Source organism: Oncorhynchus nerka, linkage group LG1 (assembly GCF_034236695.1).
Source record: "Oncorhynchus nerka isolate Pitt River linkage group LG1, Oner_Uvic_2.0, whole genome shotgun sequence".
In the NCBI taxonomy this organism is placed as follows: Eukaryota; Metazoa; Chordata; class Actinopteri; order Salmoniformes; family Salmonidae; genus Oncorhynchus; species Oncorhynchus nerka.
The window spans coordinates 32,946,377-33,090,555 of NC_088396.1; the positions used below are offsets into that span (position 1 = coordinate 32,946,377).

Consider the following 144,179-nt stretch of genomic DNA (forward strand, 5'->3'; position numbering starts at 1 on the left):
GTTGAAGCTACTTTGGCAGCGTTTACAACCTTGTCTTCTTGGGTATGACGCTACAAGCTTGACACACCTATATTTGAGGAGTTTCTTCCATTCTACTCTGCAGATCCTCAAGCTCTGTCGGGTTGGATGGGGAGCATCACTGCACAGCTATTTTTCAGGTCTCCAGAGATGTTCGATCGGGTTAAAGTCGGGGCTCTGGCTGGACCACTCAATGACATTGAGACTTGTCCCTAAGCCACTCCTGCGTTGTCTTGGCCATGTGCTTAGGGTCGTTGTCCTGTTGGAAGGTGAACCTTCACCACAATGTGAGGTCCTGAGCGCTCTGGAGCAGGTTTTCATCAAGGAGCTCTCTGTACTTTGCTTCATTCATCTTTCCCTCAATCCTGACTAGTCTCTCAGTCCCTGCCGCTAAAAACATCTCCACAGCATGATTCTGCCACCACCATGCTTCACTGTAGGGATGGTGCCACGTTTCCTCCAGACACTTGGCATTCAGGCCAAAGAGATTGATCTTGGTTTCATCAGACCAGAGACTCTTGTTTTCCTATGGTCTGAGAGTCTTTTAGGTGCCTTTTGGCAAACTCCAAGTAGGCTGTCGTACCTATTACTGAGAAGTGCCTTCTGTCTGGCCACTCTACCATAAATAACTGATTGGTGGAATGCTGCAGAGATGGTTGTCCTTCTGGAAAGTTCTCCCATCTTCACAGAGGGACTCTGGAGCTCTGTCAGAGTGACCATCAGACTCTTGATCACTTCCCTGATCAAGGCCCTTCCCCTCCGATTGCTCAGTTTGGCCGGGCTGGCAGCTCTAGGAAGAGTCTTGGTGGTTCCAAACTTCTTCCATTTTAAGAATGATAAGGCCACAGTGTTCTTGGGGACCTTCAATGCTGCCGAAATGTTTTGGTACCCTTCCCCAGATCTGTGCCTCTGCACAAGCTTGTCTCGGGGCTCTACGGACAATTCCTTCGGCCTCATGTCTTGGTTTTTGCTCTGACATGCAAATCAAATTAAATCAAATTTATTTATATAGCCCTTCGTACATCAGCTGATATCTCAAAGTACTGTACAGAAACCCAGCCTAAAACCCCAAACAGCAAGCAATGCAGGTGTAGAAGCACGGTGGCTAGGAAAAACTCCCTAGAAAGGCCAAAACCTAGGAAGAAACCTAGAGAGGAACCAGGCTATGTGGGGTGGCCAGTCCTCTTCTGGCTGTGCCGGGTGGAGATTATAACAGAACATGGCCAAGATGTTCAAATGTTCATAAATGACCAGCATGGTCGAATAATAATAAGGCAGAACAGTTGAAACTGGAGCAGCAGCACGGCCAGGTGGACTGGGGACAGCAAGGAGTCATCATGTCAGGTAGTCCTGGGGCATGGTCCTAGGGCTCAGGTCCTCCGAGAGAGAGAAAGAAAGAGAAAAGGAGAGAATTAGAGAACGCACACTTAGATTCACACAGGACACCGAATAGGACAGGAGAAGTACTCCAGATATAACAAACTGACCCTAGCCCCCCGACACACAAACTACTGCAGCATAAATACTGGAGGCTGAGACAGGAGGGGTCAGGAGACACTGTGGCCCCATCCGAGGACACCCCCGGACAGGGCCAAACAGGAAGGATATAACCCCACCCACTTTGCCAAAGCACAGCCCCCACACCACTAGAGGGATATCTTCAACCACCAACTTACCATCCTGAGACAAGGCTGAGTATAGACCACAAAGATCTCTGCCACGGCACAACCCAAGGGGGGGGGGGGCAACCCAGACAGGATGACCACAACAGTGAATCAACCCACTCAGGTGACGCACCCCTTCCAGGGACGGCATGAGAGAGCCCCAGTAAAGCCAGTGACTCAGCCCCTGTAATAGGGTTAGAGGCAGAGAATCCCAGTGGAAAGAGGGGAACCGGCCAGGCAGAGACAGCAAGGGCGGTTCGTTGCTCCAGAGCCTTTCCGTTCACCTTCCCACTCCTGGGCCAGACTACACTCAATCATATGACCCACTGAAGAGATGAGTCTTCAGTAAAGACTTAAAGGTTGAGACCGAGTTTGCGTCTCTGACATGGGTAGGCAGACCGTTCCATAAAAATGGAGCTCTATAGGAGAAAGCCCTGCCTCCAGCTGTTTGCTTAGAAATTCTAGGGACAATTAGGAGGCCTGCGTCTTGTGACCGTGGTGTACGTGTAGGTATGTACGGCAGGACTAAATCAGAGAGATAGGTAGGAGCAAGCCCATGTAATGCTTTGTAGGTTAGCAGTAAGACCTTGAAATCAGCCCTTGCTTTGACAGGAAGCCAGTGTAGAGAGGCTAGCACTGGAGTAATATGATCAAATTTTTGGGTTCTAGTCAGGATTCTAGCAGCCGTATTTAGCACTAACTGAAGTTTATTTAGTGCTTTATCCGGGTAGCCAGAAAGTAGAGCATTGCAGTAGTCTAACCTAGAAGTGACAAAAGCATGGATTAATTTTTCTGCATCATTTTTGGACAGAAAGTTTCTGATTTTTGCAATGTTACGTAGATGGAAAAAAGCTGTCCTCGAAATGGTCTTGATATGTTCTTCAAAAGAGAGATCAGGGTCCAGAGTAACGCCGAGGTCCTTCACAGTTTTATTTGAGACGACAGTACAACCATTAAGATTAATTGTCAGATTCAACAGAAGATCTCTTTGTTTCTTGGGACCTAGAACAAGCATCTCTGTTTTGTCCGAGTTTAATAGTAGAAAGTTTGCAGCCATCCACTTCCTTATGTCTGAAACACATGCTTCTAGCGAGGGCAATTTTGGGGCTTCACCATGTTTCATTGAAATGTACAGCTGTGTGTCATCCGCATAGCAGTGAAAGTTAACATTATGTTTTCGAATAACATCCCCAAGAGGTAAAATATATAGTGAAAACAATAGTGGTCCTAAAACGGAACCTTGAGGAACACCGAAATTTACAGTTGATTTGTCAGAGGACAAACCATTCACAGAGACAAACTGATATCTTTCCGACAGATAAGATCTAAACCAGGCCAGAACATGTCCGTGTAGACCAATTTGGGTTTCCAATCTCTCCAAAAGAATGTGGTGATCGATGGTATCAAAAGCAGCACTAAGGTCTAGGAGCACGAGGACAGATGCTGAGCCTTGGTCCGATGCCATTAAAATGTAATTTACCACCTTCACAAGTGCCGTCTCAGTGCTATGATGGTGTCTAAAACCAGACTGAAGCATTTCGTATACATTGTTTGTCTTCAGGAAGGCAGTGAGTTGCTGCGCAACAGCCTTCTCTAAAAATTTTGAGAGGAATGGAAGATTCGATATAGGCCGATAGTTTTTTTATATTTTCTGGGTCAAGGTTTGGCTTTTTCAAGAGAGGCTTTATTACTGCCACTTTTAGTGAGTTTGGTACACATCCGGTGGATAGAGAGCCGTGCACTGTCAACTGTGGGACCTTTTTATATAGACAGATGTGTGCCTTTCCAAATCATGTCCAATCAATTCAATTGACCACAGGTGGACTCCAGTCAAGTTGTAGAAACATCTCACGGGTGATCAATGTAAACAGGATGCACCTGAGCTCAATTTCGAGTCTCATAACAAATGGTCTGAATACTTATTTACATAAGGTATTTCTGTTTTATTTTGTATTTTTAATACATTTGCAAAAAAATGTCAACCTGTTTTTGTTTTCTCATTCTGGGGTAATTGTGTGTAGATTTTTGAGGGAAATAATGTATTTAATACGTTTTTAGAATAAGGCTGTAACGTAACAATGTGGAAAAAGGGAAGGGGTCTGAATACTTTCCAAATGCACTGCATATTTAAATGCCATTTAACTTTATCAGTTCCAAAAGTATCCACTAGATGGCAACAGAACAATGTATTGGTCTTCTCATGTTTAGCTCAGATTCAATTTTATTTTATTTGTCACTTGCACCGAATACAACCGTTGTAGACTTTACCGTGAAATGCTTACTTATGAGCCCTTTCCAAACAATGCAGAGTTAACATTTAAGAAAAACTTGCTAAATAAAAAAGATGTCTAATAAAATGTTTCTACAGTTGCCGACTGTCTTTTGCTAGTTCATCTCTGATTCAGAGGGGTTGGGTTAAATGCCGAAGCCACATTTCAGTTGAATGCATTGTTGTACAACTGATTAGGTATCCCCTTTCAATGCAATTACTGGGATAATTAGGAATATGTTTTTATTTATGCCAGCAATCTTTTGCTTATTGTAAGAGGATTCTGCAAGCTGTGGTTGGTACAAAGTTTGAGAATACATGTTCTGTATGTTGTCTATTTCAAAAATAGGATCCCAACTATTTTAAGCTGACTGTACTTCTGTGTAAGTCAAAGTACTAGCTAAAAAATGTGGAATTCATCCATTTATGTCTTTGAACAGTTTATTATAGCCATCTTTTGACTGAGTTGATTTTGAAACAAGAAGTTGGTATTTCCAGGTTCAGAGGGCACATGGGCTGAGTTTAGACAGGCAGCCCAATTATGATCTTTTTTCACTAATTTGGTCTTTTGACCCATCAGATTGGCTCTGAAAATTATCTGCCGTGGAGTTAAAAAAAATATCTAAATACACCCAGTTTCCCTTCCAGGGCAGATTACTTTGTGCTTAAATTATAGATTGTTATTGTATCACTTTTTATAGTAGAGAAGCTAGAATTACAGTACAATGTTACCAGTGTCATGTCATGGCTGTTCACTCTAGCGTGACACACTCCATGGTCCTGTTGCTTCCAAGAGATCTTCTTCTCCCGCCCTCTTCTATCCTTCTCTCTATTGCTCTTGGATGACCAATGAAGGTGACCTGTCGTCTGTGCAGTGTTATCAAATATCTGCTAACAAAAGGTTGCCTGCTCCCAGAACCATGACTCTGACTGTCTGTGCTCCATCTACAGTCCTCTCTCTGCCAGACAGTGGTGAGAAAGTGCCTGAAAGAATAACTGACCTCAGTATTTCACACGCTAAGGAACTGCTGACAAGAAAAACTGTCTCCTGGGTCTCCTTTCCCCTCTTCATTTCCTGTGACACCGTAGGGTAGGCTTTCATGAACATCATGGGCCCTTATCAGAAACATATGTCCAAAAACCTTCAACACTCAAATATAATATGATTGAAATTGTAGTTTTACTGTAGGGGGATGCACAAATCAATGGCTAATGTACATGGTGGTATTGTTTCAGGTGTGCCTTTGTTAGTACACAATACATTAAGAAAAATCACCCAAAAGTTCATGCTAATCAGTGTAACAGTAATCCCATGCAGCCTTATTTACATGTTGGAACACTGGAACATGAGATGTAATCTACACCTCCGTTAGGATGATAGAAACCCTCATTATTTCCTTTAATGATTTTCTATTATGTCATTATTTCTATACAGCCTACACTTTCTCCTTCTGAACATTTAATGCAAGTGGGGCGGGTGTGGCTTTCTGACAATGATTGCAAGAACAACTGCTGACCGATTTGATGGCTCCAATGCATCACCCCAAAACATCTGCTGTCGCTTGTTAACGCTTGATCTGATTTAATTTAGGCCTAACAGTGCATTTCCACATAACACCATCTGGGCGACGAAACAACTGAGTCCCATTCATTTTCAATGGAGTGAAGTGGGCGGGGATCGTTGGGCGATGTGAGCATGACGTGTGAACAAGGCAGGACAAAAGTTGGTGAAAGTTGAACCTTATGCAAATACTCTGCGATATTGCGATGCTATTGACCAATTGAAGCTCACTGCAGCCCAGCCCTTACTGATACCTAGCACTACCTACCTTGCTTGCTAGCACCAACATGAGGGCGAAGCTACCATGGCTATCCAAATTATCATGTTATGTGGAAATCCCCTCTAAGGGCACTATTCAATCCATAGGTCTGAAGATCCGCTTTATAGTGTGATTGACAATTAAAAGCTATGTTCCCGTGGTTGCGGACACTGCATTAACACTAAACGCTGCATAGGTCGGTTCAATCGGAAAATTACATTTACATTTAACGCGTATCTTCCGCTATATTTCGCAGATATAGATTGAATCCAGAACTAATTGTTATAAGGCTGTTGTTTGTAAATTTAGGATGTCAATTTGAATTTCCCTGTAACACTTTACTCAACACAGTTCTAATTTCATAAAGTCATTATTTTAACTTTTCTGGCAGACACACAGACGTTTTTGTCCTTGATACATGGGTAATCTGTTTCTCAATTTGTCTTAATCGGTGTAAACATATTCCAAGAAACGTTATTTAAAGTTAGCACGCAAAAGGCTATTTAAAGTAAAGTAAAGCCAAGAGTCCCATATGAGTAAGGAGAGTAAACTTTTGCTGCAGCGAGTTGAAACACTCCTGGTTTCCAACATGGCAACAGTTACACAGGAGTGAGCATAAACTGTTACACAGGAGTGAGCATAAACTGTTACACAGGAGTTAGCATAAACTGTTACACAGGAGTGAGCATAAACTGTTACACAGGAGTTAGCATAAACTGTTACACAGGAGTTAGCATAAACTGTTACACAGGAGTTAGCATAAACTGTTACACAGGAGTTAGCATAAACTGTTACACATGAGTTAGCATAAACTGTTACACAGGAGTTAGCATAAACTGTTACACAGGAGTGAGCATAAACTGTTACACAGGAGTGAGCATAAACTGTTACACAGGAGTGAGCATAAACTGATACACAGGAGTGAGCATAAACTGTTACACAGGAGTGAGCATAAACTGATACACAGGAGTTAGCATAAACTGTTACACAGGAGTGAGCATAAACTGATACACAGGAGTTAGCATAAACTGTTACACAGGAGTGAGCATAAACTGATACACAGGAGTGAGCATAAACTGTTACACAGGAGTTAGCATAAACTGTTACACAGGAGTGAGCATAAACTGTTACACAGGAGTTAGCATAAACTGTTACACAGGAGTTAGTATAAACTGTTACACAGGAGTTAGCATAAACTGATACACAGGAGTTAGCATAAACTGTTACACAGGAGTTAGCATAAACTGTTACACAGGAGTTAGCATAAACTGTTACACAGGAGTTAGTATAAACTGTTACACAGGAGTTAGCATAAACTGTTACACAGGAGTGAGCATAAACTGTTACACAGGAGTGAGCATAAACTGTTACACAGGAGTTAGCATAAACTGTTACACAGAAGTTAGCATAAACTGTTACACAGGAGTGAGCATAAACTGTTACACAGGAGTTAGCATAAACTGTTACACAGGAGTGAGCATAAACTGTTACACAGGAGTGAGCATAAACTGTTACACAGGAGTGAGCATAAACTGTTAACTAATAGATAACTAATAGATAACAGCCCTGAGACTCAAAAGAAACCAAGCATCAAAAGAGATCCCTTTGAATGTAGTGTACCAATAATCTCCACACACTTTTGAAAATGCTTACAATATACATGTAACTGATAAAATAAAGGAAACACTTGAGTAAATGAGGGATACACATTATGTTGGTGTTTTCTTTATTTTTGCAGTTACCTGTAGGCTGTAGAGAAAAAATGTGTTTGAATCAACCAGGGTTTCTGTCAATTCCATTTCAATTCAACCGTGATGAGCCCACTGCAGTCGTGATCTGGGTTCTGGGAGAGAAGAACTGCCTCCTTGTCTGGCCCTGCAGGTGCACTCTGGAGAAGAGGAGGAGGTGTGTGTGTGTGTGTCTGTGTGTGTGTGTGTTGAGCTGCAAATCTACCTGAAAAATCTCACAGATGTGTACTGTATTCACACTGACAGGCTGCCAGGCCAGACTGTTAAAACAGCTGTACCTGCTGTAATGGCCCAGTCCCCCAGTCTGCCACAGAATAACAACATACCCTTTTAATGAGGTGAAAACCAAGTGGACTTTTCCTGAGTAGCCTACCCTACTATGTGTAAGGGCATTCATATCCATAATTGCGCTAAGAGAGGCTGGAGCACGTATGCCCTGACTAACTGTCTTGGGCATTAGTACGGTGGGGTTGGGGGGAGTGGTTGCTGTGGTCTGTCAGGTGTCAGGTGGTGTAGCTACATGTCAGTACCTCTGTAATGTGTCATGTTCAAGAGCTGTAGAAGTATGATTGAAGACTTAGGAGAGTCATGGGAGACTAGGCCAACAAGCTCTCAGTTTAACCGCAGAATCTGACTTTTGTCCATAAACGTCAAATTTCGAAAGTTAAGTTTAAGCATTAATTCTGAATGGTTGACGTAAGGATTCAGGTTTGGGATAGGGTTAAAACAAATTGAACACGTGACACTCAGAGCCAGAGCTCACAACTTATGCCCATTCACCATCCCTGTCCACAATGTCCTTGCAAACCCCAAGCCTATTTAATGGTAATAGCGCTCACCATTGCCCCTAGTGGCCAGTTTTGAAGTCATATCCCGATGTCCTGCTTACCAGGACGGATGTCAAATTTCGCAGTGGACCTTGAACAACTTGGCTGGACAAGGCTACCATTCAGGTCACCTCCTGTTCAAGTGTCTATTCGGCCAGCCATAACCCTAACTTGTAGGCTCTAGCTTATACAATGCATTACTTTTATGGACAATACTATACTTCGACAGCCTAGTTTTCACCTGACACAGTGGTCTGAGGTAGCCTAGTGGATAGAGCATTGGGCCAGTAACCGGAAGGTTGATGGATCGAATCCCTGAGCTGACATTCCCAAGTTAAAAAATTTGAAGGCAGTGTTACCAAATACTAATTGAGTGTATGTAAACTTCTGACCCACTGGGAATGTGAAAAAATAAAAGCTGAATAAATCATTATCTCTACTATTATTCTGACATTTCACGTTCTTAAAATAAAGTGGTGATCCTAACTGACCTAAGACAGGGAATGTTAACCCCGGCCTTAAATGTCAGGAATTGTGAAAAACTGAGTTTAAATGTATTTGGCTAAGGTGTATGCAAACTTCCGACTTCAACTGTAAATGCGGAAGACACATTTCAGTTGAATTCATTCAGTTGGACAACTGACAAGGTTTCCACTGTGAAATTCATGGTTTGCAGCCCATATCGGCAGATGCTGGCTTGCAAAGCGTTATATCATTCCTATTGGAATCCAGACAGAATTAGGATATCTAATGACTGAAACTTTTGATCATCCTCAATCTGCAGTTAGAATGACTGCCAAGGTAGGAAGACTGATATATGAGACTACCTAAACCATCTAAACTGGAACAACCATCTCAATAACGGGTGAAATAAGTCCAAACATTTGCAGATTGGATTGGTTTAGAAAAATGTAATCAGAGGGTGGTTTTAACCTTCCAGACTTGGGATTGTATCAACTCACCACCCAAGGCTTTTACTTGCGACATGTTGTTAAATGCACTAAAGAGGAACAATGGGTACAATTGAAGATGTGCATGCTCATCCCCAGAATCGTTTCACTTCATAGTTAAGAACACTATAACAATATGGAAGAAAATGAAATGGATTCTACAAGAACCAATATCACTGCCTAAAAACACACCCATGTGAAATAATCCTTGGATTGCTTTTCAGAATTCACCAATAAATTGGCCCACATGGAAAACTAAAGGCATAGAAACCATAAATGACATGGTAATAGGAAATACAATTATTTCCATGACAGAATTCAAATGCAATTTTGGACTGATTAATGTAGACATTTTCAAATATATGCAGGTTAAAAGTTTTGTATCACGAAATTTCGACCTGAATGCTTTTGGACATCAGAGCAATGTTGAGGGAATCCAATCTGTTAGATAAAGATATTGAAGTGATAGGTAATATATAAAAAGTTTGCAGAGAGCCTATCCAACTGACAATTTAATAGAGAAAATAGAAACTATTGGAAACAACTATTGTAAAAAATAATAATAATATTTTTTTTGTTTTTTTTGTTATTTATCTTTGTGTATTATTAGCTAAATTAATCAGTCAATGTGCATGCAAAAACATACTGTAAATATTAAAGCATTCTAAAAAGCAACCTGCTGCAAAGCATTCTGGGAAATGTGATAATGAGGCCCCTCCAATGTATTTTTCACTCTGAGGGCTCAATTCAACAAAAAAAACTGAAGCGGTTACAGATTTCGCAACATACATTTTAAGGTACTTTCCAGTCGACATAAGCAACAATTACCGTGAATACAGTTTCTGCTCAACTAAAGTGGGAACATTGCCTTTAAATTTCAATCACGCTGTAAAGCTGAATTTCCACAATGCGGATTGAATGGAGCCCCGAGAGAGTTAACGGAAATTAACTCAACACAGTCGAGTAACAACAACACCAATGAACTCCTTAGAGTCGATATCCTCGCCCTGGCGGAAATACATTAGATCCGCCTGTTTAAACTAGATATATCTGTTTTGTTTGCATGGCAGAGCTAAAACGGTGTTTGAATCAGTCTTCTCACGGAAACACAAGTGTCACGGCAGTCATCTGAAGTCAGTACTGCCAACTTCTGTCTGTAGAGTCCGAACAATTTGGGCTACCCACTGATATATGACTCCACCATCGAAAGGTGAGACTCTCACGAACAAGTACATGTCCACAAGCCTCACAAGACTAGTCTGAAGGTAACCCAGTACCAGTTTTAAAGAATTATCTAAGTATATATGGAAGTACTTCAGTGACAAAAAAAGGGATTAAATATGGGTCTCTCAGATTTAGGACAGACACTTCTAAACATTTTATACTTATAGGAGTCATAAAACTGAAAATGAAATAGTTAAATGATCCTTAGTATGACTATCTTAAAACAATTATATATGTTAGCTTAGTAGGAACCCAGCCCCAGGCCCTTAGACCTTTAGCACACAGCAGGAACACAGCTGTTTACACAGGGCTGACTCAGGCACGGCGTGTGTGTGGTGTGGGGTGGTTTGGGGTGGGGTGTGTGGGGGTGGGGTGGTGTGGTGTGGTGTGTGGTATCCTGGGGGCTAGAGAAAAGGCTAATCGATAATAATGACATGTATCTCTCTCAACAAGGTCCTCACACAGCTGGATTACTTTATATCACTTAGGTTTCATCTGTACTTTCACCTGTATATTTTCATATCCATTTTCTTCGCATACATTTAAAAAATATATTTTTTAAACTCAACTTCAACATATTCTCCTGCAACCCCTCTCACCCAATGTGGTATGGATCTGCTATTTACTTTACCTTAGAACCGGAACCCCCAACAGAGGCTAGCCAGCTAACTAGCTATTAGCTAGTAGTCAGATAGCCACTGCTAGCGGTCATCAGCTAACCTTTAGCCCGGACAACTCCTGCCAGTCTGCACAGCGTGATTCAACACAGAGCATATCGGACTTCTTCTTCTCCATATCTCTGGATTCCTATCGCAAGCTCTGAACCTTTTCACCTGGATCATTGCAGCTAGCAAGCTGCTATCCAAGTGGCTACTCCTGGCTAACGTTTCTGTCCCGAAGCAAGCACCAATTACCTTGGAGCTAGCCAATGCTAGGCCTATCTCCCGGCTAGCTGAAGAGGTCCATCAGCCACTCCTTGGGCTAAAATACCTATTTTGCCAATTGGCCTGGACCCCTTTTACTGCCGATATGGAGCCCCGCCGATTCATCACCACTGGACTACCGACGTAATCCGCCCGAGGGTGTTTTTCAACAGGCTCCTCCGTCGCAACGTCCCCTGAATGCCCATTTGCTAGCCGCAGCCCGCTAGCTGTCTAGAGCATATCGGACTGTTAGCTAAAGAGGTTCATCAGCCAATTTCTTGGGCTACTATACCTATTTTGCCAATTGGCCTGGACCCGTTTACTACACGGACCCCTGCTGATCCATCACGACTGGTCTGCCAACCGCCTGAGGGGGCTACAACAGACTTCTTCCTTCGTGACGTCCCTCTAAGGCCCTTCTGCTAGCCTGCTAGCCCCGGCCTGCTAGCTGTCTGAATTGCCGTGTCTCCAGCCCGCCTAGCTACTCACTGGACCCTATGATCACTCGGCTATGCATGCCTCTCGCTAAGGTCAATATGCCTTGTCCATTGTCTTCTTGGTTAGTGATTATTGTCTTATTTCAAGCCTCCTGCCCTGCTCAATATGCCTTAGTTAACCCATTTCTTCCACCTCCCACACATGCGGTGGCCTCACCTGGTTTAAATTGCGTCTCTAGAGACAATACCTCTCTCATCGTCACTCAACGCCTAGGTTTACCTCCCCTGTATTCATATCCTGCCATACCTTTATCTGTACATTATGCCTTGAATCTATTCTACCGCGCCCAGAAACCTGCTCCTCTTGCTCTCTGTTTTGAACGTACTAGGCGACCAGTTATTTTAGCCTTTAGCCGTACCCTTATCCTACTCCTCTGTTCCTCTGGTGATGTAGAGGTTAATCCAGGCCCTGCAGTGCCTAGCTCCACTCCCATTCCCCAGGCTCTCTCATTTGTTGACTTCTGTAACTGTAAAAGCCTTGGTTTCATACATGTTAACATTAGAAACCTCCTCCCTAAGTTTGTTTTATTCACTGCTTTAGCACACTCCGCCAACCCGGATGTCCTAGCCGTGTCTGAATCCTGGTTTAGGAAGGCCACCAAAAACCCTGACATTTCCATCCCTAATTATAACATTTTCTGACAAGATAGAGCTGCCAAAGGGGTCGGAGTTGCAATCTACTGCAGAGATAGCCTGCAGAGTTCTGTCTTACTATCCAGGTCTGTGCCCAAACAATTTGAGCTTCTACTTTTAAAACTCCACCTTTCCAGAAACAAGTCTCTCACTGTTGCCGCTTGCTATAGACCACCTTCTGCCCCCAGCTGTGCCCTGGACACCATATGTGAATTGATTGCCCCCCATCTATCTTCAGAGCTCATGCTGTTAGATGACCTAAACTGGGACATGCTTAACACTCCGGCCACCCTACAATCTAAGCTTGATGCCCTCAATCTCACACAAATTATCAATGAACCCACCAGGTACAACCCCAAATCCGTAAACACGGGCACCCTCATGGATATCATCCTAACCAACCTACCCTCCAAATACACCTCTGCTCTCTTCAACCAGGATCTCAGCAATGACTGCCTCATTGCCTGTGTCCGTAATGGGTCTGCGGTCAAACGACCACCCCTCATCACTGTCAAATGCTCCCCAAAACACTTCAGCGAGCAGGCCTTTCTTTTCCTTTTTTCCCTTTTTTCCCCCCTTTTTTCTCCCCAATTTCATGGTATCCAATTGTTAGTAGTTACGTCTCATCGCGACAACTCCCTTACGGGCTTGGGGAATATGAAGGTCGAAAGCCATGCGTCCTCCGAAACACAACGCAACCAAGCTGCACTGCTTCTTAACACAGCGTGCATCCAACCTGGAAGCTAGCCGCACCAATGTGTCAGAGGAAACACCGTGCACCTGGCGACCTGGTTAGCGTGCACTGCGCCCGGCCCGCCACAGGAGTCGCTAGTGTGCGATAAGACAAGGATATCCCTACCGGCCAAACCCTCCCTAACCCAGATGACGCTAGGCCAATTGTGCGTCGCCTCAAGGACCTCCCGGTCTCGGCCGGCTGCGACAGAGCCTGGGCGCGAACCCAGGGTCTCTGGTGGCACAGGAGCAGGCCTTTCTAATCGACCTGGCCCGGGTTTCCTGGAAGGATATTGACCTCATTCCGTCAGTAGAGGATGCCTGGTTATTCTTTAAAAGTGCTTTCCTCACCATCTTAAATAAGCATGCCCCATTCAAAAAATTTAGAACCAGGAACAGATATAGCTCTTGGTTGACTCCAGACCTGACTGCCCTTGACCTGCACAAAAACACCCTGTGGCGTACTGCGTTAGCATCGAAAAGCCCACGCGATATGCAACTTTTCAGGGGAGGTAGGAACCAATATACACAGGTAGTTAGGAAAGCAAAGGCTAGCTTTTTCAAACAGAAATGTTCATCCTGTAGCCAAAACTCCAAAAGATTCTGGGACACTGTAAAGTCCATGGAGAATAAGAGCACTTCCTCCCAGCTGTCCACTGCACTGAGGCTAGGAAACACTGTCACCACCGATAAAACTGCGATAATTGAGAATTTCCATAAGCATTTTTCTACAGCTGGCCATGCTTTCCACCTGGCTACCCCAAACCCTGTCAACAGCCCTGCACTCCCCACAGCAACAGCAACTTGCCCAAGCCTCCCCATTTCTTCTTCACCCAAATCCAGATCGCTGACGTTCTGAAAGAGCTGCAAAATCTGGACCCCTACAAATCAGCCGGGCTAGACAATCTGGACCTTCTCTTTCTATAATTATCCACACCATTTTTTGCAAGCCCTATTACTAGCCTGTTCAACCTCTCTTTCGTATCGTCTGAGATCCCCAAAGATTGGGAAGCTGCCGCAGTCATCCCCCTCTTCAAAGGGGAGACACTCTAGACCCAAACTGCTACAGACCTATATTTATCCTACCCTGCCTTTCTAAGGTCTTCGAAAGCCAAGTTAACAAACAGATCACCGACCATTTCGAATCCCAGCCTATCTTCTCCGCTATGCAATCTGGTTTCCGAGCTGGTCATGGGTGCACCTCAGCTACGCTCAAGATCCTAAATTATATCATAACCGCCATCGATAAGAGACAATTCTGTGCAGCTGTATTCATCGACCTGGCCAAAGCTTTCGACTCTGTCAATCACCATATTCTTATCGGCAGACTCAACAGGCTTGGTTTCTCAAATGAATGCCTCGCCTCGTTCACCAACTACTTCTCCGACATAGTTCAGGGTGTCAAATCAGGGGGCCTGTTGTCCGGACCTTGGCAGTCTCTATGGGGGTGCCACAGGGTTCAATTATCCGGCCGACTCTTTTCTCTGTATACATCAATGATGTATACATCTTGCTGCTGGTGATTCTCTGATCCACCTCTACGCAGACAACACCATTCTGTATACTTCTGGCCCTTCTTTGGACACTGTGTTAACTAACCTCAATACAACTCTCCTTCCGTGGCCTCCAACTGCTCTTAAAAGTAAAACTAAATGCATGCTCTTCAACCGATTGCTGCCGCCCGTCCAGCATCACTATTCTGGACAGTTCTGACTTAGAATATGTGGACAACTAGAAATACCTAGGTGTCTGGTTAGACTGTAAACTATCCTTCCAGACTCACATTAAGCATCTCCAATCCAAAATTAAATCTAGAATCGGCTTCCTATTTCGCAACAAAGCATCCTTCACTCATGCTGCAAAACATACCCTCGTAAAACTGACGATCCAGCCAATCCTTAACTTTGGTGATGCAAAATATCCTCCAACACTCTACTCAGCAAATTGGATGCAGTCTATCACAGTGCCACCCGTTTTGTCACCAAAGCCCCATTACTACCCACCACTGCGACCTGTATGCTCTCGTTGGCTGGCCCTCGCTTCATATTCGTCGCCAAACCCACTGGCTCCAGGTCATCTATAAGTCTTGGCTAGGTAAAGCCCCACCTTTTCTCAGCTCACTGGTCACCATAGCAGCACCCACCCGCAGCACACGCTCCAGTAGGTATATCTCACTGGTCACCCCATAGCCAATTCTTGCTTTGGCTGCCTTTCCTTCCAGTTCTCTGCTGCCAATGACTGGAATGAATTGCAAAAATCACTGAAGCTGGAAACTCATATCTCCCTCACTAACTTTAAGCACCAGCTGTCAGAGCAGCTCACAGATCACTGCACCTGTACATAGCCCATCTGTAAATAGCCCATCCAACTACCTCATCCCCATACTGTTATTTTTTATTTTTTTGCTCCTTTGCACCCCAGTATCTCTACTTGCACATTCATCTTCTGCACATCTATCACTCCAGTGTTTAATTGCTAAATTGTAATTATTTCGCCACTATGGCTTATTTATTGTCTTACCTCCCTTATCTTACCTCAGTTGCACACACTGTATATAGACTTTTTCTATTGTGTTATCGATTTGTATGTTTGTTTATTCCATGTGTTACTCTGTGTTGTTGTTTGTGTCGCACTGCTTTGCTTTATCTTGGCCAGGTCGCAGTTGTAAATGAGAACTTCTTCTCAACTAGCCTACCTGGTTAAATAAAGGTTTAAAAAATGGCCCTGGAGAGGTAGGTATTGTTTTGTTCTCAATGTAGCCGGTGTGAAATGCCTAACTAGTTAACGATACTTAGCGTTCAATCACTGGTGCCACTCGCTCTGAGACCTTAATGTGGTTGTTTCCCTTGCTCTGCAAGGGCCATGGCTTTTGTGAACAGATAGGTAACGATGCTTCGTGGGTGACTGTTGTTGATGTGTTCAGAGAGTCCCTGGTTTGAGACAAGAAGAGGGATGGAAGCAATACATGAAGATTGAAAATGCTATTCTATTCTTCCTCAGTGTAATCCAGTGTGAAGTTACAGCCTGTGGGTAACTTTATAGGCACTCTAATTGAGAATGTAAGTCAGGCACTTGATGGAGAAAAGCCATTAACTTGAATAGAGGGCTCCTGGGTATAACTAACCACTATGTGAAACACATAAACAGATAGGATAGGGGCCACACGGGACTCCCTGTGTACGTTACTTAGCTTGACACTTTTTCATTGTGTGAACCAACCTTCTTCATTCTAGTCTGTGGCTGCTGCACACAGTTTGAGCAAATTAATTTAGGAACGTAGCTACAAATAAAAAACAAACTCTCTCTCAGTTGAACTATTATCCAATGAAATTATAAAGCTTATAACACAAAACAAAATTCCAATATTTTTTCTAATGGTTATTTCAAATGACGTACACTTTCAAAGTTATATTGTGTGTTTTCCGTGAACTTCAATGTTCCCCTAATAAAAACCACACTGTGGTTATAAGGTGTTACAACTCACTGACGCCAGAAATGGTGGAAGGGCTGCCAGCTCTACACCGCTCCACAGCTCTCCGCTCCAACCCATTCCAGTGGCCCCGGGTTGGTCGGGTGGGTGGGGTTTTTCCACCTCTCAGAGGAAAATAAACATGGAGCAATCATTCAGTCACCCCGAGGCCCAGCAAACAGGCTCAGCGAAGCCTCGTTGAAGCCAGCCATCAGCAGGGGAAGTAGAGGTCATCTCTCCAGGGGGAACATTAAACATGCTGGGCCTGGGCAATAAGCAGAACAGCAGCAGCACAGAACCTGTCTCTATACATCTACCCAAACTTCATGTTTCACACTTCTAACGCCCATGGTCTGGCCCGTTCACGCTTCCACCAATGATAAACCACAAGATAATCAATTAGGGTCTGTTGCAGCCTGGTAAATCTTATCTGACGCAAGTTAGTTTGCATTGGACATGGGACAAAAGCAACCATGGAACCAGCTGGGACACTGGTTAAACACATTTTGTCCGGACTTGATATGCTTCCTAGCTAATTCTTCTAACATGTGGCTCTTCTACTCATAAAGCCAGAGGATGAGGAAGGAACAGATCAGCCATCTCCTCCAAAGGGTCCAAAGGGGTCGCTTGTGGTGATGAGAGATTTTGTTCCAGTGTGTTCTCTATGTGACGGTGGTCGGTGCGTACCACAAACCGGTGAGGACAGAGAAAACAGAGGTTTCTGACAGAGAGAGAGAGCAAGAGAGAGAGAGATGGATGTAGAATAGATGGAGAGAGAGTGAGAGAGATGGAGGAAATATGGAAATAGAGAGAGATGGAGGAAATATGGAAATAGAGATGGAAAGAGAGAGAGAGAGAGAGAGAGATGGAGGAACTATGGAAATAGAGAGATGGAGAAGAGATGGAAAGAGAGAGAGAGAGAGAGATGAGTTCGATGTGTTGCCACTGTGTTCTCATCCCTGGACCGTTTCATCTCTCTCTCTCTCCAGCCACAACCTCTGAGCATTGAGCCAGCGAGGGCTTTGACCCAGGGTTCTCCCCATCCCCTCCCCTCCCCCCTGCCTTCCCCTGAGCTCCAGCACAGGAAACAGAGCTGCTGAGCTTTCATGGGAAACGGGTAGATACTGCCTCAGTCTCCCCAGCGAGGTAGAGGAGAGGAACAGATAGAAGGAGAGCAGATAGAGGTGAATATTCTGGAATCACAGAATAGTTTCTTATCATGCATCATTGCATTGTTTTATTCTACAGGAGAATGACAAATGGCAACTCTAATTACATTGTTTTAGAGTTGATGCATAATTTAATTATTGCAAAGTCATAATGTGAAATAAAATCACTCCTTTTGCAGAGTGAAGAGGGATTAAAAGTGCACTTTATCTGACCTATCGTTCCAGCTTTCAGCCGAGAGGTAGCAGGTACAGTAGGGCTTGATGGTGTGTCACTCACTGTGCTCTTATGGAAGTCATTAAATATGTGTCTTATAAACCCAGTCAGTAATGTGTTTAGGGAGGCAGGAAGGCGCTGGCCTGGAACAGAGTCGTGCCTCTTCCATGATCTCACACCACTTGAACTGTGATCCAAATGACACCTTATTCCCTAGATAGTGCACTACTTTGGACCCTGGCCCATAGGGTAGTGCACTATAGGGAATTGGGTGCTATTTGGGACACAACCCAGCCCCGAGCAGAGCGGCTACGCCGGAAAACAAGATTTACATCTCTCACTGCACTGTACTGGGATTTGATGGTTTCCATATGGTGCATCATTTACGTGAGTAAAATGCAGGAGGTGGGACAGATTAATTATGAGAGTGATTTATCCCAAGCGTCCGGTTGCACTAAAACAAGACAGAGGTAGTAGTGTGTGTGTGCACCTGTGCATGCCTGCGTGTGTATGGCTGAAGATGGCCTCCCAATTCATGGACCGAACATCGCGGTGGGCTTGTTATAACAAGTTCATTTTGTGTTCATTATCTCATAAACTCACCACAGACAGTCCATGATTAAGTCTCCTCACTCGTATATTCCTCCCCTACACTTCATATCTGATCACCTGTACATAAGGTTCCGGCAGCACCCGACAGGGTGACGTTGTCATAGAAATAGAACGATCATCATTCTTAGTCTATGGACTTCACATAGGGAGATGTAGAATCTTTGATGACGTACAGTAGTGTGGGCCAGGAAGCATTCAAGACCTCAGTATTATCGCTGACCTGGGTGACAAATAATAAAATATCCACTTTCCTATTTAGTTTCACATGACAAGTAAGCAACAGTAAAATAGTTAAATTATGAATTGTATTCTTGTTCTATTGTGCATTTTTTACTATGCACTCTATTCTTCACTAGAGTGGTGAATTAGGTTGCTTGACAAACTAATACACTTTGTATGGTTCATGTGATACTGGTAGACCTCTTTTAGTGTGAGGAGAATCTGTTTTGCTGCTTCTGTCTGTCACCGCGCAAGACCAAGCTTTGTCTGTTCATAGCGAGCAAGCATTATTTCACATTAGAGGCCAACACTCTTTCCCTGTCGATTGGTTTGGTTTTGAGACTGTACTGTTGGATGATAAACAGACTCCCTCTGACTAAGAGCATGAATGCTTTCATAGGCCGGGAGGGAGCAGGCGAGCAGTACGCTGATTTGGCCTCAGTCCAGATTCTCTCTCTGACTTTCCTCAACCTCGTAGCCACTCATACATATAGCTTCCCTCTTCATTCCTTTAACTCCTGTTCATTTACAGTACAGACTCAACAAGCTTCTCTCAATATGTTGAAGTGTGTAGGCTAGTCAGTCATGGCTACCCATGTTGTAGCTTAGTCGGGTCAATTTAGTCAGGTTGAGTTCTTCAAGTAGGTTAGGCTATACAGGTACGGGTAATACTGTATACTACATGTTTGCTGAGGAAAATATTGTTTTGGAATAAAAACATGTTCTGATCACATTATGTGCAAGACAGCTCATACAGCCATGGACTATGCGTTGGATATGACACCAGCCAGACAATGTTTAATAAAGCACTCAAATCAGATTTAAAATCACAATTGAGCGGTGGTTAGCATTTCATAGATTTATATATGTATGTATGTTGTGTACGAAGACAAACCAGAGTGATGTATATGAGAAGTATAAAACTACAGTTCAGTTTAGAAAAACCCGAAGCACCAAAAACGACCGGAAGAAAGACACTTAGCAAATCATCAGAGCTCCAAAGCATGAGACATATAAGAAAGCAATTCAAACATATGTCCCGCCTCCCTCCCACCTTCCTCATCCTTTGTTAATTTTTCTCCTTTGAAACGTGTTAAATCTTCTTGTAGTGTAAAATAGCCAGATTACAACTTGTTTGTGTTTCCTTTAAAAGAAATAAAGCATAACAGAGCACCCCATCATAAAAGCACTTTGGTATCTTAAAGACATCCACTTCATCCCATGTGCAGTCTCTAGCTGCTAGATAAATATTCATCATTTTTCTTTAGAGTGCTTCTAACATAATGCTGTGCTAAGACCATTGTGCATCCTAAATGACACCCTATTTCCTATATAGTTCACTACTTTTGACCAGAGCCTGGGCCAAGTCCAAAGTTCCCTATATAGTTAATAGGATGCCATGTAGGATGCAGTCCCTGTCACTCTTCCAGTAAAGTCCCTCGCAAGTCTCGTCCAACTGTACACACACCCAGCACTGTTAAATGAACATTTTGTTTGTGCAAAAAAATTATGAAAACACACACAAAAAAAGAATTATAAACAAATATAATACAAAACAAAGCAACAACTAAAAAATAATCTACATTCAGCTACAACAGTTTTGAAAAATAAAACGTGCAATAGTGCAATTTCAGTTTTCTGTCTGCAAACACTTTTCTTTCTATCTCCATATGTTGTCCCATATGTCATCATTTAGGGTTGCAACATTCTGGTAACTTTCCCCAAATTCCCAGAATTCCCAGTTGGAGGATTACATATTTCTTGCTTATTCCCTCCTGATTCCAGAAAACTTGGAATTTTGGGAAAGTTGGTGGAATTTTGCAACCCGATCATCACTGCACAGGGACGCGTCTTGGTTGATCAGTGGCGGCTCCTCCGCATATTGCTTCTCCCCGAGTTCCCCCGGCTCTGGTCCCAACGCCTCACCTTCCTCCCCATACGGTCCTTCCACTTCTGAGCAATGGAGCCTTCGATGAGCAGAAGTCTACAGACAGGTGGGGGGCATATGAGTTACAATGTGTTATGAATTACATAAAGCTGGAAGTAGGGCTACAGTAGGTCCTACTGCCTTCCTTAAAAATGTACAACAGGGTTGGAGTCAATTCCATTTCAAGCCTGAATTGAAATGGAATTGTCTCCAACCTTGTTGTACATTTTTAACTGAAAGTTAACTGAAAGTTCCATTCCAATTCCTATTCTCCTCCATTGCTATCAATTATGATATTTGGAATTGACAGCTCTGCTGATGTACACAATCATATATAAATGATTCCATGAATGATTGTTGCTAACAGAGATACAGTAATACGACTGGCTAAAGACGTACCTGGATCTCTCCTCGTTCTCGTAACCCATGATGATGTACTCGTCGTTGGCAGTGAGAGGAGGACAGGGACAGCCAGAGTTGTAGTACAGTGTGACTGTATCACGAGGGATGTTCACTAAGGAAGACTTCAGGATGTCTTTGACCTCCACGATGGCACTCAGATCATGATTTCTGCTTCTAATCTCCTTCACCCTCGCACGAATCACTGGGAGGAAAAGATTAAACACAATTTTATTTCATTTGATTATTTTAGGAACCTTTACATTTGAAAGCCAATTTGTTTGACTGAACATTCAGGGACGGTTTCCTGGACATGAATTAAGCCTAGTCCAGGACTAAAAAGCGCTTTTGATGGAGATTCCATTGAGAGTGCTTTTTACTGCAGGACTAGGTTTAATCTGTGTCTGGAATAACATCCAGAGTTTTAGGACAATGATAATATCATGCATTGTAATAATTAGCTAACTATATCTCTCTCATTCTGGAATCTTCTCTCACTCACTTCAGAACTGCAAAAATAATTGCCTAAAAAGTCATACAGAAAATGACCCACCATAGTTGTAATTACTCTTTAGGTAGGTCTTGAGACCCAGTCTTACCGACTTGCACTTGCATCGATCTGAGACAATAAAAGGATGTGATTCATTGTAGAACATCTGGTATTTGAACAGCAATATTACATTCTTGAAATAAATGTAATGACAAACACATGACATCAACATCTATATCATATTCTAACATAATACTGTACAGAAAAGATTCTTCAGTACTAAATTCAATAGCCAACAATATTGTAGACATACATTTCTAAGCACATTAGGATACATTTTTAGTATGTTAGGACAAAAACAGCTCCATGCAAAAGTATTCAAATGTTTAGATAAAGCAAAGAAAATGTGAATATTATTTTACCATTGTTGGCCCCTTTACAGTTCACATTGTGAGAGTCACTTGGAAAGTCAGGAGTTGATTCTGAATAAAGATAACAATGATGAGAACATTTTCACTGAAGAACAGTACAATCTATCACTTCACAAGTAGCCTCTAATAAAATAGACAACTGTGGTTTAATTTTTTTTTGTCACTTTATATTGGGAACATATTCAAGGGTCACATGGATCTTACCAGGTGAGCATTTTGAGGGGTCTTGATAATAGGGGTTGTCTGAGGAAGAGAGGAATAATATTTACTTACAAGTGGCTGATGTAGAGAATTGTACATCATCATCATCATATTTTCCCTTTGATCTCTTTATATTATGTGAGGTATATTTATTCACAATATCTATTTAGGAAATACACCCTTATCCTACCTGGTCCTTCTGCTTTGACAATGGCCTCTGGCGAGATACAGACTCCCCGGTCATAGACTGGCAGATCTTCGCAGGCCAAGCTCTCTGGCCAGGTGTGATTATATCGCTTCATCACCGGTTCACAGCCGCACTTCGCCCGTTCACACACCGACTTGCATGGCTTGATAGGGTCGTGTTGGAAGTCAATAGTGCATATTGGAGCGTACATTGCGCACAGAAAGAACAGTAAATCTGGACTGCACTGAGTGCCAAGAAGCCCTTCAAACTGCTCAATCGCTAAGACTGCGTTCGCCTGGGTGCTGTGGTGGAGGTGGTTGGGCATTTTCGTCATGTTCCAGGGCATGGACTTGCACAGTGGGATCCGGATGGGCTCGCAAGCCGCTGCGGACGCTCTGGGTATCCCAAACAGACAGGTAACCGCGAGGAAGGAGACGAAAAACTCGTGTGAAAACATGATCATCCTCAGTTATATTCAGACAGGTGGTTTCGGATAACAAAATTTAAAAAATTGAAAGCTAAATGCAATGCCTGGTTATGAAGTAGGTATGGATAAACTTCAATGCAATCCTAAAATCTATAGCCCTAAAGTTGCTGTCGAAAGTTGTCTGTCTACCTGGACGTGTCCAAACTTAGCGTCACGTAGAAGGAACGAGGAGCGAAAGTCATCTTTCGTGCGTAAAACCAAAACAACAAAGCCTATTCGAATCGAATTCCTAGCGGGAGATAACGTGGAGATTCCTTTAGTTGTCCCACTGTTCTTTTGTTGCTTATTCCATCGGCGCGTGTGTGATCATATTGCGGGTGGAAGTGGGCTGGGGTGGTGGCTCCGCTCTCTCTATCCCTTCCTCCCCAGACCAGTTTGCGCTGCAGTGATTGCTCGCTGGAATCGCAGTGACCGCACAGTGCGGGACCAGCTTTTTTACCCCTCCGCATCATCATCATGCCTCAGTCTGACCCAGGACACTCCTCCTCTCCTGCTTCAAGCCAATACCAAGCAGGGCTAGATAGCTTGTCCCACAGCCTTCTTTGAAACGCTTGGTCGTTATGAAATAGGCTACATGGCCTAACTCATTTCAGTAGCTAGGCCTATTCATTTCTATTTGCATTAAAAGTAAAGTCATGAAACCCTTATAAAGACACCAGTATAAAGTCACAAATCTAAAGACATATGAGGACAGTGCTAAGTACACAATGAACTTTAATCAAGCCTAACTAGTGTAAACACAACACAATTGTCTTTGATGAGTGTTAATAGGCTCATTGGCTGTTGACAAGATTAAGAATGTGTTAAATAGCATCCTTTATGCAAACAGTGTTTAAATAATATACAATGAACAGCATGGAGGATTTTAAAGGGATCGTTTACATTACATGTGACCAAGAGGTCATATAGGGTCAAATAGTTCATTATAATTAAGATACAGTATTCACCATTTCAGTGTTCACTATTTAATTCAATACCATTTTAGTGTTCACTATTTAATTCAATACCATTTCAGTGTTCACTATTTAATTCAATACCATTTCAGTGTTCACTATTTAATTAAATACCATTTCAGTGTTCACTATTTAATTAAATACCATTTCAGAGTTTTCTGGATCCATGCAAAATTAGGCCAAATAAAGTGGAGCAAATTACTGTTATGAAAGCTTCTTAAAGAGCCTTTTCATTTAGTTTCTCACAAATAGTGTACCAGTGGAAAAGAGAGCAGATTTAGGATTTAAGATTTGTAGATCAAAGGGTCGCCTGATTACCTGTCAGCCATTATTATAATGTTCACATTTGTTCCTCCAGTCAAACATGAACACGGAAACTACTGATCGTGTGTGTGTGTGTTCACACGTATCTATGCTTGTGTGTGTGTGTGATCACGTGACTGAGGGGGTGTTTTATATTATGACCAGGGGAACGTCAATGTGATGGCTGCTGGCCGGCACCCTCAGGGTGGAGGAACACTTCCCCACTAATATTTTGACAGCAAAAAAACCATACAAAAAAGCACGAAACAAGTGACTAAGACCAATGTTGGCCTACGAAAATACATCTGTTCTAGGAAAGACCTTCAAGTTCTAGACAACCTTTGTTTCAGAATACACTGAGAAGCCAACTCAATAACACAATAAGACAATCAGGTCAGATGTGAGTTTGACAATTACCTGCCAAGTGTGACAGCTTGAACTTTTGTGGACATTTCTCTAAACGAATGTCTCAAATGCAAACTCAAGTTAAAATGATTAGGCTAATCGTAGTACTGTATGTCTGTCTGAGTATGTATAGAATTTTGTGTGCAGTTTGTGTCCTGAAGTTTAGATTCATACATGTCAACAACAACAACAAACATCACACATTAGGCCAGTAAGTGGATATAGCCGAAGATTTATTTGTCACGTTATGGAGGACACACAGTTCATCGAAACATCGAAAACATATAAAAGTGGTAAAAGGAGAGCTATTTATTAACATTCAATACATATGAAAGAATGTTTATTATATACCATACAGACAGGTACAATGGAGTGGTTATGCCAATGAGGCATTTAGTTAAAAAATTATTCTATGCTTTATACAAATATCAACGATCTGTTACCACTTTTCATAATATTTAAGTTTAATACCAACATTTTAGCTTAGCTCCAAATAATATAAAATGCTATGGTTTCTCAACAGTTTGGCAAATATCTCAAAAGAACACAAGAATGTAATTAACACAAATTCACAGATACACATACTGTAATAATCAACAGATGATGGTGAATGGAATAACTGTGGATCATCATTTCCCCAAAAATCTGCAATTAGTTTTGCACATTGCAATGTTCCCCTTAATAGCAATTTTAGTGTTACATTTTTTAACCCATTCAATATTTAGAAACGAAAGATTATGACAGTATTCAAAAATGTAATTAAGTAGTAGTGTACCACTGATCATTGTCAACAAAGCTTTACATCAGATTAATTTAAGTAAACAAATGATTCATTCATAAACTGGGTGAAAAGAAAAAACCCTGATCCCACAAAACCAATAATATTATTTTTTGTTTTCTTTAAGACTGAAGATGAAACACAGCACACCCACAATGGTCACATCATCATATCAGACTCTCAAGTTGTACAGAGCCATATATTTCTATTCTCAGTATAGGGCTCTGGGGCTGCCTGCATGTATCAAGTGTCTCAGAGTAGGAGTTCTGATCTAGGATCAGGTCCCCTGTCTATGTAACTGCTGGGTGTAACCCTAGCTAGCAAACTGTCATGGTCAAAACATATAGACTAAATGGTTGCTAAAATGGGAAGAGTTCTGTTCATGATAAGAAGTTGCTCTGCTTTCTTGACATCGAAATCAACCAGACAGGTCCTACAGGCCCTAGTTTTGTCAGACTTGGACTACTGCCCAGTTGTGTAAACTTGTGCGGCAAATAAGGACAAAGGAAAATTGCAGTTGATCCAGAACAGAGCAGCACATATTGCACAGAAAATGTATAGAGGGTGGATGTCAGTGGTATGCATGTCAATCTCTCTTGGCTCAAAGTCTTTTTTTTGCCAGGTGTTGATTGGTTAAAGGTATCGAACTGTTTGTTCAAGCAGTTGGCACATAGTTCGGACACTCATTGGTACAACACAAGACATGCAGCCAGAGGCATCTTCACAGTCCCCCAGGTCCAGAACAGAGGCTGGGAAACGCACAGTATTACATAGAGCCATGACTAAATGGAACTCTCTACCACCCCGGGTAACTCAAACTAGCAATACAACCAGATTTTAAAAAATGGATAAAAGAACACCTTACGGCACAACGGGGACTGTGAAGAGAGACATTTTTATACATTTTGTATTATATTCCTCATTGTATTAAGTATTGCATTATGTAGTGTATTCTGCACTGTATTAAGTATTGTATTATGTAGTGTATTCTGCATTTGTATTAAGTATTGTATTAAGCATTGTATTATGTAGTGTATTATGTAGTGTTATGTATTTTATGTATTCTATTTGTCGTTTTGTTTCCTGTTTGGACTCCAGGAAGAGATTAGCAGTGGGATCCAAATAAAATATTACATCTCATTAATTGTGATCTAAAAGGCTAAACTGATTTCAAATGATCACTCCTACTCTGAGAAGTTTGATACATAAGGCCCGATGTTGTCTCCTTCACTCTCTGCATGCTAAGGCTCCAGACAAAACCTCTTTCTCTCGCTAGGCAGGGAGCCTCCCCGCCTGCCTCTCTCTCTCTCTCTCTCTCTCTCGCTAGCCTCCCTGCCTCTCTCTCTCGCTAGCCTCCCTCTCTCTCGCTAGCCTCCCTGCCTCTCTCTCTCTCTCTCGCTAGCCTCCCTGCCTCTCTCTCTCTCTCGCTAGCCTCCCTGCCTCTCTCTCTCTCTCGCTAGCCTCCCTGCCTCTCGCTCTCTCGCTAGCCTCCCTGCCTCTCTCTCTCTCTCTCGCTAGCCTCTCCTCTCTCGCTAGCCTCTCCTCTCTCGCTAGCCTCTCCTCCTCTTCCTCCTCCTCTCTAGCCTCTCCTCCTCCTCCTCCTCTCTAGCCTCTCCTCCTCCTCCTCTCTAGCCTCTCCTCCTCCTCCTCCTCCTCTATAGCCTCTCCTCTTCCTCCTCCTCCTCTCTAGCCTCTCCACCTCCTCCTCTCTAGCCTCTCTATCCTCTTTTCACCTCCTCTCAGGGCTCTCAGGTGGAGGAAGGCACACTCTGCTTGTAGACGGCGTGGTATGCGTTACGGAGCAGCACATAGGGGAAGCAAGACTCCAGAAGGTCCATGGTCAGGAATGGGGACTCCTGCACAATCTGGTAGAGAAAACACATGGATGGATAAGGACACAACCCAAAATAAACACTGTGTGAACAAAGTTACACATAGGGTGCATCCCAAATGGCACCCTATTCCCTATATAAGTGCACAACTTTTGACCAGGGCCCACATACGGCTCTGGTCAAAACTAGTGTGCTATACAAGGGAATAGGGTGCCATTTGGGATGCAGATTAAGTTTAATCACACTTTTGTGATCTTGCCTTGTTCTCTATGTTATCGGGGCAGAGTAGCCCCATGGATTAGGCAGAAGGGTGTGTGTGTGTGTGAGTGTGTGTTCTATCCTATGCCAGGTCCACTGCAGGATAAAGACTGTGGCTGATTCTTCCTTCTTTCCATTACAGTTGTCTTTCTATTCAACAACCTCCCTCCTGTAGATTATTCTTCAAAGGAAAGCAACTGTCCAGACCAATGAGTAAGCATCTCTGATCAAAAGACCATACATGTGTATGCATGACTGCATATGTAATTTTCAATACAGTCAGAAAGAAAATAGTGCTCTGTTCATTTTCCAAAGAAAATAATGCTCGGCTCATTTTCCAGTAGAAAGGTTATGCGATTCTCTTCCTTTTCCTTCTACTTTGTGCTGGCCAATGCTAGTGAAAATGTTGACCTTGGAACCAACTGGTATATTACATGTGTTAGTTAGATGATGGTTAGATGATAATTAGATGATGTGACAATGTGTTAGATGATGGCTAGCTTAGTCATAATGCATGTCAAGTTCAAAGTTCAAGTGCTACAGTATACAGTACAACTCCAATCTACTTGGACTATTGTAATCCTTATTTATAGTAAGCCTAACTTTCTAAAACTGCAACTCTTTGTCATTCTGTTTGATATAGTGTCATCAATTTTTAGTATAGGACTCTCCTAAATTAATTTTCCAGGTCTCCTTTGGGAAACATTTCTTCTGACCTAAACGGGACTTCCTGGTTAAATAAAGGGTTAAAATAGAACATTAATCTGCATCCCAAATGGCACCCTATTCCCTATATACTGCACTACTTTTGACCATGGCCTATAGGGCCCTATATAGTAGTGCACTATATAGGGAATAGGATGCCATTTGGGACTCATCCATACAGTATGTGACTCACCATATCCAGGAGCAAGTAGACAGATTCTCTGTTCCTTGTTGTGGTTTTGTCAGTCTCCTGGCCGATCTTCAGCAAACTGGAGGAGGCAAGCTGCACGGGAGAGAGAACCGTTTCAATCAGTTTCAACTGACTGTGTAGAAGAATAGTAAAGAACTAGAAGCTTTAAGAACAACTTCAAAATGGGGCGGCAGATAGCCTAGCGGTTAAGAGTGTTGCGCCAGTAACCAAAATGTTGATGTTCCCTTGAGCAATGCACTTAACCCTAAATGCTCCTATAAATTACCCTGGATAAGATTGTCTTCTAAATGACTCAAATGTCAAATGTAAACTTTAACACTGAAAGAAGCATGGTGTCTTTTCACAACGTTTCTACAAGTCACCAAGCTGCACCGGAGAAAACAACTCTCACACCGAGGGCCGGTTTCCCACACACAGATACATCCTATTTCTGAACTAAACAGCAATTCAAACCTTTTGTCCTGCAATATTTATCTGTGTCTGGGGAAACCGGTCCTAAATGTATAGAAGCACTCGTGTCTCTTCTATCACTTTCACAATGTTACTAGACATTTAAAGCACAATGTTACCAGACATTTAAAGCACAATGTTACTAGACATTTAAAGCACAATGTTACTAGACATTTAAAGCACAATGTTACTAGACATTTAAAGCACAATGTTACTAGACATTTAAAGCACAATGTTACTAGACATTTAAAGCACAATGTTACTAGACATTTAAAGCACAATGTTACTAGACATTTAAAGCACAATGTTACTAGACATTTAAAGCACAATGTTACTAGACATTTAAAGCACAATGTTACTAGACATTTAAAGCACAATGTTACTAGACATTTAAAGCACAATGTTACTAGACATTTAAAGCACAATGTTACTAGACATTTAAAGCACAATGTTACTAGACATTTAAAGCACAATGTTACGAGACATTTAAAGCACAATGTTACGAGACATTTAAAGCACAATGTTACGACATATTTAAAGCACAATGTTACGACATATTTAAAGCACAATGTTACGACATATTTAAAGCACAATGTTACGACATATTTAAAGCACAATGTTACCAGACATTTAAAGCACAATGTTACGACATTTAAAGTCTACCACTCTAACCTTGCCTCTCGGATTTTAACTAAACACTGCAGGGTTTCAAAGAGGATGGGGCTTGGGCTGCATCTCACATGGTATCAGACTGGAGACAGCATTACATATTTTAACAGTAGTAATACAATATTGGAGCGCAATACAAAGTAAGAGACAACATTTTATGAGGAATAATTCCAATGGAAACACAGAGGGGAAAACAAGGTTGGTGGTGTGCTGTACCCTCCTCCTCAGCGATGCAGGAAAAGCCCCGGTATCCAGGAAAATTCATTTCAGATATTAAAATAAAAAATGATTTAGAATCACAGAAGGTTTATGGAACATTAATGTTTATCAATCCCGGTCATGAAAATAAAAAATGAAATAAAATAAATATCCTGCCTCCTCCCACGCCGTGTGTAATAAATTCTTACACGACCTTGGCTCTGTCACAAATAGCACTCTATTCCAGGGCCCAAAAGAAGTGCACTATATAGGGAAGTGTGCCATTTAGCATACACTCGCTACATTTTGAAAAACCCACCAGAGAGATTAAATAGGAAACAGATGAAGGAAGAGAGCTGCTTATAATAAATAATAAGAAAGGGTGGAGAGAAATGTGTGGTATAAACCAAATGGACTGCCACTATAAAACGTACTGCGAGGAACTCTTTGAGGCGGTCCTCGATGCTGCCCTTGTGGATGGTGAATAAAGCTGCAGCGATCTGGTTTATGGCTTTAGCCAGACAGTGGATGTTGTTGCAGTGACCTGTGAAAAGATGACAGACAAGTAGATATTAGTGTCTCGACTATGTCGTTAAACACTGCGGGTAAAACTATCTACTATATCTCTCTACAATGTTAACTTGAGACTAAACCACATCAATCCATATACATGGAACAACAAATTAACATAAAATGTCCTTAAGACATCTTATTACTTACTGTATGTCACAGCACTATTAACAAAGGACTATTATGAAGGAACCATATCCAGTATAACAACAAATAGACTTAAAATGTACATAGGAACATTTACTTCATGTATCTAAAAACAGGTACCTTCAATAGCAGGGCTATACTGGGACATGACGTTGCTTGCCAAGGTGGGCATAGAGACCGCCACAAAGACCATCAGCAGGCACGCTATCTTGTACTCCTCCTCAGGACTGATGTTCTCTGTTACCAAAGAAAGGAAATGTCTGTTAACAAACCATCACCATGACAGCTTAACAGCACAACTTTATCTTGGCATCATGACATAGAGAAAAAAATATATAAAAAAAATAGCAGTTTGGGGGAAATCGGGGGGATCCAGTTTGGATATTATCTGAACACGAAGACCCTCTAGCCAAGACAAACTGCAATAAGGCTCTGTAATTAGCTGTAATTTATATTAACAGGACAACACTGGGAGATGATTCAACTATGTGGACCCAGCACGGGGTAGGAGTGCCTCCCAAATGGCATCCTATTCTCTATATTGCACTACTTTTGACCAGACCCTTATGAGTCTCCCTAAGGCCCTTGTCAAAAGTAGTGCACTACATAGTGAAAAGAGTGCCATTTGCATCCTAGTGGATGAAGTTGAGGGTTGATAACTATTTTGATATTAAACAGAGGTTTGTATAAGAACAGCAGGGGCATAATAGAAATGTCTTCGCTGGCCAAACGGCCTGCAGGGCTCTTAATGGCTCTGACAGAGTTAAAGCAATGTTATTGAGTATTTTCCTTAGAGCAACAGAGAGAGGCTGGGAACTTGAGGAGAGCCAGTGGTTTCGTCCCAAATGGCACCCTATTCCCTATATAGTGCACTACTTTTGACCAGACACCTATACAGGGGATAGGGTGCCATTTGGGATGCAAACAGAGGAATCTCTGGGAATAGGGTAACATTTGGGACATAGAGTGCATTCGGAAAGTATTAAGACCCCTTGACTTTTTCCACATTTTGTTAAATTACAGCCCATTTCTAAAATCGATTAAATAGTTATTTTCCCCTCAATCTACAAACAATACCCCATAATGATAAAGCAAAAACAGGTTTAGATATTTTTGTCATAAAAAAATCACATTTACATAAGTATTCTGACCGTTTACTTTGTACTTTGTTGAAGAACCTTTGGCAGCTATTAAAGTCTCACATCTTCTTGGGTATGACGCTACAGACTTGGCACACCTGTATTTGGAGAGTTTCTCCCATTCTTCTCTGCAAATCTTCTCAAGCTCTGTCAGGTTGGATCGGGAGCGTCGCTGCACAGCTATTTTTAGGTCACTCCAGAGATGTTTGATCGGGTTCAATTCGGGGCTCTGGCTGGGCCACTCAAGGACATTCATAGACTTGTCCCGAAGCCACTCCTGCATTGTCTTGGCTGTGTGCTTAAGGTCATTGTCCTGTTGGAAGGTGAAGAGTTCTCTGGAGCAGGTTTTCATCAACGATCTCTCTGTACTTTGGTCCGTTCATCTTTCCCTCGATCATGAGTCGTTTCCCAGTCCCTGCCACTGAAAAACATCCCCACAGCATGATGCTGCCACCACCATGCTTATCTAGATGTGACACTTGGCATTCAGGCCAAAGAGCTCAATCTTGGATTCATCAAACCAGAGAATCTTGTTTCTCATGGCCTGAGAGTCCTTTAGGTGCTTTTTTGGCTAACTCAAAGCGGGCTGTCAAGTGCCTTTTACTGAGGTGTGGCTTCCGTCTGGCCATTCTACCATAAAGGCCTGATTGGTGGAATGCTGCAGCAATGGTTGTCCTTCTAGAAGGTTTTCCCATCTCCACAGAGGAACTCTGGAGCTCTGTCAGAGTCACCATTGGGTTCTTGGTCACGTCCCTGACAAAGGCCCTTCTCCCCCGATTGGTCAGTTTGGCCCGGGCGGCCAGCTCTAGGAAGAGTCGTGGTTGTTCCAAACTTCTTCCATTTAAGATTGATGGAGACCACTGTGTTTGTGGGGACCTTCAATGCTTATGATATTTTTTGGTACCCTTCCCCAGATCTGTGCCTCGACTCAATCCTGTCTCGGAGCTCTACGGAAAATTCCTTCTACCCCATGGCTTGGTTTTTGCTCTGACATGCACTGTCAACTGTGGGACCTTATATATAGACAGGTGTGTGCCTTTCCAAATCATGTCCAATCAATTGAATTTACCACAGGTGGACTCCAATCAAGTTGTTGATATATCATTTTGCAAACATTTCAAAAAACCTGTCATTATGGGGTATTGTGTATAGATTGATGAGGATTTTTAAAAATGTAATACATTTTAGAATAAGGCTGTAACGTAACAAAATGTGGAAAAAGTGAAGGGATGCACATATGGAATGGACAGCACTTTGTGGATATGGCTGCAGGCTACATGACTTGACAAACGAATACCAGTGTGTATAAGCATCAACATGTCCTGTTAAGTAACACGTCCCTCAGGGGTGCTGGGGTGTTAAAACATTACCTAAACAAAGCATGGCATATCTGTTGCGATTATGAAAAATTGACAGGACATGTCTTTCTTTTTAATTTATGAAAACATTAGTTTGATACATGACCTCAGCAGGGAATGTAGTTCTAATGCTTGTCCAACTCTCTCTCTCTTTGCCATTATTAACAGATTTACTTTCAAACTCTGAGATTTCAACAGCGAAAACTATCCCTATACACAGTGTTTGCACATGTAACTCAGGTTATGATGCATATGATAGCCATATGATAGTCATTTCAGCTCAACAGCTAAACATATCCATTCATTCAAAATGTAAATTGCCGATTGACTAAATCCAAGATGTGCAGCAAACTAGTTCACGTGTTCTTGTTACAGTTGGTCATTATTTAACAATAATTTCATCGAATACACAATCATAGAGACATCCTCAATGGTGCGTACAGAGAAATGGACTTCCATGTATCAGCTGTGTGATGAAGCAGTGTATGGAGTGTCCTATCTTACCTGACTTCTGGGAGGAGAGGGCCACCACTAAGGCAGGGTCTATCTCACAGGGCAGGCCTGCTGCAGAGGACAGCTCATACACATTCATGGCCACCTGATGATCAACATACAGGACATCAGAGAGTCAGTCTGCTTCAAACACAACAGCCATTTATATATCATATTAATAATTTGAATAATATATGCCACTTAGCAGATGCTTTAATCGAAAGCAATTTACAGTACAGTGTATGTGATCCTTGTGCGAACTGAACCCACAACCTTGACCACATGAAGCATCAATTAAAGGTCCTACTGTGTCTCTCACCTTCATGTCGGTCTCTCTGGGAATGTGATCCTTGAAGTCCTCCACTGAGCTCACCAGGAATGGGATGTGGCACGACAACACCTGTTGACAAGAAGAAGATAATGTGTTACCTCAATACTAAGCCAGAAATATTTGATTTAACCAACTTCAGCACAGGGTGTAATATGAAAAATCAAGATAATTGTGTACTCTATTGTGTCAATATATGATGCCAATCAATTTAGAAACGAAGCATGTGTGTTTAGTGAGTCTGCCAGATCAGAGGCAGTAGGGATGAAAATTAGACAATTTTCCTATCCTGTTAAGCATAAAAAAATGTAAGGAGTACTATTGGGTGTCAGGTAAAATGTAAGGAGCAAAAAGTACAAGATTTTCTTTATGAATGTAGTGGAGTAAAAGTAAAAGTTGTCAAAAATATTAAAAGTAAAGTACAGATACCTCAAAAAACTACTTAAGTAGTACTTAAAAGTATTTAAGTACTTTACACCACTGCCCACGGGACACGTCTGAAGTCGGTACCGCCAATGTGCCAACTACTGTCTGTAGCTTCTGAACTGTTTGGACTACAAACTAATATGGAAAGGGGAGATTCTCACAAACAAGATGGTGTTCCCCGTTTTGCCCTACGACCCCCACAAGTGTCACAGGACTCATCTGAAGGTAACCTTGTACCGGTAAAAAGAAATGAATGGAAGTAGTTTGGTACCCCTACCAAAAATGGGGTTAAATATGGGTTAACATCTCAAAAAAATCATTTCTGAGCTTTTGAATATCTCCTAGATATAAGACAGACACTTTAAAACCTTATTCGTTGTGATATATCTTTTTTTACTCTCTGTTTTGCCATTCATGAAGGTGTTTCTATGAGCTATAGCAGTATTATTATCATTAGGATATATATTTTTTATATTGCTACAGGGGTCCTACAATTCAAAAGAGCCGACTTACATCTCGGAGTGCCTCCTGAGCCAGTGATCGGAATGAGAGGATAACGCCGATGATGGTCATCCGTTTCAGAACACTGTCGACTGCTGTAACACCAAGACAAAAAACACGTGAGCCTCACAGACAACTGACATGTCTCTAGTCATTTTACTGGTATGCAAATAAGATTTAGATGTTATGTTACGTCACTTTTGCCCTTCAGCAGCCATAACCAAAGGTCCGTACGCATAACAGTTATATTTATGGGAGAATGTATCATGTATCTGTTGCTTATTTGGCCCTTGGCAGCACTGGGCCTAGTGTCTGTCTGGCACAGTAAGACTGACCAGGCCAGTAGAAATACAGACAGAGTACCCACATGAGAGCTTCTTGAACAGAGCAGCCATTTCTACCGGCTTGTCAAAGCTGGTCCTCATCTGGGTCAAAACCTCAACGTTGTCCACCACCAGTTTCTGAAGAGGAGAAGAATGAGTTGAGGGAGACAGGGAGAGGAGTAGTAATGTGAGGGAAAGAGGAAGGAAGAGAAATAGGGAGATATATAGTATATATACAGTGCATTTGGAAAGTATTCAAACGTTCACTTTTTCCACAATTTGTTACAGCCTTATTCTAAAATTGATTAAAACTTCTTATGGCTTAGATCCCGTTAACAGGATCGATATGACAACAGCCAGTGAAAGTGCAGGGCACCACATTCAAAACAACAGAAATCTCATAATTCAAATTCATCAAACATACAAGTATTTTACACCATTTTAAAGATAAACTTGTTGTTAATCCCACCACAGTGTCCATTTTCAAAAAGGCTTTACTACGAAAGCACACCAAACTATTATGTTAGGTCAGTACCTAGTCACAGAAAAACACAGCCATTTTTCCAGCCAAAGTGAGGAGTCACAAAAAGCAGAAATAGAGATACAATTAATCACTAACCTTTGATGATCTTCATCAGATGACACTCATAGGACTTCATGTTACACAATACATGCATGTTTTGTTCGATAAAGTTCATATTGATATCCAAAAATCTCAGTTTACATTGGCGTGTTACGTTCAGTAATGTTTTGCTTCCAAAACATCCGGTGATTTTACAGAGAGCCACATCAATTTACAGAAATACTCATCATAAATGTTGATGAAAATACAAGTGTTATGCATGGAACTTTAGATAAACTTCTCCTTAATGCAACCGCTGTGTCAGATTTTTTAAAAAGCTTTATCCGAAAAAGCACACCATGCAATAATCTGAGTACAGTGCTCAGACAACAAAACAAGCCATACAGATATCCACCATGTTGTGGATTCAACAGAAGTCAGAAATAGCATTATAAATATTCACTTACCTTTGATGATCTTCATCAGAATGCACTCCCAGGAATCCCAGTTCTACAATAAATGTTTGATTTGTTCGATTAAGTCCATAATTTATGTCCAAATACCTCCTTTTTGTTCACGCGTTTAGTAAACAATCCAAACTCACGAGGCGCGGGCAAGTCCAGGCGGAAGTTCAGACGAAAAGTCATATTACAGTTCGTAGAACTGTCAAACGAAGTATAGAATCAATCTTTAGGATGTTTTTATCATCAATCTTCAATAATGTTTCAACAGGAGAACCCCCCCCAAGACAGGGATTTTTACTAGGCTTAAATGTATGTCAGGAATTGTGAAAAACTGAGTTTAAATGTATTTGGCTAAGGTTTATGTAAACTTCTAACGTCAAGATCTACTTTGTGCATGACACAAGTCATTTTTACAACAATTACCTTACAGACAAATGATTTCACTTATAATTCACTGTATTACAATTCCAGTGGGTCAGACGTTTACATACACTAAGTTGACTGTGACTTTAAACAGATTGGAAAATTCCAGAAAATTATGTCATGGCTTTAGAAGCTTCTGACAGGCTAATTGACATAATTTGAGTCAATTGGAGGTGTACCTGTGGATGTATTTCAAGGCCTACCTTCAAACTCAGTGCCTCTATGCTTGACATCATTGGAAAATCAAAAGAAATCAGCCAAGACCTCAGATTATTTATTTTTGTAGACCTCCACAAGTCTGGGTCATCCTTGGGAGCAATCTCCAAATGCCGGAAGGTACCATGTTCATCTGTACAAACAATAGTACGCAAGTATAAACACCATGGGACCACGCAGCCGTCATACCGCTCAGGAAGGAGACGCGCTCTGTCTCCTAGAGAAGACCGTACATTGGTGCAAAAAGTGAAAATCAATCCCAGGACAGCACAGTAAAACAACCTTATGAAGGTGCTGGAGGAAGCAGGTACCAAAGTATCTATATCCACATTAAAACAAGTCCTATATCGACATAACCTGAAAGGCCGCTCAGCAAGAAAGAAGCCACTGCTCCAAAACCACCATATAAAAGCCAGACTACGGTTTGCAACTGCACATGGGGACAAAGATCTGAAGAAATGTCCTCTGGTCTGATGAAACAAAATAGAACTGTTTGGCCATAATGACCACCGCTATGTTTGGAGGAAAAAGGGGGAGGCTTGCAAGCTGAAGAACACCATGCAGGGAATTGAGTGCCATTTGGGACACAATCAAAAACAATTAGAGGCGTAGAATTGTCTGTGATGGGTGTCTTGGCGCAACGAGCCAAAGGATTGTTTTTGAAATGTTGAGACAGTCATGTGTGCCGCTTGCAATGCCTCACATGTCATCCACTCCTTCAGTTTACTTTGAGACGATTCGCCAAAAAAGTAACTTGATGACCACGACTCGGTGTGCACAGACTGAATAAAACCAATGCTTAATTCCTACATCTGATTGTGAATCAGATACCAAAACAATTTTATTTTCACAAATTGCTTTCATATGTGGAGGGAAACGTTTGCATGTTAGAGAATCATAAATATGTACCAGAGCTACGTTAACACACCAATGTGTGCTTTAGGGACTAAACAAACCACCAATTATATTACAATCCAAAGATTGGTTTGAAAAAACATGCATAATATTTTGTCAGTCTAAAATAGCTAAAATAATTTAACATTGATTATCATTCTTTAGATAAATGACATTCCAACAAGAACTCTTCTAAAACAGTTTTGCAACACTAACAAAGACATTAGTGTCATGTAATGCACACTACCGTTCAAAGGTTTGTGGTCACTTAGAAATGTCCGTGTTTTTGAAAGAAAAAATGTGCTTTTGTCCATTAAAATAACGAACTTGATTAGAAATACAGTGTCGACATTGTTAATGTTGTAAATGACCATTGTAGCTGGAAACTGATTATTTTTAATGCAATATCTACAGAGGCCCATTATCAGCAACCATCACTCCTCTGTTCCAATGGCACGTTGTGTTAACTAATCCAAGTTTATAATTTTCTGTGAAGGGAGTAGTACACAGCGCTGTACGAGATCTTCAGTTTCTTGCATGGAATAGCCTTCATTTCTCAGAACAAGAATAGACTGATGAGTTTCAGAAGAAAGTTATTTGTTTCTGGCCATTTTGAGCCTGTAATCGAACCCACAAATACATATGCTCCAGTTCCTCAACTAGTCTAAAGAAGGCCAGTTTTATTGATTCTTTAAAATCAGCACAACAGTTTTCAGCTGTGCTAACATAATTGCAAATGATCAATTAGCCTTTTAAAACAATTGGATTAGCTAACACAACATGCCATTGGAACACAGGAGTGATGGTTGCTGATAATGGGCCTCTGTACGCCTATGTAAATATTCCATTAAAAAAAGTTTCCAGCTACAATAGTCATGTAAAACATTAACAATGTCTACACTGTATTTCTGATGAATTTCATGTTATTTTAATGGACAAAAAAATGTGCTTTTCTTTCAAAAACAAGGACATTTCTAAGTGACCCCAAACTTTTGAACGGCAGTATATATCTATAAGGAATGATTTTGTGCCTAACCATAGTACCTTTTCATCCCAGTTACACTAAATCGAATCAAAGAGATTTTGCAGCTCTAAAGTGCAACACTAATCAAATAACAAGCCACGGAACGCAGAGGTCTACGTATGTACAGTACGTCTATTAGAAGTGATTTTGGTTCTGATGTAGGTTTATCAATAGGCTGGCTAGCTGCTTTCCTAACACTTACCAGGAACCCATTTTGTCCCAGTCTAATATACAGAACAAAATTATAAACACAACATGTAAAGTGTTGGTCCCATGTTTAATGAGCTGAAATAAAAGATCTCAGAAATGTTCCATACGCATAAAAAAAGAAATTCTCAAAAAATGTGGTGCACAAATTTGTTTACATCCCTGTTAGTGAGCATTTCTCCTTTGCAACAATAATCCATTCCCCTGACAGGTGTTGCTAATTAAGCAGCATGATCATTACACAGGTGCACCTTGTGCTGGGGACAAAAGGCCACTAAAATGTGCAGTTTTGTCACGAAACACAATGCCACAGATGTGTCTAGTTTTGAGGGAGTGTGTAATTGGCATGCTGACTTCAGGAATGTCTACCAGAGCTGTTTCCAGAGAATTTAAAGTTCATATCTCTACCATAAGCCGCCTCCAAAATTTTAAAGAATTTGGCAGTACATTTAACCGGTCTCACAAGCACAGACCACGTGTAACCATGCCAGCCCAGGACCTCCACATCCGGCTTCTTTACCTGCGGGATCGTCTGAGACCAGCCACCCAGACAGCTGATGAAACTGTGGGTTTGCACAATTGAAGAATCTCTGCACAAACTGTCAGAAACCATCTCATGGAAGCTCATCTGCGTGCTCGTTGTCCTCACCAGGGTCTTGACCTGACTGCAGACTTCAGTGGGAAAATGCTCACCTTCGATGGCCACTGGCACGCTGGAGAAGTGTGATCTTCACGGAAGAAACCCGGTTTCAACTTTACCGGGCAGATGGCAGACAGCGTGTATGATGTCATGGCGGCAAGTGGTTTGCTGGATGCGGGGAGGTTATTTTATGGGCAGACATAAGCTACGGACAACAAACACAACTGTATTTTAACAATGGCAATTTGAATGCACAAGGGATACCGTGACGTGATCCTGAGGCCCATTGTAGTGCCATTCATCCGCCACCATCACCTCATGTTTCCGCATTATAATGCACGGCCCCATGTCGCAAGGAAATGGCCCCGTTCTTCCATGGCCTGCATACTCACCAGACATGGCACCAATTGAGCATGTTTGGGATGCTCTGGATTGCTGTGTACGATAGCTTGTTACAGTTCCCGCCAATATCCAGCAAATGGTAGCCACTCCAGATACTGACTGGTTTTCTGATCCATGCCTCTACCTTTTTTTTTTTAACACATCTGTGACCAACCACCACCCAGTCATGTGAAATTCATAGATTCATGGATTTATTTCAATTGACTGATATACTTATATGAACTGTAACTCAGTAAAATCTTTGAAATTGTTGCATATTGAGTTTATATTTTTGTTCAGTGTAAGAACTAATCAAAAAGATTTTGCTGACCCTACAGAATTCCGTGGTCCTCTTTTTTTAAACAGAATTCTTATTAGTTACCCAAAATTCAGTGAGGGTAGGTAGGGAACCTGATCCATCGTCAGTCAGTCAGCAGTAAGAGGTTAACAGAAACCCCCACTGCCTCTGCTCTTCTCTGGGAAACACCTCATTAACGAATAATGAAGAAACAAACAAATGTGCTCCGCTGTGGGTCTGGTTCTGTTTCCAGGGGAAAAAAAACTCTGCTTCTGGAAAGAGCCTCTAACCTCTATTGGCTCATACAAGGCAGTATCTCAAATGGCACCCTACTCCCTATATAAGTGCACTACTTTTGACAAGATCCCATAGGAGACCGCCATAGGGCCTAGGTCAAAAGTAGTACAATATATAGAGCAGGGGTGTCAAACATACAGGTCCAAACCAGCACCGGTTTGAGTTAAAAAATAAAAATAATAAAACAAATCGATATACTTTAAAATTAGTATAACCAAATCAAAACTGTGTAGAAATGATAATGGACCTACATTCATACAATTTACTGACTGTCCAGTATACTGGCAATTAAATATTTAAAACATTCAGTGCAGCCCTCTGGACTTCATTGAAGACTGATTGCAGCCTGAGGCAAAATGAGCTTGACACCCCTGATATAGGGCACAGGGTCTCCTTTTGGAGCACACTAGGAATTAGAGAAGCGAGAAACCAGGGACGTGTTCATTAGGCACCAAACAGAACAATGTGGTCCTAAACTGGCATGGGACTATTTGGACCCCCAAAAAAATATATGTATATTTTTTTTGTTGCTATGGCCAAGTGCCCTAATGAACATGCCCCAGCCTGCCCTGAGTTAACCCTGGATTACCTATGGTCCTCAACCTGTAACCCCTGACCTCCATGACCCCTCACCTTGAGCTCGGCCACCTGGGAGGAGATATGCCACATGAGACTCTCACTGAGGAACTTCATCCCATAGGGCCCCAGCAGCTCTGACAGGGACCGCATTTCTGAGAAGAGGAGAAGAAGATGACTTTATTGTCCAATAAATGTCCAACGGAAATTTGGCGTTCTGCTTTAAACCAACACAAGATGTCTTCTTCTGTATACATCATCTGTATACTTAAGGGGCTTTATCGTCCACAAATGTCGAACATACATGCTTTTTTGTTTCATCCCAATCCTTCCGACATAAGATGGTAATATTTTGTCAGTGATTCCTTGTGTCATCCAACACTGCTATTGCTATAAAAAAGCCATGTTTAAATATGCTAGATAGTAAATCATCTGACTCACTCTCAGTAACATGAATGTCTATTGGTGTCTAAAAGGACAATATAAGTAATGAAGCTTACCTGAGATATCAGAATATTCCTCTGCATTGAAGGTGAGTTCGTTCTCCGTAGGCAGGTTGACAAAAGCCTTCATGGCTGGGAAGTAAGCAATGTGTCCGTTACTTACTTGGCGCAGTAAGGTCTCCAGATACCTGAAGTACAGAGAGAATGTATGGTGTCTGCGTCATTGAATGGAAGGCATGATCAAGGCTGGGATTCAAATCAATACATTTCTCAGATTTTCACAGAGATCACGTTCACTGCCTTCCTAAAGACAAACAATGTATACGAAACGCTTCAGTCTGGTTTTAGACCCCATCATAGCACTGAAACTGCACTTATGAAGGTGGTAAATTACCTTTTAATGGCGTCAGACCAAGGCTCTGCATCTGTCCTCGTGCTCCTAGACCTTAGTGCTGCTTTTGATACCATCAATCACAACATTATTTTGGAGAGATTGGAAACCCAAATCTACACGGACAAGTTCTGGCCTGGTTTAGATCTTATCTGTCGGGAAGATATCAGTTTGTCTCTGTGGATGGTTTGTCCTCTGACAAATCAACTGTAAATTTCGGTGTTCCTCAAGGCTCCGTTTTAGGACCACTATTGTTTTCACTATATATTTTACCTATAGGGGATGTCATTCGGAAACATAATGTTAACTTTCACTGCTATGCGGAAGACACACATCTGTACATTTCGATGAAACATGGTGAAAATTGCCTTCCCTGGAAGCCTGTGTTTCAGACATAAGGAAGTGGATGGCGGCAACTGTTCTACTTTTAAACTCGGACAAAACAGAGATGCTAGTTCTAGGTCCCAAGAAACAAAGAGATCTTCTGTTGAATCTGACAATTGTGGTACAGTCCTCTCTAATAAAACTGTGAAGGACCTCTGCGTTACTCTGGACCCTGATCTCGCTTTGGACGAACATATCAAGACTGTTTCAAGGACAGCTTTTTTTCCATCTACGTAACAATGCAAAAATGATAAACTTGCTTTTGTCACTTCTAGGTTAGACTACTGCAATGCTCTATTTTCAGGCTACCCAGATAAAGCTATAAATGAACTTCAGTTAGTGCTAAATATGGCTGCTAGAATCTTGACTAGAACCAAAATATTTGATCATTACTCTAGTGCTAGCCTCTCTACACTGTTGTCCTGTTAAGGCAAGAGCTGATTTCAATCAATCCTTATCCCAGTCTGCTGTTCCCACAAGCTTTAAGAGGGCCACCATTGTTCCTGTTCCCAAGAAAGCTAAGGTAACTGAGCTAAACGACTACCGCCCCGTAGCACTCACTTCCGTCATCATGAAGTGCTTTGAGAGACTAGTCAAGGACCATATCACCTCCACCCTACCTGACATCCTAGACCCACTCCAATTTGCTTACCGACCCAATAGGTCCACAGACAACGCAATCGCAACCACACTGCCCTAACCCATCTGGACAAGAGGAATACCTATGTGAGAATGCTGTTCATCGACTACAGCTCAGCATTTAACAACATAGTACACTCCAAACCCATCATTAAGCTCGAGACCCTGGGTCTCGACCCCGCCCTGTGCAACTGGGTACTGGACTTCCTGACGGGCCGCCCCCAGGGGGTGAGGGTAGGTAATAACATCTCCACCCCGCTGATCCTCAGCACTGGGGCCCCACAAGGGTGTATTCTGAACCCTCTCCTGTACTCCCTGCTCACCCACGACTGCGTGGCCATGCACGCCTCCAACTCAATCATCAAGTTTGCAGACGACACTACAGTGATAGGCTTGATTACCAACAACGACGAGACGGCCTACAGGGAGGAGGTGAGGGCCCTCGTAGGGTGTCATCAGGAAAATAACCTCACACTCAACGTCAACAAAACAAAGGAGATGATCGTGGACTTCAGGAAACAGCAGAGGGAGCACCCCCCTATCCACATCGACGGGACAGTAGTGGAGAGGGTAGAAAGTTGTAAGTTCCTCGGCATACACATCACAGACAAACTGAATTGGTCTGTTCACCGGACGTACTACCTGTCCCAGACCAGCTGTTTTAAACTCTCTAGAGACAGCAGGAGCGGTAGAGATACTCTGAATGATCGGCTATGAAAAGCCAACTGACATTTAGTCCTGAGGTGATGAGGTGCTGACCTGTTGAACCCTCTACAACCACTGTGATTATTATTATTTGACCCTGCTGGTCATCTATGAACATTTGAACATCTTGGCCATGTTCTGTTATAATCTCCACCCTGCACAGCCAGAAGAGGACTGTCCACCCCTCATAGTCTGGTTTCTTCCTAGGTTTTTCCTAGCCACTGTACTTCTACGCCTGCATTACTTGATGTTTCGGGTTTTAGGTTGGGTTTCTGTACAGCACTTTGTGACATCAGCTGATGTAAAAAGGGCATCATAAATTAATTTGATTGATTGATGGTTCACCGAGGATGTTGGCTCAAGCAGAAATCCCCTTTCAAACTCAATCGCAGTGCACAGGACATTTATTTGCGTTTGTTTGAATCAAGGCCTAAATCTGTTATTCATAGACAGGCAGAAAGAGGACATTTGTATTGTTTTGTGAATGTATTGCTTGTGCCAGTTGGTGTAGAGGCTGGTGATGGTGGGTTTGGGTTAAGGGGGTTAAAGAGTTCGGGGTTTTGGGGTTAAAGAATTAAGGGAGGTCAAAGAGTTCAGGGGGTCAAAGAGTTTAGGGGGTCAAAGAGTTTTGGGGGGTGTGAGGAGTTATGGGGGGTAAGGAGTTATGGGGGTAAGGAGTTATGGGGGTTAAGGAGTTATGGGGGTTAAGGAGTTATGGGGGTAAGGAGTTATGGGGGGTAAGGAGTTATGGGGGGGTATGGAGTTAGGAGGGTAAGGAGTTAGGAGGGTTAAGGGGTTAGGGTTAAGGACTCACCAGTTGGTGTAGAGGCTAGTGATGGTTGGTTCTCCGTGACTGTCCAGATGTTGTGTCTGCTGCAGCAGCACGTTGTTGAACACCCTGGTGATATCTATCTGAACATAGTTCTCTATGCTCTGGAGCACAGTCATGTAAGCCCTGACACTGGTCAGCAGCTCAGATGGTTTGGCTATCTCCTGGGTCGCCTGGTTATACATGGTCATCCCCACGATAGACCTAGAGAAGGAACAAAACAGGATCAATCAGTCAATCAATCAATCAATCAATCAAAGGCATGATGAAGAATTCTTTATATTTCACTGACAGGGATGCAGAGAGGGAATTCATCATGTCCAGGAATTTGATATTTGACTGGCAGATCCAACAGTTAACATTGGAATAATAGGGATCAATCAATCAAATGTACTTACTTATAAAATCCTATTTACAACAGCAGATTATCCCTGTTACTGTTAGTTACATGGACTCCAGGGAGTTTGGGCGACTCTTCAACAACGTTCAACAATGGCTGTATTGTTTTCCCTAATGCCTAACCTTTCCGTATTTCTACGTAGATAACTTGGTGTGGAGTGGGCAGATCTGATCCAACATGGCAGGGTTAAAAAACTATGGCGCAACAAGTGGTAAAACGCTTTTTCACACCCTGACCGAGCATGAGGAACATTTTGTAAATAACTAGCCACTTTTCCCTTCTGTCTGAAGTGTGCTGGGAACTGGGAACCTAAGAGCAGTAAAACTTTTATCCTGCACTGATCTGGAGGAGCAGGGCGGAGTGGTAAGTGGCGGTAATTGGGTATGTGTGTGAGCTCTCTCCTCTGTGGGAAGCCTGGACAGTGGAGGGGTTCACGGCACTGTGGAGGGGCCAGCCAACGCACCCACCCCTCTCTCACACACACACACACACACACACACACACACACACACACACCAGCCAAAGCACCAACGTCACAACCCCAACTCCCACAGTGGAAAATACCTGTTACTCTCCAGCACAATGTTTATTTCATTGGACCGGTCAGGCCCCATTCTGGATGCATGTCAAAAATCACTCTGACCCCAAAAAACATTTGTCTGTTGGACTAATAAATCACATCATAAACCCCAGAGAGGTTTTTTGTTCAACTCTGTCTAGGGATTTTAATTCAAATTAACAAATGGATGACAATGTTCCTTGATTTATAACAACAAACTAAGCCTCCTTCCTTTTGCATGAGATAGTCAATGGATTGGTGTTTGGGGAGGAGAGACAGATTTCATAACTGACCAGCTAACGTTACAACACAGTGGTGTCATGATGTTGGCCTGGGGGTAGGTTTATGACAGTTATAAATACCTCTTCCCCCCTTTTTCCTCTCTCTACCCTACTGATGTTGCATTTGAAAACCCCTTGGTTAACATAGAGATTCTGGGAACACCAGAAGGTGGGGGAAATGAACTATATTCTGGTAACCCGACCAATTGAACATATGCAGTGGTACTTAATGAATATGATGTCAGTTCGGTTGTCATCTGAGACATTCTCATCAATGATAAGATGACAAACTCTAGTGTAAAGTCTACACATCAGAGTTATCGGATTCACAGGAATTGTTGTTCAATTTAAATGTTTGAATATGAAATTATTCGTGATGGGATGAAATGTGATTTTTGCTTCTAAAATGTGAGAATTGGGTTTTCATGAGTGAATTAAGCCCGACTCAGTGGCCCGCCCACGTGAAGATACATAGGTTGTAAACTATGAAACACACCCCTTGTCTCCCTCCACTATATAAGCCCTTGACGAAAATGTAACCTCCTGTTCCGAGGACGACGGTCTGATGTCAGAATGGTTCAGATAATAACTACAGAACGAAGACAACATCAGCGTGAGCTTTGGTTGCGAATGGTATGAACTTTGAACTCTTATTCACTACAGAAGTGATACCTCCTAGCCGTTGAGTTAGCAACAGCAGCTGCAAACGAGGGTTAGGAAGGAACAGACAGAGTATCCCGTCTATCACACAAAGGGTGGTAATTTAGAATGCATAAGATACTGTATTTACGATAGCACAGCTTCTTCCTTTGTCCCTCAGTCTTCCCGCTCTTTCACTCAAACCCAGCCCTTTTCTTGTGTGTAACCAGCTGTCATATCTGTTCCGCCCGCCAGGGACGTTTTCCTTTATGACGTAATTTGTAATCAAGGTATAATTCATTCTTTGTATATGTAATTCTGTGTGATTAGTTAGGTATTTAGTAAATAAATAATGAAACCCAATTTTGTATTGCTGATTCAACTTGTTAGCCAGGGTTCGTGAAGATAACCAAGAATTTACAACTTTCAGATGAGACTGAATTCAGGTGACGATTAATATTGACTGCTATTGATGTAAAATATTACTAGGTCTTTAAGAGTTTATTCGGAAGATAACAGCTCTATAAATATTATTTTGTGGTGCCCCGACTCTCTAGTTAACTACATTTACATGATTAGCTCAATCAGGTAATATTAATTACGGAGAAATTATTTTATAGAATAGCATGTCATATCACTTAATCCGGCATAGCCAAAGACACGACAGTGGGAAGCCATCAGACTATCTGCAGGAATTCACTCATAGCCTCCTGTGAGGATTGGTGTTTGGATTCCCTAAGTTTGTGTGTGTGTGTGTGTTCATGCACATGTGCGATCATACATATGCGTGTGTGTACTCACTTGGTGAAGCGGATCTCCAGGTGTGAGGTGAGGTACTCCCTGGGAGTGAAGGTGTGTTCCCATATCACCATGTTGGGTACATAATTGATGGAGAAACACAGCTCGGATAGCGCTGTGTGAAGCTTATCCAGGCTAGGAACACAGACAGTTAGGCAGACATTAAAACCTCATTTTGTTCAGATTAAAGGGGAAATATGTGACAGAGCAGATGGATTAAGTTCCTCCAGCACCACAGTTAATGTTGTTTTTACACATCACTTTTTTAGCCCAGACCTGAATCTATATTATCCTAGCCCTGGTCATGGTCTGTTTGTATGCAGCTTACTGGACGCTGAGAATTAGGAGTATAGTAGTAGACTTTGGACCAAATTCAAGTGGAATACCCAGAGCAGGGAGGGCAAGTGATGTCAGTAAATCTTAGCATGATATTTTTAACACACAGTGGAAGATGAGGTTGCAAAACCATGTCTGCATCCCAAATGGCATCCTATTCCCTATGTAGTGCATTACTTTTGACCGTTGTCCACAGGGCTCTGGTCAAAAGTAGTGAATTTTGTAGAGAATAGGGTGCCTTTTGGGACACACACAGACCATGACTTACAAAACCATCCAATAACAGTGCCCTGTTGAAAATATCTGAAAGTGGATAGGTGGTCATGGAGAGGGGGGAGGGGAACAGGTAGCATAGTGGTTAAGAGCGTTGGGCCAGTAACAAAAGGTCGCTGGTTCGAATACCCGAGCAGACTTGGTGAAAAATCTGTCGATGTGCCCTTGAGCAAGTCACTTAACCGTAATTGCTCCTGTAAGTCACGCTGGAAAAAAGTGACACAAATGTAAATGTCTCCATTTCATCTTTTCTTGATTCCTCCAAATCGAGCATAGACACATTGGGAAAGAGTCCCTAACCTTACTTAGAGACCCTACAGAGTGTACACTACTTACTTGGTGACCAGCAGCCTGTTCTTCCTCATGCTCTCTACTCCAGGCTTCTCTCTCTCAGGTTCTCCTTTCTTCCCCGTCTGCTTCTTTGACTTCTTGTTCACCGCCTGACTGATGGTTTTGGCACAATGTTTTGGCAGCAGCTGCAACAGGAGCACAGCAGGGACAGGAAACCCCCTTTAACACTCACAGACCAATAAGGAATGAAGTGACAAATTATGTTTCCAAGGCACTTAGTTGGGACGTGCACAATGTAGGCTATATGGTATTCTATTTACTAGGCTTGGGCGGTATACAAATGATTTTTCAATCGTTTTTCAATAAATGTGAACATTTGTAGCTACTTAAGTTATTACCTGCAGTCAACTTGTGCAATACGTTAGGAGATAAAGCAGATTGCATTCTTCATTTTACCTGTCACATTATTTTAAATGATGAAGCTTACCATAGTTCCCTAGAACAGTTGATCCAGTCAGGTGTTTGTAAGTAAATAGCACAACAGGAGACAGCAGGAGCTGGTGAACCCATAGTGTTCTATATCTATCAGAGTCTCTGCTGTGCGGCGCACATGAGCTGATGAACTTATTACACTTGGATACAATTCACTACTAAATGTTTGCCATCAGATATCTTAATGGCTTTCTGTCAGAAGTCAAAGTGATCTGGATGCGTTCTGTACAGACGCCATTTTTTCCCTGTGTTTCCTACTAGTGTTTTTTCCCTCCTCCTTCTCCCATCTACGCCGTGTACACACGCTGCTCTTCTTTCAGTAAAGCATGCATCACAACTTTCTCCATTTGCACAATTTCTCCCGTCCACTTTCACTTGTAAAATGTCCACACTCACTGAAAAAGGGATTCAGTAACAACAGGCTATGCTTTTATAACTTTATGAGCTGGATTTGCCGGTCTTTGCAATTAGCTTATGTTTGGTTTCAAACGTTAGCATTTAGCTAACAGCTTCTATATGATTTTGCTATTAGTTCGTGCTAATTCTGTTAGCATTCTGGTAATAGCGGCCCAATGGGCTTTTCTTGTGTTTTTAGCGCACCCTTGTGTTATCCGGTAATACAGTAAATCCCAAGATGCGAGAAGGATGGTATAGCAATATGAAAATCTGGATACCGCCCAAGCCTATTTACCTGTACATGACAGAAATAGAATTTTGAAAAGTATCTGACTTAAGACCTACATTGAGTCAGTCATCAGTTGAAAAACTTAAATAGCTAGTAAATAGGTCCAACATACTAACATACAATAGTTCCAACACACAGATAACAAGGCATGAACTCAATGTACCTTACGGGCCTGTTTTCCAGACTCAGATTAGGCCTAAATGACGAGGCTTAACCTGTGTCTGGGAGACCGGCCCTTCTCAGTAATTATAATAAATGAGAAAGCTAGGAATGACACGAGAGCAGACCCAGACCACTCCTAGCAAACAGTAAAAAAAAAAGTTAAAATACATTACACATTTCGTAATGACAGAATGCATTTTAAACTTCACGCACAGTAAAACTTGTGTAGGACTTTGGCCTAATGAAATTATTTTATCCACAGGAGTGGGGAAAAAGGTGCTTGTACATTAATAAGCAAAGACAAAGACGGCCTTAACGATACGTAACAAAATAAAGACGGCCTTAACGATACGTAATAAAATAAAGACGGCCTTAACGATACGTAATAAAATAAAGACGGCCTTAACGATACGTAACAAAATAAAGACGGCCTTAACGATACGTAATAAAATAAAGACGGCCTTAACGATACGTAATAAAATAAAGACGGCCTTAACGATACGTAATAAAATAAAGACGGCCTTAACGATACGTAATCAAATAAAGACGGCCTTAACGATACGTAATCAAATAAAGACGGCCTTAACGATACGTAATAAAATAAAGACGGCCTTAACGATACGTAATAAAATAAAGACGGCCTTAACGATACGTAACAAAATAAAGACGGCCTTAACGATACGTAACAAAATAAAGACGGCCTTAACGATACGTAATAAAATAAAGACGGCCTTAACGATACGTAATAAAATAAAGACGGCCTTAACGATACGTAATAAAATAAAGACGGCCTTAACGATACGTAATAAAATAAAGACGGCCTTAACGATACGTAATAAAATAAAGACGGCCTTAACGATACGTAATAAAATAAAGACGGCCTTAACGATACGTAATAAAATAAAGACTGCCTTAACGATACGTAATAAAATAAAGAGGACACTTCAACAAGCCTATTTCACACCATAGCCTGCTGAATTTGCAAGACGACTCGTCTTTCATTTAAATTTTGGCACAAATTAAAATGTTGCACTGACTCGCCCATAGACTGATGTTTCAGCATTGTATAAATTAAGAGTTCAGCCTTCGACTAGCCACGTGCGACATGCACGAGCAGTTACAAGCCTACTCGAGTTAGCGGTAGGCGAACGAGCAATATCCACCATTGTAGTGTGGCTGAAGCCTGATCTGGAAAGAGAAGCTAAGTGAAGCTGGCTAGCTTTAGAAAATCCTGAGTAGATCAAGCTTGTATCGTAATATAGCCCTCTGGTCGCTGAGCGTGCACTGTGATTAATCACCATGACAACAGAACCTCACCTGGTCGCTGAGCGTGCACTGTGATTAATCACCATGACAACAGCACCTCACCTGGTCGCTGAGCGTGCACTGTGATTAATCACCATGACAACAGACCTCACCTGGTCGCTGAGCGTGCATTGCTCGGTGCAGATGTCTGTGATGAGGTTGCGGGCCTGTTTAGCCATCTCATCCAAAAACATGTTGCACAGGGACAAGCTACGGTCGCCTATGTGATGCCTCTGTAGGAAGGACGGAAAAGGGGAAGAAAATGTTATCCAGGGTAAATCAGTTTGCACTATAGGAGATTGGCTGGTGGATGGTTAGGTGAACGGCTGTTTGTTAGCCTGGTCCCAGATCTAACTCCTTCAGTATTTGTCAATGTCAAACAGATCTAGCGGTTTGTGAATAGCAAAAGGTTCTAAGGTAGGTAGAGAGGTCTGAGTGAACCTGTAATTCATAGGTATCCAACCCTTAACAGTACACACTGACTGAACAGCACACACCGCCACGCTCTATTGCGTCAGATGGAAATATTGACGAATACGCTGATTCGGTGTGCGAGTTCATTAGAACGTGCGTCGAAGATGTCGTTCCCATAGCAACGATAAAAACATTCCCAAACCAGAAACCGTGGATTGATGGCAGCATTCGCGTGAAACTGAAAGCGCGAACCACTGCTTTTAATCAGGGCAAGGTGTCTGGTAACATGTCCGAATATAAACAATGCAGCTATTCCCTCCGCAAGGCTATTAAACAAGCTAAGCGTCAGTACAGAGACAAAGTGGAATCTCAATTCAATGGCTCAGACACAAGAGGCATGTGGCAGGGTCTACAGTCAATCACGGACTACAAGAAGAAACCCAGCCCAGTCACGGACCAGGATGTCTTGCTCCCAGGCAGACTAAATAACTTTTTTGCCCGCTTTGAGGACAATACAGTGCCACTGACACGGCCTGCAACGAAAACATGCGGTCTCTCCTTCACTGCAGCCGAGGTGAGTAAGACATTTAAACGTGTTAACCCTCGCAAGGCTGCAGGCCCAGACGACGCCCTCAGAGCATGCGCAGACCAGCTGGCCGGTGTGTTTACGGACATATTCAATCAATCCCTATACCAGTCTGCTGTTCCCACATGCTTCAAGAGGGCCACCATTGTTCCTGTTCCCAAGCAAGCTAAGGTAACTGAGCTAAACGACTACCGCCCCGTAGCACTCACTTCCGTCATCATGAAGTGCTTTGAGAGACTAGTCAAGGACCATATCACCTCCACCCTACCTGACACCCTAGACCCACTCCAATTTGCTTACCGCCCAAATAGGTCCACAGACGATGCAATTTCAACCACACTGCCCTAACCCACCTGGACAAGACGAATACCTATGTGAGAATGCTGTTCATCGACTACAGCTCGGCATTCAACACCATAGTACCCTCCAAGCTCGTCATCAAGCTCGAGACCCTGGGTCTCGACCCCGCCCTGTGCAACTGGGTACTGGACTTCCTGACGGGCCGCCCCCAGGTGGTGAGGGTAGGCAACAACATCTCCTCCCCGCTGATCCTCAACACGGGGGCCCCACAATGGTGCGTTCTGAGCCCTCTCCTGTACTCCCTGTTCACCCACGACTGCGTGGCCACGCACGCCTCCAACTCAATCATCAAGTTTGCGGACGACACAACAGTGGTAGGCTTGATTACCAACAACGACGAGACGGCCTACAGGGAGGAGGTGAGGGTCCTCGGAGTGTGGTGTCAGGAAAATAACCTCACACTCAACGTCAACAAAACTAAGGAGATGATTGTGGACTTCAGGAAACAGCAGAGGGAACACCCCCCTATCCACATCGATGGAACAGTAGTGGAGAGGGTAGCAAGTTTTAAGTTCCTCCGCATACACATCACAGACAAACTGAATTGGTCCACTCACACTGACAGCGTCGTGAAGAAGGCGCAGCAGCGCCTCTTCAACCTCAGGAGGCTGAAGAAATTCGGCTTGTCACCAAAAGCACTCACAAACTTCTACAGATGCACAATCGAGAGCATCCTGGCGGGCTGTATCACCGCCTGGTACGGCAACTGCTCCGCCCTCAACCGTAAGGCTCTCCAGAGGGTAGTGAGGTCTGCACAACGCATCACCGGGGCAAACTACCTGCCCTCCAGGACACCTACACCACCCGATGTTACAGGAAGGCCATAAAGATCATCAAGGACACCAACCACCCGAACCACTGCCTGTTCACCCCGCTATCATCCAGAAGGCGAGGTCAGTACAGGTGCATCAAAGCTGGGACAGAGAGACTGAAAAACAGCTTCTATCTCAAGGCCATCAGACTGTTAAACAGCCACCACTAACATTGAGTGGCTGCTGCCAACACACTGTCATTGACACTGACCCAACTCCAGCCACTTTAATAATGGGAATTGATGGGAAATGATGTAAATATATCACTAGCCACTTTAAACAATGCTACCTTATATAATGTTACTTACCCTACATTATTCATCTCATATGCATACGTATATACTGTACTCTACATCATCGACTGCATCCTTATGTAATACATGTATCACTAGCCACTTGAACTATGCCACTTTGTTTACTTTGTCTACATACTCATCTCATATGTATATACTGTACTCGATACCATCTACTGTATGCTGCTCTGTACCATCACTCATTCATATATCCTTATGTACATATTCCTTATCCCCTTACACTGTGTATAAGACAGTAGTTTTGGAATTGTTAGTTAGATTACTTGTTGGTTATCACTGCATTGTCGGAACTAGAAGCACAAGCATTTCGCTACACTCGCATTAACATCTGCTAACCATGTGTATGTGACAAATAAAATTTGATTTGATTTTTCTAAAACTGGTCACACAGTCTCCACAAACAACTCTGGTCAAACAGAATAGCTCACAGAATAGGGCTGCGGGCAGCTGAGCGGAAACGGAGGAAAACTAAACTTTCGGAGGACATACCATGCTTCCACTCCCTCCTCTCTACCTTCTCTTCCTCTGTGTACGTGCTAAAGCTGCTTTCTATCACTCTAAATTTCAAGCTTCTGCCTTTAACCCCAGGAAACTGTTTTCCACCTTCTCTTCCCTCCTTAATCCTCCACCTCCTCCTTCCTCACGGATTACTTTGCCAACCACTTTGAAAAGAAGGTTGACAATATCCACTCCTCATTCACTCAGCCTACGGAGTCCACTGGTCCCACTATTACAGAACTACCTTACACCTTGACCTCCTTCTCCCCTCTCTCTCCGTATTAAATCCTGCAACTAGTGATGTCCAGCCGCCTGACAACCTGCTCGCTCGACCCCATGCCCTTCTCCAGACCATCTCTGGAGACCTTCTCCCATTCCTCATCAAGATGGCCAATGTTGCTCCCCTCCTCAAGAAACCAACTCCTGACCCCTCTAATGTCAAAAGCTATAGACCAGTACCCCTTCTTTCCTCTCTTTCCAAAACCCTGAACATGCTTTTGTGAGTGTAATGTTATTTTTGTGTATAAAATCAGTGCTTAGAGCGTTGGGCCAGTAACTGAAAGGTTGCTGGATCGAATCCCCGAGCTGACAAGGTAAAAATCTGCCGTTCTGCCCCTGAGCAAGGCAGTTAACCCACTGTTCCCTGGGCGCCGAAGACGTGGATGTCGATTATGGCAGCCCCTTGCACCTCTCTGATTCAGAGGGTTTGGGTTAAATGCGGAAGACATATTTCATTTGAATGCATTCAGTTGTACAACTGACTAGGTATCCCCCTTTCCCTTTCCCCAAATCAATGCTACTTTTCTAATAACCAATTAGATAGGTTCATGCAGGTGACTGACTGATTGTGTATGGAGGAATCCTCACTATCACTGATATGCAACTCGGCAGGACTCCCAGATTGTTGCTATGGGAACAACCAAAGTATCTCAGTTTCAAGGTCTCAACTTGGAGAGAGAAATCCTCATGAGGTATTGGTCAGCAACATGTGCGAACCACCGGTAATGATTCATTAATCATGCTAAATCATGCAAATATAACTTGTCTGTGTACAGTATAGCTGTATATAAGAAAACTGCTGGGACTGCCCCAAGGGAGCTTCTGATAGACCTGCACGGTGTGCAGAGTTTTTTGTAACCTGTTGTAAGCTTGCTCATAAAAGAGTGATTCATTTAACCTCGACTTTAAGTGTCCCTGGTGTTGAATTTCCACCACACTTTCTATGACCAACTCTCTCATTATCTCTCTCAGAACGATCTTCTTGACCCTAACCAGTCGGGCTTCAAGACGGCTCACTCAACTGAGAACTCTCTCCTCTGTGTCACGGACGCTCTCCGCTCTGCCAAAGCTAACCCTCTCTCCTCTATTCTCATCCTCCTAGATATATATCCACTGCCTTCATCACTGCCAACCATCAGATTGTCCTCTCCACTCTCAAGGCTGGGTGTTTCAGGCTTTTGCATTGAGTCCTACCAGGCAGGTTGCTCATACCAGGTGACATGGAGAGGAGTCTGCATCACATGCTCTCAATACTGGTGTCCCAGTGGCTCAGTTCTAGGTCCTCTCCTCTTTTGTCAACACACAAAGTCACTCGGCTCCATCAAATCCTCACATGATCTCTCCTATCATTGCTATGCGGATGACACTCCTAGGTGGCGACATGTCTGCCCGGCACGCAGAGATACATCTCAGCTTGGATGTCGGCCCATCACCTGAAGCTCAATCCAATCGAGAAGACGGAGCGGCTCTTCCTCCCAGATAAGACCTGCACCCGCTAAGACCTCTCCATCACGGTGGACAACTGTGTCCCCCTCCCAGAGTGCAAAGAACCTTGGCATGACCATCGACAACACTCTGTCATTCTCTGCAAACATCAAAGCAGTGACTCGCTCCTGCAGGTTCATGCTCTAGTCTACAACATCCATAGAGGTCCCCTGTTGCTCAGTTAGTAGAGCATGGCGCTTGCAATGCCAAGATAGTGGGTTTGATTCCCGGGACCACCCATACATAAAAATGCATGCATGACTAAGTCGCTTTGGATAAAAGTCTGCTAAATGGCATATATTACACTGAGTGTACAAAACATTTAGAACACCTTCCTTATATTGAGTGGCACCCACTTTTTCCTTCAGGACAGCCACAAATCGTCGGGACATGGACTCTATTAGGTGTCGAAAGCGTTCCACAGGCATGCTGGCCCATGTTGACTCCAAAGCTTCCCACAGTTGTGTCAAGTTGGCTGGATGTCCTTTGGGTGGTGAATCATGTTGAGTGTGAAAAACCCAGCAGTGTTGCAGTTCTTGACACAAACCGGTGCACCTGGCCCCAACTACCATACACCATTCAAAAAGGAACTTAAATATTTTGTCTTGCCCATTCACTCTCAAATGGTACACATACACAATCCATGTCTCAATTGTCTCAATGCTTAAAAATCATTCTTTAACCTGTCTCCTCTCCTTCATCTACACTTATTGAAGTGGATTTAACAAGTGACATCAATAAGGGATCATAGCTTTCACCTGGATTCACATGGTCAGCCAATGTCATGGAAACAACAGATGTTCCTAATGTTTTGTATACTCAGTTGATTATAATAGTAGAGTACGACCCTTCCTCACACAGGAAGCTGCAAAGATCCTAATCCAGGCTCTGGTCATCTCCAGTCTAGACTACTGCAACTCTCTGTTGGCTGGGCTCCCTGCTTGTGCCACCAAACCCCTGCAACTTATCCAGAAGTCAGCAACCTTCCCAAGTTCTCCGATGTCACCCCGCTACTCCACACACGCCACTGGCTTCCAGTCGAGGCCTACGGAGCAGCAAGGGTAACCGACCCTCCCTATCTTCAGGCTATGCTGAACTGAAACCCTACACCCCAACCCAAGCACTCTGTTCTGCCACCTCTGGTCTCACCCCTCTGGTCCCACCCCTACGGGTCAGCTCAGTCCAGTGTTCATTTTGGATTTAGCCGAGACTTAGTCATTTTGACAAAAATATAATTAAGTCTTAATCATTATTCAAATGAAAAAAATGTAACAGTCTAGTTATTGTCAAAATGACAAAAGCAGCAGGCAATTTTAGTAAACTAAATGCCCTTTCATTTTAGTCACATCATATTTGTATTGTCTCATCAACCTATAGTAAACAAAATCACCGACTTCCATGTGCACAAACACACAGTACACCATAGCCTTGTCCTACCAACATATTTTTCTGCATAACATCATATTCTCTTCCCAACAGCAGAAATATGATAAACATCTACAGTGCCGTGAAAAAGTATTTGCCCCCTTTCTGATTTTCTCTATTTTTGATATTGAACATTAACAGATCAACCAAAACCTAATATTAGATAAAGGGAACCAGAGTTTAGATATAAAAAATAAAAAAAAGAGTTATTTTATTTATTTAAAAAATTTGTGCAACACCCAATTCCCCTGTGTGAAAAAGTAACTGCCCGCTCAATAACTCATTGTGGCACCTTTAGCTGCAATGAATGATACCAAATGCTTCCTGTAGTTGTTGATCAGTCTCTCACATCGCTGTGGAGGAATTTTGGCCCACTCTTGCTTTAACTCAGTGACATTTGTGAGTTTTCAAGCATGAAGTGCTTGTTTCATGTCCAGCCACAACATCTCAATTGGGATTAGGTCTGGACTAGGCTATTCCAAAACTTCAAATGTGTTGCTTTTTTAACCATATTCATGTAGACTTGACTGTGTGTTTTGGATCATTGTCTTGCTGCATGATCCAGCTGCGCCTCAACTTCAACTCACAGACGGATGACCTGGCATTCTCTTGTAGAATTCTCTGATACAGAGCAGAATTCATGGTTCCTTCTATTAAGGCAAGTTGTCCAGTTCCGGAGGCAGCAAAGCATCCACAAACCATCACACTACCACCACCATGCTTGACCGTTGGTTGAAGATCTGATAACATTCGGTATCAAAAACAGAGAAAATCAGAAACAGGGCAAATACTTTTCATGGCACTGTATTAGAATATATGAGAATTATCTGGCCATGTAAATGCCTATTTCAGCCTACATTGATATTACACATTACATACAAAACAAACAGACACACGCAAGCACAGACAGAGGGACAGAAGAGAGAGAGATAGGCAGGCACAATCACCAGATGATGGTGTAAAGTATTGGCCAAGTAGTATGATTTGCACCTCCCATCATTCATCCCGTCATTGACATCGTTATCATCATCATCATTTCACAGACGCCGCAGCCACATTGATGCCTAAAAGTATAACGGGAGCTAATGACTGTTTCATCCAATGATGTAGTTGAGTCACTAAAGTAAAAGTCTTGAGTCCCCATGCTCGAGTCCTGGTCCAAGTGTTCAAGTCTGAGTCTCTAGGTCCACATGAACTCAAAATAAAGATATTTACCCAGTCAGATAGTGTAGTGGCGAGAGGAATTTAGTCAATCAATTGTTTGCTCTCCTTTTCCCTTTCTTTTCCACCAAATGTTTGCATATAGGCTACGTTCAGTTGAAAGATGTTCTCGAATGTTGAAGATAGAAATACCATGAATAGAGCCAACGTTATTCCTTAGTCAACATGTCAGAGGAAGGTTTGTTCTACATAGCATATTTCTATCTGAACGTTCTAAACGTTGCGTGCTGCTGAACGCGCCTCCAGGTTGTTAGCTATAGCTAGCTAACTGAACAAGGTGTAGCCTAAACCAATGGTTAACAGTCCGGTCCGCAAGTAGCTACGTTTTAAAATAGCCCGAGATATGCTTCATGAATGTAAAATGCAGCCCACCAATGCATGATAGAAAGAAGAAAAAGTAGTGCCAGTATTATGGGTCATGTCTTTTGAACGGTAACCTAAGGGCTATTTTCTCTGAATAAAAGAGCGGGAATTGTCTTCTCTTGGTCTCAGAACCTATATATGAGATGCAGTGGGAAAAGTGGGAGTGTTGAGCGAGACTACATTTACTGTTGGACATAGGCGGCAGAAAAAGCACTTAGGCCCAATACTTTTTTTAATGCAGAAAAAACCCTGCCAATGGTGGAACCATCTTCCCCCTGAAGCTAGAACAGCCGATTCCCTGCCCATCTTCCAAAAACATCTGAAACCCTACCTCTTCAAAGAGTATCTTAAATGAATCCCATGGCAGTTTGCTCTTTAAACCATTCAGTTTGGTCTTTTTGAAAGCCATAGAGGGTGGGGGAGTTATTTGTTCCCCCAGGCATGGAAGACATGAACAAAGGTTGAAATTTAAAGCTGTGAGTGACAGGTCTTATTTCTCCCTCAGGCCATTGCTAACCGGCAGACTCTATATTAATACTGTGTGTGTGTGCTCCTTACACAACATACTTCAATTATTATCTAGTCACTCAACATTTTCTGAGAAGATTTCACATGGAATAGCTTTCTTTCTAATAATTGTTGCATTTTCATTTTTGTTGAAATGATTATGGCCTAAAAAGGTTCAAATGCTGAGAATTTTTCAAAATAAATAAAATCTGATGTAAAATGACGTTTAGCTGCCAAAAGAATAAAACAAAAAAAATCTAATCAGATGCCTTTCGCTGAAGTTCTGTGACCTTGGTTGCGTCCCAAATGGCATCCTATTCCTTATGTAGTGCACTACTTTTGGCCAGGGAACTATGTAGGGAATAGGGAGCCATTTGAGATGTATGAGGCCCAGAGGTGGGAACCAAGTCACTATTATTTGAGTCACAAGGTCCAAGTCTGGAGTCGAGTCTGGAGTCAAGTCCAGGTCGTGCATTCTAAGAGCAAGTCAAGTTGAGTCAAGTCACACGTTTTTTCAAGTAAGGTAAAGAAATGTATACAGGCAACGACTTGTTCAACAACAACAAAAATCTGTCTATTTATGGAGGCTACTAGACAGCCCTTTAGTCTACAACACATTATGTAATAATACATTAACAACCAATTCCAAACACAAGCTTCACAAGTACATTTTCACATAGCAAAATACCAGTAGGCCTCTGTTAGTAAGTGTTGCTTGATGCCCCATTGCTGGTGATCTTGCAACGTAAACAGTTCATATTCTTGATGACCAAATCACTTGATTTTCAGAGCCCCCATATTTTATTTGACCTTTATTTAAATAGGCATGAGACAATTTGATTTGACCTTTATTTAAATAGGCATGAGACAATTTGATTTGACCTTTATTTAAATAGGCATGAGACAATTTGATTTGACCTTTATTTAAATAGGCATGAGACAATTTGATTTGACCTTTATTTAAATAGGCATGAGACAATTTGATTTGACCTTTATTTAAATAGGCATGAGACAATTTGATTTGACCTTTATTTAAATAGGCATGAGACAATTTGATTTGACCTTTATTTAAATAGGCATGAGACAATTTGATTTGACCTTTATTTAAATAGGCATGAGACAATTTGATTTGACCTTTATTTAAATAGGCATGAGACAATTTGATTTGATATTAATGTATGATTTGATATTAATTTATGTCAATCATCTCTCCCTACAATTTGACATTTGTGCTGCACCCGATCTCCTATAGCTGTACAGCAAATCAGCAATCTGTTCACTCAGCAGTTTTCAAACATTTTTACCTGCGAAGCCCAAAAAGGATTGGTTCAAAGCTTGCGACCCCTCGTGTACACGCGCACAGGGCGAACACAATCACTCCGCAAATGTAGCGTGTCATTACAGCCATAAACAGTGATGCACTTTCAAAACACAAGATACAGAAATAAACTGCGTTTTACATTTGGAGCTGAAAGTCATTCATGTTAGCAGTCACTATCAACTAGGGCTATTATGTCACTGTCACTTCTCTGGAGGTCAGAGCAAGCTGGATCATAACTGTATGCAGCGGAGGTTGCATGATCTGTCTGTAGCCTTTTTCTTACTCTCAAACATCGTCATTCATTCTCCAGAATGTAACATCTTCATCCCGTAACTATTGAAGGTAGTGCGATGTTACAGCGATCTTTAGACATAAAGCCAGAACTGAGGTATACAATTATAAACCACCCAAACTAGGCCTATCTGAAATTTGAAAATGATCAATGAAATCACCAGCTTGTTGTGGCAAAGATGCGTCCCGTAGCAGATTTATATGGATAATATTAATGTAGGTATGCTACTCTCTTTTTGCCAGGCAGAACTGGAGAATATCAAACAAACGCTTTCTGGTCACTGATCTGAATATGTGCGTCTGCCTTTGCGCGCCAATGCGGGTGACTGGTCAACAGTTAAGAAGCACAACGTTTTAGTTCTGAAGCACAGATTAGTTTTTGAAACAAGAATTTGGTCCAATGCCGTAGGCTAACGTTAGGTGACTAGATCGAATAAGCAAAAATATACATATAAAATACAAACAGTATGTATGTAGCCTATTAAAATATGTATGGAAAATATATATTTTTCCCATTCAGTTTCACACTCACTGTGCTAGCTCAGCCGACCTGTGTTGATTGACAGTTTGCTGGTTCAATCAGAGGGCAGAAAGTGTGCGTTTCACTAGCCAATCAGTTTTTTTGCAATTGCGATACTGTCTCTGGCTGCGTGTAGAGCAATCCACGGAGACTCTGTGCCACAAAATGAGTGACAAGGCGTAACAAAACCTGCCCAGATAATTTTAAGTAATCAGTCTCAAGTCAAAGTCGAGTCCTGAGTCTTGCGGCTCGAAGTCCAAGTCATGTCTCAAGATATTTTATTTTCTATCAAGCCGAGTCTCAAGTCATCAAATTTGTGACTCGAGTCAGACTCACATCTCTGATAAGCCCTGGTCAAAAATAGAATAGGGTGCCATTTGGGAAACAGACCTTTTACTGTTAATACAAACCACTGTAAAATGTTCCGTGCAAGATGGAAATATTCTTGGAAACATTTAATGCTTTTCCAACATAAATAAAGTTTGCAGCTGCCCAAAGCTATGAGGAGTGGACATAGGAAGAGGAACATTTTGAAAACACGCTGAGAGAGGGAGTTTTGTGAAATCCAAGCCTATGGCTCAATAAATCTATTTTATTTCTCTAAGTGCACTCAGACAGCTCCTAAGCAAAAGGCCCTCCTTTGACCACTCTGCTCAGCCACATGAGAACGCCCATTGTGCCACTTCTTTTGGTACTGTTTGTCAACCAATTAGGAGCGAAAATATGCCTTATTTACCAAACTAAATGGATATTGGGCTCCATGTTTGGCAGGAACAAACATGAATGGGCCTGGCGTATTTCAGCAGAGAGGGAAACAGAAATCTGTTGTGGAGGCTGTATGAGCGGAGGGCTTCCACATCCCCCTGGGAGTAGCTAGTAGCTGCACCAGTGTATGGTTCAACTACAGATTTAATAAATCATGCTTTTCAGCCCTCTACTTCTCAGTACACATCCGGGTACATGGACCACAGCGCTGGACGCTTCGTTACACAACATTCCACAACCCCAGAAAATTTGCAGTTACTTTCCTGATTCTCCGTATGACTCCATCCTGCTGTTGCGGAAGGAGACAGAGGCTGTGTCCCAAATGGCACACTATTCCTTATTAGTGTGCTACATTTGACCAGGCGAAAGTTGTGGCCAAAAGTAGTGCACTAATAGGGAATAGCGTGTCATTTGGGATGCACATATGGGCCTTAGCAGCACTGAGACGGAGCTGAAGGAGACTTTTCCAGTCTGTGTGAGACATCCTGTTAATTGGCCTGTTTCTCTGAGACTAGCAGTCCCCCTAAGAGCTACAAAACTAATGAGAGAGATGAGTCCAAATAGAATAGGCTGCTACTGCACCAATATATTTTACTTAAGATCAATTGAATGAGTTATGTTGAAAATACATTTCTTTAATAAATGACTATCGCAGAGTGACCCGCCAGACCTTAGTGATGCTTACTGTGATGTTTTGTGACACAGTGGTAACATCATATCTCAATGGGACACTCACCTCCTCAGGACAGAGCTCATGGGTGCAGCTCATGAAGTGGGTACAGAGCAGAGGGAAGGAGATGGAGTGACGAGACTGGGATGGCAGCTCCAAACACTGCTGGAACATCTTCTCAAACGCACGACTGTAAAAGCTATCAGAAGGGAGAAGGAGAGAGAGCGAGAGAGAGAGAGAGAGAATGGGAAAGAGGAGGAGAGGGAGAGAGAGAGGAGAGAGGAAAAGAGGAGAAGAGAAAGAGACGGAAAGAGGAAGAGAGAGAGAGAGAGAGAGAAAAGAGGAGGAGAGAAATAGAACGAGCATGAGCTGCAAATTTCAAACATACATCTGGTACAATCATATTTAAATCTGTCCAACCCTCTCCTCTCCTGTGCTGTGCTGTCTCCACCGAACATAAAGAAAAATAACATAACAAAACCTCTAACAGACAGTTACCATGGGGTTTTAGAGGATGAATGATGGCTATATAGCCTATTAGCTTTTACTATGTTTTCCTTGTAAACGACTTTAACTGAATATGGAGGTAGATGTAAATGTAGACTCCAGAGGTAAACCTCCCACTTGCACACTGCACCTTTGATCCAATCTATTTCTATTGATGTCGCGTCTTCCTGTTTTTACTTTTATACGTACATTTGATGTGTTTTTATTAATATTGTACTTTTTTAATCAAATTGCCCAGCAATGACTCTAAAGGACTCTGAATTCATTATGTTTTCGGAGATTTGAAGTGGGGCATGTTTACATCTGTATCGGACTCTTTTAAAGAACTGTGTGACTCTCTGAATCTTGAACAATTAATTAATGCACCTACAAGATCAAATCCCAGAGCACCTAACAAACCAACGCTATTGGATATTCTTCTAACGAATACCCCTCACAAATACACATGGACTGGGATATTCTGTATTGATGTCAGTGATCACTGTGCAAAGCTTGTGTTAGAAATACAAAAATGACGCTGTTACATTTTAAAGACATTTTAGACAGTTTGATAAGCAAGCGTTTACATGATCTGATTCCCAATGTTGACACTGCCTGGGAATATTTTTATCTTCCATTTTTGTCCATTAGTGATCAGCATGCCCCTGTGAAGACATGTAGATTCAGTGGAAGGGACCATCCCTGGTTTTCTGATAACTTAGCAGAATTAATTAGAAACAGAAATGTCTCTTGGGCTCAAGATATACATGTAAATAAAATAAAATTTTATTAGTCACATGCGCCGAATACAACAGGTGTAGACCTTACAGTGAAATGCTTACTTATGAGACCCTAAACGACAGTTCATTTAAAAAAAATATGGAGAACAATAAGAGAGAAATGTAACAAGTATTAAAAGAGGAGCAGTAAAATATAACAATATATACAGTGGGGTGCTGGTACAGAGTCAATTGTGAGAGGGGCACCGGTTAGTTGAGGTACTATGTACATGTAGGTAGTGTTAATTAAAGTGACTATGCATAGATGACAACAGAGAGTGGCAGTGGTGTGGAGAGGGGAGGGGGGCAATGTGAATAGTCTGGGTAGCCATTTGACTAGATGTTCAGGAGTCTTATGGCTTGGGGGTAGAAGCTGTTTAGAAGCCTTTTGGACCTAGACTTGGCGCTCTGGTACCACTTGCCGTGTGGTAGCAGAGAGAACAGTCTATGACTAGGATGGCTGGAGTCTTTAACAATTTTTAGGGCTTTCATCTGACACTGCCTGGTATAGAGGTCCTGGATGGCAGGAAGCTTGGCCCCAGTGATGTACTGGGCGGTTCGCACTACCCTCTGTAGTGCCTTGCGGTCGGAGGCCGAGCAGGTGCCATACCAGGCAGTGATGCGACCAGCCAGGAAGCTCTTGATGGTGCAGCTGTAGAACCTTTTGAGGATCTGAGGACCCATGCCAAATCTTTTCAGTCTCCTGAGGGGGAATAGGCTTTGTCGTGCCCTCTTTACGACTGTCGATGAGAATGGGGGTGTGCTCAGTCCTCTTTTTTCTGTAGTCCACAATCATCTCCTTTGTCTTGATCACGTTGAGGGAGAGGTTGTTGTCCTGGCACCACACGGCCAGGTCTCTGACGTCCTCCCTATAGGCTGTCTTGTTGTTGACGGTGATCAGGCCTACCACTGTTGTGTCATCGGCAAATTTAATGATGGTGTTGGAGTCGTGCCTTGCCATGCAGTCACGAGTGAACAGGGAGTACAGGAGGGGACTGAGCAAGCACCCCTGAGGGGCCCCTGTGTTGAGGATCAGCGTGGCGGATGTGTTGTTACCTACCCCTACCACCTGGGGGCGGCCTGTCAGGAAGTCCAGAATCCAGATGCAGAGGGAGATGTTTAGTCCCAGGGTCCTTAGCTTAGTGATGAGCTTTGAGGGCACTATGGTGTTGAACGCTGAGCTGTTGTCAATGAATAGCATTCTCACATAGGTGTTCCTTTTGTCCAGGTGGGAAAGGGCAGTGTGGAGTGCAATAGAGACTGCATCATCTGTTGGGGCGGTATGCAAATTGGAGTGGGTCTAGGGTTTCCGGGATGATGGTGTTGATGTGAGCCATGACCAGCCTTTCAAAGCACTTCACGGGTACCGACGTGAGTGCTACAGGGCGGTAGTCATTTAGGCAGGTTACCTTCGTGTTCTTGGGCAGAGGCACTATGGTGGTCTGCTTAAAACACGTTGGTATTACAGACCCCGACAGGGAGAGGTTGAAAATGTCAGTGAAGACACTTGCTAGTTGGTCAGCGCATGCTCGCAGTACAAGTCCTGGTAATCGGCATGGCCTTGCGGCCTTGTGAATGTTGACCTGTCTAAAGGTCTTACTCACATCGGCTACGGAGAGCGCGATCACACAGTCTTCCGGTACAGCTGGTGCCCTCATGCAGGTTTCAGTGTCATTTGCCTCGAAGCGAGTATAGATGTAGTTTGGCTCATCCGGTAGGTTCGTGTCACTGGGCAGCTCTCGGCTGTGCTATCCTTTGTAGTCTGTAATGGTTTGCAGGCCCTGTCACATCCGACGAGCGTCAGAGCCGGTGTAGTACGACTCGATCTTAGTTCTATATTGACACTTTGCCTGTTTGATGGTTCGTCGGAGGGCATAGCGGGATTTCTTATAAGCTTCCGGGTTAGAGTCCCGCTCCTTGAAAGCGGCAGCTCTAGCCTTTAGCTCAGTGCGGATGTCCCCATAATCCATTGTTTCTAGTTGGGGTATGTACGTACGGTCACTGTGGGGACGACTTCATCGATGCACTTATTGATGAAGCCAATGACAGATGTGGTGTACGCCTCAATGCCATAGGAGGAATCCTGGAACACATTCCAGTCTTTGCTAACAAAACAGTCCTGTAGCTTAGCTTCTGCTTCATTTGAGCACTTTTTTTAATCGATCTAGTTACTGGTGCTTCCTGCTTTACTTTTTGCTGTAAGCAGGGATTTGGAAGATAGAATTATGGTCAGATTTGCCAAATGGAGGGCGAGGGAGAGCTTTGTATGCATCTCTCTATAGGTGGTCCAGAGTTCTTTTCCCTCTGGTTGCACATTTAACATGTTGATAGAAATGAGGAAAAACTGATTCATGTTTCTCTGCATTAATGTCCCCGGATACTAGGAGCACCGGTAGGTAATGTGGTCTGCAGCTTATCATGAGAAACTCTACCTCAGGCGAGCAATAGCTCGAGACTTTCTTAGATATCGTGCACCAGCTGTTGTTTACAAAAATACATAGACCGCCGCCTCTGGTCTTACCAGACGCCGCTGTTCTATCCTGCCGGTACATCGTATAATCAGCCAGCTGTATGTTGAGATTGTTGTCGTTCAGCCAGAACTCCATGAAGCATAAGATGTAACAGTCTTTAATGTGGTGTCGTTCAGCCAGAACTCCATGAAGCATAAGATGTAACAGTCTTTAATGTCCTGTTGGTAGTTTAATCTTCCCAATAACTCATCAATTTTTTGGTCCAAAGATTGCGAGCAGAATTGAGGGGAGTGGGGGTTTATCCGATCGCCTCCTACTCCTCAGAAGGCAGCCCGCCCTCCGGCCTCTCTTTCTCCGCCTCCTCTTCACACAGATCACTGGGGTCGGGGCCTGTTCCCGAGGGAGCCATATATCCTCCGCCTTGGGCTCGTCAGACTCGTGAAAGGAGAAAAAGGGTTCTGCTAGTCCGTGGTGAGTAATCGCAGTCCTGATGTCTAGAAGTTATTTTCAGTTATAAGAGACGGTAGCGGCCACATTATGTGCAAAAATAGTTGTTTTTTTTATGTTAAAAAAACTTTCAAACAACGCAGATAAACAAACAAAAAAACAATCGGTTAGGGGCACGTAAAACGTCTGCCATCTGCTCTGGCGCCATTTTACTCAATGCTCCTGTTGACTGGGCCTCCTTCAGAGTGCTAAGAAACAAATGTACAGGATTGATCAGGAAGTCCAAATCAGATTTCTATCTAAATACAGTCACAGAGAACCTTAACAACCCTACCATGTTCTGGAAGCTAATCAAAATCAGTGTCAGGTTCTAATGTATCCTCTGACCTTCCTGACCATTTAATGATGGATTCTAAAGAAGTGAAGGACAAAGACGATATTGTAGTGGTTTTTAACAAGCACTTCATATCTGCTGGTTCAGTTTTTGATAACGGTGGGGCCCAGGTCTCTTATGTAAGTTCTGTTACAGTAAACTATGATATAGGCCCTCATGTGAACCATTAACTTTGAGCCTGTTTCTTATGCCGAGGTCTATAAAGCACTAAAAGGCAATAGACACAAAGTCTGCAGGCCCAGACAACCTGTATCCCTACCTCTTTAAGATAGCAGCTGGTATTATTACTGAACCTGTGGCTCACATTTTCAACTTGAGTCTCTTGACCAATTCCATACCCAGCATTTGGAAATCAGCTTATGTCCTCCCACTGCTAAAGAGAGGACATCCCTTAGATGCCAATAACTATTGTCCTATCTCCAAACTCCCTATCCTGGCCAAAGTCTATGAATCCCTATTGAACTCAGTTAAAAAACGTCTTAATTGAAAAGAACATACTGAGCGGGGTTCAGTCTAGCTTTAGATCGAGGCACAGCACTACAACTGCAGCTATGGCAGTGACAAATGACAAACGCACCTGATAAAAAACAATATTGTGCTGCTCTGTTTGTTAATTTATCAAAGACATTTGATTCAGTTGACCATGAATTGTTGCTAGCTAGACTCAGTAACATTGGTCTCAGTAAAGGGGCAGTAAATTGGTTTAGGAACTATCTTTCTGACAGAAAACAATGTGAATATACCAACAATCACAAGGCTAGCATTCTTGAGATTAATAGAGGTGTGCCCCAGGGTGCCATTTTAGCTCCTGTATTGTTCTCAATTTTTATTTATGATTTGTGAACTGGGATGCAACCAGCAAAGTTGTATCTATATGCAGATAATAGTCATATATTAATGTGCTCCTTCTCTGGTTCAGGCTGTTGAAGAGCTTCAGACTGCTTTCAGTCACTGCAGGCCTCCCTTTATGGTCTCAAACTGGTCTTGAACGCACAAAAAACTAAATGAATTAACTTTGCCAGAGCTCGCACTCAGCCAAAGAAGGTTAAAATTTGTCACATCTGGTGGCTTATTAATTGAAAAAAAGTGGCATCCTACAAATACCTAGGTATATAGTTGGATGACATGTTTTCCTTTAAAGTTCATATGGATAATCTTGTGAAGAAACTGAAATTGGGTTTTTATTTTAATAGTAAGCCTTGCTTCCTGCTTATGGCTAGAAAGAAGGTTGTTCAGGCCACGTTTCTCTCTGTAAATGATTATGGTGACTTGTATAGGCATGCAGCCTCCTCCATCTTACAGAAACTGGACTCTGTTTATAATGCATCCATTGCACTTTATTACAAATGCCGAGTCACTCACCCATTGCACCTTGTACCAAAATGGTGGTTTGGACCTCACTTTATATGTGCAGAAAGCTACATTTGTATGTGTTCGCCTACAAAGCCCTTTTGGATAAACTCCCTCTTTACCTCAGTAGTCTGGTCTCCTTCACCACCAGCAGTTACCATATCCGGTTTGCTAGGTGGTTGCTACTTAAGTCCCCAGGACATTTACAGAATTAGGTAAGACTGCCTTCTCGTCTTGTTTTTTGATGGGAGAATGTTACAGGAGTGTAAATTCTTTTTTCGACTGGATCATGCTGGTGAATTGTATTGTAAGTTTAAATTTTGTAATGTATTGATTGTTACTGCCTCCATTGAAAAAGATCCTGGTAAAAAAAAACATTTTTTAAAATGGGACATGTAGGTTTTTCTAAATAGGAATCCGAATCCCAAATGTAGACGCCTACCAGAAGATGGAGTCCACATAACCTAATACCTTTCCTGTTTTAAACGGCTGTGTAACTGAACATGGAGGTAAATGTCAACGTAGATCCCTACCAGAATAGGCCCTGCTGTAAACTAGCGTCTTGTCCAGGGGGTGTACTTCTACATCAAGCTGCCTCACGCTATGGAAGCAGGAGATATGCGCCTGCCCTTTGGGTTGTTCAAACAAGGTTTACTTACCAGAATATGGAGAGGTCAGACGTCTCCACCAGCATCTCCACCAGGGAATCCACCATCTTGGTGTGAAATATAATGGTATTCATCATCTTGCCTAGCTCACGGTGGTCTGCGATGCCCAGAGAAGCCTTTGACACGCTAGTATAGGCCTGACCAAGAGATAAACAAGGCATTATTGGTATGTCTGACCAGAGGAAAACACAACACGTACCTTCTCATTCAAGAGTTCTTATTTTTACTATTTTCTACATTGTAGAAAAATAGTGAAGACATAACTATGAAATAACATATGGAAGGAATCATGTAGTAACCAAAAGTGTTAAACAAAATCAAAATATATTTTATATTTGAGATTCTTCAAAGTAGCAACCCCTTTCATGACAGCTTTGCACACTTGGCATTCTCTCAACCAGCTTCATGAGGAATGCTTTCCCAACAGTCTTGAAGGAGTTCCCACATATGCTGATCACTTTTTGGCTACTTTTTCCTTCACGCTGCAGTGATTGTGGAGACCAGGACATCTGATGCAGCACTCCACAACTCTCCTTCTTGATCAAATAGCCTTCACACAGCCTGTAGCTTTGTTTTGGGTCATTGTCCTGTTGAAAAACAAATGATAGTCCCACTAAGCGCAAACCAGATGGGATGACGTATCACTGCAGAATGATGTGGTAGCCATGCTGGTTAAATATGCCTTGAATTATAAATAAATCACAGTGTCACCAGCAAAGCACCCCCACCATCACACCTCCTCCTCCATGCTTCATGGTGGGAACCACACATGTGGAGATCATTCATTCACCTACTCGCATCACACAAAGACACGGCGGTTGTAACCAAACATTTTGTACTCATCAGACCAAAGGACAGATTTCCACCGGTCTAATGTCCATTGCTTGTGTTTCTTGGCCCATGCAAGTCTCTTCTTCTTATTGGTGTCCTTTAGTAGTGGTTACTTTGCAGCAATTTGACCATGAAGGCCTGATTCACGCAGTCTCCTATGAACAGTTGATGTTGAGATGAGTTTGTTACTTGAACTCTGTGAAGCATTTATTTGGGTTGCAATCTGAGGTGCAGCTAACTCTAATGAACGTATCCTCTGCAGCAGAGGTAACTGTGGGTCTTCCTTTCCTGTGGTGGTCCTCATGAGAGACAGTTTCATAATAGCGCTTGATGGTTTTTGCGACTGCACTTGAAAAAACTTTCAAAGTTCTTGAAATGTTCTGTATTCTGTTTCTCTTTGCTTATCAGAGCTGTTCTTGCCATTATATGGACTTGGTATTTTACCAAATAGGGCTATCTTCTGTATACCACCTCTACCTTGTCACAACACAACTGATTGGCTCAAACGCATTAAGGTAAGAAATTCCACAAATTAACAAGGCATACCTGTTAATTGAAATGCATTCCAGGTGACTACCTCATGAAGAGGATTGAGAGAACACCAAGAGTGTGCAAAGCTGTCATTAAGGCAAACAGTGGCTACTTTGAAGAATTTCCATTTGTTTAACACTTTTTTGGTTACTATATGATTCCATATGTATTATTTCATAGTGTTGATGTCTTCACTATTATTAAATAGTAAAAATAAAGAAAAAACCCTTTAATGAGTAGGTGTCCACACTTTTGACTGGTACAGCTGAAGCGGCTTTATATCTATTTTATTTGTCAAATATATCAAATCAACAGATTTTTGGTATCATGCAGTTTGAAATCTTTTAAAGAATCATTTTCCTGTTAGTAGCGTTCCTTTGCCACTTTCCCAAAAACTCCCTATTTCCTAGGAATTAAAGAAAAAGCTGATTCGATTTGAATTTGGAAGTCAGTGGGAGTCTGGAAGGAAAAGTGTGGTTGGATGAGTTACCATATCATTAACATCTAAGGAAAGATTTCTGGGAAGACGTCCGTGTTAACTTGATACCGCTGATACTGACAATAGCCAAATAACACAATTTCCTCCCAAAGCATATGGTATCAAACCAAGACTGTATGCAAAACAGATTCTCTCTGGTGTCTTTGCAGAGTTCAAGACAATGCTTTCTTTGATCGTCGAGATCGTCAGAAGGAAAATGGCTACAGTTCTGAAATTGTGTCCCAAATGGCACCCTTCTCACATAGTGCACTACTTTTGACCAGAGCCCTATGGCGCAATATGTAGGGAATAGGGTGTAATTTGGGCAACACAACAAGAGCAGTGAAACATCTGCGTTACCAGGGTACAACTAGGCCTTAGAGAATCAATCTGAGAGTCCAAAAATAAAAGCACATACTTTTTGGAAAGAAGTCATCGTGAGCTACAAAAGTGTGAGAAAATGCAGCAAAAGTGTTGGCTCGAACATGTTCCACTGGGCCTCAACATCTCTAAATGCCTTCCAACTTAAAGAACATTCAATGCCAACCTGGTACCACAGCCACAAAGACATTTAGCAGGTGCTAAACTCACACAAACGTTGTTCAAACGTCCGTGCAAGGATTATATATTGAAAAATTAGGCAAGGGAAAGCTTAAAGATGATTGGAATTCAAGGCCTATTTCAAAACGTTAAAGTGCTGTTGCATGATGTTCATGGTGCCATTGTCAGAACCACATTAGAAAACAGCACTGTGGAGAAGAGACATGACAAGAGAAAAACAGAGAAAGAGAGAAAGAAAGAGGGTTAGGGTTTCTCTTCCCTCAATCCAGTCCAACTGTGGCTCAACCAACATCTGCTATAGTTGGAGTTAGATCATGACACGATGCAAGACTCAGTTTAGATTACAATCACTAACATGACCTTACTGTGGTAATGGCAGCTTGTGTTTCTCATCCAACATGTTCACTTAATGGATCAGACAAACAACAAGAGTTTCCTAAATAAAACTGAGAGATTTAAAAAAAAAAAAAATAAAGAAAAGTACTTGATAGATAGAAAGAACATTGATATGGCTTATGACAAGGTCTGTGTGCTGTAACCGCTCACATGGCTTGTGGGCTGTGGTTGACAAGCAGCTCGGAGGAGAAGAGAGCACATGTGGTAGAACCTTTAGAAGCAGTGTTCTTGATGCTTGTGGAAGAGACAGGTTTAGATTCTGATCCAAACATGAAGCTTTCAGGACCATCTTGATAAACTAGGATTATTCGCTGACACATTCTTATTTACAACCATCTATTTTTAGGGATTACAGGGACACCTAAATATGTAGGTATAGGCATAGACTGTGGATACAGTATAGCTGTTCATACATTTGTCAGCTGTTCTTGTACATAATGTTTAAAATACTTTCTGAATTTGCTTTGACCCTGGCAAACACTAAACGCAAAAACACAGTGAATAAACCAACATCCTGCTTCTTGTAATCTGAGCAGTTCTGTTTTTGCTATCATAGTGTTAAGAGGCTGGCTGTGAAGGGTGTAGCGCAGTCAGTAGAAAAACCATGAGACTTGAGAAAATAGTTGTTCAGCTGTGTTGGGAAAACAGTCCCCAGTCCACGCATGGAAGCTTTTCTCTTTTCCCCTTGCCTGCTGACTAAACTGAGAAACTTTTCCGAGTTGAAGAATTTCTTGCCGAGGCCCTGAGCTAAGATCAAACATCTCAGAGGGAGTTGAGTGGGACCGTACGTCACAAATGCACCCAATTCCCTATGTAGTGCACTACTTTTGACTAGGGCCTAAAGACCTAACGCGTAAGACCCCGGTCAAAAGTAATGTGAACAGGGCGCCATTTGGGACGCACACTGAAAAATCCATCTGAGTTGAGAGCTGGGCGAATCGGAAGGCAGCGAAACGGCAAGCCGACCAACGGGTCAGGGAGTGATGTGGGTCCCTGACAGCAGGGATGGTTGTGTTGATCTCAGCAGAGTACTGAGGAGTCAAGCGTGATTGAGAGAGAGAAAGAAAGCGAGAGAGCTCAACTCAACCACACTTGAAAATAATATGCCATCTCTCTTTTCTGGGGTGAGTTGCGATTTATTTGGGACAGGATAAAAGACGTGCAACGATTCTTAAACAAACACTGTTTCAAAGAAGAATATTTATTGTCATTCATTCCAAATTCATTTTTAAGAAATGGTCAGGGAATGGGGCCCAGAATCTATCTTCCAATAAAGTTATTTTCCCTGAGAACATGGACATTTATTTTTCAACACTTCAAATAACATGTACATCATGCACATGAATAAAAAAAGGAAACAGATGTCTTGATGACGTATAGACATTTGTCCTCCTCACAGTATCTCAGGCCATATTATCTATTACTAGTCTGTTAAATGAATGTGCAGTGGGGCTTCTCACACAGGTACAAAGAACATCGCTCTGGGCCTGTATTCACTAAGTGTCTTAGAGTAGGAGTGTGGATCTAGGAACAGGTCCCCCCTCTTATTCATTACAATCTAAAATACTAAACTGTCCTATATCAGTTATATATTGCCCCCCCCCCCACACACACTGGCTTACATATAGGAAAGTAAGACAGGAGTAGGGTAACTGGAGTAGTGTAGCATGCTAAACACTGGTCTCTCATTACTGGCTAATTATGAGTGCTAATTACGACACACACACAGAGCACAGTGGCCTCTCAGCATGACCTGGGTTCAAATCATATTCAAAATCTTTCAAAATACTTTAGGCCTTTGCTCTAGCCTGCCTGGAGTGCCAGATGGGCTGGGTTTGACACTTTTTAGACTATTATAGTTGTTCCATTGCACAGAGCAGACAAAGTATTGTGAAAGGATTTCAAACACTATTTGAACCCACATCTGTCTCCCAGCTCCAGCCGCAAAGCTGGTCTCATTTTCCTGATGGCTTCTTACCTGCAATCTGAACCAGTCCAGCCTCATGCCCCTGAAATCAAACACGTCCCCGTCTTCCACTGTAACACCGACAGAGACAATTCACTCAGATATGGGATCAACATGACACAGGAAGGAAGGAGGACAGAGTAGGGGAGACGTGGAGAGCGGCGCGGGCTCCTACTCTGCTCGACATCTGTCCTCCCTCCTTTCATCTGTCCTTCACTCTTCACGCTTTTAGTGCTCAAGACTAACATGGCTAGATAAAAAACAACTAAGCATGATCAAGTAGACATTTCCTAACCTGGACTATTTACTGTACAGCAACAGGATGGATTGAACTGTGTTATCAACAACAGTCTCAATGAGAAACTGTTTATTGTTGATGATATTTCTGTAATATGAGTGGCAGGCCGTGTTAGGTTGAATACCTTGTTTGACGCCGAGGGAGGTCATGGTGTTGACGAAGGAGGACATGATAATGGACTCATCCTCAGGACAGACGGACAGATTCTAGAGGAGAGGAAAATGAGGAGAGGACAGGGCCTCAGTTAGACACGGTTTAAAGTTGGAATTCACACCGCATATCAGAGAGCAAGACATGTCCAAGCAAAAAAAATACTAAAAAAAATACTTGATCTCCATCTAGTGGTCAGCTCTGTTGTTTTCCTTCAAAATAGAAACCTGCATACAACATAGTACAGTACACTGGGTCATCAGTCATACCCTAGATCATAAATACTAAGATATTATGAAACCAAGGGGAGAACATTGACAATGAGTTCCTCTGAAATGGTATCCTAATCCCTACATAGTAAACTACTTTTGACCTGGGCCCCATGGACCATGGTCATATGTAGTGAAATATATACAGTGCATTCGGAAATAATTCAGACCCTTCACATTTTGATACGTTACAGCCTTATTCTAAAATGGATTCAATTTAAATCCTCAATCTACACACAATAGCCCATAACGACAAAGTGACACAGGTTAAGACATTTTTGCAAATGTATTAAAAATAAAAAACTGAAATTATTCAGGCCCTTTGCTATGAGACTTGAAATTTAGCTCAGGTGTGTCCTGTTTCTATTGACCATACATAAGATGTTTCTACAACTTGATTGGAGTCCACCTGTGGTAAATTCAAATGATTGGACATTATTTAGAAAGGCATCATTGAAGGTCCCCCAAAAAACAGTGACCTCCATCATTCTTAAATGTAAATAGTTTGGAACCACCAAGACTCTTCCTAGAGCTGACTGCCCGGCCAAACTGAGCAATCAGGGGAGAAGGGCATTGGCCAGGGAGGTGACCAAGAACCCGATGGTCACTCTGGCAGAGCTCCAGAGTTGCTCTGTGGAGATGGGAGAAACTTCCAGAAGGACAACCATCTATGTAGCACTCCACCAATCAGGCCTTTATGGTAGAGTGGCCAGATGGAAGAAACTTCTCAGTAAAAGGCACATGACAGCCAATTTGGAGTTTGCCAAAAGGTACCTAAAGGATTCGCAGACCATGAGAAACAAGATTATCTAGCCTGAAATCAAACCTGGCATCATCCTCACGGTGAAGCATGGAGGTAGCAGCATCATGCTGTTGGGGATGTTTTTCAGCGACAGGGACCGGGAAACTAGCCAGGATCGAGGAAAAGATAAACGGAGCAAAGTACAGAGAGATCCTTGATGAAAACCTGCTCCAGAGTGCTCAGGACCTCAGACCGGGGGCGAAGGTTCCCCTTCCAACAAGACAAAGACCCTAAGCCAAGACAACGCAGGAGTAGCTTTGGAACATCTCTGAATATCCTTGAGTGGCCCAGCCAGAGCCCGGAATTGAACCCGATCGAGCATCTTTGGAGAGACCTGAAAATAGCTTTGCAGCGACGCTCCCCATCCAACCTGACAGAGCTTGAGAAGATCTGCAGAGAAGAATGGGAGAAACTCCACAAATACAGGTGTCAAGCTTGTAGCGTCATACCTAAAAAGACACGGGGCTGTAATCACTACCAACAATCCTTCAACAAAATACTGAGTAAAGGGTCCGAATACTTAAGTAAATGTGATATTTAAATAAAAAAGATTTATGCCATGTCATAATGTGTGTGGTATTGTGTGTAGATTGATGACGAAAAAAACAATTTAATACATACTAGAATAAATCTAACGTACCATTTGAGAGGGAGCCCATGAGAGCTTCAGCCAGCAGTCTTACCTGTACTAGCTCGTTGAGCACCACGGCATCGAAGCCAGACAGGTACTGGACATAGTACCTCTGCATGACAGGACCATACTTCCTCACATGAGCCCTCAGCTCCTCCATGTAGAAGATCAGCTCTGCAATGTGCCTGAGGACATAGAAAATCAAAAATTATCAAAAATTATACAAAACATAAACGCAAAATGTAAATTGTTGGTCCCATGTTTGATTAGATTAAATAAAAGATCCTAGAAACTTTCTATATACACAAATCTTATTTCTCTTATTTCTCCTGTCCCTTTTCGTGAGCATTTCTCCTTTGCCAAAATAATCCATCCACCTGACAGGTGTGGCATATTAAGAAGCTGATTAAACAGCATGATCATTACCCAGGTGCACCTTGTGCTGGGGACTATAAAAGGCCACTGTAAAATGTGCAGTTTTGTCATAGAACACAATGCCACAGATGTCTCAAGTTGAGGGAGTGTGCAATTGGCATGTTGACTGCACGAATGTCCACCAGAGCCGTTGCCAGAGAATTTAATGTTAATTTCTCAAATATTGTTTTAGAGAATTTGGCAGTACTTCCAACCAGCCTCCCAAACGCAGACCACGTGCAACCACGCCAGCCCAGGAACCTCCACATACGGTTTCTTCACCTGAGGGATCATCTGAGACCAGCCAACTGGACAGCTGATGAAACTGAGGAGTATTTCTGTCTGTAATAAAGCCCTTTTGTGGGGAAAAACTCATTCTCATTGGCTGGGCCTGGCTCCCCAGTGGGTGGGGGGCTATGTCCTGCCAGGCCCCACCCATGGCTGCACCCATGCCCAGTCATGTGAAATCCATAGATTAGGGCCTAATTAATTTATTTCAATTGACTGATTTCCTTATATGAACTGTAACTCAGTAAAATCATTGAAATTGTTGCATATTGCGTATTATTTTCATTTAGTATAAGAGAACAGAAGACCTAAACTTCATTCGTATGCTCAATACTCCTACACACCACGGCTTTCCTTAAAGGGTCATTTTATTCAAAAATCTTTGAGACATAGCACTTTTAGCCTCCTGATGGCAGTCAAGCAAGAGAAAAACATGTCACGAAGATGCATTTTCACACAGGGCCACTACATGCCATAGTTACAAGTTGAGTCAGTAGGATGTCTTACTTGTCAATAAAGTCATCTGTGCTCTTCTTCTGGATGTTGTCTGCATGTCGTAGCAGCCAAATGATCTCATCCCGAGCGAACGACAGAGCCATGAATACAAACAGGGCCTAGGCAGAGAACAGGAGTCAGGTTTTATAGTTAATATCACCCATCAATTAGACACGACAGCCCACTTAGAGAGTGTAAGGACTACTGGATCTAAACAGGTCATTCAGGATTTGAATCCCAATCCTCTGACCCCTTTAAAGTTAGTCCAACTAGCATTATCATGTCAACACAACTAGAGTGCTTATACTATAGTGCTCATTCAACTAGCATTATCATGTTAACACAACTAGAGTGCCTATACTATAGTGTTTGTTCAACAAGCAGTATCATGTGAACACAACTAGAGTGCCTATAGTGTCAGTCCAACTAGCATTATCATGTTAACACGAGTGTATAGTGTTAGTCCAACACAGGAGGTGGTGGCACCTTAATTGGGGAGGACGGGCTCATGGTATTGGCTGGAGCGGAATGATATCAAATACATCTAACACATGGTTTCCAAGTGTTAGATGGCATTCCATTTACTCAGTTCCAGACATTATTATGAGCCGTCCTCCCCTCAGCAGCCTCCACTGTAGTCCAACTAGCATTATCATGTTAACACAACTAGAGTGCCTATAGTGTTAGTCCAACTAGAGCGCAGTAGCGCAGGTGCAGAGCTGTGGTTGAGCGGCAACACTCCCGGCAAAAGCCACATATACAAATCTCCCTAACTGAGACTGGGGTTCAATCCCTGTGTCCACCCTTCCCACTGTTTCTCCCACCTGCATCCCCTTCTGATTTCAAAACGGTCTAAATGGTGCCGTGATGAAAGAGCACTGGTGCAGTACCTTTGGGCCCAGTAATCCTGGCTGGTCAGATAGGACTGTGGCCAGCTCCTTCAGGGCAGATCTCAAGAACTTGCGTCTTTCTCTGTGCATCAAGCCTCTGTAACAAAACAAACAATCACATTCTGAGAGGATAGTGTGGCAAATACCATTTAAAATCTCTGTGCTGAATTGCATCCTAAACCGCCAATGAGATACATTTGTGGGGCACTTACGCATGTGACAGAGCTTGTTCTTTGCACTCTTTGATGTCATTCACACGCTTATTGTAGCTGTGAAATGAAAAGAATAGTTCATTTACTCATACACACTTAAAATGCCTGGGTATATTCTTAAACTGTCCCTCATTGAGCATGCTTTTCAGTCCAGGGTGACGCTTAGTCCAGGAAAACTGTTAATCCCTCACCCGCGGATGTTGATGAAGAGGTCCTCAGCAGCCTTGTGGATGTGGAACACCTCGTCTCTGAAGAGACAGAGGCAGGTGCTGCTCTGAAGAGCCAACTTCCACAGGCTCAGAGCTGCCTGGTCGCTGTTCAAGACCCCATGACACAGGATGAAGCCAACTGACACACAAACACAAGGACAGAGAGAGTTCGATGCACAGAAATAAGATTGTGAAACATTCAAAACAAATACGGCATTTGTGAGGAATAAGAATATTTAGACTGATTTATAACTTTACCTGTGTTTTAAAGTGTTATGCTTTTATATATGCACATTGATGTTAAATACACCTGTACCATGAATTACAATTTAAAAAATGATCATGCTCCCCATTCCCTCCAATGGTATAAACCTATCAAGTCAATTAGGTCAGACTGTACTCTACAAACAAACACTTACATACTATCCACTTCTCCATGGCGTCCAGGGACAAGTATTCACAGGGCATCTAGAAGAAACAGAATCATAGGTCAATGCATGTGGCTGTGAGCAGGAAACGGTGTGATTGGAGATCTACAGTGCCCATAGAAAGTCTACACCATTGAATTGTTTTCAGATTTTGTTGCATTTCAAAGAGGGATTTAAATAGATTTCATTTTCATTTTTGATCCACACAAAATATTCCATAATTTCAAAGTGAAAAGAAAATTCTACAAATGAAATAACTAAAATACACAGAACCAGTCAAAAGTTAACACACCTACTCATTCAAGTTTCCCCCCCTTATTTTTACTATTTTCTACATTGTAGAAAAATAGTGAAGACATTAAAACTACGGAAAAACACATATGGAATCACATAGTAACCCAAACAAAAAGTGTGAAACAAAATCAAAATATATTTTATATTTGAGATTCTTCAAAGTAGCCACCCCCTTGCCTTGATGACGGCTTTGCACACTCTTGCCATCACACCTCCTCCTCCATGCTTCACGGTGGGAACCACACATGCAGAGATCATCTGTTCACCTACTCTGAATCTCAAAAAGACATGGCGGTTGGAGCTGTGGTTTATTTGCAGCAATTCGACCACGAAGGCCTGATTCAAGCAGTGTCCTCTGAACAGTTGATGTTGAGATGTGTCTGTTACTTGAACTCTGAAGAATTTATTTGGGTTGCAATTTCTGAGGCTGGTAACTCCAATGAACGTATCCTCTGCAGCAGAGGTAACTCTGGGTCTTCCTTTCCTGTGGTGGGTCCTCATGAGAGCCAGTTTCATCATTGCACTTGATGGTTTTTGCCACTGAACTTTAAGAAACTTTCAAAGTTCTTGAAATGTTCCATATTGACTGACCTTCATGCCTTAAAGTAATGACAGACTGTTGTTTCTCTATCTTCTGTATACCACCCCTACCTTGCCACAACACAAGTGATTGGCTCAAACGCATTAAGAAGGAAAGAAATTCAACAGATTAACTTTTAACAAGGCACACCTGTTAATTGAAATGCATTTCAGGTGACTACCTCATGAAGCTGGTTGAGAGAATGCCAAGCGTGTGCAAAGCTGTCATCAAGGCAAACGGTGGCTACTAAGAATCTCAAATATATTTTGATTTGTTTTAACACTTTTTTGGTTACTACATGATTACATATGTGTAATTTCATAGTTTTGATGTCTTCACCATTACAATGTAGAAAATAGTAAAAAAAAAGACAAATCCTTGAATGAGTAGGTGTGTCTGTTGACTGGTACTGTAGCTGTTACATAAGTACTCACCCCCTTTGTTCTGACAAGCCTGAATTAGTTCAGAAGTAAAATGTGACTTAACAAATCACATAAATAAGTTGGGTTGAGCACGGTAACTCGCTGTGTCTGATTGGGTTGGGTTGAGCACGGTAACTCACTGTGTCTGACTGGGATGGGTTGAGCACGGTAACTCACTGTCTGACTGGGCTGGGTTGAGCATGGTAACTCACTGTGTCTGACTGGGATGGGTTGAGCACGGTAACTCACTGTGTCTGACTGGGATGGGTTGAGCACGGTAACTCACGGTGTCTGACTGGGATGGGTTGAGCACGGTAACTCGCTGTGTCTGACTGGGATGGGTTGAGCACGGTAACTCGCTGTGTCTGACTGGGATGGGTTGAGCACGGTAACTCGCTGTGTCTGACTGGGATGGGTTGAGCACGGTAACTCACTGTCTGACTGGGCTGGGTTGAGCACGGTAAGTCACTGTGTCCGACTGGGCTGGGTTGAGCACGGTAACTCACGGTGTCTGACTGGGCTGGGTTGAGCACGGTAACTCACGGTGTCCGACTGGGCTGGGTTGAGCACGGTAACTCACTGTGTCTGACTGGGCTGGGTTGAGCACGGTAACTCACGGTGTCTGACTGGGCTGGGTTGAGCACGGTAACTCACGGTGTCTGACTGGGCTGGGTTGAGCAAGGTAACTCACGGTGTCTGACTGGGCTGGGTTGAGCACGGTAACTCACTGTGTCTGACTGGGCTGGGTTGAGCACGGTAACTCACTGTGTCTGACTGGGCTGGGTTGAGCACGGTAACTCACGGTGTCTGACTGGGCTGGGTTGAGCAAGGTAACTCACTGTGTCTGACTGGGCTGGGTTGAGCACGGTAACTCACGGTGTCTGACTGGGCTGGGTTGAGCAAGGTAACTCACGGTGTCTGACTGGGATGGGTTGAGCACGGTAACTCACTGTGTGACTGGGCTGGGTTGAGCACGGTAACTCACTGTGTCTGACTGGGCTGGGTTGAGCACGGTAACTCACTGTGTCTGACTGGGCTGGGTTGAGCACGGTAACTCACTGTGTCTGACTGGGCTGGGTTGAGCACGGTAACTCACTGTGTCTGACTGGGCTGGGTTGAGCACGGTAACTCACTGTGTCTGACTGGGCTGGGTTGAGCACGGTAACTCACTGTCTGACTGGGCTGGGTTGAGCACGGTAACTCACTGTGTCTGACTGGGCTGGGTTGAGCACGGTAACTCACTGTGTCTGACTGGGCTGGGTTGAGCACGGTAACTCACTGTGTCTGACTGGGCTGGGTTGAGCATGGTGCTAGGAGCACTGATGAGACTGAGTAGCTGGGCGTTCCTCCACTGGTCAGCAGACAGGTTTCTCCTGGGGTACACCATCTGGAGGGAGAGCAGGGCGTCTGACAACGACTACAGGGGAGGGAGAGATTGATTTAGGACAGTTTATGTTAACTTTCATTAACAAGCATTAATCAACTATTAACACATATGTATTTTATTATTAGTAAACATTTAAAAACAATATAAGCATTTATAAACATGGCTTAAGCATACAAGTTATAATACAGTGTAACCAAAAAATGTGTTATTGTCAGTGCTCAGGACAAGAACATAACATGTTGAGATATAGGTGACACTATTCACCTTCCCATGTGGAACAAACTCCTCCATCATCTTTTTCAGGGGGTTCTCGTAGTCAACGATCATCTGTCCCAGCCTAGGGTACTCTCGATCACTAGATGGGGAACAAACATGCAACAATGTTGTTGATATTTCTAGTCTGAATCAACAATACAAAGAGTGTTTTAGTCATGCATCACATTTTCCCTATAATACTATGCCATTTTAATATAATGCCACTGGAACTGTACGTATAAAAGCTTTAAGCTTCACTTATTTGAATATTAATATTGTTTTACCTTGATCCATGTGTCATTTCATGGGCATAGTTGTAGAGGCCAATGATAGCTTTCCTCTCTTCAATCCGAGACAGTAGCATCATTAGGTTAGTGTAGGTCACTACTAAGTCAAGGTAGTTTTTGGTCAGGTCAAAGTTTACAGTCTGTAGAAAGATATGGGAACAAAATTAGATCTAGACCGATCCCTTAAGAGTCAGTCAGCAAACTTATCTAATCCAAGTAAAAACATAACATCTTTGAGATATAATCTTGGAGGAATAACCAAAAGCATTCTGTAATTACATGTATTGTATAAATAAATGTGTCTTACAATATCAAAGAATACTTGGCAAGCATCGATAGTGTTCAGCAGCTCACAGACATGGTCCTGGAAGCAGAGAAAGAAAACAGTATTTATATACGTTACAGTATAGTACCTTGATAATAAGTGTAACTGATTTGTGATGGATTATCATTACACATGTATATAAAGTACTGTACATTGGTATCAAGACAGTCATATTATGCTCCTGCTACTGCTTATTTGACAACGGATGTTAAAACCCGTTCTCTATTTTCATTACATTGAATGATGCTTAAATTGCACATACCTTAAACTCCATCACATCTACGAATGTGAAGTAATACAACGCTAGATTCTTAAGGATTTCAGACTTCTCTTTTTGTAGTTGTGCAAGCTGTTGCTGTAGAAAAAAAATACATGATTGTAACAAAAAGGTGCTCTAAAGTTAAACATAGGACACACAAAGGTTCAATGTATGGATGCTATGGAACAATGAGCACAGTCAAATAGGCTGACGGAATCTGGCATAAGAGTTCAAACATTGTCTACTTTATCGTGACTTTCACATCTGTGTTTGCTAGTTCATGTTTGGTAGAGCAGTGAGTGGTCTCAACTAGAATAACTAGATATCCTGAGAAATACTACCAAGGACATCACACAATGTGTCAGGGTAACATTTTGACAACGCTAAACTGTAGAGCTCTAACCAAAAACACCTTTCCAAAACACTCATGTCGCCTTCGATAACATGACTGCATTTTTAGCAGTCACAATGGGGGCTTTATTTAACCAATGATAGCCTCTCACAAGCCAAAAATGAAGTAATGTTTTATGGATTGTTAGCTGTGGTGTGCGTCCCAAATGGCACCCTATTCCCTATGTAGTGTGCTTCTTTTGACCAAGGACCATAGGGCTCTAGGTAAAAGTAGTGCAGTATAATGAGAATAGGGTGCTATTTGGGACACACCCTTGGTCTCTTGCCCATAAATGTTACTTATTCTAACTATTAACAGTTACCTAATAGTATTGAAAAACTTGTGTGAAAGATAATACAAATATGAATAATTAGCAACAAATTAAATGAAAATCTGCTACATAGAGAATAATAAGACATGCAAAACATAGAAAAAAAGGAACTCTGAGGAGCTTCAACTTACCAAAAGAATATTCCAGAAAAAAGCCAAGAAGTTAAGCATGCAAAACAAAAACACAGACCAAGTAAAACATGAACCACTGCAGCAAAAAGTACAACATAGCAAACCACATGACAGCTACACCACAGAAGCAGTTCAACAGTTCAAATGAAATAGAATGCCGGCCAATGGTGATAGATAAGCATCAAGTGGAAAAACACTTGAAAAGACAAACATGGTGAGAATGAATTAGTTGTACTGAAAAAGGCTAGCTATAAAAAGATAGAATTGTCATACAGAACATAACATTTATGGAAATGTACATGTGATTGATACATATCTAGTGAAGAGATAGGATAATGGATCTCAGATGGAATTTCATTTACATTTACAATTCCTATTTTATCTCAAAATAGTCAAATACTATGATTAAAATGACTAATTACAACAATTAATAAATGCACATTATTGCACAGACCTTGTAATGCAATAGGTAAAGGACTGCATATAGATACCAAGCAGCATTCAAATGAGCTGAAATAACATGGAATATATCTGGAAAATACATGCAATAGACAGACTTACATTGTTGTTGCGCGTTTCAACCGCTGGGAATTTTCTGACAATGAACTTGACAGCAGACTCCAGGTTCTTGTCTATTAGATAGGATGGTTTGGCTTTGGGGTCACCACATGCCTATAATGAAGAGGGACAAAAACACAGACAAACGCTAAAGAAGCATCAACAATAATACTAACAACAACAACAAAACATTGGCAGAAAACTGATAGGATGATGAGGTAGTATTTTGGTCACTGTGTATGAGAGAGAGCGAGAGACAGACTGAGAGAGAGACAGATAGAGTATGAATACATTTCCACTGACAGAGTGCTGTATGGGAGGTTGGAGAGCAGTTAGTGAGAAAGCAGTGCATGGGCATACTCCTACTGGGAGAGAAGATAGTTGAACTGTGTGTTACAATATAGATGTTAGAAGCAACAAAAGGTTAGCAGGTGTATGTTTGAGGTAGGATGGTGTATGGTATACGACACTGGGCATGCACAGCTACTCGACAAAACAGGAATAGTTATGTTTTAGTATTCAGTCAGTCTATAACACATAAGAGTGTTGAGGTTCGCAATACAATAAAACTAAAACAGCAGAGCGACAAACATATAGAGAAAGAGTATGTTCAAATCCTCATATCATCAAAGCTGGATTGAAGATTAGTGATACGATGTGATGGATCCATGCAGGGAACACTTTCATTTTGCAGAGGAGAGCAGGGTAGTGTTGAATTGCATAATGAAGTGTCAGTGAATTCAACCAGGCCCTATCTTTTCCCATTGTCTGATCTTCAAACCCTAAAAAAATACTAACTTTTTGTTTTTGTGGTGCAAATGTCCGGGAACTGTGAATTTGATGCTCACAAACCAAAAGATGACCATGGTTAAAGCGTTAATGTATTATGATCTAGTTGTTGGACTATAGGTGCTCACCTTTTTTTAATAACAAACTAAAGATAACTAACAGTTGCAAAGTCTATCTGGTAAGAAATAAACGGGAAAATATTATATCTATTTTAACCTAATAAAATTATTCCAGCGATTCAATTGCACTTTGGGATGGGCCTGTTTGTTGAATTGTGAACTTTGTGAGTACTGAGTAGTATACAAGTAATTCCTGGACATGATGCTGTAAGGATAGCAGGGAGGGGTAGAACGAGGGGGAGTGATTTAGGGAAGAGCTGAGCAAACCTTCCAAACTTGTCCTTGCTGAGGGAAGCATTGTGACAGAAAGAGAGAAAACCACACAGGTAAACACAGGTAAACACAGGTAAAGTCAGGTTTAAAAAACATAGAACCATGCATCGCTACAAAAAAAAAAAAGGCTTCGGCTTTTACTTCCGAGATATTTGTTGAGAAATAGTTTGGCTTTACACTGTGCACAATAATTCATGTGTTGCCTGTCAAAGCATTGTTCAATCACTCTCTCACACCATGCTGGGAACCCTCCTCCTAGAGTAGCAACACCGTAGAGTATTACGGCTTTAAGTTTAAGAAAGGACATAACGTATTCTTTGATTAGTACAAGTAGGAACAGAAACATGCAAGTAAAACCAAGGAAAATGCAAAGCCAGTGCATATACCAATGAACCCAAAAAGAATATGGCCTGAAACATTTCATGCACAGAACCCGTAGCTCATATAGGCAGTTAGGTAATTCATTGTTCATTTCCAAGATAAATTCACAACATAAAAAAATAACAGAACATGTCTAACAGTACAATGACATACAGAGATTAGCTTTGTTGTAAATATTTTGTTTAAAAATGTGCAAAATCAAAAGGAGTAAAAGAAAATATGTTTCTCTGCTTCATCCAACACAACCTTGGTCTGAGACCAGTTAAGTTAACTTGGTCTAATTTAGTGAGCAGCACTGACTACCATAAGCACTTCTTCTCTAGTGCTATTACTAATAGCTCTAGCAGAGCTTCCCAAGTGCTAGCAATGCTTCCCCCCTTCCCCAGTGTCAATTGCTCCTCCCCAGTGATAACAGTACTTCCCAAGTGCTAGCAATGCTTCCCCCCCTTCCCCAGTGTCAATCGCTCCTCCCCAGTGATAACAGTACTTCCCCCTTCCCCAGTGTCAACTGCTCCTCCCCAGTGATAACAGTACTTCCCCAGTGATAACAGTGCTTCCCCAGTGATAACAGTACTTCCCCCTTCCCCAGTGTCAACTGCTCCTCCCCAGTGATAACAGTACTTCCCCAGTGATAACAGTGCTTCCCCAGTGATAACAGTACTTCCCCCTTCCCCAGTGTCAACTGCTCCTCCCCAGTGATAACAGTGCTTCCCCAGTGATAACAGTACTTCCCCCTTCCCCAGTGTCAACTGCTCCTCCCCAATGATAACAGTACTTCCCCAGTGATAACAGTGCTCCCCCAGTGATAACAGTACTTCCCCCTTCCCCAGTGTCAACTGCTCCTCCCCAATGATAACAGTACTTCCCCAATGATAACAGTGCTTCCCCCTTCCCCAGTGTCAACTGCTCCTCCACAGTGATAACAGTGCTTCCCCAGTGATAACAGTGCTTCCCCAATGATAACAGTACTTCCCCAATGATAACAGTACTTCCCCAATGATAACAGTGCTTCCCCCATGCTAACAGTGCTTCCCCCTTCCCCAGTGTCAACTGCTCCTCCCGTGATAACAGTGCTTCCCCAATGATAACAGTACTTCCCCAATGATAACAGTGCTTCCCCCTTCCCCAGTGTCAACTGCTCCTCCCCAGTGATAACAGTGCTTCCCCAATGATAACAGTGTTTCCTCAGCGCTAACAGTGCTTCCTAAGTGCTACCATGGTCATAGGAGAGTGAATAGCACTCACTTCCATCATCATGAAGTGCTTTGAGAGACTAGTCAAGGACCATATCACCTCCACCCTACCTGACACCCTAGACCCACTCCAATTTGCTTACCGCCCAAATAGGTCCACAGACGATGCAATCTCAACCACACTGCACACTGCCCTAACCCACCTGGACAAGAGGAATACCTATGTGAGAATGCTGTTCATCGACTACAGCTCGGCATTCAATACCATAGTACCCTCCAAGCTCGTCATCACTACCCTCTGAGCCCTCTCCTGTACTCCCTGTTCACCCACGACTGCGTGGCCATGCACGCCTCCAACTCAATCATCAAGTTTGCGGACGACACAACAGTGGTAGGCTTGATTACCAACAACGACGAGACGGCCTACAGGGAGGAGGTGAGGGCCCTCGGAGTGTGGTGTCAGGAAAATAACCTCACACTCAACGTCAACAAAACTAAGGAGATGATTGTGGACTTCAGGAAACAGCAGAGGGAACACCCCCCTATCCACATCGATGGATCAGTAGTGGAGAGGGTAGCAAGTTTGAAGTTCCTCGGCATACACATCACAGACAAACTGAATTGGTCCACTCACACTGACAGCGTCGTGAAGAAGGCGCAGCAGCGCCTCTTCAACCTCAGGAGGCTGAAGAAATTCGGCTTGTCACCAAAAGCACTCACAAACTTCTACAGATGCACAATCGAGAGCATCCTGGCGGGCTGTATCACCGCCTGGTACGGCAACTGCTCCGCCCTCAACCGTAAGGCTCTCCAGAGGGTAGTGAGGTCTGCACAACGCATCACCGGGGCAAACTACCTGCCCTCCAGGACACCTACACCACCCGATGTTACAGGAAGGCCATAAAGATCATCAAGGACATCAACCACCCGAACCACTGCCTGTTCACCCCGCTATCATCCAGAAGGCGAGGTCAGTACAGGTGCATCAAAGCTGGGACCGAGAGACTGAAAAACAGCTTCTATCTCAAGGCCATCAGACTGTTAAACAGCCACCACTAACATTGAGTGGCTGCTGCCAACACACTGTCATTGACACTGACCCAACTCCAGCCACTTTAATAATGGGAATTGATGGGAAATGATGTAAATATATCACTAGCCACTTTAAACAATGCTACCTTATATAATGTTACTTACCCTACATTATTCATCTCATATGCATATGTATATACTGTACTCTAGATCATCGACTGCATTCTTATGTCACTAGCCACTTTAACTATGCCACTTTGTTACTTTGTCTACATACTCATCTCATATGTATATACTGTACTCGATACCATCTACTGTATGCTGCTCTGTACCATCACTCATTCATATATCCTTATGTACATATTCCTTATCCCCGTACACTGTGTATAAGACAGTAGTTTTGGAATTGTTAGTTAGATTACTTGTTGGTTATCACTGCATTGTCGGAACTAGAAGCACAAGCATTTCGCTACACTCGCATTAACATCTGCTAACCATGTGTATGTGACAAATAAAATTTGATTTGAATAACAGATTGAGGTAAAGGCTATGTACACATAGGAGACCCTCCCCCTCTGACCTCATAGATGCAGTAAAGACATCAATGGAACTTGACCGTAACAATGGAAATTCCATGGAAATGCGTGAGGGAAATATCCCAAGTCTTCTTATTGTCCACCCAGTAAAATTAGCCTGCATTTAGGCTATTGTTTATGTGTATTTCACACTATGTTGAGGTAAAAATCTGAGTATAAATGCTTGTATGGATGTCAACCCAAACACATGTTCATGTCATTGTCACCAATCAACTGCATTGCAGTTTAAAACAACTGACTAGCACCACTGATTTCTGTATGCCAGCTATGGTACCAGCTCATACAAAAAGGAGTTCAGTCACTTCTTCTATACCTGAAAAGAAACAACTTCTACATGTTATGCAGCGAAAATAGCCAAATATATCCAAATCAAGACTTTAGTAACCACATTGGGGACCTGTTACAATACATCAATCATGACGGATTAGACAAATATCCACTTTGTTAGATCAGATTTCTTCTATCCTCTTCAGTCTGCGTTCCATTGACCGCTTTTACTGCATCTATAGGACTCCGTCTATCAGGACCCTCCGTCTATCAGGACCCTCCGTCTATCAGGACCCTCCGTCTATCAGGACCCTCCGTCTATCAGGACCCTCTGTCTATCAGGACCCTCTGTCTATCAGGACCCTCTGTCTATCAGGACTCTCCGTCTATCAGGACCCTCTGTCTATCAGGACTTGGACTGAAACACACAATACCAAGGAGCTGACTGAATTCCTATTGCACTCACTACATCAATGTACTGATAAAGTCTTGATCTGGTTATTGGCATATGGATGGATGATTTGTGTTTTTTCTGCAGTACTGCTATCCAATGTTCAACCCAGTGACCAGAATCTCTGTTGAATGTTGTGAGTCTTTCAGCAGGACAACAACCCAAAACACACATAAAAAGCACCATGGAATGTTTCAAGAACAGATGCTGGACTGTTCTGAAGTGGTCTGAATCTGAATCACATCCAAAACCTATGGCGAGATCTGAAAACAGCAGTTGGTGGGAGGCACCCCTCAAACATTGAAGAATTAGAGCAGTTTTCTGCTGAAGAGTGGGCCAAATGGTAAGTAGAAAGGTGCAGCTAGCTCATTGATGGCTACTAGAAGCATTTTTTGGCGGGTTCTTGACCAATTTTAAATTAAAATTGTAGACTTAAGTGTACAAAAATAAAATTGGTTCTGCAATGTTGAAAATCAAATAAGGTGTGATGAACAAAAGTTATTTTCAATTTAAATTCATTGAAATAGGACATTTAAGAAAATTGCAAGGGTGCCATTATATTTGGCCGCAACTGTATGTTAGACTCGAGGACAATTTCAGCTAACCCTAACTCTTTTCCTTAACCTACTGTAACGGGTGTGAAACGGCTAGCTAGTTAGCGGTGGTGCGCGCTAAATAGCGTTTCAATCGGTGGCGCCACTTGCTTTGAGACCTTGAAGTAGTGGTTCCCCTTGCTCTGCAAGGGCCGCGGCTTTTGTGGAGCGATGGGTAACGATGCTTCGAGGGTGACTGTTGTTGATGTGTGCAGAGGGTCCCTGGTTCGCGCCCGAGTATGGGCGAGGGGACGGTCTAAAGTTATACTGTTACACTACTTCACCTAGCCTGCCACAGGTAATTATCTTAACCTGCTGCAAAAAGTCACTTCTGCTAGTGAAAACCAGCAGGCTTGCCCCTGAGAGCAGCAGGAGTTTCCACTATGCGATACACCTTCATTTATGACATCATAAGAAGCTCTCCCCTCTCCACAAACATGGTTATTTTTATCAATTTGAAAACCTACATTTGAAAGGCAAAATTTTTCAGCCAGTAGTCTATTTGTCTGAACACATAAATTGCTACATTGCAATATAAGGGGGTCATACATGCTGATGACAAGTCTTACACTTTTCAAACAAATATTGCACTATAACACTGATACACTACATAAACATTATTGTTAAATGACAGAAATATCATCATTGTATAAAGTCAGGGGTTCTCAAACTCTTTGGGGCCAGGGACCACTTATGTGATAGCAAATTTATCAGGGACCACTTCATAATCAGAACAACTTGAGGTAGATAAAAATAGCATACAAAGAGTTTTACTAAGATTTCGGCAGTACAACTCTCAGGCCCTGGGAAGGAACATTTTATAGGCCCACCTCTTGGCATCGGAGAAAAAAAATTGACACATTTTGTCATGGGTCAGAGAGATTTTGTTGTTGTTGCAGCTTCAAAGCCAATATCCTGCAATTCTACACATTTTACCATAAGGAAATTAGAAAACTGTGCAGTTCTACATCTTAAATTACAGCGCATTTATGTAAAAAATGTTTTATAATAATTGGGTGGGAATACAAGAAGTATTGAGTTGAAAAATGTATAATTGGTGGAGTCCTGTGGATACCAATATCCAGCTGAGCCTCCCAGCCCCATGTTGCCCAGGGTTAAGAACATGAATTGTAATGTAATATTGTACCACACCCTCTAAACTTATTCCCGGATCCATTGGCAAAAATGGGTTTAATCTGCTATTGTTAGTAATATTAATTCAAAAAATGCAAAGTCAAAAATAAAACATTTAAAAATATATATATTTTTAAATATTGAGATCTGGCTGCGGACCCCCTGCAGTAACTCTGCAGACCCCACTTTGAGAACCCCTGGTGTAAGTTACATCAATATAATGAGAAATACTGCTGGCCCAGACAGTGGTGTCCCACTTGCAGCCAGCTGTCATATCAGGGGTCCCATTGTTTTGCTGTCAACAATTCTAATGCTAAGCTATAAGCTGTTCTTGGTACATAATCCCATATTGTTGGTCACTGAATCTTCAAATTCACATGTAACTCGCTGAGTGGGTATCAACAAAATATCTCTATTTTGGATGAAAGCTCCATTTAATTGTGTTTGATAAAGCTGCTAGTCTAAGCAGTTTGATTTACTGAGGTAGTCCTAGTAGACTTGTGCAGTAGGCTACAGTAATGTGCTTTACTGGGGTAGACCTGTGGTAGTAGTAGGAGTGTGCAGTAGGACAATGATATAGGCCTGTGGTAGACCTGTGTGCCAAAGGAATGTGCAGAAGCCTACAGCTGTTTGATGTACTGAGGTAGTCCTGTGGTAGTAGTAGGAGTGTGCAGTAGGACAATGATATAGGCCTGTGGTAGACCTGTGTGCCTTAGGAATGTGCAGAAGCCTACAGCTGTTTGATGTACTGAGGTAGTCCTGTGCCGCAGCCTACAATCACAGCACGCTACAATCACAGCACGCTACAATCACAGCACGCTACAATCACAGCACGCTACAATCACAGCACGCTACAATCACAGCACGCTACAATCACAGCACGCTACAATCACAGCACGCTACAATCACAGCACGCTACAATCACAGCACGCTACAATCACAGCTGAAACAAAAAAGCCATCTGAAATTCTTCATAAGTGCTATCAATGCGTACCAGTTGCCAAGCAACAGATCTGCTAGTTCAATGCACAAGCATCGAACGCTGCCACAGTTTCAATAAAGTACATTTTCCCAATAACAAGAAATGTTAGGCCTATATAATAACAAGAAATGTTATTGGAAGCATGAAAATTGAGGTTTATAAATGGAACTGTATGAGTAAAAGGCCTAATATTACTGATAGATTGTCTGCAAAACTGCTGCTCTTTAATTATTTGTTACTTTTTTAGGGGTATTTTCTTACTGCATTGTTGGTTAAGGGCTTGTAAGTAAGCATTTCACTGTAACACCTGTTGTATTCGGCGCATGTGACAAATAAAATGTGATTTCATTTGAAAACCGGCAGACAACTCAGCTCTTGCGTGTTGTGACAATGAACCTTATAGTCATTTTGATAGGCATCCTGTGTTCTGAGGAAAGTTGTTTCCCCTTCTGAATCCTGTATCTTACTTGGGATGCATAATGTTTCTATGATAATGTATCTGTATCACCATCTAACTTCAATTGAGAGTTTAGAGAGAGAGAGAGATGATTCTGTGGCACCTATTAAGGGCTAAGCCTTCTAGCCCGGGTAGGCCGTCAGCACAAGGGTTGATTGGCTGGCAGACAGACAGGCAGGCAAGGCAGAGAGGCATTATTCTCCACCAGCCTCCTTTCAGCTACACGCTGGACTGCCTCCAGCTATCTTCTATCTGCTGCCATTTACCCAAAGTCGTCCAAGCATCTCCGATACCCAGTCTGTGTCCCAAATGGAACTCTACACAGTGCACCTCTTTTGACCAGAGCATAGGAATAGGTTGCGACACAGTACTCTCTTCTCATTAAAGGACTGACTGTATCAAGGCCATTAACATGGACAAATACACTAAGAATGCTCTTTTCTGTTACATTGACTGAAAGTCTTGTATGAAATCTGCATTTTATGACACCTCCCGAGTCCCCACTATGAATAAGTAATAATGAATAGTGAATAGTATTAAACTAGTAATACTACTAAGAATGCTTTTCTCTGTAGGGGTTTAAAATAAGTAAATTAAACATCATGGGCCAGTTTCCCAGACACAGATGAAGTCTATTCCTGGACTAAAAAGCACTTTCATTTCATATGTTTCTTTAGTCCAGGACTAGGCTTAATTAGTGTCTGGGAAACTGGTTCAAGTGTGGAATCTGTATCATAATGTCACCACTTTTACAAGTGTACTAAACAAATCATTATAATCTCTAAAGCGGTGCCTTCTTTTAGGTACTTCTCCCTTCTGTCCTGCGAAAATGTGTTTTATTGTGTGATTTTAAAAACAGGACCTGTATGCTACTATGCATCAGGCATTAAATAACAACTCTACAATAACTGTATAACAACCATATCCAATACATGTACAACGACTGTAGATACTGCCGTGCCATTTGTTAGTATCCTACAGTCATGATGTGCAATTTGCCCAATGATGTGTTGATTTGATTCTGTACAGCACTTTGAGATATCAGCTGATGTACGAAGGGCTATATAAATACATTTGATTTGTGCTGGGTGTTTAGGCCTACTGGATGATGTGATGGCTGAATAGAATGGTCTACATCAACAACTGACTGCTGTCAGACAATATAGGCCTAATGTGTGTCAGATAGTGTTAATATTATTACTCTAGTATCTACTAATCCGACACATGTGTTCACATTAAATTGATCTATCTCACCAACAATAGCTCAAGAATCTAGAACAGCCTTCCATTCTTAATTTGATTGAATATTATATTAGCAATGTGGTGAACGAGAAACTATGTAACGTTAACTAACGTTAGCTAGCCAGCAATCACAAAAACATTTGCACAGCTAGGCATGTAGGCTATTTCACTGAGCTACTATTTTATTTCAAAGGAAGTGAGCAACATCTTTCAATATCCGATGAGTTTGTATTATTGTTATTTGAAGATTGAAATAGATCAATCTCAGAAAACAGTGATTTGGCATTTTGATGCTATTGATGACAGAGCTTGGCTAGCCACATAGCTAACTTATACTGCAACACATTTCAAGAGGGCCTTGACTGGAATCCTGCAGCCCTAGCCGTCATTCTTTGGATTTCAAATGAAGGCTTCTGCCATACATCACAGATCATTTTGGGGTTTGATCTTTAATTTCTCTTGAATGTAGTTACAATTTACTATGAACCTAAGAATTACACTGAGTACCTTACCTTCTTGATATTATAGACACGAGTGAGCATCCCGATGCCCCGGTCGTTCAGAATGGTAAATTTCTCGGCCAGCTTTTGCTGGCCCGGTTGGAGCGAGCCGCGCGACAATGTTGCCGACATAGCTACCGAATCTTGTAAAATAATCGTTGTAGAATTTGTTTGTTGTGAAAACAGTGACACTCGAGTGTTAAAATGTTATAAATCGCCCATTCTGTGGGTTGAGCGGTTTTGCCAAGCCCCACTCCTCTCTCCGGTCGCAGACTCGGTTTTTACTAGGTGTTGTCCTATCTGACGAAAACGAGGCTGTTTCCTGCAATCCAAAGGCATGTCACGTGACCAGCTAGGGAAGGAACATACTATTTTATATGTAGGCTGCACCCACACTACACCCACGACAAAATAGTTCTAAATTATAGGTTTCTATTATTACATTTGTTTGGGCGAGTAATGCGTGCATACATGTTTAATAATGGGAGGTCCCAGGAACCGAATCCACTATCCATCCTGGCGTTGCAATGCTCTACCAACTGAGCTACAGAGGACCAGCATGCATTCCTTGCATTCTTGTGGTGGTCATTATCATTAATGTGACATTTTATTTTATTATTTTCTTAAATACTTGTCATTTGCCATGGTATCAAGAACATACTCTTGCTAAACTGGTTTTAAAACTGGTTTTTAAAACTCATCTCAACCAATCACAATGCTTGTTTTGACCCACCTGTTGTAGAATACATTATTTAAACATAAATACTGTTCATGTGTAAAACTTCATATGGGCAAGCCCTTTAGGGCAATCCTCGGTTCAATGGTATCTCGGTTGTGTTGGAAAATTATGATGACAGCATGTCAAATAGACATTGAAATAATATATATATATATATATATATATATAATATACCACTGCACCAGCCTACTGTACACACACACACACACACACACAAACACACACACACACACACACACACACATTCACAGGCTTTAGAATGGCATCATGTGATAGTGACATCTGTGACGCCCAGAAAAAAAGCCCAGGGACCCATATGGGTTGATTGACTGATTTGGGCTGATTGACTGATAGGAGTTCTCAATTTTCAAATTGGTGTTGACAAAACCTGTCCAGAAAACATGCAGGAGTCCATTTGAACCAGGAGTCCATTGGATACACTGTTCACAGTGCATCCAAGGGAGTAGCATAGCAATTATTCTTGCTTTGTTTTGAGAAGACAAATGTGATACAGTCTCTTGCCCAGGGAATAAAGACATTTTCCAAGACCAATTTGAGAAAGCAATGCACCCGCGTGACAACATTGAGTGGCAGGAGGATTACTGAGACATGGAAAGGGTCAACTATTCATGTCGTAGAGGATACAACTCAGCCTGAGAAAGCATGCGGCTATGTACAGGACAACAGCTGGGACTTACAAGTTGGAGTTATTAAACCTTATTTAATATTAGGTGAGTGGATGAGATGTGTGTTATTGACAGGGGACACTTAGCTGTCATAATACAATTGACAGGTGCCTACACAGACACACAGAGGTATCAATAAATGATATGGGGGTTTTAAGTTTGTTGCCACTGAGACTCTGAGTCCACTGGATTATTGCATGTAAACACATGTATTTTTCCCTACAGACAGTTGAAACTTTTACAGTACCATTACTGTAGTAAGTCAATATAAACATATATTGCCAAATCTCTATAGGCTCAGTTATATTTCCATTACAAAATGCCTCACAGGTTCACAATTTGATGGTTGTTAATTATTGTTGTAGGCTCACAAGATGCTGCACATGACTTTGGCACTCTGAAAAAATATAAGGTATTGTTTAATGTAATAGAGACATGTTTATATAATTTTCTGTCTACTTCTGTTTTGTTTTGGCGTTTCATAAATGTTCTTCTTCCATTTTAGGTGTCCCACATATTGAATGTAGCCTATGGTGTTGAAAACGCCTTTCCAGACCTGTTCATTTATAAAACACTGAGCATTCTGGATGTGTCTGATACTGACATAACATCCTATTTCCAAGAGTGCTCAGAATTCATAGACCAAGCAAATAAAGAGGTAAGTTGTTAATGTTCTCACGACCTTGTAGGCTAATTGGGGGCAGTAATATCCAGTTTATTTTAATTTTAATATTTTCTTTTTATGCTTTAATACCCTATATTTCACTGCATTCATCTTACCTGACAGTAAACATTCCTAAGCATCATGAATGGTGACACAAGTGTTTTCCACTTGCTAACTTTTTTTATGAATAAGCACTCTACTGTATACAGCACATCGGTCAAATTACTTTACGTTAAGCTACTTTGTTTAACTCTACTTTAGTAATTTCATTGACTGTTCAAGTTTATTACCTGGCCTATACCTGATACTGGACAGCAGTGAGCCAATGCAAAGCCTCCCTCACTACCTCTAGGTATCCCCAATGTGTAATAAATAATACACAGCAGAGTTTTCACCATGCATAATCCTGTTGTAGAAATATCATATATATAGTGGCCCTATGTTTGCTATACAACCTTTTAGCAAAATGCGGTGCTGGTTACCCAACAACCTAACACTGCCTCATGCTGAAAATTCACCAAAGGTTTATGATTACAATAACTTGATCAAACTGGGCTGAAGTGCTTTTGGGTATGCCTTCATTCTACTGGCATAAGGCTTGTTTCCCTCTTCTTCCCCCTCAGAATGGAGTTGTGTTGGTTCACTGCAATTCTGGAGTCTCGAGGTCCGCCTCGGTTGTCATTGGATACCTGATGTCCAGGGAAGGGAAGCCTTTTGATGACACATTTGCCTTGGTAAAATCAGCCTGGCGAGCCACATGCCCAAACCCAGGCTTTGTCGAACAGTTGAAAGGTTTCAAACCTAAATGGGGCATACAAGCCAATGGTGGGGACTATGAATGAGCAACAACAGCAACACCTGCAGCGCCAGAGTAATGCATTTCATCATCAGCCACTGTTTCTCATAAAGAGATCATTCTGATAAAGATCCTTGGCTGTGTCCGAAATAGCACTCTATTCCCTATACAGTATTGTGCACTGGGGCCCTGGTCAAACGTAATGCACTATATAGGGAATTGGGTGACATTATGGATCTTAATATGGCCCCTAATCCCCTAATCCAAGGAACCCCACCATTATGTTGAGGTGTTCATTAGCCGTCATTTTGAAATGCCCTACAATGTCCTGTCAATTTACACTGTGGGGCCAGTGTTATCCAATAGTTAAACATTCCCGTTATCAATTTCTATAAACCACTGAGGGTGGTTTGAGGCTACAATAATCTCATTTGAATAGGAAAGGTATAAATATACAATTCTCAATTTTATGAACGATGCCATGTCTGTGCAACAATTATTAAATACATTTTGAGTCTTTCTTTTTTTGTACCAAAAATGTGTGGGGTGACAGGTAAAGAAAACGGACTAAACTGATACAAAAATATCATTGTTTAATGTAGAGTTTAAATTTGATATTCCTTGGTTATTTTGTGGGTTGTTATTCTATGTTTAGTTGCCTGTTCTGCACTAGCCATATTGCTTCACGGTTCGTTTTGTTGTTTTGTTTAGTTCTGTTCCATGTTCTCTCTTTAATTAAAGAGTTATGTTCGCTTACCACGTTGCGCCTTGGTCTCCTCCTTATGACGACCGTGACAAAACAACCCACCAAAAAAGGACCAAGCTCCGTGTTAAAAAGGAGTGGACATCGTGGACCCGGGAGAAAGAGGAGTGTAGGACATTCTGGACCTGGGAGGAGTTAATGGCAGGGGACAAGACCCTGCCATGGAAGCAGGTGGAGATAGCACAGGAGGAACATCGTCGATATGAGAGTACATGGCTCGCTCAGAAGCCCGAGAGGCAGTCCCAAGATGTTTTTTTGGGGGAGGCACACGAGGAGATTGAATGAGTCAGGTCGGAGACCTGAGCCAACTCCTCGTGCTTACTGTGGGAAGCGTGTTACTGGTCAGGCACCGTGTTATGCGGTGGAGCGCACGGTGTCTCTAGTGCGCTATTCTAGCCCGGTGCGCTCTATTCCAGCTCTTCGCATTGGCCGGGCTAGAATGGGCATCCAGCCAGGAAAGAGGGTGCCGGCTCAGTGCTCCTGGTCTCCAGTGTACCTCCTTGGACCAGGATATCCTGCCCCGGCTTTGCGTACTGTGTCTCCGGTGAGTCTACACAGCCCAGTAAGTCCCGCCAGGACGGGTTGTGTCAACTATACACTCAAGACCTCCAGTACGCCTCCACAGTCTAGTACATCCTGTTCCTCCACCCCGCACTCGCCCTGAGGTGTGTGTCACCAGCCCAGTACCACCAGTGCCGGCATCACGCACCAGGCTTCCAGTGCGCCTCCAGGGTCCAGTACGCCCTGTTTCTGCTCCTCGCACTCGCCCAGAGGTGCGTGTCCCCACCCCGGTACCACCAGTTCCGGCACCACGCACCAGGCCTACAGTGCCTACAGGCCTACAGTGCGTCTCGGCAGTACAGAGCATCTGGCGACAGTGCCCAGTCCGGAGACACCGGCGACGGTGCCCAGTCCGGAGCGTCCGGCGACGGTACCCAGTCCGGAGCGTCCGGCGACGGTACCCAGTCCGGAGCGTCCGGCGACGGTACCCAGTCCGGAGCGTCTGGCGACGGTGCCCAGTCCGGAGCGTCCGGCGACAGTTCACAGACCGGAACCTCCAACGAGCGGCCACAGTCCGGGGTCTCCAACGACGGGCAACAGTCCGGAACCTCCTACGACGGGCCACAGTCCGGAGCCTACAACGATGGTCCCCAGCCCGGGGTCTCCAGCGACGGTCCCCAGCCCGGCGTCTCCAGAGACGGTCCCCAGCCCGGGGTTTCCAGCGACGGTTCCCAGTCCAGAAAATCTGGCGACGATCCAAGTAGCGAGGGTCCCTAGCCCGGGGTCTACGGTGAGGATCCGCAGTCCAGAGCATCCGGCGATGATCCACGGGTCAGTGCTACAAGAGCAGACTCAGTATAAAGAAGGGGGTGGCGTCCATAACCAAGGACAGACGGGAGACTCTGGCGGCTCAGGACAGACGGGAGACTCTAGCGGCTCAGGACAGACGGGAGACTCTGGCGGCTCAGGAACGACGGGAGACTCTGGCGGCTCAGGAACGACGGGAGACTCTGGCGGCTCAGGAACGACGGGAGACTCTGGCGGCTCAGGACAGACCGGAGACTCTGACAGCGCTGGGCAGCAGGAAGGCTCTGGCAGCGCTGGACAGGCAGGAGCACCTGTAGGGAGAAGACGGAGAGACAGCCTGGTGCGGGGGGCTGCCACCGGAGGGCTGGTGCGTGGAGATGGCACCAGATAGACCGGACGTGCAGGTGCACTGAAGCTCTTGAGCACCGAGCCTGCCCAACCTTACCTGGTTGAATGCTCCCCGTAGCCAGGCCAGTGCGGCGAGGTGGAATTGCCCGCACTGGGCTGTGCTGGCGAACTGGGGACACCATGCGTAAGGCTGGAGACCAGATGCGTAGAGCCGGCTTCATGTTACCTGGCTCGATGCCCACTCTAGCCCGGCCGATACGAGGAGCTGGAATGTACCACACCGGGCTATGCACACGCACCGGGGACACCGTGCACTCCACCGCATAACACGGTGCCTGCCCGCTCCCTCTAACTCTCCGGTAAGCACGGGGAGTTGGCTCAGGTCTCCTACCTGACTTAGCCACACGCCCCGTGTGCACCCCCAATACATTTTTGGGGCTGCCTCTCGGCCTTCCAGCCGCGCTGCCGTACTGCCTCCTCATACTGGCGCCTCTCCACTTTCGCTGCCTCCAGCTCTGCTTTAGGGTGGCGATATTCCCCTGCTTGTGCCCAGGGTCCCTTGCCGTCCAAAATCTCCTCCCAAGTCCAGGAGTCTTGTGTTTTCGGCCGCTGCTGCTGCTGCCCGTTACCACGCTGCTTGGTCCTCTTGTGGTGGGTGTTTCTGTAACGGATTTCCTCCTCTTCGTCTGTGGAGGAGTAAGGATCGGACCAAAACGCAGCATGGTAAGTGTCCATATTGATTTATTCAAAAACACAACTGAACACCGGAACAAAATAATAAACATGAAATATACAAAACCGAAACAGTACCGTGTAGCCCAAACACTCACACGGAAACAAACACCCACAAACCAAAAGTGAAACCCAGGCTACCTAAGTATGATTCCCAATCAGAGACAACTAACGACACCTGCCTCTGATTGAGAACCATACTAGGCCGAACACAAAAAACAACATAGAAAAACAAACACAGACTGCCCACCCCAACTCACGCCCTGATCATACAAAAAAAAATAAAAAAAATAACAGAACTATGGTCAGAACATGACAATTTATATGTCTATGGTTGCCTAGATTGGTTCTCAATCAGAGGCAGCTGTTTATCGTTGTCTCTGATTGGGAACCATATTTAGGTAGCCATATTCCTTGGTTATTTTGTGGGTTGCTATTCTATGTTTAGTTGCCTGTTCTGCACTAGCCATATTGCTTCACTGTTCGTTTTGTTTAGTTCTGTTCAGTGTTCTCTCTTTAATTAAAGAGTTATGTTCGCTTATCACGCATGCGCCATGGTCTCCTCCTTATGACGACCGTGACATATATGAACATGTTTGACTGCAAAATAAAATGTTGTGAACTCTTGTTCAAGCACAGGGATGAGCTACTTTGATGGGGGTGGGGGCCACAAAAAAAATCAGTGCCCACAATGGCTCTTTCACATTCTTCCATTCAATACTACCATTCCAGTGTTTTACTTGCTATATTGTATTTACTTTGCCACCACACAAAACAATACAGGCATGCAGTCAAACTGATTTGTGCAATCAATCTATTTACGCAGTTCACATTTTTGTTTTGAAGTTCATTTCCTGCAATTTGGCCATGGGATGTGGAGAAAATGTTGCAGTTTTAAGGCAAGTTTTCTGCAATTCTACTCATTTTGCCATGGGGTGGAGAGAACTTTTTGCAATTTTATGACAAATTTCATGCAATTCTACTCATTTTGTCATGGGGCAGAGTGAAAGAATGTGTAGTTTTACAGCTGATTTTCTCATGCATTTTGCCAAGGTGTGGAGAGAAATTGTTGCCGTTTTAAAGCAAATTTCCTGCAAATCTACACATTTTACCGTGACTTATGTCATTAATCAATCTAAAAATTGTTAGCTGACATGGCTAATTCAGTAACTGTCAGTGATTGACATAACAAGAGAAAAACTGCTGATTCACAACCAAATTTGCACCTTGTGTATTCTACTATTCTAACTCTCAACAGTAAGTTGAAGAAAAAAAAAATAAGAAAAAAAATATACTTTTAAATGTTGGTCGGGGGCCTTTTTTTGGAAATTGATCTGAGGGACTACAAAAGGTGGGCCGTGGGCCGCTCGTTGCAGATCCCTATTCTAGAATGTAAACTTATTTTATTTGAGTTTCTTGGATTTTTGTCACCCATGAGCAAATCGGGAAGGGGACTGTGGATATGTCTCTGTCTGTATAGTACATTTGTATGTTCGTTCATCACACGTGATATCTCAGACAGCACTCGCCAGATTTTGACTAAACTTTGGTGAATGATGGGTCTTGCCATAGAGATCCACCTTTTACAAAATTACACTGATTGGCCCAAGGGGGACGTTATAGTAATCAACTGTACGTACATTAGTCACACGTGATATCTCAAACACCACTGGCCCCATTTTGATGAAACTTGGATTAATGAAGCGCCATGTCATAGAGATCTGTCATTGACAAAATTACACTGATTGGCCCAAGGGTGGCACTGCATTAATCGTGATGGATGACATGTTTACTGTTTTGCTTTATTTTGGCTTCCATACACCATGTACTGCTTACATTTCCTCCATAATATTTGTTTTGGCAACTAGTGTGAATTATTAATCAAGAACCTATCTTTTGATTAATGCATGAATGAACCCTTTTGATCAATGTGCGTGTGTATTCAGAATATACAGTGCCATCAAAGTTTTCATACCCATTGACTTATTCCACATTTTGTTGGGTTACAGCATGTATTCAAAATTGATTAAATAGATTTGTTTCACCCATCCACACACGATACCCGATAATGGCAAAGTGAAAACATATTTTTGAAAATGTAGCATGAAAAATGAAATACAGAACCATCTCATTTACATAAGTATTCACGCCAGAGTCAATACTTTGTAGAAGCACCTTTGGCAGTGATTACCACTGTGAGTCTTTTGGGGTACGTCTCTAAGAGTTTTCTACACCTGGATTGTGTAACATCTGCCCATTATTATTTTCAAAATTATTCAAGCTGTCAAATTGGTTGTTGCTCATTGCAAGGCAGCTATTTTCAGGTCTTGCCATAGATTTTCAACTAGATTTAAGTCAACTGTATTTCGGCCATTCAGGAACATTCACCGTCTTCTTAGTAAGCAATTCCAGTGAAGATGTGTTTTTGGTTATTGTCCTGCTGAAAGGTGAATGTATCTTCCAGTGTCTGGTGGAAAGCAGACTCAACAAAGTTTTCTTCTAGGATTTTGCCTGTGCTTAGCTCCATTCCATTTATTTTCGATCCTGAAAAACTCCCCAGTCCTTAATGATTACAAGCATACCCATAACATGATGCAGCCACCACTATGCTTAAAAATATGGAGAGAGGTACTCAGTAATGTGTTGTATTGTATTTGCCACAAACATAACACTTTGTATTCAGGATAAAAAGTTAATTGCTTTGCCACATTTTTTGCAGGATTACTTTAGTGCCTTGTTGCAAACAGGATGTTTTGGAATATTTTTATTCTGTACAGGCTTCATTCTTTTCACTCTGTCAATTAGGTGTCACGTTCTGACCTTAGTTCCTTTGTTATGTCTTTGTTTTAGTATGGTCAGGGCGTGAGTTGGGTAGATTGTCTATGTTCGTTTTTCTATAATTTGGGATTTCTGTGTTCGGCCTAGTATGGTTCTCAATCAGAGGCAGCTGTCAATCGTTGTCCCTGATTGAGAATCATACTTAGGTAGCCTGGTTTCACTTTTGAGTTATGGGTGTTTGTCTTCCGTGTCAGTGTTTGTTACCACACGGGACTGTTTCGTTTATTCACGTTTATTGTATTGTTCTGTTGTGTTTGATTAAACATTATGGACACTTACCAAGCTGCGTATTGGTCCTCCGATCCGAGACGTACCCCTTCTCGCTACTCCTCCTCAGAAGAGGAGGACGAGATCCGTTACATGAGGTCAGTATTGCGGAGTAACTTCAATGTTGCTGATCCATCCTCACTTTTCTCCTATCACAGCCATTAAACTCTGTAACTGTTTTAAAGTCACCATTGTCCTCATGGTGAAATCCCTGAAAGGTTTCCATCCTCTCTGTCATCCAAAGTGTAATTAAGAACTTCACTATGCTCCAACGGATATTCAACGTATGCTTTTTAAAATTTGACCCATCTTTAAGAACTTCACCATGCTCCAAGGGATATTCAACGTATGCTTTTTAAAATTTGACCCATCTTTAAGAACTTCACCATGCTCCAAGGGATATTCAACGTATGCTTTTTAAAATTTTACCCATCTACTAATATGTGCAATGGACAACCTTCCTGGTCTTTGTGGATGAATCTGTGTTTGAAATTCACAGCTTGACTGAGGGACCTTACAGATAATTGTATGTGTGGAGTACAGAGATGAGGTAGTCATTAAAAAAGCAGGTTAAACTCTATTATTGCACACAGAGTGAGTTCATGCAATTTATTATGTGACTTGTTAAGCACATTTGTATTCCTGAACTTATTTAGGCTTGCAATAACAAAGGGGTTGAATACTTATTGGCTCAAGATGTTTTATTAATTTGGGAAAATTTGCAAAAACACAATACCACTTTGACATTATAGGCTATTGGGTGTAGCCCAGTGACAAAAAAAGGTCAGGCTGTAACACAACATAATGTGGAAAAGGTCAAGGGGTGTGAATACTTTCTGAAGAAAATGTATATATTGAATAAAAAACTGCTACTGAAGAGTTAATCTCCATTCAATTAAGTTTATAAAGTTATTATATTCTATTATTTCATATCAATTACATCGCTAACACAGCACATCTGTAAATAAGGCACCATGATGCCAAATGCTGTTGGCGCGTTTGCTTGTCATGTTTAATCACAAGAGAGCGGCTCCAATATTGCCGCCTAATCGAGGGGATGCTGTGGTAGACAAGACAACTAACTGTATTTAGACTACTGAACATCAATAGCAGCGAGCTGGGAAATGAGAAGACTAAACAGACTGACCAGTACTAGACTCTAACTACATGGCATGGATTTCGCATCCAACAGAACAGGTGTGGCCATGGGCTCTCCATCGCTGTGAGGAGTCGCTCGCGGGAAAGCTTAAACCTCTCACATGCAGACAGGCTTCGGTGGGTATTTCTATATTCTACATGGGCACGCTCTCTTCGAAGCTCACGCGACGGAAGACTGCAGTTGTCTCGGTCATAGTCACGGAGCGGGATGATCCGGTGTGGACAGCAGCGAACGAGAACCACCTGACCGAAACTGGACCGAATGCCGTAATTAAAAATGCGGTTCAAAATGTCGCTCCAGAGATGCAGAATGTTTCTATCATCAGCGAGGAAGGCAAGTGTTGAAACTTTCGTTGCCCTTATCAACGCAGCATATACCCTGTTGTCAGGGTGAATGTCAGTGCGGCTGAATAGAGAGAATAAGAAAATGTCAAGTTGCTTTATTTTGTAAAGACAACTTAATACTTGATATTTAAAATATTGAATTAGTTAGGCAGGTATTAATGTCAGTCAGTTACTTCTCTCATTCAGTAGGCCTACTTCAACTAAACATACTGTAATGAAACAGGCAGGGAGCAGGTCTCGAACCCTCGACCTTCTAACCCGAACTCTAGCACGCTTTCGACTGTTCCACAAAAGCATGCTCGTGCGGCAGAGTCTATATTGTTACAATACTCACGTTGCCTATGACAGACTACAACTTGCTGGTTATTAGATAGCAAATTTTAAACTGTAAAGTAAGCAAGATGAGTCTCACAGTTTGCAGTAGCCTAAACACTATTCCATATAGACCTCATGATTTCCCCAGATACAGTATATAACCTGTCATTACCAGTGTTTGAAACTGCATGGACAATCTTCAAAATTGTAGGGTAAAACCCAGTGACTTCTAGTCAAACCAAACTGTATTTACAAAGGTTTAGGCTAACATGTTGACCACTTCATGCCAGTTTTTGGTTATCTCAACATTTACTGTGCAATGCCCATGGTAGATTGAGTGAAATACATACACACTCATTGGGACCCAGACCCACAGGACCTTGTTGCACCCTGCAACACACCCACATTGGAGTTTGCGAGCTGCATAATGGCTTCCGAGACTTTGACAACATCATGCAGCTTGCACAACATCATGCAGCTTGCACATCAGAGTCTAATATTGAAGTAATTTGTCTAATGTGCAAGGCCTCTCCTGTAGCCTACAAAAATACCCTCCAAATTGAACATTGTTATAGCCCTTACAGCTGAGGTCACTGAAATATTTTTTCTTTGGGGATAATATTATACCACCCGTATGTATACCTATTATACCACCATCAATTGAAGTTACAAATCTTCCTTATTAAGAACAAACTGGTCAGATAACAGCATGGGTTGGACATGAGGCAGGACTCATTTACACCACCCTCAGAATACAACACACTTATGAAATATTGTAAATCACGATTAGCCTGTAATATACCTCAGAGGAGGCTGATGGCGGGAGCAATAGGAGTAATCAATGGAACAGAGTCAAACCGTTGTTTCCATGTGTTTGAGGTGTTTGGTACCATTCCTTCACTTTCACCACAATTTCTTACGATACATCCTTATTCTAGAATTGATTCAATTGTTTTGTTTCCTCATTAATCTACACACAATACCCCATGAAGACAAAGCAAAAACTGTTTTTTAGACACTTTAGCAAAATCTATACAAAAAAAAATCTAAAACTGAAATATACCATTTGCATAAGTATTCAGACCCTTTATTCAGTACTTTGTCGCAGCACCTTTGGCAGCAATTACAGCCTCAAGTATTCTTGGCTATGAAGCTACAAGCGTTGCACCTGTATTTGGGGAGTTTCTCCATACCTCTTTGCAGAACCTCTCAAGCTCTGTCAGGTTGGATGGGGAGCGTTGCTGCACAGCTATTTTCAGGTCTCTCCAGGGATGTTCGATCAGGTTCAAGTTCGGGCTCTGGCTGGGCCACTCAAGGCCGTTCAGAGACTTGTCCTGAAGCCACTCCTGTATTGTCTTGGCTGTGTGCTTAGGATCGTTGTGAACCTTCGCCCCAGTCTGTGATCCTGAGGGATAAAAAAAAAATCTGATCCTGAGCGTTGTCTTGGCTGTGTGCTTAGGGGCGTTGTCCTGATGGAAGGTGAACCTTTGCCCCCGTCTGAGGTCAAAATCAAATCAAATTGTATTTGTCACATGCGCCAAATACATCAGGTGTAGACCTTACAATGAAATACTTACTTACAAGCCCTTAACCAACAATGTTTTAAGAAAAAACGTGTTAAGTAAAAAAATAGAAAATAAAAGTAACAAATATTTAAACAGCAGCAGTAAAATAACAATAGCGAAGCTACATACAGGGGGTACCGGTAGAGTGTCAATGTGGAGGCTATATACAGGGGGTACCGGTAGAGTGTCAATGTGGAGGCTATATACAGGGGGTACCGGTAGAGTGTCAATGTGGAGGCTATATACAGGGGGTACCGGTACAGAGTCAATGTGGAGGCTATATACAGGGAGTACCGGTAGAGTGTCAATGTGGAGGCTATATACAGGGAGTACCGGTAGAGTGTCAATGTGGAGGCTATATACAGGGAGTACCGGTAGAGTGTCAATGTGGAGGCTATATACAGGGAGTACCGGTAGAGTGTCAATGTGGAGGCTATATACAGGAGTACCGGTAGAGTGTCAATGTGGAGGCTATATACAGGGGTACCGGTAGAGTGTCAATGTGGAGGCTATATACAGGGAGTACCGGTAGAGTGTCAATGTGGAGGCTATATACAGGGGGTACCGGTACAGAGTCAATGTGGAGGCTATATACAGGGGGTACCGGTACAGAGTCAATGTGGAGGCTATATACAGGGGGTACCGGTACAGAGTCAATGTGGAGGCTATATACAGGGGGTACCGGTACAGAGTCAATGTGGAGGCTATATACAGGGGGTACCGGTACAGAGACAATGTGGAGGCTATATACAGGGGGTACCGGTACAGAGACAATGTGCAGGCTATATACAGGGGGTACCGGTAGAGTGTCAATGTGGAGGCTATATACAGGGGGTACCTGTACAGAGTCAATGTGGAGGCTATATACAGGGGGTACCGGTACAGAGTCAATGTGGAGGCTATATACAGGGGGTACCGGTAGAGTGTCAATGTGGAGGCTATATACAGGGGGTACCGGTACAGAGTCAATGTGGAGGCTATATACAGGGGGTACCGGTAGAGTGTCAATGTGGAGGCTATATACAGGGGGTACCGGTAGAGTGTCAATGTGGAGGCTATATACAGGGGGTACCGGTACAGAGTCAATGTGGAGGCTATATACAGGGGGTACCGGTAGAGTGTCAATGTGGAGGCTATATACAGGGGGTACCGGTACAGAGTCAATGTAGAGGCTATATACAGGGGGTACCGGTAGAGTGTCAATGTAGAGGCTATATACAGGGGGTATAGAGTGTCAATGTGGAGGTTATATACAGGGGGTACCGGTAGAGTGTCAATGTGGAGGTTATATACAGGGGGTACCGGTAGAGTGTCAATGTGGAGGTTATATACAGGGGGTACCGGTAGAGTGTCAATGTGGAGGCTATATACAGGGGGTACCGGTAGAGTGTCAATGTGGAGGCTATATACAGGGAGTACCGGTAGAGTGTCAATGTGGAGGCTATATACAGGGGTACCGGTAGAGTGTCAATGTGGAGGCTATATACAGGGAGTACCGGTAGAGTGTCAATGTGGAGGCTATATACAGGGAGTACCGGTAGAGTGTCAATGTGGAGGCTATATACAGGGGGTACCGGTAGAGTGTCAATGTGGAGGCTATATACAGGGGGTACCGGTAGAGTGTCAATGTGGAGGCTATATACAGGGGGTACCGGTAGAGTGTCAATGTGGAGGCTATATACAGGGGTACCGGTAGAGTGTCAATGTGGAGGCTATATACAGGGGGTACCGGTAGAGTGTCAATGTGGAGGCTATATACAGGGGGTACCGGTAGAGTGTCAATGTGGAGGCTATATACAGGGGGTACCGGTAGAGTGTCAATGTGGAGGCTATATACAGGGAGTACCGGTAGAGTGTCAATGTGCAGGGGCACCGGTTAGTCAAGGTAATTGAGGTAATACGTACATGTAGGTAGAGTTAAAGTGACTATGCATAGATAATAAACAGAGAGTAGCAGCGTAAAAGAGGGGTCTGGGTAGCCCTTTGATTAGCTATTCAGGAGTCTTATGGCTTGGGGGTAGAAGCTGTTAAGAAGCCATTTGGACCTAGACTTAGCGCTACGGTACCGCTTGCCGTGCAATAGCAGAGAGAACAGTCCATGACTAGGGTGGCTGGAGTCTTTGATACTTTTTAGGGCCTTCCTCTGATACCTCGTGGCATAGAGGTCCAGGATTGCAGAAAGCTTGGCCCCAGTGATGTACTGGGCCTTACGCACTACCGTCTGTAGTGCCTTACGGTTGGAGGCCGAGCAGTTGCCATACCAGGCAGTGATGAGACCAGTTCTCGATGGTGCAGCTGTAGAACCTTTTGAGGATCTGAGGACCCATGCCAAATCTTTTCAGTCTCCTGAGGGGGAATAGCCTTTTTCATGCCCTCTTTACGACTGTCTTGGTGTGTTTGGACCATGAGAGTTTGTTGGTGATGTGGACGGCAAGGAAATTGAAGTTCTCAACCTGCTCCACTGCAGCCCCGTCGCTGAGAATGGGGGCGTGCTCGGTCCTCCTTTTCCTGTAGTCCACAATCATCTCCTTTGTCTTGATCACATTGAGGGAGAGGTTGTTGTCCTGTCACCACATGGCCAGTTCTCTGACCTCCTCACTATAGGCTGTCTCATCGTTGTTGGTGATCAGGCCTACCACTGTTGTGTCATCGGCATGCTTAATGATGGTGTTGGAGTCGTGCCTGGCCATGCAGTCATGAGTAAACAGGGAGTTCAGGACTGGACTGAGCACGCACCCCTGAGGGCCCCTGTGTTGAGGATCAGCGTGGCAGATGTGTTGTTACCTACCCTTACCATCTAGGGGCGGCCCGTCAGGAAGTCCAGGATCCAGTTGCAGAGGGAGGTTTTTAGGCCCAGGGTCCTTAGCTTAGTGATTAGCTTTGAGGGCACGATGGTATTGAACGCTGAGCTGTAGTTAATGAATAGCATTCTCACATACAGTTGTCGGAAGTCGGACGTTTACATACACCAAATACATTAGCCAAATACATTTAAAGTCAGTTTTTAACAATTTCTGACATTTAACCCTAGTAAAAATTCCCTGTCTTTGGTCAGTTAGGATAACCACTTTATTTTAAGAATGTTTAATGTCAGAATAATAGTAGAGAGAATTATTTATTTCAGCTTTTATTTCTTTCATCACATTCCCAGTGGGTCAGAAGTTTACATACACTCAATTAGTATTTGGTAGCATTGCCTTTAAATTGATTATCTTGCGTCAAATGTTTCGGGTAGCCTTCCACAAGCTTCCCACAATAAGTTGGGTGAATTTTGGACCATTCCTCCTGACAAAGCTGGTGTAACGGAGTCAGGTTTGTAGTCCTCCTTGCTCGCACACGCTTTTTCAGTTCTGCCCACAAATGTTGAGGTCAGGGATTTGTGATGGCCACTCCAATACCTTGAATTTGTTGTCCTTAAGCCATTTTGCCACAACTTTGGAAGTATGCTTGGGGTCATTGTCCATTTGGAAGACTCATTTGTGACCAAGCTTTAACTTCCTGACTGATGTCTTGAGATATTGCTTGAATATATCCACATAATTTTCCTTCCTCGGGATGCCATCTATTTTGTGAAGCGCACCAGACACGCAAGATGATGCTGCCACTCCTGTGCTTCATGGTTGGGATGGTGTTCTTCGGCTTGCAAGCATCCCCCTTTTTCTCCAAACATAACGATGGTCATTATGGCCAAACAATTCTATTTTTGTTTCATCAGACCAGAGGACATTTCTCCAAAAAGTACAATCTTTGTCCCCATGTGCAGTTGCAAACCGTAGTCTGGCTTTTTTTATGGCGGTTTTGGAGCAGTGGCTTCTTCCTTGCTGAGCTGCCTTTCAGGTTATATTGATATAGGACTCGTTTTACTGTGGATATAGATACTTTTGTACTTGTTTCCTCCAGCATCTTCACAAGGTCCTTTGCTGTTGTTCTGGGATTGATTTGCGCTTTTCGCACCAATGTACGTACTCTCTTCCTGAGCGGTATGACGGCTGTGTGGTCCCATGGTGTTTATATTTGCGTACTATTGTTTGTACAGATGAATATGGTGCCTTCAGAAATTACTCCCAAGGATGAACCAAACTTGTGGTCTATAATTGTTTTTTTGAGGTCTTGGCTGATATCTTTTGATTTTCCCATGGTGTCAAGCAAAGAGGCACTGAGTTTGAAGGTAGGCCTTGAAATACATCCATAGGTACACCTCCAATTGACTCAAATGATGTCAATTAGCCTATCAGAAAATTGTAAAGCCATGACATAATTTTCTGGAATTTTCCAAGCTGTTTAAAGGCACAGTCAACTTAGTGTATGTAAACTTCTGACCCACTGGAATTGTGATACAGTGAATTATAAGTGAAATAATCTGTCTGTAAACAATTTTTTGAAAAATGACTTGTGTCATTCACAAAGTAGATGTCCTAACCGACTTGCCAAAACTATAGTTTGTTAACAAGAAATGTGTGGAGTGGTTTTAATGACTCCAACCTAATTGTATGTAAACTTCCGACTGTAGGTGTTTCTTTTGTCCAGGTGGGAAAGGGCAGTGTTGAGTGCAATAGAGATTGCATCATCTGTGGATCTGTTGGGGCGGTATGCAAATTGGAGTGGGTCTAGGGTTTCTGGGATAATGTTGATGTGAGCCATGACCAGAATTTCAAAGCACGTCATGGCTGCAGACTTGAGTGCTACGGGTCGGTAGTCATTTAGGCAGGTTACCTTCGTGTTCTATGGTGGTTTGCTTGAAACATGTTGGTATTACAGATTCAGTCAGGGACAGGTTGAAAATGTCAGTGACACTTGCCAGTTGGTCAGCGCATGCTCGCAGTACACATCCTGGTAATCTGTCTGGCCCTGCGGCCTTGTGAATGTTGACCTGTTTAAAGGTCTTACTAATTCCGGCTACGGAAAGCGTGATCACACATCGTCAGGAACAGCTGATGCTCTCATGCATGCTTCAGTGTTACTTGCCTCAAAGTGAGCATAGAAGTAATTTAGGTCGTCTGGTAGGCTCGTGTCACTGGGCAGCTCACGGCTGTGCTTCCCTTTATGTTCTGTAATAGTTTGCAAGCCCTACCACATCCAACGAGCGTCGGAGCAGGTTTAGTACGATTCAATCTTAGTCCTGTATTGACGCTTTGACTATTTGATGGTTACACGGAGGGCATAGCGGGATTTCTTATAAGCTTCCAGGTTAGAGTCCTGCTCCTTGAAAGCGGCAGCTCTACGCTTTAGCGCAGTGTGGATGTTGCCTGTAATCTATGGCTTCTGGTTGGGATATGTACGTACGGTCATTGTGGGGACGACGTCATCGATGCACTTACTGATGAAGCCAGTGACTGATGTGATGTTTCGGAAGAATCCCATAACATAATCCAGTCTGTGCTAGCAAAACAGTCCTGTAGCTTAGCATCTGTTTCATCTGACCACTTTCTTATTGGCCAAGTCACTGGTGCTCCCTGTTTTCGTTTTTGCTTGTAAGCAGAAATCAGGAGGATAGAATTATGGTCAGATTTGCCAAATGGAGGGCGAGGGAGAGCTTTGTACTCATCTCTGTGTGGGGAGTAAAGGTGGTCTAGAGTTTTTTGTCCCTCTGGTTGCACATTTAACATGCTGGTAGGAATTAGGTAAAACGGATTTGAGTCAAATCAAATCTTATTTGTCACATACACATGGTTAGCAGATGTTAATGTGAGTGTAGCGAAATGCTTGTGCTTCTAGTTCTGACAATGCAGTAATAACCAACGAGTAATCTAACCTAACAATTCCACAACTACTACCTTATACACACAAGTGTAAAGGGATGAAGAATATGTACATAAAGATATATGAATGAATGATGGTACAGAACGGCATAGGCAAGATGCAGTAGATAGTATCGAGTACAGTATATACATATGAGATGAGTAATGTAGGGTATGTAAACAAAGTGGCATAGTTTAAAGTGGCTAGTGATACATGTGTTACATAAAGATGCAGTAGATGATATAGAGTACATTATATACATATGAGATGAGTAATGTAGGGTATGTAAACATTATATTAAGTGGCATTGTTTAAAGTGGCTAGTGCTACATTTTTTCCATCAATTTCCATTATTAAAGTGGCTGGAGTTCAGTCAGTATGTTGGCAGGAGCCACTCAATGTTAGTGGTGTCTGTTTAACAGTCTGATGGCCTTGAGATATAAGCTGTTTTTTTATGGCCTTCCTGTGACATCGGGGGGTGTAGGTGTCCTGGAGGGCAGGTAGTTTGCCCCTGGTGATGCGTTGTGCAGACCTCACTACCCTCTGGAGAGCCTTACGGTTGTGGGCGGAGCAGTTGCCGTACCAGGCGGTGATACAGCCCGACAGGATGCTCTCGATTGTGCATCTGTAGAAGTTTGTGAGTGCTTTTGGTGACAAGCCAAATTTCTTCAGCCTCCTGAGGTTGAAGAGGCGCTGCTGCGCCTTCTTCACAACGCTGTCTGTGTGGATGGACCAATTCAGTTTGTCCGTGATGTGTACGCCAAGGAACTTAAAACTTACTACCCTCTCCACTACTGTCCCGTCGATGTGGATAGGGGGGTGCTCCCTCTGCTGTTTCCTGATGTCCACAATCATCTCCTTTGTTTTGTTGACGTTGAGTGTGAGGTTATTTTCCTGACACCACACTCCGAGGGCCCTCACCTCCTCCCTGTAGGCCGTCTCGTCGTTGTTGGTAATCAAGCACTGTAGTGTCGTCTGCAAACTTGATGATTGAGTTGGAGGCGTGCATGGCCACGCAGTCGTGGGTGAACAGGGAGTACAGGAGAGGGCTCAGAACGCACCCTTGTGGGGCCCCAGTGCTGAGGATCAGCGGGGTGGAGATGTTGTTACCTACCCTCACCACCTCGGGGCGGCCCGTCAGGAAGTCCAGTACCCAGTTGCACAGGGCGGGGTCCAGACCCAGGGTCTCGAGCTTGATGACGAGTTTGGAGGGTACTATGGTGTTAAATGCTGAGCTGTAGTCGATGAACAGCATTCTCACATAGGTATTCCTCTTGTCCAGATGGGTTAGGGCAGTGTGCAGTGTGGTTGCCATTGCGTCGTCTGTGGACCTATTTGGTCGGTAAGCAAATTGGAGTGGGTCTAGGGTGTCAGGTAGGGTGGAGGTGATATGGTCCTTGACTAGTCTCTCAAAGCACTTCATGATGACTGAAGTGAGTGCTACGGGGCGGTAGTCATTTAGGTTAGTTACCTTAGCTTTCTTGGGAAGAGGAACAATGGTGGCCCTCTTGAAGCATGTGGGAACAGCAGACTGGGATAAGGATTGATTGAATATGTCCGTAAACACACCAGCCAGCTGGTCTGCGCATTCTCTGAGGACGCGGCTGGGGATGCCGTCTGGGCATGCAGCCTTGCGAGGGTTAACACGTTTAAATGTTTTACTCACATCGGCTGCAGTGAAGGAGAGTCCGCAGGTTTTGGTAGCGGGCCATGTCTGTGGCACTGTATTGTCCTCAAAGCTAGCCAAAAAGTTATTTAGTCTGTCTGGGAGCAAGACATCCCGGTCCGTGACGGGGCTGGTTTTCTTTTTGTAATCCGTGATTGACTGTAGACCCTGCCACATACCTCTTGTGTCTGAGGCGTTGAATTGCGACTCTACTTTGTCTCTATACTGACGCTTAGCTTGTTTGATTGCCTTGCGAAAGGAATAGCTACACTTTTTGTATTCGGTCATGTTTCCGGTCACCTTGCCCTGGTTAAAAGCAGTGTTTCGCGCGAATGCTGCCATCAATCCACGGTTTCTGGTTTGGGAATGTTTTAATCGTTGCTGTGGGTATAACATCACTGATGCACTTTCTAATGAACTCGCTCACCGAATCAGCGTATTCGTCAATGTTGATGTTGGACGCAGTGTGGAACATATCCCAATCCACGTGATCGAAGCAGTCTTGAAGCGTGGAATCAGATTGGTCGGAGTTTCCCTGCATTAAAGTCCCCGGCCACTAGGAGCGCCGCCTCTGGATGCATTTGTTTCTGTTTGCTTATGGCCGTATACAGCTCATTGAGTGCGGTCTTTGTGCCACCATTGGTTTGTGGTGGTATATAGACAACTTCAAAAATGCAGGTGAAAACTCTCTTGGTTAGTAGTGTTTTATACAGCTTATCATGAGATCCTCTACCTCAGGCTATCAAAACTTAGATTTCCAGCTGTTGTTTACAAATATACATAGACCTCCACCCCTTGTCTTACCAGAGGCTGCTGTTCTATCCACCCCGCCAGCTGTATGTTATTCATGTCGTCGTTCAGCCACGACACGATGAAACATGATATTACAGTTTTCAATGTCCTGTTGGTCGGATATACGTGATCGAAGCTTGTCTATTTTATTATTGATTGATTGTACGTTGGCTAATAGGATCGATGGTAAAGGTAAGTTACCCTCTCTGCGACGGAACCTTACATGGCACCCGGACCGTCATCCCCGATATCTCCATCTCTTTCTCCTGCCAATGACGGGATGAGGGCATCCTCACTAAGTATTCCTCAGTACGGGTTAAGTAATCGCTGTCCTGATATCTAGAAGCTCTTTTCGGTCATAAGGCAAGGTGGCTGAAACATTATGTACAAAATAAGTTACAAATAACGTGAAAAAACAAACAGAATAGCATAATTGGTTACGGGATCGTAAAACGGCAGCCATCTCCTTCGGCGTCACTATAGTATAGAGCGCTCTGGAGCAGGTTTTCATCAAGGATCTCTCTGTACTTAGCTCTGTTCATCTTTCCTGCGATCCTGACTAGTCACCCAGTCCCTGCCACTGAAATACATCCCCACAGCATGATGCTGCCATCAACATGCTTCACCGTAGGGATGATATTGGCCAGGTGATGAGCGATGCCTGGTTTCCTCCAGACGTGAAGCTTGACATTCAGGCCAAAGAGTTCATTCTTGGTGTCATCAGACCAAAGAATCTTGTTTCTCATGGTCTGAGAGTCCTTTAGGTTCCTTTTGGCAATCGGGCTGTCATGTGATTTTTACTAAGGAGTGGCTTCCTTCTGACCACTCTACCATAAAGGCCTGATTGATGGAGTGCTGCAGAGATCGTTGTCCTTCTGGAAGGTTGTCCCCATCTCCACAGAGGAACTCTGGAGCTCTGTCACCTCCCTGACCAAGGCCCTTCTCCCGCAATTGCTATGTTTGGCCGGGCAGACAGCTCTTGGAAGAATCTTGGTGGTTCCAAACTTCTTCCGTTTAAGAATGATGGAGGCCACTGCATTCTTGGGGACCTTCAATTCTGCAAACATGTCTTTGGTACCCTTCCCCAGATCTGTGCCTCAACACAATCCTGTCTCGGAGGTCTATGGACAATTCTTTCAACCTCATGGTTTGGTTTTTGCTCTGACATGCACTGTCAACTGTAGGACCTTATATAGACAGGTGTGTGCCTTTCCAAATCATGTCCAATCAATTGAACGAAGTTATAGAAACATCTTAAGGATGATCAATGGATAAAGGATGCACCTGAGGTCAATTTCAAGTCTCATAGCAAAGTTTTGTTTTAAACATACATTTGCAAACATTTAAAAAATCCTGTTATTGCTTTGTCTTTGGTTACTTTCAGGAGGCGGGTGGCTTTTAGATAATTACTTTTGGCCACCTGTGAGAGTAAATGTAATTCCTGTTGGTCAGGTTAAGTTTGTGCACTGGAATGTTACATTTTCCTTGAATATTATTGACATTACATGTTCTAATACAAAACTATTAACATGATCATTTACACATTGCAACAAAGTGGTTACTATTAGTGTTGATACGTTTGATACTGGAGCTCCGAGGCATGCATAGAAATCGCTTAGAAGTTTACTTTCGAAGCAGTGTGCCGATACCCGCATCACTTTATCAGAGTGAAATGATCAATGACGTCCAAAGCTTTATTTCGTCGAAGAAAACACCTGATTGCTTTGGTATTTGTTTCAGTAGAAGATAAAAACAATTCCCTTCGCACGCGCTACGTCGTGTGGGACATCATATATAATTATTTGGCTGCTCTAAATTATTTTGACCAGCAGGTGCCACTAGTGTACACTGTTTTGCTCAAAGCCTCGAGTAATGAACTTATTTCGACACAATTGTCTGGAAAGCCTCAATGCATCAAGAAGCTTCCCAAAAGCATTTGGTGATTTCCGTGTATAGGCTATTTGGCGTGCATACAGTTAGGCCATAACGCTTAGTCTTATGCCCTAATGCTAGACAGCCTAAAACAATGAAAGAAAAACCTCAATGTACCCTATAGATATAAATTGCATAAGAATGATACATTGATGGATTTTTTAAAGGTTTTGTTTTCTCTTTATTCAACCGCCCACCACCCACCTGCCCTTCATAAAGATATAACCGCCGGGACTTCGGGTTATGAGTCAACCCGCGCACCACTACTATACAGGTCCGTACATTCAGTGTTCATTTAATACTGGAGAATTTGCTGTGTAGCATATTGCTGTTGTTTTCGTCTTCATTACCCTTTAGAAATCCATGATAATGACTAAATCTATCTGTTTTATTTTAAGCCCACTGGACTGGGTTGAGTAGGCAGAACAAAGACAGTGGAATTCATAATGGGTCCTCTCCACTACTCTCTGGGCAGTAGAGTGAGAACACACACACACACACACTTCCTCTTTGGACAGGATATTGAGTGCACTGCAGGTTCAATCTCTAATTCACTCCCCAGACCTGGGTTCAAATACTATTTTAAATAATTTAAATACTTTATCCGGGCTTGATTGAGCTTGTCTGGGTCAATAGTACACTCCCAAAACTGTAAACCCCCGCCCACATGGCACTCTAGGCAGGCTAGAGCAAACTGTCAAAGTATATGAAAGAGATCAAATACTATTTAAACCCGGGTTTGTTGCTATCTGCTGCCAAAGCTTATTAGCAATTAAAGACAGCCACATGAGGCGTAATTAAGAGGAATGAACTCAGCCCAATCACAGTGAAGAGCTGTTAAATTAAAATGAGTACAAACCAGGGTCAGTCTGCACTGTATTTTTCCAGCGGTAGTTCCTCAATACATCCCATCATCTCTACAATCAACAAAATTGTTATTTTTAGATGTTAATTTGCTCTTAATGGTGCCAGTGAACTGTGTATTAGCCTAGTCTGTGTGAATGGAGAAATATTGTAGATGTGATAGTCTCCTCTCACAACCGCTGAGAGAAGAGAGATGTGAGAAGAGAACATTGAAAATGAGTGATACAGCTTTTTGCATGGTGAAAAGGCATAGGTTCCTTTCATTGAATACAAAGAGATACATAGCTCTTGACTTCCTATAGGGATTTAGCTAATAGACTAGTAATCTATATTTAATAGTACATAATTAAGTCTTTGACTTCTCACGGTAATGAGCAGTCCTGCCTTGTAACATCTTCCATTCACAGGCCACAGCATTACCTTGTAGGGTAGAAGTTTGAGCCTGATGTATGCCACCTGTATTTCTGAGACCTAGAGTCTAGACCACACTGTTAGTTAGATACTGGGAAAGATTCACTGCCCTTGCAATGTCAAGCCACAGGCCACACAGTATACGAGAATTCCCCGTTAGCAGTCAGGTCAATGAGCAACAGAAACATTTAAAGGCACGCTATGTAATTTAGCTTCCCCAGTGACTGTACAACAAATGACACACACAATCACAGCTGAAACAAAACAATATGATTTACAGTAATCAAGTCATCTCTTCCACTTCTTTCATTTTGTATTTGCAAATACCCATTTGCACTGATTGTAAATACATGTCTCTTAAATGATCAAAATGTAAATGTAATCAGTCCTCAAGAATATAAACAAACATTAAGTATTCTTTCTGTTGCCACCTAGCAGAAGATCAGTCAAACTGCTAATCACGTGGAGGGAAATACTAATGCACTAGGGTTCTGGTTAGGTTTATAAAGAGGATTTGAATCTAACATGGATGGCCACTAGATGGCGTCCTGTAACTATAAACCTGCAAAACAATAACTCCCACTTCTTTCTGGAGGCTCAAAGGATGAAGAAATATAGGTGGTGAGCAGGTGTATTGAGTGCAACATAGCATGCCATGTGTGTGTGTGTGTGTGTGTGTGTGTGTGTGTGTGTGTGTGTGTGTGTGTGTGTGTGTGTGTGTGTGTGTGTGTGTGTGTGTGTGTGTGTGTGTGTGTGTGTGTGTGTGTGCGCGCGCGCGCGTGGGCGTGCGTGGTGTTTCTCCTAGGATTTGTTTTTCAGCAGCAGTGGCAAACGTAAGGTTGCTTCTGGTGACTTTTTAAAAGGACATTATATTTCAAAATGAATTAAAATGAAAGTTTATTGACACATATTTAAGTTTAAATATAATTTCCCATTTAAAATATTATAACCTGTAGCCTAACTGATGCAGCATAGCGGCTTTAAATAATAGGCTGAAGCATGGGGTCCTCCATCTGCATTTACCTAATTGAAAAAACAAAAGAAAAAAACATATACACTGTAACTTGTTACTCTGATCTTAAATGTGTGTCTCGGCAGAAACCTTTTTTTAAACTAAATCATTTTGGAAGTGGCGGCATCGATTTAGCAGCAGCGGGGTACTGCTGCATAATGAATAAATAAAATAAAATAAAGAATCTTTCCTCAGGACACAAGATGACTATCAAAATGACTATAAGGTACAGGATTGTCACAACACGCAAGAGCTAGTTGTCTGCCGATTTCAAATTAAATCAAATTTTATTTGTCACAAGCGCCGAATACAACAGATGTAGACCTTAAGGTGAAATGCTTACTTAGAAGCCCTTAACCAACAATGCAGTTTTAAGAAAATACCAATTTTAAGAGATAAGAATAACACATAATTGAAGAGCAGCAATAAATAACAATAGTGGGGCTATATACAGGGAGTACCAGTACAGAGTCAATGTGCGGGGGCACCGGTGTCGAGGTAATTGAGGTAATAACTACATTTAAAGTAGTGACAATGCATAGATAATAACAAAGAGTAGCAGCAGCGTAAAAGAGGGCGGGGGGGCAATGCAAATAGTCTGGGTAGCCATTTGATTAGCTGTTCAGGAGTCTTATGGCTTGGGGGTAGAAGCTGTTTAGAATCCTCTTGGACCTAGACTTGGCGTTTCCGTACCGCTTGCCGTGCAATAGCAGAGAGAAGAGTCTATGACTAGGGTGGCTGGAGTCTTTGACAATTTTTAGAGCCTTCCTCTGACACCGCCTGGTATAGAGGTTCTGAATGGCGGGATGCTCGGCCCCGGTGATGTACTGGGCCATAGTGCCTTGCGGTCGTATGCCGAGCAGTTGCCATACCAGGCAGTGATGCAACCCGTCAGGATGTTCTCGATGGTGCAGCTGTAAAACCTTTTGAGGATCTGAGGACCTATGCCAAATATTTTCAGTCACCTGAGGGGGAATAGGTTTTCAACCTGCTCCACTATAGCCCCGTCGATGAGAATGGGGGCGTGCTCGGTCCTCCTTTTCCTGTAGTCCACAATCATCTCCTTAAGGGGAATATAGGGGAAACACTGATGTCTCTACTGTGTGTGTGTGTTGAGCGGGTGTATGGAGTGCAACATAGTACGCCATCTCTTTGAGGGAGTGTGACCTCTAGGAATCAATGTGCTCAGACTGCAGTGGTGGATTGGCCATTTGGCAATTCTGGCAAATGTCAGATGGGTTGGACCATTTTTAGTTGGGTGGGCTGGTTGAAATTGACACACACTCGCAAACATGTTTTTGTATATAAAAATAAAACAATGAAAAAGGTGACATGGCCGGCGGCCCATGGACCTTACGGATAGGCGGGACAGTCACGTTCCACTTGGGCAAAAAATAGGGAAAATGCAGCGCGGCAAATAAAAAAAATTATATCAAATCAAACTTTCATTAAATCACACATGTAAGATACTCAATTAAAGCTACACTCGTTGTGAATCCAGCCAACATGTCAGATTTTAAAAAGGCTTTTCGGCGAAAACATAAGAAGCTATTATCTGATGATAGGGGTGGCAGGGTAGCCTAGCGGTTAGAGCATTGGACTAGTAACCGAAAGGTTGCAAGTTCAAATCCCCGAGCTGACAAGGTACAAAATCTGTCGTTCTGCCCCTGAACAGGCAGTTAACCCACTGTTCCTAGGCCGTCATTGAAAATAAGAATTTGTTCTTAACTGACTTGCCTAGTAAAATAAAGGTAAAAAAATAAAATAAAATTGCACAACCAGTAAACAAAGAGGGTAGCATATTTCAACCCAGCAGGCACTACACAAAACGCAGAAATAAAACATGCATTACCTTTGACGAGCTTCTTTTGTTGGCACTCCAATATGTCCCATAAACATCACAACTGTGGTCCTTTTGTTCGATTAATTCCGTCCATATATATCCAAATGTCAATTTATAAAGCGCGTTTGATCCAGAAAAAAACAGCTTCCAAAAAACGCAATGTCACTACAAAATATTTCAAAAGTTGCCTATAAACTTTGCCAAAATATTTCAAACGACTTTTGTAATACAAATATAGGTATTTTTAAACGTTAATAATCGATCAAATTGTAGACGGGTCTGTGGTCAATACAGGAAGACAACAAACCAACCCTACTTTTCGCGTCTTGCGCAACTCTCAACAGTGTTACCCAGTTCCTAGTTGGCCTACTTCTTAATTGCACAAATGAATAACCTCATTCAAATTCCAAAGACTGGTGACATCCAGTGGAAGCGGTAGGAACTGAAAACCAGTTCTTAAGAAATATCGTTTGCCAACGAGAACTCACTGAACAGACTGAGACCTAAAAAAAAATGTCTGAACGGTTAGTCCTCGGGGTTTTGCCTGCTACATAAGTTCTGTTATACTCACAGACATGATTCAAACAGTTTTAGAAACTTCAGAGTGTTTTCTATCCAAATCCACTAATAATATGCATGTCTTATATTCTTAGCATGAGTAGCAGGAAGTTGAAATTGGGCATGCTATTTATCCAAAAGTGGAAATGCTGCCCCCTATCCCCAAGTGGGGATATTTGTATTTGTAATTTTTTGGGGTGATTTCTCTGTTATACTAATCTATTCATTGGTTGCACGTTTCATCACAAAATTGTTTTGAACATTTGTTTTAGCACTGATCCCCAGCTGAGTATTCTACTCGATCAAGCCTCAATTGGTGTCATCATTGTGATGTCTCCAGATTGACTTTAGATGCAGTATAACTTTAGCTAGCTAGCTAAGATTGAGGGGAGAGCACAATATTTTTAGCTAGCTAGCGTTAGCTAGAAAACTCCATGTTTAGCCATGCAAGGCAGAGGTACACCTCTGGCGCTGAGAGAATCCCATATGGTAGATGAAGAAATCTGTACCTGCCCTCGAGTGTGTTGAATGTGCATAGCCTTGAGCTTGCATCATCTAGCTTCATTTGCCAGAATCCTGATGAGGCATTAAACTTACTGAACCACTTTGCTCCAGCAAACTGTGACATTATCTCTTCTCCGGTTGGCAACTTGAAATGCTCTCTCTTGATTGCTTTGTTGAGATCTCTCGGGTCTAGACATATCCTGAGATCGCCAGTGAGATTACCCAGTCTGTAGGTTCATCCATTTTTTTGATGACGTCCATCTTTTCCATGCATCCGAGGTCCTCTTTGAGCTTTTTCCTCAGTGCAAATGGAACTTTTCTGCATGCATGCACAACTGGAGTAATTTTGTCATCAGTACATATTTTGTGTTCTCCTGGTAAACATCCAAGACCCTCAAACACATCCTCATAGCCAGTACTGATTCTTGGACATTTTCAGTCTGTGATGTCACTACATACACTCTTTTCAACAAATTGAGCTTTTCACATGCATTGATTCCTAGAATAGGCTGTACACTCTTTTCCACAATCAGCAGCTGTGCTCTGAACAGTTTTCCTTTGTGTTGTAAAGTTACTATGCAGCTACCTTTGACTGGTACGTTCTCCCCAGCATAACCAGTAACCTTCATTTTCACCGGGTGTATTTTGCTCTTCACCTTCAGTGTTTTGTAGTCATCCAGCGACAACAGGTTTACCTGTGCTCCAGTATCAAGCTTGAATGGTATTATAGTTTCATTCACAGTCAATGGCACAATCCATTCAGCATTTACTGCATTGCATATTTCCACAGAATCAACAAAGAATTCTTCCATCTCCTCGACCGTGTGAACCTTTGTCTTTGTAGCCTCAGCTTTGTAGCCTCAGCTTTGTAGCCTCAGCTTTGCAGCATTTTGAGAAATGATTATTTTTCCCACAGTTGTTACATGATTTGCCATATGCAGGGCATTTTTTTGGTTTGTGGATAAATCCACATTTTCCACATGTAGTGTTTTGATTTCTCTCTTTTGCTTGTTTTTGTTTTGTAAGGTGTTGTGTGTGGTGCTCCTCTCGTTTTATTGCATACATTGACGTCTCATCCCTGCACAGCTCTTTAGCTTGTGCTCTGATGGTTTCAGCTGCTCGACACATGTTCACTGCTTTATCCAAAGTTAAATCTTGCTCACGCAGCAATCTCTCCTTGAGTCCATTATCAAGTATGCCACAGACTATCCTGTCTTTCACTAGTGAGTCTTTCAGCTTTTCAAATTCACACGTTTTGCTCAGTGTGTTCAGCACAGCCAAATACTGGTCAAAACTGACTCCCTGTTTCTGATCATGAGAGAAAACCTTGTATCTCTCAAACGTGACGTTCTGGCTTGGTACCATGTACACCTCAAATTTAGCCATTAGCACAGTCAATATCAAGTTTGCCTCGTCTTGCTGAAAGCTATTGTAAATGTCCAATGCATCCTCTCCAATAACACGTAGAAAAATAGAAGCTTTCAATTTGTCATCATCTCCCCTTGCACCACTAGCTGCTAGGTAGATATTGAATCTCTGCTTGAAACGTTTCCAATTGTCAGCTAAATTGCCTGTTAACTGCATAGGAGTAGGAGGCCTAAGCCTATCCATGACGGAGAACAGGAACAGTGTAAATTTCTCTTATTTCAGTATGTTGCTCATCAACTTGCTCGTCAACAGATTCCAATGCAGCCTCGCTCTCGCTGCTGTCACTCTCGCTTCTGCGGCTCGTTGTCCTGGTTTTCTGATGAGCTGAGCTGAACTCGCAGTCAAAGTCAAATGTGGCATTAGCAAAGAGACCTGCTCCGACTCTGTTGTCAGTTAGACATCCAAGATTATATAGTAAAAAACGGAAAGGGTGCCTATTTTTTTAATTTAACCTTTATTTAACCAGGTAGGCTAGTTGAGAACAAGTGTCACACCCTGACCTTAGTGTTCTTTGTTTTCCTTGTTATTTTGGTTAGGTCAGGGTGTGACATGGGTGATGTATGTGTTTTGTCTGTCTAGGGGTTTTATATGTTTATAGGGCTGTTTCCTTTCTAGGTAGTTTGTATGTCTATGGTTGCCTAGATTGGTTCTCAATTAGAGGCAGCTTGTCTATCGTTGTCTCTGATTGGGAACCATATTTTGGCAGCCATATTCTGTGGGTACTTTGTGGGTGGTTGTCTTCTGTCTTTGTGTCTATGCACCAGATAGGACTGTTTCGGTTTTTCACATTTGTTGTTCTGGTATTTTGTAGTGTTCACGTTTATGGTCTTTATTAAACATGTTGAACTCTAACCACGTTATGCTTTGGTCCGGTCCTTCGTCCACAGAAGAAAACCGTTACAGAACCACCCACCACAACAGGATCAAGCAGCGTGGTGACAGGCAGCGGCAGCAGGAGCAGCGAAATCAGGACTTATGGACTTGGGAGCGAGATCTGGACGAGGTCACTACTTGGGAGGAGATAGACAGGTGGGCGGTTGACCCAGGGAGAGTGCCGGAGCCCACCTGGGATTCTCTGGAGCAGTGTGAGGAGGGATACCGGCGAATGGAGTCAGCACAGCGGCGCGGTAGGAAGCCCGAGAGGCAGCCCCAAAAATGTATTGGGGGGAGTGCACACAGGGAGTGTGGCTAAGGCAGGTAGGAGACCTGCGACAGCTTCCCGTGCTTACCGGAGTGAGAGAGGGTGTCGTACTGGTCAGGCACCGTGTTATGCGGTGGAGCGCACGGTGTCCCCAGTACGCGTGCTTAGCCCGGTGCTGTACATCCCAGCTCCTCATATCGGCCAGGCTAGGTTGAGCATCGAGCCAGGTGCCATGAAGCCGGCTCTATGCATCTGGTCTCCAGTGCGTCTCCTTGGGCCGGCATACATGGCACCAGCCTTACGCATGGTGTCCCCGGTTCGCCTGCACAGCCCAGTGCGGGCTATTCCACCTTGCCGCACTGGGCGGGCTACGGGGAGCATTCAACCAGGTAAGGTTGGGCAGGCTCGGTGCTCGAGAACTCCAGTACGCCTTCTCAGGCCGGTCTATCCGATGCCATCTCCACGCACCAGCCCTCCGGTGGCAGCCCCCCGCACCAGGCTTCCTGTGCGTGTCTAGAGTCCAGTACTCCCTGTTCCTCCTCCTCGCACTCGCCCTGAGGTGCGTGTCCTTGGCCCATTACCACCAGTGCCCGCACCACGCACCAGGCCTACAGTGCGCCCCGTCTGTCCGGAGCCGCCAGAGTCTCCCGTCTGTCCGGAGCCGCCAGAGTCTCCCGTCTGTCCGGAGCCGCCAGAGTCTCCCGTCTGTCCGGAGCCGCCAGAGTCTCCCGTCTGTCCGGAGCCGCCAGAGTCTCCCGTCTGTCCGGAGCCGCCAGAGTCTCCCGTCTGTCCGGAGCCGCCAGAGTCTCCCGTCTGTCCGGAGCCGCCAGAGTCTCCCGTCTGTCTGGAGCCGCCAGAGTCTCCGGTCTGCCAGGATCTGCCAGGGTCGCCATTCCTAGGAGGCCACAAAAATGGAAAATGACTATGGTGGGGTCCACGTCCCGCGCCAGAGCCGCCACCGTGGACAGACGCCCACCCAGACCCTCCCCTATGGGTTTAGGTGTGCAGCCGGGAGTCCGCACCTTTGGGGGAGGGGGGGTACTGTCACACTCTGACCTTATTGTTCTTTGTTTTCCTTGTTATTTTGGCTAGGTCAGGGTGTGACATGGGTGATGTATGTGTTTTGCCTGTCTAGGGGGGTTGTATGTTTATAGGGCTGTTTCCTTTCTAGGTAGTTTGTATGTCTATGGTTGCCTAGATTGGTTCTCAATTAGAGGCAGCTGTCTATCGTTGTCTCTGATTGGGAACCATATTTGGGCAGCCATATTCTGTGGGTACTTTGTGGGTGGTTGTCTTCTGTCTTTGTGTCTATGCACCAGATAGGACTGTTTCGGTTTTTCACATTTGTTGTTTTGGTATTTTGTAGTGTTCACGTTTATGGTCTTTATTAAACATGTTGAACTCTTGAAAAAGGAACCACATAAATACTATTGATTACCAGGCCTAATGATGCAGCATTCTATTCATGAACATTGCATATGATTGCTATAAGAGCAGTACAATGAGTAAACATTATTATTTTTACCTTTGCAGCTGGAGGATTCCTATGGGCAAATTTTCTGAGTCTATTCTTGTGGTGTTTTGAGATTTATTTGATTTATTAGGATCCGCATTAGCTGACGCCAATGGTGACAGCTAGTTTTACTGGGGTCTGACATAACGAAAAAGACATTACAGACAAAATACTTTACAATTGAAATACATTTAAAAAACATTAACATGTAGTGTGCGTGCGTGCATCTATCAGTTACACATGCATGTCAGTACATACTGTACACACAACAAGTAGGTCACATGGGGGTGTTGTAGACCGTCCTGTAGACACAGAGAACATTTAGAACATTTAGGCTTGTTTCAATGCCACAAAAATAGTTCTAATTCCAGGGCTGTGGGGTGTTTGTGGGCTGACATTAATTCAGTGGAAAAGGAAGGAGATGTCAGGGAGCCAATGGGTTTCTTGATTACACAGAGAATATATGAGTCTATTCAATTAGGTTACTATTTTTTATCCCTGGCAGATGTATTACCTTCTGATATACGTAATAATATTTAATACGAGGCATATATCACCTTTGACAACGAGTGCGTAAGACATACTTTTTTAACACGGTTTGGCTTCATTATAAGTGCAGACATCATTAATTAATTTTTGTCAGATAATTATCTTAGCAACAATTTTAGAATGTCTAGTAAATGAACCTGGGACATTTTTTGCTATATTAAATGAACTCCTAATATTAATTTCCCACCTTGTCCAACAAATCAGTGTTGATGTCTTTGTAGGTGGTTATAAATAGTGATGGGCAGGATAATTCAATAGTACTGTCGCGATCTGTTTCAAATTGTTTTATCAAAGATACTTTTTCTCTTTCAGCTGTGGTTTTATCCTAGCCAGGATTTTAAGGCCATGAGCTTTTTGGCAATTTTGGGGGGTAATATTACCAGGCAACGGGATGTTACCTTACCTTTACCTTTTTGCTCTGAGCAGTGGAACTCATCTTGGCATTCAATGAAAATGACAGAATCTTCAAAAGAGGCGGGAGCGCAAATATTTGTCAAACCAAGATGGCAGCTGTGGTGAAAACCCCCATATGAAAAACACCACTAATTTGACTTTTCTAGTAAACAAATATGTATGTTTTCCAAATGATACAAGCAGTTTTGTAGTGTGGGTAACTACCTACAACTAACTAGCTATTTGTTTTGTAACTTAAGTATGTTTACAAATCTTGTGTATACCCGTTTAGATGTAGCTAGTTAGCTAGCTAGTTATTTATGCTAACATTAGCTACCGTAGCTAGCTAGCATCTAAGACTTAATTGCTGCTATAATTGGTGTAGTGGCTTCCTTTCGTCTTTACCATAGCCACTGCCCGAGCCTGAAGCGGGGTTGTTTGGTACGCATACAGTCCACACTCAAGGTTTTCAAACGGCCAAACATTCAATGACATCCAGGGATATGGTGCAACAAAAATGTTTATTCTTCTTATATCTAACAAATAAATGATTCTCCAATCAACTTAAAGCATAGAATACTTTATATGGAAAATACATATTATGACATGTCTGTATGTCTGTATGATCAAAAAACTATACCGCTCCCGCATCTAGCAAGGACTCTCTCCCCCGAAGGCCCAACTTCCTGCCTTTATCCTAACACACTTACCACAATACAATGAATAGGCAAGAGGGGGGGCCAAAAACTAAGTTACACTAACAACAAATGAATATCTCAATCAGGTAAATATAAATCATAAAGGTACGTACCTAATATTTCATCATTTACATTAATATTTAATATATTTACACAAATATACATGGAGCTCCATGTGTTCGGTCTTTTGTACGAATATGTCCAAATCGGCTCTAACATACCGGCCCCTAATTGTTGACTGCACTGAATGCACTACAATTACTTAATATTCAAACATAGAGCCAATACACAAAACATTCTATACCAGAGCACTATTACAGTTCATAGCTATATACAAATATACAAGGTGCCATGTAGGAAAATAGTCCATAGATCTCAGTTTGAGTTGAAGTGTAAAGGTGTTCAACTTCGAAAAATGTCACGAGTTTGACGTCCAAAAATGTATGACATCAAAGAATGTAAGAGTACGACATCAACGAATCAGAGGTGCACGTGATTCTAAGATGTAGCACTGTGTGTGTGTGTGTCACTCCGTCGCCTCAAGGAGCAGACAGAGTTTATTGATAGGTCTCTGTAAGATATTGGTCTTAGTCTTAACCATGACGCTCCGGACAAGACCTTTGGCCCCTGGCAAAGCCTCCACCACGCGCCCCATTAGCCAAGAGTTCCTTGGGGCGTTGTCATCGACGATGACCACGAGGTCACCAGGACTGAAGTTTCTCTTAGTTTTGTTCCACTTGTTCCGCTCCTGCATAAGTGGAAGATACTCCCTGATCCATCTCTTCCAGAAGAGGTCAGTGATATATTGTACTTGCTTCCATCTCCTTCGTGAGTATAGGTCGCTTCTCTGGAATAGTCCTGGTGGCAGGACTGGCTTAGCTTTCAGATGAAGCAGATGGTTCGGAGTCAGGGGTTCTAGATCATTAGGGTAATTTGTTACAGTAGTGATTGGTCTGTCGTTCATAATCGCCTCAACTTCGCACAAGGCTGTCTGCAAAGCCTCATCATCCAGTACTTGCTCTTTAAGGACTGAATAGAGGATCTTTTTCACCAGTCGGATCAACCTCTCCCATACCCCCCCATGGTGGGCTCCAGAGGGAGGGTTGAATGACCATGTCACTCCTTTCTTCAGTAATTCATTTGGAATCTTGTTGTGATCCAGCGCTTTCATAGCTTCTCCTAGCTCTCTGTGTGTTCCAACAAAGTTGGTGCCATTGTCTGTTCTGATACTTGTTACTGGGCCCCTTCGACAGATGAACCTGCGCAGGGCATTGATGCAGGAATCAGTATCCAGATAACTAGCAACTTCTAGATGGACAGCTCGACTCACAAGGCAAGTAAAGATCACACCATAACGCTTCACATGAACGCGGCCTCGCTTCACCTCTATGGGGCCGAACTAATCTATGCCCACATGGGTGAAAGGCGGCAAATCAGGTGACACCCGATCTTGTGGAAGGTCAGCCATCTTCTGTTCTCCAGCTCTAGCTTGCATCCGCCTGCAAAAGACACAGCTCTTAAGGATCTTCCTTGCTAAAGAGTTGGCACAGGGTATCCAATATCGCTGGCGAAGTCTAGAAAGCATGTGACCTCTCCCAGAGTGACCAACCTGCTCATGGATGTGGAGTAAGATCAGTCTAGAGATGTAGGAGTCTTTAGGCAGGATCATAGGATTCTTTAGTTCCGTAGGCATAGCAGCTTTGCTTAACCTTCCTCCTACGCTCAGAATGCCATTGTCAACAATTGGATCAAGCTTACAGATTGAGCCACTTCTCTTGGCACATTGTTTTCCTTTCACAACTAGTGCAATTTCTTGTTTAAAGTGCTGCCGTTGTTCAAATCGAATGATGACCTTTTCTGCTTCATCTAGGTCATCCACAGAAAGACTTTCTTTTCCAAACGTCAGTTTGAACTTGTCAATTTGTTCCTTCAGTGAGTTTGTCAGACTCTGATCTGATCTTGGATCGGTTTGAGAGAGAATTTTCCTTTTCTGGCTTAACTGTAGAAGACGTTTCTTCAGTTTCAGCATCCAGGCAACTGCTTTCTTCAAGCTGTTCCATGTTGAATAGTACTCAATCAGTTTGCTGGTTGGACTCTTTTCTTCCACACTTGTATGGTTTACGATGACGTCTTTTCTCACCTCTGGATCGTCCGGAGGGATGGAGCTAAGCTCCTCGGGGACTTTCGGCCATTTAGTTTCTGGTTTCTCCAGGAATTCTGGTCCTTTGCTCCATCTCTTTGAGTTCAGGAACATTTCAACATGTAATCCTCTTGAGGCATCATCGGCTGGGTTGTGTTTTGAGTTCAAATACCTCCACTGTTTTGCTTTCGATAGGTCACGGATCATAGCAACCCTATTAGCCACAAAGGTATGGAATCTCTTGGTATCATTGCGGATGTATTTTAGCACAGACTGGCTGTCCGTCCAAAAAGTTGACTCCTCAAGTTCAATCTGGAGCTCCAACCTTAACATCCTGTCCACTCGCACTGCCAATGTTGCTGCAGCAAGTTCCAGTCTGGGGATTGTCATTTGCTTGACTGGAGTCACCCTTGATTTCCCCAGTATGAATGCAATGTGAACCTTTTCCATACCGTTTGTGAACCTAAGGTAACTTGCCGTGCCATAACCTTGTTCACTTGAATCACCGAAGTGATGCAGCTGTGCAGTCTTGACTTGACCAAAGTTCTCAGGCATCATACACCTGTCTATCTGGAATCTGGAGAGCTGGTCCAGCTCTGAGAGCCATCTCTGCCATGAAATAGAGTGTTCTTCAGGGATGACTTCGTCCCATCCACACTTTAGCTTGCAGAGCACTTGAAGAATTTGCTTTGCCTTTAATACAAATGGGGCGAGGAAACCTAATGGATCATAAATAGAGCTGACAGTTGAGAGAATACCTCTTCTTGTAAGGGGTCTGTTCTTGACAGTGACTCGGAAGGTAAATGCATCACTTTCAATGTTCCATCGGATTCCAAGTGCTCTTTCAACAGGCTGTCCAGGTCCAGTTCTTTTATCTGCTTGGCTTTGTGTTCATCAGGGATAGAAGCCAGCACAGTGCGGCTGTTGCTGACCCACTTGGTCAATTTGAACCCACCCTGAGAGCACACATCCCTGAGGTTTTTCGTGAGAGCTATGGCTTGTTCTTCTGTGGCCACTGACTTGAGGCAGTCATCAACATAGAAGTTAGACTTGACTGTTTGAATCACCTCTTCATCGTACCTCTCACAGTTGTTTTCTGCAGTCTTTCGCAGTGCAAAGTTTGCACAACTTGGAGAGGATATAGCACCGAAAAGATGTACTGTCATTCTGTACTCCTCCAATCTTTTGTTAGTATCACCATCCGGCCACCATAGGAATCGCAGGAAGTCTAAGTAATCTTCATGGACACGTACTTGATGGAACATTCCTTCAATGTCTGCCATCATGGCAATGTGCTCTTGCCGAAATCTTAGCAAGACTCCTATAAGCGTGTTTGCCAGGTCAGGGCCTTGAAGGAGTTCACTGTTAAGAGATATACCTTTATAGGATGATGAACAGTCAAACACTACTCGTATTCGTCCTTTGCGCTTATGGTGAACGCCATGGTGTGGTATATACCATACCTTGCCTTTCTCTCTGAGGAGCTGTTCTTGTGGTATCTTCTCGGCGTAACCTTTTGTTATCATCTCTTCCATGAAGTCTTTGTACTCTGCAGCGTAACCTTTGTCCTTCTTGAATTTCCTGATAATATTTAGAGCCCGCTGCTTTGCCATGTCACGATTGTTTGGCAGGACTACATCTGTTTTGCGAAAGGGCAACGGTAAGTAGTAGTGATGGTCTTTGAGGGTTATGGAGCTTGATACGATCTCCATAAACCTACGATCCTCAGCTGACATCTCACTTTTCTCTTCATACCCTCTCTCAGGGAAGTCATGGTTGTACTGATTTACAAGAAGAACCCCCAGGTCGGCAATTGAGATACGATTGGCCATCACTGTAGGATGCCCAGATTCTTCTGCCATGGTACAATTTTTAAGAGGACCGTTCATCACCCATCCAAAGAGGGTTTTTCCAGGGTTCCATTGCCTTTGGAGCATTTACGCCAATCAGGAGTTCGACGTCGGCGTCAATTTCCTTCAACTGAACTTCTTTCAGGTATGGCCACCTTTTGAGATCTTTCTGAGTGGGAATGTTCTCTCTTGTCACTGGGATCTTATTTTGGGTGTAGACCTTTGGTAATGCAAGAAATGTGTCACCTTCCACATTGCCAATCCCTAATCCAGATATCTCAAAACTCTTGGTAGGACTCTCCTGCCCCATTGTGCGTAGCAGAATTTCAGTCTCACTGCCTTTAGCTTGCAACTGCCTCATGAGTCTCTCCATACAAAATGTTGCTGAGCTACCAGAATCGAGAAATGCATAGGTTAACGTAGACTTGCTTCCATTTGCCATCTTTACTTGAACTGGCACAATCGCAAGTGCACAATCTGTACCGGCCCCGGTATCTTCACCAGCTTCCAGTGAAACAAGAGCACTGCTGACAGTCTCCTCCCGCTTTACTGCTACGCCCCTCGTATCTGCCTTCAGAGATCTAAATCTCTCTCTTCCTTCAATGTGCAGGATAGTGGGGTGCGTTCTTTGACATTTCTGACAGGTCATCCTTCTTTTACATTCTTTGCTTAAGTGTCCTCTCATCAAACAGCCAAAACAAAGGCCTTTTGATCTCAGAAACTCAACCTTGACTTCATGTGGCTGTGCCTTCACCTGTTGGCAGTCGACCAGGAAATGCTCACCAGCGCAAAATACACATGAGACACTGGGAGCATCAGAAGGGTAGGCGCCTGGTTTCTTGATTTTGAATGTTTGTTCTTTTAGAGCAGGGGTGTCAAAGTCAAATGGATGGAGGGCCAAATAAAAAAATCAGCTACAAGACGAGGGCCGGACTGTTCGAATGTTCATTGAAAATTTTTTAAATGACGCATATAGTCTAGTGAACCTAATTGAACCTACTGAAAACCTAACAAATATATTACAATATGATCAGATAAATAAAGCAATATTTTCTTATGGCTCTGTCAGTAATCTTTAATTTTCAACAGACACAAAAGACAAATTTCCTTTATATAAATATCCCCATAACATGAACATTAAATGAAAGAAACCGGTATTCAAGGCACCATCAGTAGACTATATTTTCTATTTTAGCAAAAGTGGGCTAAATTTACTTCAAAGAAAAAACAATAATAGCAATTTTCTATCATCCACTCAACTGAAATATTTTTAAAATATAATTGGATTGAAATACAAAAATAAAGTGCAAAAATCTATTAATCAAAAACAACACTTTGTTTAAGGAGAAGTAACATGCAGTGAAAACAAATATTAAATTTTAACTTTTAAACTTGAACTGAGTAAAAACTCTAAATATGTGATTGCACAGTAATGTTCACTTGTTTGAGGTTGAGGGTGATACTTGGTGGTGTCCCATCTTTTCCACAAGTTCATCAATGTTCGGGGTAAGGCTCTGAGCTGAAGAAATCCTCAGAATTGAGTGGAGGTGTTCAGCAGTAAGTCGACTTCTGTGTGATGTTTTGTTCAGGTTCATCAAAGAAAACAGTTGTTCACACAGGTATGTGCTGCCAAACATAGACAACGTTTGAGCAGCCTGGATGCGCAGCTGGGGCATTGTGCCGGGAGGAAACGGGCGAACTCCGCAGCACCCACTGCCGCATATTTTGCCCTCAGTGCATCATTGCATTGGAGGTCAATCAACTCCATTTGGAGGTTTGGTGGTGAGCTTTCCACGTCAACAGCAAATGGGTTACCGAGCAGTTCCAACCTGCTTTTTTGTGCTTCAAAGTCAGCAAATCGGCGTCGAAAGTCAGCGGCAAGCATACCTATTTTATCAGCCAACTGTGTGCTCGGGAACGCACTGGTAGAGAGCTTCTCTTTCATGGTCTGGCAGCTGGGAAAGTGGCTCAAATTTTCTTTCCGCATCTGCGTCTCCCACAGAGTCAGTTTGGTTTTAAATGCCTTCACTGTACTGTACATATCAGAGATGACACGATCCCGACCCTGCAGCTGCAAGTTTATTGCATTCAGATGACTCGTAATGTCACACAGAAAAGCCATTTCACACAGAAACATTTCGTCTCGGAGTTGTGTTGTGTCTTTCCCTTTGCTGTCCAAGAACAGACAAATCTCTCCTCACGAAGCTCGAAACATCTTTGAAGCACCTTTCCCTGGCTTAGCCATCGCACCTCTGTGTGATAAGGCAAATCACCATGCTCCGTTTCTAACTCCGTCAGAAATGCCTTGAACTGGCGGTGATTCAAACCTTTGGCTCTGATAAAGTTAACTGTGCGCGTGATGATGCTCATTACATGCTCCATTTTCAAGGCTTTACCGCACAACGCTTCCTGGTGTATGATACAATGATAAGCTGTCAGCTCACCTGTCGCGTTTTCCTCTTGCATCTTTTCCCGTATCTTCGCCACCAGTCCGCTCCTGTGTCCACACATCGCAGGTGCTCCGTCGGTTGTCAAACCCACGAGTTTTTCCCAAGGCAGCTCCATCTCATTTACACATCTTGACACCTCTTCATACAAATCATGCCCCGTAGTTGTGCCATGCATAGGACGTAAAGCCAAAAACTCCTCTGTCACGCTTAGGTTGGAGTCCACTCCGCGGATGAAAATTGACAACTGGGCAATGTCAGAAATGTCGGTGCTCTCATCCACAGCCAAGGAATATGCAATAAAATCTTTTCCCTTTTTCACAAGCTGCTCTTTTAGATTGATGGACAACTGGTCTACTCTCTCGGCAATGGTGTTTCTGCTCAGACTCACATTTAAAAAGAGTTGCCTTTTTCTGGGCAAACTTCGTCACAAACTTTAATCATGCAGTTTTTGATGAAATCCCCCTCCGTAAATGGCCGGGCTGATTTAGCGATCTCTTCTGCCAAAATAAAACTGGCCTTGACAGCAGCCTGGCCTTGTGATTTGGCTTTTTTGAACAGAGCCTGTCGAGATTTGAGGCCTCGTTTTAATTCCTCTGCCTTTGTAGCCTTTGTTCCATGTCCATATTCTTGTTTTTGTCCGCGTGTTTCGTTTCATAATGTCGTCTCAGATTATACTCTTTCAGTACCGCCACACTTTCTCCACACAGAAGACACACAGGTTTTCCAGCTACCTTCGTGAACATATACTCCGACTCCCACCTTGTTTGAAACCCCCGGTTCTCAGTATCCACCTTCCGTTTTGCCATTTTTGATGGGTATCTGAAAGTTAATTTTACTGTGATGCTGACGACTGCTGTGCCAATAAATATTGAAATGAAGCAGCCTACTGCTCGGTGCGTCACCTTTGCATTGTGGGAAATGTAGTATTGGTGCGTGTAAAAGATCTGCGGGCTGCCGGCTTGCTGCGGGCCGGTTCTAATAATAAATCAAGATCATCCCAGGGGCCGTAAAAAACCTTCTTGCGGGCCGGATGTGGCCCGCGGGCCTTGACTCTGACATATGTGTTTTAGAGGTTTTTCCGAGTCACAATCTGCCAATACATCTACTGCAGTGGCAAAGCTGCTTCCCCTACTCTTGGACTTGAACTGCTGTTTAAAGTCAGCTTCTGTTTTGGTTTTAAAAAACCTTTTGTTGGACAGGGGATCTTGGATATCTCCGTACAACGGATCCTGCAGTATTTTGGCCTGTTTTTCCATGAACGTCACAAGGTCACTGAACTGGGCCCTCAGGTGGCTTCTCTCTAAAATATCACATGCCGTAGACCTCCATTTTTCCCTTAGTTTGTAGGGAAGTTTTGACATGATCAACTTTATGTTGGAGGGAAGATTAAGCTCTTCCATGTTCTGTAGGTCTTGCATAGCATTACAGCATCCCCTAAGATAGAGTGCATAGCCACCCAGTCCCTTTCCATCATCCGGTTTGATGTTTATCCAGTTCCAAGCTTTTTCCATGTAAGCAGTGGTGACTTTGATTTCATTGCCAAAGTGTTCCTTTAACAACCTCTTAGCCTCTGCATAGCCTCTTCTGGCTTCCATATGCAGACAACTACGGACCAGATCCTTGGGCTGACCAGAGGTGTACTGTTCCAGGTAATAGAGCCTTTCCTGGTGACTGCTTGTTTTATCTTCTATTCCATGCTCAAATGCACGCATAAATGGCCTAAAGTTTAGAGGATCACCGTCAAACATAGGTATCTTCCTAACAGGGAGTGTGGCCTGTTTGTGCTGTAGTATAAGGAGGTCAGCAATTTCATTCTGCCTTTGCATGACAGTAGAGAGGTTATCATGGCTGGTATTATGGCTGATACCCGCAGTGTTGATTCTGTGTTGATTGCTAGACCTTGATGTTGGCTGCTGAAGGGTGTGGTTTATGACTTTTTTCTGAATAGGTTTTGATGGCTTTGTGGTCGGTTGTTGTAAAACTCTTTGTAGTGGGGTCTTTGGAACTGCACCTAATGCAGCAAACTCAACAGGTGATGGTTCAGGTTCCTTATAGACCTCGGGTTCCTGGTTCTCATAATAAGAGTTCATTCCATCTTCTTGGCTTAGAAAATGGGCTGCCACAGAATGGGATTGAGAAGTTGACTCAACACTCTCCAGAACCTTCAGTTTGGCATTATATGCTGCTATGTCCGTTTCCAGTGCCATTTTTTCCATCCTAACATTCAGTTGAGCTTTCTCCAGTTCCAATGCATGCTTGTCCTGTAATGATGCTTGGCGAGCTAGTAGAGCTGCTGGAAAACGTTGTTTGAATCAATCCTGAAGGTGGTTTGTCATATTTCTCTCCATTGAAAGCACCGTCCTTGTATCTTGCCTCGTTCTGATAAGTGACTGGAAAAATACTAGGACCTGACTTTTGCGCACCAATTGCCACGCAGACACCAAGAGGGACACCTGGCAATTGTAGTCTCTTATGGTCAATCTTCCAATGATATGCCTACAAATACGTCACAATGCTGCAGAGACCTTGGGGAAACAAGAGAAAGAGTCCGTTCATTCCTGTCGCATTCACAGCCATATAAGGCGATCATGGAAAACGTAGCCTCAGAAATCCTGTGCATTTCCTGGTCGGTCATACATCTTGGTTTTGCCCGAAACATTTGTTCTAAGGGACTCACAGTGAAAATCTTTGCATTTCTGGAAACGTAAGACTGTCTTCTTTCCAAAGCTATCAATTCCAAGCATATTCGAGCATCTTTTCGTGACAAAATATTGCGCTTAAAACGGGCACGTCTTTTTATCCAAAAATGAAATACTGCCCCTAGAGTACTAACAGGTTAAAGCATAGAATACTTTATATGGAAAATACATATTATGACATGTCTGTATGATCAAAAAACTATACCGCTCCCGCATCTAGCAAGGACTCTCTCCCCCGAAGGCCCAACTTCCTGCCTTTATCCTAACACACTTACCACAATACAATGAATAGGCAAGAGGGGGGGCCAAAAACTAAGTTACACTAACAACAAATGAATATCTCAATCAGGTAAATATAAATCATAAAGGTACGTACCTAATATTTAATCATTTACATTTACATTACATTTAAGTCATTTAGCAGACGCTCTTATCCAGAGCGACTTACATTAATATTTAATATATTTACACAAATATACATGGAGCTCCATGTGTTCGGTCTTTTATACGAATATGTCCAAATCGGCTCTAACAATTGGAAAAGGCTATAAGGACACTCCTGGCGCCCAAACCGATATTTAATTTCAGTATTGATTACAATTAAGTTAGGGTAAGGGTCAGGGTGAGGGTTAAAGGTTTGGTTAATGTTACAGTTAAGGTAAGGTAAGGGACATTTTTAGGTTTTTGCTAGTCAGTTTAAGCATCAGCTGTGTCCTTATAGTCTTTCCCATTATAATTGCTGGTGGGTGTTGATTTTATCATTGGGGGTTTAGGGGTTTGTTAGCTAGCTAGCCTTAAGCCAAACAGGGAAGCAGAAAGTTTTGATTGGTGTAATCAGCTAACACCAAAAAAGCGCATGACCTTTTCCAGTCTGCTTCTCTCCGCTTTTATCGATATGGACTTTCTAGTGCCCATCACTAGTTATATAAATAGGCTATATGGGAGCACGTGATGCCGCGGAGCTGAGCAGACGTTGACAAACCGAGCTCTTCAAAGTTATTCTATTTTTACCTAAATAACAACGTTGAAACAATATTCTAACATCGGCTGATAAATTGTCAAGTACTTACCTTCCCAAAGAGCCATGGACCTCCGACCGAGAGGCAAGAAGGACGACCAAAACATAGTTGATTCCCAAGATAACGATAATGCTACAGCTAGCAAGATTAGCATTAGCCCTCATAACTCAGACGACAGTTCCAGACTGTTGCTCTCAGCAGCCTCTTGCGAGCCTGCCGACATGCTGGCTACTCTCCTCCGGGAAATTCAGGATGGTAACAGAGGTCTTTCTCTGAAAATTGATAAGAAATCGGCTGAACTCCATTCTTCCATTGACGACCTGAAATCCTCCATGAATGATCTCCTTTTGAGAACGACTGAGGCAGAGTTGCGCATTAGCACAGTTGAAGATACCATCGCTAGACATGACCAGGTCTTGACACAACTGCAAAAGGACAATGCCTACCTCAAAAACAAGGTAGATCAGATGGAGAACCAGAGTAGATGTAGTAATATCCGTGTGGTGGGATTGAAAGAGGACAGCGAGGGCCGTGACCCGGTCCGTTTCTTCACTCAATGGATCCCGGAGGTCCTAGGCATAATCAACTTCACCAAGCCGCTGGAAATCGAACGCGCCCACAGAACATCAGCGCCGAAACCCCGGCCAGATGAGCCCCCACGTGCCGTCCAGATCAGGTTCCCCCGTTTCCAAGACAGAGAGAAGATACTGCAACTCGCAAGAGCCAAAGGGGACATCACCATCGATGGAAAGAGGGTCAGCCTTTTCCCAGATATGAGCGCGGATCTCGCCAGACGCCGCAAGCAGTTCAGACCTGCCGCCAAAGCACTGAAGGAGAAGAACATCACCGGCTACCTCATCCACCCTACGCGGATGAAAGTTCAGTACAAAGGCCCGAAGCCATCTCTTCAACACACCGGGAGAAGTGCACACTTTTCTCAAAGAACTGAGCAACGTCTGAGCCAGGACGGTCTCTCTGGGGGATAAAATGCAGTTTGTTTGTTTTCTCTTATCCGGATTGAACTGCTGGTATCTCCCGGTCACTTTAATTGATTTGTACATTTTCAACTAACCGTATCTTCCCGGGTGAGTTCTATTACATTTACAGGAGAGTATATTTTGGTTTAGTCCATATCTACTGGACGAAGCAATAAGTGGGTTTAGGCCCACTGCTTTCCCCCTCATTTATGTTAATCTTTCGAAAAGAGACTCAAGCATCCCTTACCGTGGGCAGTAAATATTCAGCCATAAATATCTATTCACAACGTTTGTTTTCAATTTAGAGAGCTCGCAGGTTTTAGTTTACGCCAAGGTTTAGCTAGTAAGAGCAAGATGGAAAGCGAGCAGCAACGTATCTCTACAAGTGTATTCATGTTTGATTGTTGGGATTGTTGTTTTAGTCTGACAATCGGGGTGGGTGGGATTTTTTTTTTCTTCCTTTTTTCTATGTTTATTGTTTCCTTCCTAAAGAGACATACAGGTCACTTTTGTGCTCAAACCAAAGTTGAAACATTTCCTAATTATCTGCATATGATAGATTTCTATTCAGTTACATATTTGAAACCCAACCTATGCTTAATCGACTAAAATATGTCACATTCAATGTAAAAGGTCTTAACAGCCCGATTAAAAGGAAAAGAGTCTATACATACCTTAAGAAATTAAAGGCTGACATTGTGTTTTTACAAGAAACACATCTTACAGCCAGTGAACACAAGAAATTGAAGAGGGAATGGGTAGGACAAGTTTTTGCATCCTCTTTTAACTCCAAAGCAAGAGGAACTGCAATTTTGATAAGTAGACACATCCCCTTCTGCGTCAACAACACCATCTCTGATCCCTCTGGCAGGTTTGTTTTGGTGCAGGGGCATATGTTTTCAGAGTCTTGGACCCTATTGAATATTTATGCTCCTAACTTCGATGACCATATGTTTATTCAGAATGTCTTCCTTCAGGTTGCTCAAGCACCACCAGGATGGCTACTGGTTGGAGGAGATTTTAATTTTTGCTTAGATACAGTTCTTGATAGGTCTTCTGATAAACCCTCACTTCTTACCAAAGCCGGCAAGCTCACCATGTCATTCATGAAAGATCTCAATTTACTAGACATCTGGAGACAGTTGCACCCACAGGATAGGGACTACTCTTTTTATTCACACCCACACAAGACACACACACACGCATAGATAACTTTTTACTTTCTACACAACTGTTTCATAGAGTGTTAGATGTCGAGTATCTCCCCAGATTGCTTAGTGACCATTCTCCTCTGGTATTATCAATCTCCATTCCTACCAAGGTAAATGGAGCTTATAGATGGAGACTAAATTCTACACTCCTAAAGCAACCTGAATTTTGTGCATTCATCAAAGAGCAGATCAATATTTTTACTTTGACAAACAAACCCTCTGCTCCTGACAGCTTCATTCTTTGGGACACATTGAAGGCCTATCTGAGGGGACAGATTATTTCCTATACTAAAGGGCTGAAGAAAAAACACGGTGCGGAACTGAGTGCCCTTGAATCTGAAATCTACGAGCTAGAGAAAACCTACCAAAGATACCCGACTAAAGATCTATACAGGCTTTTGGTAAATAAAAAACTTAAATATAATATTCTGAACACATATCAAGCTGAGAGGGCCATCACTAAATCAAAACAGCGTTATTATGAGCTTGGAGAGAAAGCTTACAAAGTATTGGCATGGCAACTGAAAGCAGAGGAAAGTAAGAGGACAATTAATGCCATAGAAACTCTTACTAAAGAGATATCTTTTGACCCTACTGAAATTAATAATACTTTTAAGAAATACTATGAAGACCTCTACACTTCCCAATCAAGCGATGATCTATCAGAGATAAGACTCCTTTCTGTCCTCTCTCAACCTCCCATGCCTGTCAGGGGAAGACAGTGAGCGCCTGAGTGAACACTTCTCAGTTCCTGAATTGTTGGAGGCCATTAAATCCTTACCTTCTAATAAATCTCCTGGGGAGGATGGCTTCCCTCCAGAGTTCTATAACGAATTTAGGGAGCTGTTGTCCCCTACCTTATGGAGGTACTTAAAAAAGCCAGAGAAGACAACTGCTTTCCAGAGTCCTTCTCTCAAGCAGTGATTACTGTAATCCACAAGAAAGGGAAAAACCCGCTAAAGTGCGCCTCCCATAGACCAATCTCTCTCCTTAACACAGATTGTAAACTGGTCACCAAGATGCTATCTAAGAGATTGCAGTCATGTCTTCCCCTGTTGGTCAACCCAGATCAGACTGGCTTCATAATTAATAGATTGTCCTCCAATAATCTCAGAAGGTTCTTTGATATAATTCACCTTGCTAACAAAAACAAAATACCTAGTGTCGCAGTCTCCCTCGACGCTGAAAAGGCCTTTGATAGGGTTGAATGGCCATACCTCTTTCGCGTCTTGGAAAAGTTCGGTTTAGTTACCGTGTTTGTAAATTTGATAAAATCCACTCTACAAATCTCCTAAAGCTAGGATTGCTACCAATGGGATTACTTCCTCCTCTTTCCCTCTTTATAGGGGGAACAGACAAGGTTGCCCAATTAGCCCCCACCTCTTTGCCCTCGCCATCGAACTGTTGGCTGAGGCTATTAGAACGTGCCCTGACATACATGGCTTTGAGGTGGGCCCGCATACCCATAAATTATCACTCTTTGCGGACGACCTTATCTTATTTCTAACAAACCCAGAACACTCCCTCTCTCACTTGCAGATCCTACTACAGTGTTATAGTTCTTTCTCTGGATATAAGGTCAATTTTGATAAAAGCGTAATCTTACTGTTGTCTGTCTTTGACCATCATACCATCAAGCACAAGTTTCCTTTCAGATGGTCGCCTATGGGCTTCACATATTTGGGCATAATGGTGGATGGTAATCTGAACAACCTCTATAAACTCAATCTGGCCAGTTTGTTGCAAAAGGTGGAGGTTGACCTTTGTAAATGGATGGACTTACCTCTCACTCTACTGGGTAGAATCAATGTAATTAAAATGAATGTCCTGCCTAGGTTTCTATATCTGCTTCAATCTCTCCCTATCCCTGTTCCCGCAGCATTTTTTCCTCTCTCGACAAGCTGACCAGATGGTTTATCTGGCACGGCAAAACCCCTAGGGTTGGCCTGCATAAACTGACCCTTGATTACAGTCAAGGGGGTTTAAACCTCCCCAATTTTAGAATGTACTACTGGGCTGCACAGTCTAGGTTTCTGGCTCAGAGGTTTGACAATGGTCCCTCTCCCTCATGGTTGAACATTGAAAAGCTTGAGGTAAATGATGACACTGGGGCAGATTTGTTTTACAAATGGGACAGAAAATCTATAAAAACCATCACAGACAACCCTTTAATCATACATTCTGTCCTGGCATGGTGCAAACTGCATGAGCTGTTCGGACGAGGCGGATTCCTTTCTCCTAAAACCCCTTTATGGAACAATAGATTGATCCCTATGTTTTTCCAGAATAGTAACTTTAGACCATGGTCTGATAAGGGGATCACTCTTCTGGAACATTGTTACGAGGAGGGAGTTCTTATGTCTTTTGATCAGCTGAAACAGAAATACCACTTGCCTAACAGGGACTTCTTTAGCTACCTACAACTACGAAACTTTATTAGGGTGACTCTCAAGGGACAATGGAACCTACCTAAAATGTCACCTATTGAACAACTCTGCCACGCAGACCAACCACTGTTCAAGACCATTTCCCGTGTTTACAATGCTCTTATGTCAGGACTAACACTGCCTGGGCTAGATAAACCCCGACTTAGATGGGAGAAAGATCTGGGTATTGATCTTGATGAGGATCTATGGAGTGACCTATGCAGGGATGGTGTTACATCCACATTGAACTCCAGATACAGACTGATCCAGTTTAATTTCCTCCATCAGCTCTATACCACCCCATCTAGACTGCACAAGTTCAACCCAGATATCTCCTCCCTATGTTTTAGATGTGGCTCAGATGAAGGAACATTCCTCCATTCCACTTGGCAGTGTTCATAACTACATGGTTTCTGGCAGGGGGTATGCGATACCATATCCTCAATTCACGGGGTTGCATTCCCTTTAGACCCGGAGGTCTGTCTACTGGGTAACTTTACTAACACCAATCTTAGGCAAAGCCATACTATAAAGCTAACAGAAATATTGCTAGCGATTGCCAAGAAATGTATTGCCTTGAAATGGAAATTGGATTCCTCCAATCGGAAGTTAATAGTTGTATCCCTTTGGAGAAAATCACTTACTGCTTGAGGAATAAGTTAAAGACATTTTACAGAATTTGGCAACCTTTTATTGACTATATGGAGAATCTCCCCCCACATCTCATTGATTGAATCTCTATATAATCCTCACATAATGTTTCACACGTAATGTATAATATGTAGCCTACGGCAGGTGATCCAATGTCTCGTTATTTATATTTATTTATTTTTATTTTTTATTATTGTATGTTTGTTTATATAATTATAATTATAATTTATTTTTGTTACGCTCGTCTGTTACTGTCACTTTGTCCTATCGTTGTCTAATATCTTTTCACTTTTGTTTTGAATGTTGAATGTTGAATGTTCTTAATTGGAAAATGCAAAAAATAATAATAATTACATTAAAAAAAAGGCTATATTAGCCATAGCCTTGTGTTATTAACTACAATGTACAATGGTATTACAATAGCGGGCAGGGAGGATTTTTTTTTAGAAGCGAGACAGAGAGACCATAAACTAACAATCAGTCTGATGGCAGTCATTCTGTCATTAGTGATCTTTTTCCCAGGCAGCTTTTACTTGATGCCTGCACTGACAAACATTTACTAAGCGTACATCCAGTCCAAACACTACAAAAATACTCTACAGCAGTTGTATTGGTGACATTCAACCTCAATATTTACTGCCAGTTTGTCTGTATGGACTGATGACTTTGACCTTGTTATTGTTTCAGAATGATGATGCACCTGAGCATCACCTAGGTTGCTTCACAAATGGCACCATTACTCCAGAGCGACTTACAAATTGGTGGTCCCAGCGCATGACCTCCAGTGGAACTCCAGGTCTAGTGCATCTAAACTTTGCAGGGAGGGGGTGAGAGGGATTATCTTTATCCTATCCTCCAGTCCTCGACTTCTGGCACTGGGGAAACAGGATCACCGGAAGGTAACACTGCTACCGCTCCTGGCGTGAGGGAGTTTG

At 42.8% G+C, this 144,179-nt stretch overlaps 3 protein-coding genes across 8 annotated transcripts; 1 reads left to right on the forward strand and 2 right to left on the reverse strand.

The window, feature by feature from the left end:
- Positions 1 to 19,759: 19,759 nt before the first annotated feature.
- On the reverse strand, positions 19,760 to 23,529 carry frzb (frizzled related protein). The gene is made up of 6 exons (XM_029659918.2): positions 22,627 to 23,529; positions 22,440 to 22,478; positions 22,227 to 22,286; positions 21,868 to 21,933; positions 21,315 to 21,519; positions 19,760 to 20,972 (listed from the first exon to the last, which is right to left on the reverse strand). Exons 1-6 carry the CDS (start codon positions 23,084 to 23,086, stop codon positions 20,849 to 20,851), a joined length of 954 nt encoding a protein of 317 aa, XP_029515778.1. The 5' UTR covers positions 23,087 to 23,529; the 3' UTR covers positions 19,760 to 20,848.
- A 1,454-nt stretch (positions 23,530 to 24,983) lies between these two features.
- LOC115129510 (nck-associated protein 1-like) lies at positions 24,984 to 94,567 on the reverse strand. 6 transcript variants are annotated; one of them, XM_065018245.1, is made up of 32 exons: positions 94,267 to 94,567; positions 85,421 to 85,438; positions 84,249 to 84,359; positions 82,838 to 82,924; positions 82,558 to 82,614; positions 82,248 to 82,390; positions 81,973 to 82,063; positions 81,601 to 81,738; positions 79,017 to 79,065; positions 78,580 to 78,736; positions 78,389 to 78,445; positions 78,177 to 78,273; positions 77,299 to 77,405; positions 76,142 to 76,274; positions 74,360 to 74,443; positions 73,952 to 74,017; positions 69,168 to 69,313; positions 62,648 to 62,780; positions 50,864 to 50,983; positions 48,152 to 48,291; positions 47,210 to 47,341; positions 44,515 to 44,733; positions 41,639 to 41,769; positions 41,196 to 41,293; positions 35,201 to 35,294; positions 34,846 to 34,928; positions 33,898 to 33,978; positions 33,591 to 33,684; positions 30,710 to 30,826; positions 30,307 to 30,416; positions 28,538 to 28,627; positions 24,984 to 27,414 (listed from the first exon to the last, which is right to left on the reverse strand). In XM_065018245.1, exons 1-32 carry the CDS (start codon positions 94,384 to 94,386, stop codon positions 27,298 to 27,300), a joined length of 3,420 nt encoding a protein of 1,139 aa, XP_064874317.1. In that variant the 5' UTR covers positions 94,387 to 94,567; the 3' UTR covers positions 24,984 to 27,297. The 6 variants fall into 6 exon arrangements, with proteins under 6 accessions (XP_064874317.1, XP_029515806.1, XP_064874315.1 ...); XM_029659946.2 differs by having other exon boundaries at positions 73,952 to 74,010; positions 74,362 to 74,443; positions 82,838 to 82,930; XM_065018243.1 differs by having other exon boundaries at positions 82,838 to 82,930.
- A 474-nt stretch (positions 94,568 to 95,041) lies between these two features.
- On the forward strand, positions 95,042 to 97,836 carry LOC115110972 (dual specificity protein phosphatase 19-like). The gene is made up of 5 exons (XM_029637168.2): positions 95,042 to 95,077; positions 95,493 to 95,724; positions 96,045 to 96,091; positions 96,185 to 96,337; positions 96,967 to 97,836. Exons 1-5 carry the CDS (start codon positions 95,042 to 95,044, stop codon positions 97,183 to 97,185), a joined length of 687 nt encoding a protein of 228 aa, XP_029493028.1. The 3' UTR covers positions 97,186 to 97,836.
- The last annotated feature ends 46,343 nt before the right edge of the window (positions 97,837 to 144,179 follow it).

Coding starts and splice junctions, on each gene's coding strand:
- frzb (XM_029659918.2), bottom strand. CDS start 23,086: ATGATCATGTTTTCACACGAGTTTTTCGTCTCCTTCCTCGCGGTTACC. Junction 22,479..22,626: donor TGTCAAAGCAGAAGGACCAG/GTAGGATAAGGG, acceptor TCTCTTCCTCAG/ACAACCCCTATTATCAAGAC. Junction 21,934..22,226: donor CTGTAAAGGGGCCAACAATG/GTAAAATAATAT, acceptor TTATTGTCTCAG/ATCGATGCAAGTGCAAGTCG.
- LOC115129510 (XM_065018243.1), bottom strand. CDS start 94,386: ATGTCGGCAACATTGTCGCGCGGCTCGCTCCAACCGGGCCAGCAAAAG. Junction 47,342..48,151: donor AACAGGCTGCTGGTCACCAA/GTAAGTAGTGTA, acceptor CTGTGTTCCTAG/CCTGGATAAGCTTCACACAG. Junction 33,685..33,897: donor CCAGAGAGACCGACATGAAG/GTGAGAGACACA, acceptor GTTGATCATCAG/GTGGCCATGAATGTGTATGA.
- LOC115110972 (XM_029637168.2), top strand. CDS start 95,042: ATGGGCAAGCCCTTTAGGGCAATCCTCGGTTCAATG. Junction 95,078..95,492: donor GGGCAATCCTCGGTTCAATG/GTATCTCGGTTG, acceptor TGTTTTGAGAAG/ACAAATGTGATACAGTCTCT. Junction 96,338..96,966: donor TAGACCAAGCAAATAAAGAG/GTAAGTTGTTAA, acceptor CTTCCCCCTCAG/AATGGAGTTGTGTTGGTTCA.